This window comes from Hippocampus zosterae, chromosome 11 (genome assembly GCF_025434085.1).
Source record: "Hippocampus zosterae strain Florida chromosome 11, ASM2543408v3, whole genome shotgun sequence".
NCBI classification, from domain to species: domain Eukaryota; kingdom Metazoa; phylum Chordata; class Actinopteri; order Syngnathiformes; family Syngnathidae; genus Hippocampus; species Hippocampus zosterae.
Genome location: NC_067461.1, coordinates 9,376,529 through 9,508,391, shown reverse-complemented (window position 1 = coordinate 9,508,391; position 131,863 = coordinate 9,376,529). Strand labels below are relative to the sequence as shown.

General features: G+C 42.5%; 6 protein-coding genes and 1 long non-coding RNA gene across 9 annotated transcripts; 5 read left to right on the top strand and 2 right to left on the bottom strand.

Moving 5' to 3' along the window:
- The first annotated feature begins 10,644 nt into the window (after positions 1 to 10,644).
- Positions 10,645 to 14,627, top strand: nkx2.3 (NK2 homeobox 3). Its single transcript, XM_052079488.1, has 2 exons — positions 10,645 to 11,281; positions 13,075 to 14,627. The coding sequence occupies exons 1-2, from the start codon at positions 10,918 to 10,920 to the stop codon at positions 13,722 to 13,724; spliced, it is 1,014 nt and encodes a 337-aa protein (XP_051935448.1). The 5' UTR covers positions 10,645 to 10,917; the 3' UTR covers positions 13,725 to 14,627.
- A 5,107-nt stretch (positions 14,628 to 19,734) lies between these two features.
- slc25a28 (solute carrier family 25 member 28) lies at positions 19,735 to 25,952 on the bottom strand. The gene is made up of 4 exons (XM_052079402.1): positions 25,419 to 25,952; positions 22,460 to 22,688; positions 21,857 to 21,913; positions 19,735 to 21,217 (listed from the first exon to the last, which is right to left on the bottom strand). Exons 1-4 carry the CDS (start codon positions 25,758 to 25,760, stop codon positions 20,667 to 20,669), a joined length of 1,179 nt encoding a protein of 392 aa, XP_051935362.1. The 5' UTR covers positions 25,761 to 25,952; the 3' UTR covers positions 19,735 to 20,666.
- A 4,125-nt stretch (positions 25,953 to 30,077) lies between these two features.
- On the top strand, positions 30,078 to 34,749 carry pyroxd2 (pyridine nucleotide-disulphide oxidoreductase domain 2). The gene is made up of 16 exons (XM_052079466.1): positions 30,078 to 30,233; positions 30,551 to 30,570; positions 30,726 to 30,819; positions 30,931 to 31,004; positions 31,079 to 31,234; positions 31,323 to 31,476; positions 31,580 to 31,641; positions 31,723 to 31,820; positions 32,018 to 32,159; positions 32,248 to 32,382; positions 32,476 to 32,548; positions 32,816 to 32,969; positions 33,054 to 33,205; positions 33,597 to 33,703; positions 33,874 to 33,994; positions 34,066 to 34,749. The coding sequence occupies exons 1-16, from the start codon at positions 30,104 to 30,106 to the stop codon at positions 34,134 to 34,136; spliced, it is 1,743 nt and encodes a 580-aa protein (XP_051935426.1). The 5' UTR covers positions 30,078 to 30,103; the 3' UTR covers positions 34,137 to 34,749.
- A 939-nt stretch (positions 34,750 to 35,688) lies between these two features.
- zgc:123010 (uncharacterized protein LOC641500 homolog) lies at positions 35,689 to 45,998 on the top strand. Of its 3 annotated transcripts, none has more exons than XM_052079378.1 (16): positions 35,689 to 35,914; positions 39,106 to 39,182; positions 39,281 to 39,361; positions 39,681 to 39,737; positions 39,813 to 40,004; positions 40,154 to 40,267; positions 41,230 to 41,275; positions 41,381 to 41,471; positions 41,608 to 41,749; positions 41,840 to 41,944; positions 42,024 to 42,117; positions 42,200 to 42,233; positions 42,369 to 42,443; positions 42,844 to 42,946; positions 43,023 to 43,132; positions 43,890 to 45,998. In XM_052079378.1, exons 1-16 carry the CDS (start codon positions 35,857 to 35,859, stop codon positions 44,023 to 44,025), a joined length of 1,515 nt encoding a protein of 504 aa, XP_051935338.1. In that variant the 5' UTR covers positions 35,689 to 35,856; the 3' UTR covers positions 44,026 to 45,998. The 3 variants fall into 3 exon arrangements, with proteins under 3 accessions (XP_051935338.1, XP_051935341.1, XP_051935339.1); XM_052079379.1 differs by having other exon boundaries at positions 35,690 to 35,914; positions 41,381 to 41,468; positions 41,605 to 41,749; XM_052079381.1 differs by lacking the exon at positions 43,023 to 43,132 and having other exon boundaries at positions 41,381 to 41,468; positions 41,605 to 41,749.
- Positions 45,999 to 49,855: 3,857 nt separating this feature from the next.
- On the top strand, positions 49,856 to 79,112 carry loxl4 (lysyl oxidase-like 4). The gene is made up of 15 exons (XM_052079377.1): positions 49,856 to 50,549; positions 52,133 to 52,459; positions 54,356 to 54,660; positions 54,742 to 54,956; positions 62,764 to 62,802; positions 62,957 to 63,170; positions 63,248 to 63,425; positions 68,621 to 68,775; positions 68,855 to 69,022; positions 69,249 to 69,411; positions 70,361 to 70,604; positions 72,558 to 72,673; positions 72,968 to 73,104; positions 76,739 to 76,850; positions 76,944 to 79,112. The coding sequence occupies exons 2-15, from the start codon at positions 52,153 to 52,155 to the stop codon at positions 77,012 to 77,014; spliced, it is 2,424 nt and encodes an 807-aa protein (XP_051935337.1). The 5' UTR covers positions 49,856 to 50,549; positions 52,133 to 52,152; the 3' UTR covers positions 77,015 to 79,112.
- Positions 63,270 to 69,317, bottom strand: LOC127609845 (uncharacterized). Its single transcript, XR_007964694.1, has 3 exons — positions 69,199 to 69,317; positions 68,613 to 69,027; positions 63,270 to 63,411 (listed from the first exon to the last, which is right to left on the bottom strand). It is a non-coding gene; the product is annotated as an uncharacterized LOC127609845 (long non-coding RNA).
- Positions 79,113 to 95,730: 16,618 nt separating the features above from the next.
- Positions 95,731 to 125,177, top strand: crtac1b (cartilage acidic protein 1b). The gene is made up of 15 exons (XM_052079453.1): positions 95,731 to 96,248; positions 106,994 to 107,181; positions 108,351 to 108,547; positions 109,312 to 109,448; positions 113,589 to 113,745; positions 115,752 to 115,886; positions 116,602 to 116,744; positions 119,232 to 119,368; positions 120,943 to 121,025; positions 121,211 to 121,311; positions 122,061 to 122,229; positions 123,222 to 123,367; positions 123,477 to 123,519; positions 123,618 to 123,761; positions 124,397 to 125,177. The coding sequence occupies exons 2-15, from the start codon at positions 107,000 to 107,002 to the stop codon at positions 124,522 to 124,524; spliced, it is 1,902 nt and encodes a 633-aa protein (XP_051935413.1). The 5' UTR covers positions 95,731 to 96,248; positions 106,994 to 106,999; the 3' UTR covers positions 124,525 to 125,177.
- The last annotated feature ends 6,686 nt before the right edge of the window (positions 125,178 to 131,863 follow it).

The following is a 131,863-nucleotide window of genomic DNA, read 5'->3' as shown; positions in this document are numbered from 1 at the left end:
GATATCATTTCTGGGTACATTTATTTGTCCCGAGACCATTAACAACAACAAACTAAGAGACAAGGACACTTGAAAATAGTTTTTTAAATGCCAAATAAATCTGGAGTACAGCACCAAGATCCAAATTGAATCTGAAATAGAGCAGTTAAAATTACATTTAAATTTCTTTTTTGTTGTTTTGTTTCATTGCTATCTCTAGCAACTGTGGCAACATTTGTTTTAATATTTCAAATCAGAATTAATATTCATGGAACGTGTGTCCCAAAACATGCACGCAACCTTGTTACCAGAACCATTTTAGCATGGCAGAAGAAGAGGAAAGCAGTGAATCACACGACACGCTAGACATGACATCCAGGTATTCCAAAAGAATGTGTAAAGCTAAGCTATATCCTCTCTTCTGCTTTTCAGATGTTTAGAACATAGTTATCATTGACTGAATAGCTCCTACCTTATGCAAACCACTTGTACATTTGATCAGAATAAGTCAACTTCTGACTATTTTGTATATCTCTGTATTTACTTACAGAAGTAAATTTGCACTCTTGGTCAGTAGTAACAGCGAGCTAAACTGCTAGCTTCTACTCCCGAGAGAAAGCTAACATTCGTCCGGACTTGAAACTCTGTTACCTCCAATCCTGTTGATGTGATTAGAATTGCACGACATTATCTGGGTTGCGTCGAGTGATTTACTTAAGTCTAAAGAAACTATTATTTGCATTTTTTATTATTATTATTATTATTATTATTATTATTATTATTGATGAATATGTAGCAGAAAATCAGAACAGTGAAGGCTTATTTTTCAATAATTTTGAATCCCAAAGGACCTCCAATTTTGGAATTACCGCAGTACACTTAAATGCGTTCAACTTTATATTTCACTGCTGCGTTTACACAAATAAAATAAGAACACTAATTCTCTATTTCAACCTGATTTATTCTATTTATTCTGATATTACTTAGTTGATTTGTCTGTTCATTTATCCTGTCTTTATAATGTATTGGCATCTATTTATTTAACTTAACTAATCATTATTTCTTTGCCTCTGTAAAGCACCATGGGTTTACTTGTTTATAAATACACGTGCCTTGCTTTTATAATTTGTTTGATAAATTTGTGGGGGAGGGGGGAGACTCAAACCAAAGTTTCAAGGATCAATTCCACATGCGCTTTTGTTGTTGTGATGCTATCTCATAAGTGTGATGATAACTACAGAATCAGAAATCCGAATGACTATGACATAGAAATATCGAATACTGTACATCCCAATAATGCAAACCGCAAAGCTCGTGTCTTGCTGAGGCACTTGATGTCTTTGGAGAGACAATCAGAATTTGTTTCTTACAGAAAAATGACATTACTTGATATTATTGCTCTGAAATCATCTTTAATTAAATGGTTAGTAAATTGAAATTTGAAATTACAATCTGACTTGGGTGGTTTTATTGTAGTTTATTAACAATCGATGAAATGGAACAAAACAAATGTAACTATCATACAAAGGAGGCAAGCGGATGTTCCTATTTCCATGCAAATACTTTCTGAAAAACTATATTCAGTGACAATAATTACAGCTTGTATGAAAAAAAACATTCTCTTGTATAAGATCTCATGAGATTGAACAGGTGTCGTTTGAGTTAAGAGCATGTGGTAGTAGTGTAAATTAGACGGTGGATCCTCATCTGTTGTGTGCAGAGGATCCGCACTGAGCTGTGCTATAAACACGCTGGCTCCACTGTGCTGTCTGCGCCACTTGAAGTGGTTCATAAATAAAAGTTTGCTCACCCCAGCCAGCAGCTTGTTGGTAAGTGCTTCAGTCCTTCCACACGGGAGGCCAGACGCTCTGACGAGTGAAGATGATATCCCTGGATTGCCCACATTAATATCATGTTATCGTTTTGACAGCATTAACTATAATAAGAATGATATTGCAAAAAAAAATCACACATAATACGCATAATGTCTAGTCTGGGGTTGTTGTCCAGAAAATATTATTCAAAGTTACTGGTGCTCATCACTCTCAGTGCAAAGAAATAATGTGAGAAGAATGTCTGTCCTTCCCTCTAATATTGTAGATGCCATGCCCAAAATAGTCTGTGGGTGCATCATCCACTTAAGACAAATAAATGCCTCCCTCACACAGAGAGGCAAGATCAGTCCATAGACGTTATTGTTCTCACAGGGCAATTAAAAGTGTTAACTGCTGAGCCCATTTGAACTCAGTTGCTAACAAAAGCGGAAGCACCAGCCTGGACCAATTTATGTAGTCTTCTAAATGAGTTCTCTAGGAAGGATTAAAGATGAACCTGTGTTATGTCACAAATATCATCGTCTGTTCCACAATGGTGTGTGCGTACATATTTACGTTCAAGTGAGCTACGTGACTTATTATTTCAGCGCAGTCTGTCTCGACTGTAACATTCTGGTAACATAATTTAATAATGCTCCAAATATGTTTTCATTCAAAATAAGGCATCCTCCCAATATAGAGGTCTCCTCAAATCTGCAGTTGTATAATTAAACACCCCCGGCCACTAGTTATCCAATAAAAATACTTATTATTGTTTAAAAGTCCGGCTTTGTATTCAATAATTGAGTCACATACGACAATGTAGTACAGCATCTTTTTTATAGTGCTCTATGGAAGCATTTTTACTTTGTGGTCACTATTATCCATCCATCCATTTTCCGAACCGCTTGATCCTCACTAGGGTCGCGGGGGGTGCTGGAGCCTATCCCAGCCGTCTTCAGGCAGTAGGCGGGGGACACCCTGAATCAGTTGCCAGCCAATCGCAGGGCACACAGAGATGAACAACCATCCATGCCCACACTCACACCAAGGGACAATTTAGAGCGTTCAATCAGCCTGCAATGCATGTTTTTGAAAGTGGGAGGAAACCGGAACACCCGGAGAAAACCCACACAGGCCCGGGGAGAACATGCAAACTCCACACAGGGAGGCCGGAGCTGGAATCGAACCCGGTACCTCTGCACTGTGAAGCCGACGTGCTAACTACTGGACTACCGGGCCGTCCTGGTCACTTTTAGTAATGCGCAAAAATATATCTATTCTGCATTCATTATTCATTATGTTTGAAACACATTATCTTTCAACACTTGTTGATGCTATGTTGCAGCAATTCCATCCTCTGGTCTTTGTAAATATTATGCGACAAACTTGGCACACCTATCTTTGGGCACTTTGCCCATTCCTTGCCAGCTGCATTAGTTTGGACTTCTTTCATGTTGTCATTATAGGGAATTAAATTTAATTATTCCATTTGAGTGTGAGACTGTATAAAAAATAAAAAAGATGGGAAAAGCGTAGTGAATTATTTCCAGATGTTGTGCGGAAATACAATAGAACTATTCTTTCATTGTTTTTCTTAATTGATGCTCCAACAGAAGAAAGACTCATTTAAAAAAATCAAAATACCAATAAATTATTACTAATCCATTACTAAATCCATTACGGGGTATTCTTCATCTTCTTCCGAGATGTTGCACCCTTTCCTCAAATATCTCACCCTCCTCAATCATCTCCTCACTGCATTTTGACAGACTTGATGTTTTCATTCTTTCCGACCAGGTGAGGACGTCTGCGTAAGCTATCGCTGTCAGCCCTGCAATTATGGGATTTGCGCTTCTGGAACAAGGCTTGGGGGCCCAGAGCAAGCCAGGGTGTGTGATGTGAATGTACCGGCGAGGGGCCCCCGGGGGCCCAATGATGTGACGTGTGAGTCAGAACAGAAGCCGAAGACAGAAGAGGCCCCTGGCGAAACGATGCCCACAATTGGGAATGTCACATCCAGATCAATGCGTGAATCCCCCAAATATCGACAGAGAACTTCTCACCATTCCTATGACCTGACAATTGACATGGGCAATATTTATTTTGGAATTAGACACAGTGAAATAGAAAGCATGTTGAAAAAACAGGGCGTGGTGCCAAGTCCTTTATCTGTGTTTTGTTTGCATGCAGGTTATCCTTGCTGCTGTGCTACGCTGACACTCACAACACACAAAGGCACACATTGAGGCACAAGACAGACACATTCCAGCCGCCATATCAATGGAACACAAACAAGAGTGTGTGTGCGCGCGCATGCCTTCCGAGGGGGGCGCCGCAGCGCGGCTCACATGTTGCGATGGCCTCCGTGTGTCTTTCTGGGTCAAGGAGCTGTGGTGAGTGACCACCTTTTTAGCCACCCGCCTTGTTTGTTCTCTGAAGACAGCATCATCAATTCTCCAACAAGGAGCGAGACGCAGTCACAACACAGGGGACAGGGCCTCCCTATGACTGACTTTACGCCGCCTGACACGTGTGTTTTGGTGTGGGCCTCCGCAAGTATGTGCATGCACGCGTTTGTGGGCCCCATTTGATATTGCCACGTGCTTACAACAGAATTTAGCAGGAATTTGGACGGCAAGTGAAACATGCTACATTTAGAGTGGCTTTTTTCGCTGCAATTCCAGCAAATGCCATCATTTCATAGATGTAGTGTCGGCATTCGCCAGTCGTGTGGAACTGATTGTTGCAAAGGCAGATTTTTATTTGGGAACCAGGGACATTCACCATTTTCTGTTAACATTTGGTTAACAGCTTTTTTTTAGATGGGATAAAACTATCCCAATTGAGAGTTTATGGCTAACGGAACAGTGGTTTAAACTATGCAAAACATTAAAATCAGTATTTTATGGAGGGGGGGGAGCACATAAGTTTTTCAAGTGGCGTATATTAGTTGTAGTTTTTTTTTTTGTTGTTTTTCTTTGGATAATAAGTGTGTACCATCGAGTACATACTTTATTATTTTGTTGCTTTGTAACCCATAGAAATGATAAAATAAAAGATCAATCACACTTTTCCCCCTGATTTCCGATCACCTGATCACTATCGGGACATCACTACAAAATACCCTGCTGTGTGCCCAAACTTTTTGGATCGAAGATCTACTTTTCGATCAACTAACCTCCCAGGATCTACCCTTACCGGCACGCGCGCGCACGCCCACACACACACGCACGCATGCACGCCATGATGAGAAACAGCCTGAAACTGAGGCATGCGATGCACTTTTGCAGCCTGTTAACTATCGTAGCTCACACGTACAGTTTTAAAGTGCTTCTCTGGGCCCTCCTAGATTCCTATTCTTTGCCCGTGCCCTCGGTGAATTGTACATGAAGCAAACTCTGAATGAGAATCATGACGATAAAAGATACAGTGCAACAGCTCTGATCACAAGCTGCAATTGCAGACTGCCTAGCGCAAACAACTCCCGGTGATGTCATCACGCGCCACCGTAAATTCAAAATTTACCTGCTTTATTTTATTTTTTAATTTATTTATTTTTGTGAAAATGAGACTGATAGGATGATTAGGGTGCAGCGTACATTAACACAAAAAATATATATTACTAACATGTACAAAGACACACAAATGGTTGTTTTTTTTTTCTCCTCGACACTCCTCGGATCTACTTGGGACCTGTCTTAGATCTCCCGGTAGATCAGGATCTACCTAATGGGCACCCCTGCTTTACAGTATGTTTGACATTTATTGTGGTCTCTTCAATTGAGACAAATCTAAATAACATAAAACTAGATGTCCGCTCAAAACAAAACTTCCATGAAGTAGAAGGTTGTGTGGAGATGTTCACTCGCTCTGTGCCCAGCTCCAACTCACTCATCTAATCACAAATAGATCTGTGATTGACAGTCAACGGGAGAAGACAGATAAGATGGCGGCACAAGACTGCTTTGGTTCACGATAGTTTCGCCAAACTAGGACTAAGCACGACATCAAAAGGTATTGGAATTCAAAACAAGAGCTCAGCAGAAAATCGCTAAACCTGTCTACCAGCACCGGTTTGTGTTGTCATTGCGTAGATCCCGTGGCTTCAGGTCAGTAATTGTCAACACGGTCGCCATTGTAGCGCTAAGACAGATCTTAGCTGCAAAGCAGCAGTTCTCTATCAGCGCAGGCCAACCAAGGAACGTTGGCACCATTGATGGACGGGAACTCCTGCGCAATGCTGAGCGGTCAAATGTGCATCGTCGGCATTTGATGATGTGTACGTACAGTTCTGTTCATTGTGTACCTCCGTATTTAACACGAGATGACAAAGATGTTATCTTAAATTCAGTACTTTATCCATTTTCGTCTGAAGATAGTAAAAAAAAAAGTGTGTAATCGTAATCCTGGCAAATTGTATGTTATTTATTGGTGTCTAACAAACTCCTTCACGACGGGTGTGTCCTTTCGCCTGAAAGGAATTTTGAAATGGGAGGTACCTCAAAAACAAGGCCCAGAGAGCACGATTCAAAACGTACTGATGAATTGAGGAACAAAGACGGGAAGTGGAAGACATTAATTTTTAGCCTCCCAAAAAAATGTGATACTTTAACAACTATTTGAGAAGAATGACGTGACCGAACGTTATATTACTAAAAGTAATAAATGTTACTTATACAGCAAAACAAACATTCGTTTCGAGATGGCGAGCGCAGCATTTCCCACAAACGTGTTTACATGCTGCAGTCAAGATATTTTATAGCAACGTTGCCTTTTCCCCCCCTCGAGAGCCATTACCAAAATGATCACGATGAACTTCATTCAACCTTTTGATTTTGCCAATGTTATTTCAGCACTGTCCTAGTATGGTCATCGGTTAGGGAGAATAAAAAAAGATCTAAACATCCTCCGCCACGTCTTTATCTACTTGGCCCGTGTGGCAACCGGAGGATAAACATATTTAGGTTGCACGTTTCCTCCAAAACGACATTCCCAACACTGTAGATCCCACACAGGACAGCCCTTAAATCTCCCTGTTAGCACTCATATATACAAACACACACCTGCTAGGGCAAGGCCGTCTGGGAGAGAATTACAGCAAGCAAATTTATGGGACCCAAGGGAGGGCAAAGGCCAGGAGATCCAGACTGGTCACTTCCTCTTCTCGTAGTCTCCAAGTTTGGCATGAACCCTCCCTGGATCGCATGAACAGGGCACTGGCCGTCTGTCAGGAAAAGAACAACAAGAAGTGATCATTTGGGTGTCTCCCAAACCCAATAAACACAAGGAATCTCGAGGAGAAAAAAAAAGGTACGTGGGTTAAGGCGAGGGTCCCATGCTCAAGCTGTGGCCTCCCCATTTCCTCCAGAGAGAAGGCGCTGTCATCCGTCACTCGGCCCCAGGCAGCGGTACAATAGCGCAACCTCGCTCCTGGCTACTGACACCATCACATGCGCTGCTGATAAGACACGGCTTCCGGCACTGCGAACTCAACCATTAATGACAACACAACGGTTTGGTCCTTTGCCATTACAGTATTACAATATTAATAATGGGTCATGACATAAAAGAAGAGGAAAGTCAAATGAAGCCAAGGTCGTCCATTTTGTGAATACCCAAAAAATTGGGGGGACAACAATGCAAAATTTCAAGCCGTCGTGCATTTTCAACAATTCTCACAACTCTGATTAGTGGAAAAGAGGATTAATGCTTAAGGCATATTGCTTTTTTTGCAAGCCAAGAACTTGTTTTAGCACTTGTACTGACAGTGCCAAACTTATTTTCAACACATGTATGATTGTTCAGATGGTATCTCACTGAGTGGTGAATGCTTGCAAAAAAAATTGGGGGGTTTTCGTCAGGGTTTGTAAAAGGTTGCAAAGATGTTTACCCAGTTTCTGCTGTAAAGTTTAAAAAAAAGAAAGAAAAATAGCACAAAGTATTGCCAGTCAAATGTTCGGCCAGTATTTCATATTTTTATTGTTGTAAGCATTTAGCGACCCCCCCCAAATCCCCAAATAAAGTATTTAATTATATATAATATTTTTTTTTAATGAATCAGCAGATTAATCGATTATCTGTTTTATTCTGCCGAATATTGGTCTCGGCGTTGACCTAAAATAATTCATATCGGTAAGGCCCGAACAGTGGTCAAATTTGTTGTTCTACTTGTATGACAGACAAAAATAAATAAATTTAAAAATGAAAGTGTTACATGAGGCTTGCATCCAATCTACGCGATTTTCTTTTCAGGAAAGGTGTCAGAACAAAATTCTACTTTTGGTCCCCAGACAAAATAACCTGAAACCTCCCCAGGAAGTCACGCTTCAATCCAACTCTCACCAATGAATATAAATTAAATAAGTAAATAAATTATGCATGTTACACTTGTGTGCAACATCTACACAAAAAAGCCCCCAAACAAACAGTGGGAGGTGACAAATGCTTATGTTAGGCAGCTTTTACAAGTGTGGTAAAAGACGTTAAACACCTCTTGGCTTTACATTAGAAGACGCCACAGGCAAAAGTCAAGCAACTGTGTCGTCTGAGCCTTCAAACGTGCACAAATTGCTGAGTGGACAATCGGATTGTGATGAAATAGATTTCAGCAGAGTATTAGATTAGAGTACACCTGCCATTCTGCAAAGAGACTTCTGCTTCAACAGGTTTGTCAATCCAACACGTGGAGACAAAGCTGGAACTAGTCAAAACCTGTTCAGCAACGTCTGGCAAGCCACCAATTTTTAAAGTGCTCGAGCAGCAAGTGAATTAAGGGAATGATTGAAATTTGACTACTGAGTGGGTGTAAAGTGGCGATGCAAAATAGATGCGAGCTGCGTCTTATCTTGTTCATAAAACGGCAGCAGCGCGACGACCTCTGTGCGGGCCCGACCCGGGAGACTTATCTTGCCACGATTTGGCGATGAAGATGATCTATTGGCGGTGGGTATGGCAAGCAGCTCCTTGACACTCTGACGGGGAGTCTGGGTTTTGTTACAGGCAGGAAACAGACTCTTCCGCTACGTAAACAAGTTAGCTCCCCTGGTCTGCACTTGTGGGGGGGGGGGGGGGGGGGGGCAAGGTCAGTGTTGGCACGCGAGGACCACCTAAAGATGGCCACTTGGTCGCCTGATTGTAATTAATAGCCGCCATTTTAAATTGAAGATAAAACGCATCGTTAGCTTTGACCTAAGCATTCTTTTCATAATTTAAAATACAAATTCCCATAAGTATTCCAAGTGAAATCTAATTAGGTCGTGAATTTAATTGATTCTTAAGTGCCTTAAAATAATGGAGATTTCCCTCTTTATGTCAGTAATTTTTAAATGGAGCTGTAATGTCATATTTAACACAAGCTGTTAATTTGACAGCTGTTCACTTGTTGTTTTAACACTCAATAAACAGGATTAAATAAATATCTACGATACACTGGGATTGGTGTGGGCGTGTTTTGACAACCACATTCCACTGAAGTCAGAAGAAAATCATTGGTTCAAACGGTTCCAAAATGACACGAAAATCCTAATATTATATTGCCCTTTCCGGGTTAAAACTGATTAAAATCGCATTCTAGTCTGATTTGAAAACCACGTGTTTATATTCACATTTCAGACCATCATTCCTTTCTATGTTTTAATGGCCCGTTTAAGGGGTAAAAAGACACGTTTGTAAACCGCAGCCGGGCCTAATCTAAACAGCATCTCGTCGATGGCGAACGGATGAGATTAAGCCAGCATGCTTTCCTTTTCTTTCCACACGGTTTAGGACCAATGGGCTTTCGGAGCCTGGCGCCTGCACTTGGGCCACAGTCGACAGGTAAGAACAGAGGTGTCCCCTTTCAACAAACACGCGCCCCCCTTTTGACACGTCAATACAGTTCCGATGTTTATTTAAGTGCTTCGGATCGCAGTTAAATTAACTTTCAAATGGAGTCGACAAAACGCAATCGATAGACGTATTATTTGATTTTAGAATCTCTTTTTTTTAATGTTCGAAATGTACCGAATCTGAAGGAGAGCGTTTAATCCCCGCGCACTCAATAAAATCCTTAACACGTACTTTAACATTAAAAACAAATCCTCACATAATAATAATACTAATATTAATATATCACAATATGTAACATCATGTGCCAAATTGGACTAAAATGCTGATGAAAAAAAAGTTTCCCATTCATACTAAATCAGTTCAATTCAATATTGTTAATGTCTTCATCTTGAGGCAGAATAAATTTCAAGTTAATATTGATAAGTTGTAAATAGACGTTTTAAGTCTAAAATTTATTCTTGGACATCCTTTTCTGGAGTATTTCATATGCCGTCTACGAGTTGTTATCTTATCCATTACAGCCAAGACAGGAAACAAAGATATGCCTAATCTAAAGTGGTAATGGGACTATTTGGATGGAGGGGGTTGTCATTCAGCACATGATAAATACTTTTTCAACTTTTTTGATAAATAATTAACGAGGTGGGTGCGTTTTCTCAGTTCAGGTACACCCTGAACTGGTTGCCAGCCAATCGCGGGGCACACATTGACAAACATTTGCCCTTTAGGACAATTTACAGTGTTCCATTTGAACTCAATCACTATTGAAGTTCAGTTGGGGGTTTTCCCCCCTTTGTTCACGGTATTACAGGCCCTTACAATAATAGATATAGTTTTTAAGAAGTGAACGATCTGCTTTTTTCAACGCCAAGAGCAACTGTATTTAAAATGCTGATCGTGGTCGTGGCACATGGTGAGCAAATGTATTATTTCCGAATCCCTGTTTTATAGTATATCGCATCACTTTCAATCGGGAGGGTTTTTTTCTAATGGGGTTAGTGATCACAAAAGATCGCAAGAGAGAGAGAGAGGGGCTGGATCTCTATCAGTCCCTTCAAGCTGAGGACAGCATCTTGGCTCATCCAACTCTTTCTCTCTTATACGTTGAGCCAACCAAACGGGATCGACGCCCCCTCCACCTCTTTTCCCACCTCGCCCTGCAGTCATCGACGTGCAGCCGAAGGAGAGGGATGTCCCTACAGACCGTCTTGTTTTGAAACAAGACAAAAATACACCTTTACGCACGGAGCTTTCTATTTGGACGCATAAATATTTTTTTCTACCGGTGGACACCATGCTTCCCAGTCCGGTTATAACATCCTCCAGCACGCCTTTTTCAGTCAAGGACATCTTGAAGTTGGAGCTGCAACAACAATCGCAAGAATTTCAGTTCATCTCGTGCCTTTCGGGTCTGTCCGGCGCGCTCCCGCTGCAGACCGGGACTCTCCAAGCCCACTCGCCGCCCTCCTGCATGTTGGCCCGCAGGGACAGCCCGAGTCCAATCAGTTCGGAGAGCGACGAGAGAATGTCGTATCTCGGGGCGCTCGCCGGACCCGATCGGCTGCACGCGGAGTCCGGGTTGGAGATGTTCGGGAACCCGGCGCATATTCACACAGTGGACCTGGAACTGGAGACCGAGCAGGAAGACCGAGACGACAGTGAGTGCAACCATACAACTATTGAATCTATTCGTTAGTGAGCATTCGTGTCAACTTTTTTTTCATAACGGGCAAAGCACATTCTCGAATTCTGTTTCTCTGTGGTTAATCAAATATGATCCAAAGAGTGACACACCTAATACACATGTACGTGCTGTTCACAGATGGGGAAAAATAACGCGACCTTATTCTTGAATTGTGGTAAACGCACGAGAGCTCACACAAGAATTGGGTTTAAAAAAAAGTCACTTTTGACAGCTCGATTGATTGACACTTTCACAGAGGTATATTCAGGTAACCTGTTTTTCTCTCTTTTTTTGCATCTGCGCTGCATCATAATGACAGAAAATGTATCTAATATTTCGCCTTTGAAATCAATCAGACGGTGAACAATCGTGCACGTTTATTCGATCGTCGTGATCATATTTTCGGGGTTTATGAAAGGAACGTGAGAAGCACCTGCGCCCTGGCACCACTGCAAACCACAACCGCGATAGTGAAGATATATTTTACAGTAAACCCTCACAACTGGGCACCATCTTTTGTGTTATATCTCACCAAATGATTTAAGTATAATGAAGTGACCACGTGAGTAACATTTGTCAACTCAACACTTTAATATTTACACATAGATTTTGTTTTAAATTCATGGACATTGGAGTCAACTAGTACGAAACTTTCACCTGACAGCCAAGGAGAGAGCGATTTCATCATATATAAGTGCTGAATCTGAAGTTTTGTTTGACATAAGTATGCCTGACAAGAAACGACTTCATGTTGTGATAATTGTATAAATGAAAATGTATTTTCTTTTGACCCAAGTTTTATGTCAAATATAATATAATCACGTTTTAATATGATTTGAATTTGAAATATTTAATATTAAAAAGTCCGAATGTACGTCTCAAGGAAATGTACAATAAAAGCATCCCACGTAGAATAATGACATTTTAAATAACATTTCGAATTTCTAAAAATATAAGCTTACATTTGCATAATTTTGTATGAAATAAATACAATATACGCATCATGCGGCATAAAAATGACGTTTTCAATCAGATTTAGATTTTTACATCAATATTCTGAACCATTCCAGTCATGTAAGCGTCGTGATTATATTTAAATTTTTAATATTTGTTTTTTATCATTATTGGGAATAGGGTGGAGAGATGGTCGACTGGCTATCACGTCCGCCTCATAGTGCAGAGATGTAGGGTTCGATTCCGACCTGTATGGAGATTGCATGTTCTCCCCGGGCCTGTGTGGGTTTTCTCCGGGTACTCCGGTTTCCTCCCACACTCTAAAGTCTAAATTGTCCCGAGGTGCGTTCGTGAGCTCGAATGGATGTTCGTCTCTATATGCCCTGCCATTGGCTGGTAACCCGTGTATGCCCCCCCCACCCCCTCGCCAATTGCCTGAAGAGCTGGGACAGGCTCCAGCACGCCCGCGACCCGTGCGAGGATAAACGGATTAGAAAATGGCTGGATGATCGAAAAACATGTTCTTAGTTGTCATATTTTTTTTTCTACTGAATGTATCTCGCGAGAAATAATCTAATTTTATAGTTTTAAATTTATACTTAAATATTCTGTAAAAATAGAAAAATGTTGCAATTTTTTATGCTAAACATTTTAAGCACAGACAGACAGACAGATGGATAGATAGATAGGTCACATTTTTAATGTCAATGTTTTGCATTTAATTAATGCTCGGTGTGAAAATCGATGGAGTCATTTACTGCATATGAATGTCGCGGAAAATTGGATTTCAAATTTTCTTGTGTCGTCACGCAGAGGTCGGCGTTGCGTCGCGGGGCGAGGAGACCGACAAGCCGCCCGGCAAGCAGCAGCGGACCAGAAGGAAGCCCCGGGTGCTCTTCTCTCAGACTCAAGTGTTCGAGCTGGAGCGCCGCTTCAAGCGGCAGCGTTACCTGTCCGCCCCGGAGAGAGAGCACCTGGCCGGTTCGCTCAAGCTCACGCCCACGCAGGTGAAGATCTGGTTCCAGAACCGCAGGTACAAATGCAAGAGACAACGGCAGGATAAGACATTGGAGTTGGCCGGACATCACCACCACCATCACCATCATCACCCGCCGGGACCACCGCCTCCTCCGCCGCCGCCAAGGAGGGTGGCCGTGCCGGTGCTGGTACGGGACGGCAGGCCTTGTTTGACTGGATCGCCTACTTATAACACTTCCTACTCAGCGGTGGGAGCTCCGAGCGCGTACGGCTACAACGGCTACCCGGCCTACAGCTACAACAACTCGGTGTACACCAACACTTACTCTTGTAGTTTACCTGCTCTACCGGCCTCCAACAGCGCCGCAAACGCCTTCATGAACATGAATTTGGGACCTTTAGGCGCGCAGACGCAGACCCAGTCCGCGCAGGGGGCGGTGGTCCCTCCGTGCCAGGGAACTCTGCAGGGGATCAGGGCGTGGTAATGCACCTTTGGACGCACAGCTCGGATGTACAGTACCTTTTGGGAATGATGACTGTATTCTGAATGGAGTGCAACCGAAATGTAAAGGTTTGACTGAAATAAATGCAGTCGCCTTTTTATGCAGTGTGGACAAAACCTTTACTGAACGTTGTCTATGAAGTTGCTGTACAGCTAAAGTCCGAATTGAACGCTTTACGCAGTGAATTGCCACAAGAGAGGATGTTGATCTTGAGGCAGCATCTTTTGGATATTTTTATTTTTTATTGTGATATATAGGCTAAACATTGTTTATCCTTCACAACATGCACGTGACACATTTTTTTGTCGGTGAATTAACGGAGCAGTTGTATTTATGGCTGTTTACGCCCACATAGTTCAATAAACTGATAATGATATATATGAAATCATAAAATGAGGACAGTGGAATTCATTTCTGAATTTTGTTTTGAAGGTGTGTAAGTGTGTATTGGAAATGCTCAACACGCATTTTTTTATTTATTGCAGCAAACGTTTGCGAACAGATTTTCATTATTGATCAATCACAAATTTACCTTTAACGCAATGAAATATCAGCAAAAGAAACTTAGACTTTCTCCTACTCGTTTCTTTTCATTAAGAAAAAAATCATACAAATATTTTCTGAAGCTGGGCACTCACACACACTGGGAAATGCACATTCAAACCAGGCCTACACCTAAAACCTTTTGCTTAATTTTCATTTTGCATTGTATTTATAATGATCATTTAACCATCTAATACAAACGTGTTATTATTATATTTACTTATTCAAAACGTTTTATTTTTTCCTTACGTTCTTCACTTATTGGCTGCATGACTGGCTGCCTGATTGTAGGTGTCCGGATGATTTTGACGACATTTTTAGTGCAGGTGCTTGCAATAAAGTTCAGACGCAAAATCCTTGGGCCATCATTATTTGTGAATTTTCAGAAATGCTATATTGACCATCCCACAAACCCATTCAATTTCAATACGAGGAAAATTCAGCGGCAATACAAGTGTGACTTTTTTATTTAGCCATATTTCAATTATGTAGCATGGAGTAAAACCCATAACCCAATGTCAGTTAAATTAAGTTAACGAAAAAAACAATGTAAAAAAAATTGAAGCGAGATCTATGAAAACGGCAATTTTAGTGCCCGTGTTGTCCGAAGACTTTCGACAGTCACGTGTGTACTTAAAAAAAAGCCTTGAGCTATCTTTTTTTTTTTAAGTGACACTAACCTTTAAATAGTATTAGTGTCTTTCCTGTGAGAACGTTCCAAGGAGTATTTGCTGAGACGAGAACCAGAAACTTGGAGAATGTACTTCCGGTCAGGATTCACAGATGGACATTAACCAGACAACCTCACAAGATGCATTAAGAAAATCGAAATAAAATGATGGTTCAACATATGGTTCCGCGTATTAACCCACATACTCCTCCAATAGCTGATTGGGACGTCCACGCGCGTTGTGTTAATTAGAGTCCATTACGTGGATCTCCTCCTCCTTGCAAGCTGTCACTAATGGAGGCGAATGACAACATAAACAGAGCGTTTGTCTCCATGATGGACACTCACTTCCCCCTGGTCCCAGCGTTCGCCGTGCACAGCGGTGCTATAGTGTAAATAGAGCTGGCGACAGGACGGCGGTGCCTGAGGACGCAGGCCGGACGACGGTAGAGTGCAGCGATCGCTATCTGCATGCCTCCAAAGATAGCAGAGCTCATCGGAGTGAGGTGGCGTCCTCCGGACAAAAGGCTCCCATGGCAACCGCTCCAAATACTTAAAACACACACACACACAGGAGCACTTCATTAGGGCTGAGGGAGCTTTTACCTATCAGGGGTCATTTTATTAAGTCCTGAGATGGCCATTTAGTCAGTAGCTCTGTGCAAAATGTCACATCTTTTAACAAAAGAAAGAATGCCCCTTTTATCCCATACTGTATGTATTTGATACTATTACCCTTATTTATGTTAGTAAAACAGTTGCAGCATAACACACACACACACGCACAAACTCATATTTCAATATTACATGTAGCTACACTGTTAACCCGAATTAGTTAGCAGAACTAAAAAAAATGAGGTTTTGAGTTGGTGAACTCAAAAGTTCTAGTTCTCTGAACTTCAATGTTTCGATTAAGTCCAACTTGTATTTTTTGATATAGTTACTCAAAAGTTTTCAGTTAGAGCAACTCAATTTTTCTATGTTACTTATAAATGTTAGTTTTCAAAACTTAATTTATGAAGTTAGCAGAACAAGCTCTAAGTCTTAGAAATAAGTACACAAACACAATTTTAGGTTAAGAAAACCCAAATATTTATTTGTGTTGTAACTGTGTTGGTACACTATTACACAGTACATCCATATTATACTTCTAAAATTGCACTCAGTGTGTACATAAATTTATTAGCATATTTGTACGTGTAATCAAAAATGTTGTATATTTATCTGCCGGTCGGGTCAATATTTGAAACTATTTTATTATCTTTATTCTTCTTCAATGTGTATTATCACTATTATGCATACATGGTATGCAGATGTGTTACACACTGAACGTATGGATTGTACTTCATTATTGTATTGAAATATATCACCATCAATATTATACATCCCACTCTGCCCTCGTTGCACAGAAGTTACTGTGGCATAATTAGATTGTATGTATTACTTGTACCCACATGCAAAATTTTCTAACTTGAATTTGAACATTTTCTGTTCAATGGCTTCGACTTGGTCAGGTCACTGTGCTCTAAATATTTAAATAATTTTTTAAAATGCATTTATATGAAATGCCCGTGCTAATGTGGCTGCAACATTTAAAGAAGGTTTGTGTGAAACAAATACTTGATGTTTCCGACTGCAGATTGCAGGTGTTCCAATTGGTCCTCAGCAGATAGGAGGCGGGGCTCTGGATAAACAGAGGTTCGTGGTTGAATCCTGCTGGTTTGACTTAATCTCATGTGAATACAGTTTCACCCAGGAAAATCTTTAGGCTAGTTCCAGAAACATTTAGCAGATAACATCAGTACACTAGGGAATGTAAACATTTACAGTGAAACCTCAAGACCTCTACACTTAACTATATTACCGCCCCTATGGGGACGTCACATCCATCACAAGGCAAGCAAACCATCGCTGCGGCCTCTCCTATTTCTCCAACAGATGACTCCTTTCCACACAATTTGAAGCGATATAACCAAGACTCTTTCTTGTCTGTGCCATCAAGACAAATCACAATTGTATGAACAAACAGATGAATATCATGAAACAACCTTTCTGCATCTCCAGCTTTTGCTGTTCAACCGATTGAAAGAATTCAGAGTCACCAAGGCAGAACAAAAGTAAACACACGGATGTCTAGGTTGTGTTTGTCTGAGGGGTCAAATGGGACAACAAGTCTCCAAAAGCTCCAAAGTACTCTTCAAAGCAAGCAGAAATGACCAATCGAAATGTTTGAATGGGGATGAAACGTTCACCCGTTTGAAGGGACTGACTGATAAACTGGCAATTCAGACCCAATTTCCTGTCCTGTACTCCCACATTCTGTGCCTCAATTGAATTGACCTTTTAAAAAAATCTTTGAAAAGGTGTGACGGCATGACTAGCCACAAGCCACATTTTGCTCTAACAATGAAAAAAAAAGGTTTGGAAGGTTGCCTGGGACTCCTAGTTGTAAAAGGGACCCCATCAGGAAATGTGATTCTGCTAAAAATAAATGCAATAAATAAACCTAGACTTAATTTGATTTTAAGACCATTCATTAATCTGACCACTTTTGTTTTTTTAATGTATCAGGGCGTACCTACCAAGTTAGAGGGATCAGGCAGCACCCGTCAAACCACTTCAGACGTGAAAAAGTGTCCAAAATTGGACCCCTGGCAGCCTGTTGTGGATTTGTGAAAGACCTGAACCCACATGGAGCCAAATTTGACTTGAGGACAACAAATAGCAGAAGATGGATTCCAACATAAGTGGGATTTTAATACTTGGGTCCAACTTGGGGCGATGGTATTTGGAAATGTTTTAGCATTTTAAGTGGGAAAAGACCCCGTGACAGCAAAGACAGGCCACTCAAAACTTGCGAATGTATGTCATATTTGTGGTCTTTCGGGCCTTTGATTGATAGTTTTGTCCACTCTCCTGGCCCTCATGTCTACACTCTACACAGCGGTGCTTGAAAAATGGAGCCTGAGGATTTTTGTCATTTTTGGGCTCCGACCAGAGCTTCAGATGTGGGTTTAGCGGTTTTCCTAACTCTCTTTGCTGATTGAGTAGAACAGAATCACAACCACCCCGGAAGTTCGACATTGAAACGCAATTGTGCTGAATACCTGAAAAAAATGTCTCAATGTTTGAAGGAAGACTATGCCTGACAAAAAATGTCCCTAGCAAAGTTTTGTGTTACATGTATGAACTGCTTTTCTTTCTTTTTTTTTTTTTTTTTAATTTTCAGGGTATAGAGACAAAATGGGAGTCAATAAGGGTGCAAAGGTGTCATCAGAGCAGTTAGAAGTGACAAGAACTGGAAGGCACAGCAGCTCAGCTAATTTGACGGAGGACAGCTTCCTTTTCAAGATCAAGTTCTAAAGGGCACGGAGGTCTGTTTCCTCTTCAGTGTCCCTGACTGCACCTGTGTTGCACACACACGCACACACACTGCACTTGGCACACGAGCGTGGACGTACACAGGAGCTGCAAGCTGGATCTTAAATTCCAGTCTCGAAGTGTTCCAATGAAGATTTAATGACTTGGCGCACATTTTCAAAGAGAAAAGAAGCATGGGTGTGAGTGGGAGAGAAAGTGGTGGACACCTGCCTTCATCCAGAACATTGGTGCAATGTTACACATGCTCCCAAGGGTTCACACTCCTGGAGGCCAATATTACAGAAATGTGTGAAATGGGGGGGGGGGGATAATCTTTTGATGAAACTGGAGAACCCTTTGGTTATAACTTTTTTTTTTAAATAATATGGCACAGTATAGGTCAAGGAGGCCAGTCAAGGAAGAACCGAAACAGAGGAAGAGATTCATATTCTAAAATTGCCTTAGCGTGTGTGTGTGTGAGTGAAAATATGAACACATCCACAGGTGCTCGCTCTCAGGGATTTTGAGGGGAGGGTTGAATTTCCAAAACACAGGCTCGCAAGCGTCCACAAGGGAGTGTGTGTAAGTCCATCTGACAGCCCTTTGTCAACACTTGGGACTTTTTCAATGAAGATACAGTACATAAATGTGTGTGTATGTGTGTGTGTGTGTGTGCGTTTCGATGAAAAAAAAAAAAAGCATGGCTTTAGATTACATGAGACACCAGGCCGCATTGGAAATTTGACAAGGTATTTGTCAAAATCTTCTTAAATTGTGTATTGCACTGTAAATATAATTACATACCAGCTACACTGAGGACTTAAAAGCAGCCTTCAGCCTCAGGAAATATCGCTCTGGCTGAACAGCCTCAAAAGAGGCCTCGGCATTCATTTCTAACCAAGTCTGGTTGACGCTCTGGCATACAAAGGACAACTTGATCAATGACATGAGCTAGCACCATATTTTTACCCAGCGTGACAACACAGTAATTGGTATTTTCCTTAATACCTGACAATTTATATTCTATGATAATCTAAAATAATTGCCATGGCCAATTTGAGTCTGTCAGCCAGTCTGTCTTGTATGATTGCATAGTTCCCTTCATCCCTCGACATTTGTGTACTTGCTGAGTTTCGCTTCGTTTCTTTGTACTGAAGACATACTTCATCATGCACCATTTGTCAAATTCCACAGCTTTGTCTTGTTCATTGTTTTTTTTTCTTTATGCACGTGTAGTTTCAGTCTTTGGGTGAAAGTGCACCTGCACTAGGGAAGACTAAACAACTTTACCTGTCAAACTAAAATGAAACATCACTTTGATGTCCCACAGGAATCTTTCTATATCACACTTGTAAAGTTTCAATGCATCCTTGTTTGACCATAGAGCTAAAGCATTAAAAAAAAAAATAGCAACCAAAATGATTTGGGATGATTTATGAGCACTGTCCACAGCTCACAATTTATTATTTCATGATGAGTGCAATTCAGAATCAGTTAGAATGACAGCTTCCATTTACTCAACGTGGGTATGATAGCAACATTTTCCACCATTGCTTATTAAGCTGAAGCTTGGTTTTTGGGGCGCGGCCTATTCAATTCCGTGTAACCCGTACCTTCAAAGAAGAGGACTTTAACACGCACAGTAGTAGCAGTGACAGAAACCAAGATCAGTCTCAGAACAGCCGTCTACGAGACAAGGCAATAATGGTGAATAGCTGACAAATACGAGGGGGTGCCAATGGAAGCGCCACAAAGCAAATTGTGCCAATAGGCGATGGATCACATTTTTATGTGGGAGAAATTGAAAATAAATTAAATATAAGCTTGAGATTTATGCAAAGTCTTGCTATGGATTAAAAAAACAAACAAACAAAGGGCAGGCAAATAAAGGCGGGGGACACAAATCCATCTAATTTCCTCAAAAATATTTCAATGCAGATTTGGTTATAATCATTTAAATGACTGCTTGCAGGATTCCAGTTTCCCCCATAATTTTGAACTGTAAATTTGAAGAATCAATTACAGTACACATTCATGTGCCTGCAAATCCTCTGAACACCAAATTTGAAATATTGGATGTGTTTAAAAAAAAAAGAAGCTGATCCCATAACAAGGTTATTAAAATAACACTACTGCCCTCCTCTGGTGACAACTTGTGGCCTCTACTTGAACGATTCAAATACTGTGACATTTCTTTCACCAAGCAACATAAATCATAATGTGCGTAATCAGCAAACGGCATTTTAAAAGCTCTTTCCAGAAAGGCCTGTCTGGCCAATGGGACAGTGGAGATGGATCTTGGGGTGATTTCAGGTGCTGTGCGTTATAAGCTGGCTTTCACCTCGCGCCTTCTACAACTCCGCCTCCATCTGCTGCGCTCGCCTCTTGTCATGCTGGTGCTTGGTGAGTCCGTACTTGAAGAACTCGTACACAGACCAGCTGATGGCCGTGGAGGGCATCTGGTAGATGACTCTCGCCTGCACTCCCTTGAAGTAGCCCCGCAGGCCGCCCAGCCTGTAAACCGTCCGGAAGGCATGGGCCAGACCCGTGATCTGTCTGTGGGCTCCTTGGTTGGCCGAGAGGGAGCTGAGGGCGAGCGACTCTTGAGTGTTGAGGAGGGTCTTGCACACGTCCAGCGGTGTGGTGGCAGCGGCGGCCAGGGCCCCGGCCAGAGCCCCGGACAGCATGTGGGATGAGGGGTTGTATTGTCTGTGGGGGTTGAGCAGCTCCTGCAGGTATTCGTAAGTCATGAAGTGGAGCGCTTGGAAGGGGACGTTCATAGTCAGCTGCGTGGTGTAGCTGCGGTAGAATGCGCGGGGGCCTTCCTTCTGCCACACAGCACGTATACAGTCCAACGCGCCGCGGTATGGTGAGTTATACATCTGCATGCGCTGCTTCACAACTAGGGAGGACCACAAGGATGTCCGGGGGTGCAGAGGGTTGCGGGAGACGGTTGAAGACCGGGAGGGGGGCGGGGCAAAAAAAAAGAAGAGAGAAGTCAATAACCTCCAGAAAAGTCACTAGTTTCGGCATGTGATCTCAAGAATGTTTGTTTTTCTTCCACAAGCGCTTCTAATTCCCTCACTTCAAAAATTTTGGAGTATTGGAGCGCTCCCAAATTTTCCATGGCGAAAACTAATCGGCGCTAATGAAAATGTAAAACACTCTTTTATTCACAGTAGTCTCCACTACTTTCACATGTTGCAAACAGTGCAACGGATCTGTTAAAGAGTGAGGGAACACGCAATTTAACACACACTATTTGGGATCTTAATAGGGCTGAAGAATTTTGAAGAACAAATCAAATTGCAATTTAATATCTGATTATCCTTTCAAGGCCCTCTTTCGCTGATTACCGGTACATTTTTTTTAAAACAAACAAATCTTTATCAGCATTTTTAACAATTGATCCCACGCCAACAACTGTTCCTTTATGTGATAAATCATCAAATGATATCACAGAATTTTGAGGTTTTGCTCATAGAAGAATGACATGAAAGTTTAAAAAACAAAACACACCAAAAAAAAAATAGTCCTGTACCTTCTGATGGGTTCATGGCTGCATCGTGAAGCAGCGTGGCCACACATCCGGCTGCTCCTGCAATTAACACGACTCAGACATTAAAATGATCTCAACTAACTGGGGAGCATTCACAAGGCTGACTGGCTGCTGGAAGGAAATTCGAAAATATCAATCGGGAACCTTCGCTAATTAACAAACAGCATTGTTTTGCATGACTCAGCAAGTTGTCTGGTCATGAGTGACATCTAGTGGACAACAGTGTTCATTGATACATTCGAAGGAAAAAAATAGAAGTGAGGAGTTATTTGGAGGGGAGAAAGAGGACTTACCCAGCCTCCCAATACTCTGGAAAGAGGGGAGAGAGACAATAGGGAACACATAGAAAAAGTAACAATAGCATTCAGTATAAGGATCGCCACGCACGGGAATTGAGTCAAATCTAGCTGGAATTTAGCGACTGACAACTGTTGCAATGAAAATGTTTTGTCCAATCAGATGCTAGCGTGTTATTGCATGTACTATTGAGCCTAGATCGCAAAGGGACTTGGGTATAAAACATCAGTATAGTTATGTATCAGCATATAACACGGCCCATTTGTAAAATCGTTAAGTTTTTGGTACCATTAGCCAAATGGCTGTTAGCGCCGGGGTGGATCACATCACTCAGAGTCTTTTTGAGTTTCTCATAGCTGGCAAAGTACAGGGCATGGGCAGGCCCCGCCCCGATGGCGGTTACGTTCAGGCCTCTCATTGGCCGCCACGCTCCCTCCGTTGCCACGATACGGCGGAGGGCATCCATCACGTTCCGGTAACGGGCGGCCGGGTCAGGCTGGAGGCTCTGCATTCTTGTCTGGCGAGGAATCAAAATGGGGCAAAGTCAACAATTGCAAAGCAATGAAAGAGCCTCGTGAGCAAATAATGGTTGGAATAGGGCGTGTGGAGCGTGTCGGTATACATGCATTAGTGAATAGAAGGAAGCGCGAAGTTACAAGATCCGAGGTCACAAGGACACAGAGTATATCCTGCCTGTGTTCCCATTGACCCGAGATCGCAACTTTCTTTGTGTCCGCAAATGTAAACAGCGATAAATTAATCTACGACCGAGTCAATCATGCACTCCCGAGTATAAAATATAAAAGTTGCAAATGGGAAACGAGCAGTGACATAATCCCCCTAACGGCAGCGTTCCGGCTGAACGGACAATCTTCTAACTGACCTCTGGTCTGTGTACACATGCAGGGGGCTTGGGCAAAGAATAAACACGGCCTCGTGAGACCTTGTGTCATCAAGAATGCAGGGCTAACCGAGCTAGGCAACGCTGCACACATTGGCACAGTGAGTGAGACGTGTGGCGTGTTCTCGGTTTACAGTGGATCCCAAATGGCGAGCAATGAACTTGTTTGTTTAAGAATATCAGGGGTCAATGACCTTTTTAAAACTGAGAGCTACTTGGGCACTGATTAATGCAAAGGGATAACGCACTTCTAAACTCACAATTTTGCTCAATTTACCTTGAATCATCTTATTAATTATATTACTCCATGACAAGACACTAATCGTTTTCCCAATTTCTCACAATGATTTAACATGTTATAAAATATCAATAAGAAGCGGTTTAATTCTATCTCTACGCTCACTTCCTAGAAAATCACAATGTCCCATCTATTGTTGGGCCACCATTTGTACAACAGGCTCACAAGCTACTCATGTGGTCCATTAGGGGCTAACTGGCGCCCGTGGGCGCCATGCTGGTGATCCCTGTCATGTGTCATAGGAAGGCATGCTCGATTACCACCAGACTTCATGTTTAATTTGATTATTTTATATTTATGGCCTGGGTAATGTTTTCCATACAATTTTTCTCTGTAATTATCAGTTCACGGCTACTTTAGCGTATACCGACGGCAAAGCAGGATGACACTTTACAATGTAGATTAATGCTGAGTGTGACAATAACAAACGAGTTTTTAAAGGCAAGTTAATTAAATATTCAGGAATTGTCAAGGGAGGAGCCTGATTTCGAGCAATATATGGCGAGGTTCCAAAAAACACAAGGTGTTCACAAAATTTCAAAAAAGGTTCAACATTTACTGCAAGTACCTGGTTCCGTCTAAGTCAGGAATATGAATCAAATGAAAAATGATGAATGTGTTAACTGAATAAATGTGACACTGTATTGTGAGAGGGGTTGAGGAGAATCAAACTCCTCTTTTACCTTTCACTCATTATGACAAATACTGGTCATGTCTAAAAACGATATGACAGATACACAGACAAACAGACAGATAGATAGATGATCAATAGATCTATCTTTCTGTCGGAATCTAGCTAGGTAGCACCTCAAAAAGGACAACAATAAACATGAGCGCCGACTCAGTCTGCGCAGGCTGACTACAGAAGACTACAGGTGTTCAAGACGTGAATGAAGGGTGGGTGTGTGAGCTGCTTTTCAGTATGACACAGGCAGCTGGATGTCCAAAGCTTATTTTGTGTCATCTCTCCAATGCAATGATCAAGAGCAACTGACAGACCTTGAGGTCAAAAGGTCTGGACTCCCCCACCAATATAACAAACACTGCGATTGCAAAAGTGTCCTCAGTGTGCAAATGGGAATAAAAGACTGCCCTATAACCCTGCTGTGTTGGTTGACAGAGTTTAACACTCATTTATCTTGAGTGTGTGACGAGTACAAGTGAAATGTTACAGGCTGTTCTAAGAAATTTAATATTTGTGTTTTATCTACTGGATAAATGATCAAAATGTAATAATTCAGTACTTGCCAAACTGTTGCCACTTAATGTATAAGATGATAAATAACAATTATAACCACTGACCTCGTATTCAAGAGATGAACTTAGAATAGAATGTGTTTTTTTTCTCTTTCTCCTTTCTTCTTTCTACATACATTCCTGCTGCTGGAGGCTGTAAATTTCCCCAGTGTGGGACGAATAAAGGATATCTTATCTTATCTTATCTTATACCAATGAACCCGGAACCATTGTTAAAAAATATTTCACTCGCCTTGATGATACGTAACTTTTGAATGATATTGATAGTATCTAAATTTTTACTTATGCTTCTGTGTATCTACATGTTGATTTGTTTACATTGTCTATCCTATTCGTCTATTCCTTGGACGTAGTGTGCAAATAAAGCTGGTTGATTGATTGGTAGCTCTGTGGCTCAGGCATCGCTGGCAAACCAACTGTTGACTCGTGTTAAGCAACTTTTTCAAAATTCCGTTTCCCTCCAAATAAACGCCTAAACATTGGTTACGAAACAGGCTAATCGAGGTTTTTAAATTGAATTTCGAGCAAATGAGACGCCTAATGGGGGACTGTGTTCAAAAGCTGGCTAATATGAAAAGGTACCTAACGAGCTAACGTTGGGTAACTGGTTCAGATTAGCATGCGTTACCTAGGAGAAGCTAACCGCTGACCTTGTGCTCAGATCTGACGAGGGTTTGGGTTAGCATAGGAGGCTAACGAGCTATGCTAACGGCAACGGAATTCGATCAACATGCATTCCGCAGAAATAGATTACATTGTGTAACTGGTTATCTGCCACCGAGCTTGGCTACCTTGACACAATCGACGGGGAACATGAGGCAGTGCTCCATGATCCCGGCCACGGCTCCGGCCAACATGTGCGTGCTCGTTGAGGCTCCCTGTGGCAAGCCCTCGTAGTCTGGTTCAGTGTCATCTCTTTGATCCTGTGCATTGCGGGTGAAGTCAACAGTCTGTAGTTCCGTCTCGCCTCCAATCCTCGGCGACAGGCTACCCACGATACTTTCCGATACTCCCAAGAACCTGCCCCCCAGCCATCGAACTTCTGCCCCGGCTGATGCGCCAGCAACCCCGGGATCGTTGCCTGCAGACTCCGCTGTCATCCGACGCCTCCTTACAAATCCATCCGCTTCCATGAGAAACCGAGCGACTGGAGGAAGAGGGCTGTTCGGGTACGCACAAATGTCTTAAAATGTAGAACTCGGCTCCGAAGTTTTGCATTCCCTTAGGTGGGTTCAGCAGCTCCTTGCACCGCTACAGCATTCCCACCCGCGTCGTTGCTTCCCAGCCGCAGCCAAGCAAGGCCGCGGAAGGACGAAAGCACACGGAAACACGCCACAGCCCGAAGGTTGAGGATGATTGGCTTCGAGAGGCATGACCTCCGCGCGCTATTGGCTGAAAGACCCATCATTCAAAATGTTCACCGCAAGGCCCCCAGGTTAAGGAACGGTTTGTGAACGTCTGTTTTGACTTGTTTGTCATTGGTCTGTGCGTTTCTACCCATGCGTTTATCTACTTTACATGTCGTTTTGTTATATTGGTATGCTGAAAAAATGTTAAAAGGTAATGAACCATCATACAATGTTTTTTGCAGTCGATGTGACGTAATTGTCAGATCATCAGTTGGGAGCGTTTGTGTGCTTAAAAACAGTCAGTCTGGAAGACAGACCCTTAGAACATAGGTATCAAACTCAGGTCCTGGAGGGCCGCTGTCCTGCATGTTTTCCAAGTCTCTCTGTTGCAACACACCTGATTCAAATGATCAGATCATCAGCAAGCGCTGCCGAAGCCTGACATTGAACCTGTTCATTTGAATCAGGTGTGTTGCAACAGGGAGACTTGGAAAACATGCAGGACAGTGGCCCTCCAGGACCTGAGTTTGACACCTATGCCTTAGAAGTTCTTATTTAAATGTGAGCTCCACCAATGCAATTACATGAAGATACGATATTTATATGTATTTATGTCCTTTGTTAGTTTATAGTCACCCAGGCTGGTCTTTGTCAAGCTGTCAGCATAGACCATGTGATTCAAGTTCAGTGTTTATTTAGTTTGTTGCCCTTCCTTGTTTTCACTTCAGTATTCTGCTTGTTCAAAGTTTTGGCAGGATGCTTGTTTGTTCAACCTGCTTCCCATTATTTTGCTTCAGTCATTTACAGGGAAACGCAAGTCAAGTCAACAGTATTTATAGTGCACTTTCAAAGAGCCATCTCCGCATACAAAGTGCTGTACATGGAGCGATTTAACATGCACAATAAACAGTAAGACAAATCGGTAATAAAGGCGGTAGAAAGCACCAAACAGTAAAATCAAGAACAAATCTAAGTCATGCTGAGTCGAACGCCAAAGAATACAAGTGAGTTTTGAGGAGGGCTTTGAAGATGGACAAAATCACTGGTGGTAATTTAAATGTGACTTGAAATGGTGCGACATTTCTTATCATGAAGCAGTAGAATCCTTGGGCTAATCAGCGAAGAAAAGTGCTCTTCTTTTAAAATGATATATACATGGCAAGGGATTTGAATTCAGTTTCTGACTTTCCTGTGTGGAGTTTACATATGAATTTGGGTGAATTTGTTTGTGTCTAACAATGACTGTCTTAGGTCATTATTTTGAGAAAGTGATGATATAATGAAGTGTATTTCATTTATTTTTTTCTGTGAAATAAAGTGCTCTTTCATTATTAGAGTAGTCTGTTGCTGATTTGAATGATTACGGCTTCATATAACTCTATGATATAATTAAGAATACTTCAAGATGTCAGTCCATTGACTGCAGGCCATCTGTTTCTCAGCCTGGAGGGAAAGAAGTTCTTCTTCCTCCCCGGCAAGGAATGCTTTTGTGTTTTGTTGTGGTACTGTAATAATAACATAATTTAATTTTCTTTCTTAATGCCTTAGAGAGCCTGAGCAGCCTGGAGTGTTGAATTTCTGCCGACAAAGGGGAATGAAGTGTTAATTTCTGCTTACAAGAACAAAAACTCCCGCTTGTGATCTTATTACGGACGTCCGCAGACGTTCCTTAAAAGAAAACCAAAGCGTTCAACCTGTCAGGATAATTTCACTTGCCTGCCCTAATACGCCAAGGGAGAAGGGTGGTGGCTCGGGGGAGAAATCCTAGAACGCCCCCAAGACCTCATTTTACTCCCTCAGTCAACAGAATGCACCATCTAAGCAACCAAGAAGAATTATTTTACACTTATGTAAGCAAAATACAATCCAGAATTCCCCATTATGAGGAATAGATTACATGGTAATGTGCTGTTGTTAGGGTCTCAAGTAAAACTATTCCTTCCTCATACCCTTGTGATCTTCTCCCTGTGGACTGATGATAATGATGATGATGATCTATGGCTTTTCACCCAGGCCAATCTTCAGCAGGAGTAATGTCTAAAGAGCTCCTCTCATCACTCTCATGACAATTAACCAGGTCAAGTACAGCACAAGAGAAGTCCAAAATACAAACCTTCTCTTTCAGTACCATGAACAAGCGTCGTATATTCCAGCATTATGTACGCTGCTCTCAATAATCGCGCTGTTACCTCTGAATGTTTGTGGCAACGCATCTTCTGTCTATGCATTGATATGATTGTATCGTATTTATTGATGATCTGACTGCCGACAAAAGCAGTGGGAGGAGTTCTGAATTGTTTTAGGCAAAAATCTGCTCATAATCAGCAGAATGTTTCAGAATTCATGGGAAGGCGCTTCATATTACATATGGACAATGATCCATATCCGACTGCGAAAACATCCAATGTTTTGTTTTAAGCCGAGAAGTGCAAATCTATGCAATGGCCAAGTCAATCTTCTGCCCTGAATCCGAATGAGCTTGCTTTTCACTTAATGAAGACAAAACTCAAGGGAAAATGCCCCAAAGTTATCTGTATTATTGAGCCTCATATAACTGAGAATCATACGGTAATGTGCTCATATCATTATGATATTTTGCCAGTGTTCATGATAGTAAAGCTGATTGTAGGATAACCAATATAGAAAAATCTTCAATCCACCACATCTATTTGAATATTATAAATGAAGAAGGGAACGCATGTTGAAACAGACTTTTGAGCCAAATGCTAAAATCACTACACAATAAAACATATTTTTATGTGCTGCATTGACCGTACATGGATGAGAATGCTGACATTGAGACAGCGACATTATCAACATTTGATGTGGGTGTATTGATGCCATATGGTATGAGATACATTTGTATCAATATTTAATCTCGCCTATATGTATAATAAGCAAGAGAAAGCTGTCAAGTTCACAAGGTACGACATTTCCTCCAAACAATGTCTATCCCTTTAAAATAAAAACACAGTCACCCAATAAATCACTAGATCGCTAAGCCATTTGAACCAGAAGTACACAGTGGCACTAAAACACTTACACTGTCACTCAGATGAATTTGAATGTTGCAAATATGTTCCCTGCAGTATTCAATACTTCAGTACTTGGTGACAGTTTGTTTAATCCATTGTCCCACAATGCGGTGCACGTCTATGTCCTGCTCTCTGCCCTTCCTCATGAAAGTAATTTACTATAATTACATGGCAAATTGCATCAATTTTTGCAGTGGTGTATATTTACAGGCGGCCCGGTAGTCAAGTGGTTAGCGCGTGGACCTCACAGTGCAGAGGTACTGGGTTCAATTCCAGCTCCGGCCTTCCTGTGTGTAATTTGCATGTTCTCCCTGAGCCTGCATGGGTTTTCTCCGGGTACTCCGGTTTCCTCCCACATTCCAAAAACACGCATGGCAGGCTGATTGAACAGTCCAAATTGTCCCGAGGTACGAGTTTGAGCGCGAATGGTTGTTCGTTTCTGTGTGCCCTGCTATTGGCTGGCAACCAGTTCAGGGTGTGTCCCGAGGTACGAGTTTGAGCGCGAATGGTTGTTCGTTTCTGTGTGCCCTGCTATTGGCTGGCAACCAGTTCAGCGTGTCCCCTGGCTACTGCCCGAAGATAGCTGCGATAGGCTCCAGCCCCCCCCCGCGACCCTAGTGAGGACAATACGGTTCGGAAATGAATGAATGAATGAATGAATGAATGAATGTATATCTACAGTCTATAGAGGGTGTCATATTTTCCCACAATCCCTGGTCAAGCATATTTCAGCAACGGTTTCAATTCAACTTTGGTGATGTTTTGACTCCCTGCATGGAACAACTGCGTCCTCAAGTGGTCAAAGTGGACAACAACAAGCAACGCACGCGACACGCGCGTGCGCGCACACGCACACACACACGCGCACAGTCGCACACACTAAACTTTGTTTTGATTATTAATATTCTAACACAATATTCAGCATTGATTTCTACATGGTGGTTTAGTCTAGGGATAAAAATAAACTTAATGATGTGTCACTTGATAACGAGTAGAATGGGGAATTTTTGAACCGTGTCCAATGTGGCTCGTTTTGTGTACAGTACGTACTCTTTTTTTAGTGGGCGGGACTTGGGATTCTCGACCCTCGCAATGGCTGCTACCTCAACGTGGGCTCGTCGTGGACGGAGATTCGCAACCGTGGTGGGCTCTGTGGTGAAATGCAAAGCCTACACACATACCGGATTCAAATCACACTATGATGCCCTGGTCATTGGTGGAGGTGAGGTCTGAGGAATTTTGGTTTTGTTGGGCTTTGCAACATTTAATGCAACGTTTTTATACAAATCTACAGCAAATGCAATGCACGATTAGTCATTTCTTTTTCAACCTTGTCTTGTGGAAAACAAGCTCTTTGTTTAATGTATGAATGTGTGAACGCTGTGCAAAGTTAAGCTCCAACTTCACTAGTGTGGGCCACTTTAATTTTGGGCTGAATTGAAATGGATTGGAAAACAACTCGTGGAGCTTAATTTTATACACTCGCGATGGTATATGCTAACTTAATTCTGTTCTTCCTTTTTTTTCTTTATGTCACAGGACACAATGGACTGGTGTCAGTGAGTTCACATTTTCCCCATAACACTGTTGTGGCCCTTGTGATTCAGGGTCAAAGGTACTACAGTATTTGTGTGCATGTGTGTGTTCATGTGCGTGCGTGCGTGTGTGTGTGTGTGTGTGTGTGTGTGTGTGTGTGTGTGTCTCTACACGTAAGGCTGCCTACCTTCAAAAGGGAGGTTTACAGACAGCAGTGCTGGAGCGCAGACACGTGCTGGGAGGTGCAGCAGTGACAGAAGAGATCTTTCCCGGTAAGACGCCTCCGTCATCTGTACAGAGGATCCTCGGCTGCATTCTGGATTGTGTAGTGTCCAGTAAGCATACGTTTGGGCTGCGTGAAATACCACTTTTGTGCATTGCAGGTTTCCACTTCTCCAGGTGCTCCTATCTGCTGAGTTTATTACGGCCGCACATTTATGCAGACTTGGAGCTGAAGGTAAACAACGCGGCCTTAAGAAATCGAGCGATACTGTATTTTATTGAACGACCCGGTGTGTCTTGGATTCTCAGAAACATGGGCTGAAAGTGTATATGAGAGATCCAAATGCTTTCACCCCCATGTTGGAGGAAGGGTTAAGAGGTGGCCCACCAAGATCACTTACACTGGGCTCGGATCTTGCTGAGAACCAGAAGGAGATTGGCAAATTTTCCCAGAAAGATGCAAAGGTGATTCAAGCATTATGACGAATGCATGCTTTGTTTTATTTCCATGCCCTACTGCATATGAATCAGCTTGAAACTTCTTTGCAACCAGGCTTTTTCAGACTTTGTTTTGCACCTTGAGAAGCTAGCAGGCGCTATCCACCCACTTCTGGATGCCCCTCCTGTTGACATTCCGGGTGTCACAACTGGCTCATTGAAGAGGAGACTCGCTGCTGCTAAAACACTGAAGCCTGTTGTCAAATGTGGTGTGTGGCATCCCTTGGAAATCCTTTTAAACATAGATGTCACAAAAATGAGTCACCGTTTTGTGTGTGTTTGTGTGCGTGTGTGTGTTTTAAACTATTCTAGGGTTGAAATTAGGTCGAAACATTCCAGAGTTCTACGAAATCATAACAGCGCCAATCAGTAAGGTTTGTCATGATTTATTGATCTGAGTATTTACTGCTGCCTGTAGGTGGCGTCATAACGCAGCTCATGTTTTCTCGTGGTAGATCCTTAATCGATGGTTTGAGTCGGAGCCCCTGAAAGCTACTCTGGCTACGGATGGTGTGATTGGAGCCATGACCAGTCCCAGCAATCCTGGCAGTGGGTGAGACAACATACTGTATTAACGAAATGGACACGCCCCAAAAGTTGGAGAGTTTGGAGATGAGGACAAGTGTGGTCGATTAAGGAATGGCAAGAGGGTCCTATTTTACTTGTTTGGGTTTCCTTTGGCTCTTCTTATAAACAGTGTATGATCCAATCGAGCCACTCTGAAAGGAATTTTACACGTACATGTTGTAGGTATGTGCTCTTACATCACGTGATGGGAGAGTTGGAGAAGGCGAAAGGTGCCTGGGGTTACGTTGAAGGCGGCATGGGAGGCGTGTCTAAGGCTTTAGCCAACGCCGCCCGATCTTATGGCGCAGACATATTCACCCAAAAGGTAACCTTTAATGACACAAAGGCATTCGCCACTCAGGCCAATGTGTCACGACTGCATAATTATCTCCAACTGTGATCTTTTCTTGCAGGATGTAGAACATGTTCTTGTTGACTCGGATGGTGCTGCGAGGGGAGTTGTGCTGAAGGATGGCACAGAGATTCACAGTAGAATTGTACTTTCAAATGCGACCCCTTATGTCACGTTCAAGAACCTCATGCCACAGGTTGAAAAAAAAAATATTAAAAATTAGCAATAATAATGTCTGCACAAGATGGGTTTTTTTTCAATTTCCTGTTTTTTTTAAACATTTTTATAGGGTGCCCTCTCTGCAGAGTTCTTGAAAGCTGTCGATCAGATCGATTATACCTCACCTGTCACCAAGATCAATGGTAAATAATATTTGCGTCTTTTAAAATGCAACTGTCAAATCGACTGTAAATTAAAATAACATTTTAATAATGTATCGCTCTTGTCCAAATATTGAGTTTTCAATTATTGAAACAGACAAATGAAGGCAATGTCACATTGCTTGCTAATTCAACAGAGGCTTCATTCCATGCCATGTCAGCCCTTGCTGGCTCCACACGGTTTTAAGAGTGACTTTTCCCTTTTCTTTTTTTCACCCCCACAACCCTCTTCTACCTTTTTATTAATAGTGGCAGTGGACAAGCTGCCAAATTTTCTGGCAGCTCCCACACCAGACAATAAACCAGGACCTCACCATCAGTGCTCCATTCACATCAACTGTGAGAGTGTCGACATACTGGAGGCGGCTTATACGGAAGCCATGAATGGACGTCCCTCAACAAGGCAACCTGTCTCATTATTTCACCAATACCCTGAAATGACACATGCCAAGCAGTCAAATCAGTTTTTCTTGTGTTTTGTCCTTAGGCCTATGATCGAGATGACCATCCCGTCTGTATTGGACCCCACATTGGCGCCCCCTGGCAGTCATGTGGTGTCAATGTTCACACAGTTCACCCCCTTCCACATCGAGGACAGAGAGTGGACTGAAAAGGACAGAGAGGCCTTTGCAGATAATGGTTCGAAGTACTGGCAAAAAATTCACCACACAAATCAAAGTAGTGTCTGTCATATACAGTATATATGTCACTCAATTTCCTCAAATTGTCCTCACTTAACTGCCTAGGTTTGATGAAATTATTCAAATCAGTCATTAGTTTGAGGTTTATTTTGGAAAAAGGGAGTAAAATGAATTTGTTTGTTATATGTATGAAGTTTGTGAGTGACAGATTAATTAGAGGGTTGGCTCCATTAGTTGTAATTCAGTCTGCCACTGTAACCACTGTCATTTTCGAATGCGCCCTACAGAGGTATTCTTCCTGTCACTCATAGTAATATTATTTGAACTGGAACCTGTTTTAGTCTAATCTTATTAAGTTATTAAAATGCATCTATGTTTGTTTCATTCAGTATTTGACTGGGTGGAGAAATACGCCCCTGGATTTAAACAGTCTGTGGTGGGCAGGGACATCCTAACCCCGCCTGACCTGGAGCGTATTTTTGGGCTCACCGGAGGGGTAAACACTTGTGATTTGTTTGACACGGGCAACTGTTCAAACACGCCAATGTAGTTAAATGTCATTCGACTCTGCATCGAGTCAGCATATTTGCTCCTTTACTGTACTCACAAAGTGGATACTGTTGATTTTATGCCAAAAGCACAGAAAATCTCATCTCTGCTTGACAGAATATCTTTCATGGATCAATGTCACTAGACCAGCTGTACCTAGCACGACCATTGCCCTCTCTCTCAGACTACCGTACACCAATTAAAGGCCTGTATCTTTGTGGCAGTGGCAGTCATCCAGGTTTGCTTAGAACACTCAAGTGACTGCTGTCAGATTCCCAAAATATTCACGCAACATAATTTTTTTTTTAGGTGGAGGTGTGATGGGGTCTCCTGGCTGGAATGCTGCACTGACTGCCATGGCTGACCTGAAACACCACTGACAAACTATTACAATGTGCAGTAAAAACACTCCAGGCACTCCTATCTGATTAGGTGCTATGCCATGCACACTTTTTCATACAAAGCTAAATCATTAACACATAGTTCGCACGACTGACAAGACGCCTCGCTAATCTTGAAAATCCATGTATGATTGACGGACATTATAATTGCATCCAACTACATTGCATTTTTTTAACACCAAAACTTCTTAACATCAGCTGGTATATACTGCCAATGTGTTTATCATTAAAATTTAGATTTGCCCCACCCTCCCTCAAAAAAAAAACAAAAAAAACTGTGAATAGGTGAATCTGTGTATGCCAAACTGAGTATCCCGGGGTCCATTGTAATTTTAATTGTGTATTAATGCTACTGGACACTAGTGGGGAAAAAAGTGAAATCATTTCATGTGGGATAGTGTAATATTGCCACACACAAATAAATATGTTTTTAAAATGTCATATGGATGTACCGGTACTCTATATATATAATGCATGCTCAATACTATAAAATGAAAACTAGTACCAACATCATTTCTCATCATTGCCAAAACATGTGCGTCTGTTGCGTTTTTAATGTGAAATCAAGTAAATAAAGCTGAATTGAATTTTACTAGCACTTGTCCTTATTACATGTAAAACATGGAGGCAGCAAATATTCAGGTTGGTTACATGCCAGGCTGATTTTCTTTCTGAGTGGTTCAGCTTGCCTGACCACTTGTTGCCAGACAGATTTAATAGTGCTCAATCTTTTTTTTACCAGGAGGTCATTTCTCCCAGTTAAAAGTAACTGGACAAACTATGACACACACTTTGCAATAGAAAAGAGAGGCTGTTCCAGGGTCTTCAAGTAGAATAATTCAAGGTTCCACTGAGAGTTGATCTCAGATCACTGGATCCAAAGCCCAGAGTGCTGCCCATCACACCATGGAAACCATGAGGTTTGTCCTGTGTGTCCACTTGTGCCCTCTTCCTGAAAGAAACACGAAAGCTGGATGAACTAAAATTCAGTTTGAAAGGTAAAAGCACCCCTGCGAATCTTGTGAGGATAAAGCGGATCAGAAAATGGATGGATGGATGGATGGAGGTAAAAGCACACCACCATAATATACTGGTTATAATTCACATTTCCATTTGAAATGTTTGCTGTGTGGATGTAGACTGTATTTGATTATGGACTATACTTGACGTTTGAACTCACGCTAGAGTTCTAACCATGACACCATGGAACCATAACCAATGACCGATTTTGACAACGATATGCCCGATTCAGCCCATCAGGTCTGCCAAGTCTAATAAAGAGCAATGTGTAGTAGTATTGATTAATAGACACAACCGCATCACGAGGATGTATTCACTTGGAAAGAAAGAAGAAAGGGCAGTATCTGCAGGATCTGGTGAGAATTATTATTATTTTGGCAACGTGTATTCCAAAATGTGATCTTATCAAAATGGAATGTTGCTATTATCAGTGCATTGGAATGAGAACTATGTGAGACCGGGTTGGGGGGGCGGGGGAGACAAGGTGTTACTGCGCCTTTAAGACGCCGCTCGAGCTCGTCAGGAAGCGGCTGGAGACTCAATCGCCTCCGGCAAGGATACACTCCCACTCCGAGACGCCGCCAATCCCGACGCCACGGTTGTCCGGTGTCCACGCCGTCCCTAGTCCGTCTTCAAACTGATTCTTCGGTGGGGCAACTTCGGGGCACGAGAATGCTGGATGGTTGCGCTCATGAAAATCACCCGAGACATATGTCGCCTGTTGGGGCTCGCCAGCGGTAAGACACAGTTTACCTCAAACTTTTTTGAAAGTCGACCAAAAGTGAGCAAACACTCCTTTCGAAGCCTTCGGCGAACAAGAGCCACTAGACGGACTCCTAACTCGTCGTTTTATGTTTGGAACGTGGAGATAAAAATGTGTTTTAAGATGAGTTCGCGGGTGGGACAATGCCAGTTACACCCTTTTCCTCGAACCACCTTTATCAGTGCATGCCATAAAAATGAGCTAATGCACTTCTATAGATGGGCCGAATGAGATAGGCCGAATGTAGGGTAATGAAATATTCAAGTAGATAAATATGTAGATTCATACTCAAACAAGAAGGATGAAGGGAGTGAGGGGAGAGGAGAGGAGAGGCACCACGTTGGAATGATAACAATGCCTCAAATCGTTGTCTGAGGCCTGCAGGCAAGTACAAAAAAAGTAAGGACGTTGGCTGTAATGCAGTCATAGAATGCTGTCATCGGGTGATGAACGAAAGACACTACAAAAAATTGAATAATTGATGTTATTATCGTTTTAGAGGTGCAATGATTAATTGACGACATCGATTCTGAAAATGATCTCTGATGAACGATGAATCCTTTCAGTCTCTCAACAGCCAATAATCTCAGATTTATGTAGTCCTCCATGAAAGCAGACTACTGTAATTCTCTTTGTGTTGAGTCAAAATAAAATATCTGCAATAATCATAATTTTTGGCCATTTTGATTTCGTAGCTGCAGTTACATGAACGTTTAGTCATTTTTCATACTACAGTATTGTAGTGTAGTGTGTGTATGTAAAGTCACACTTGTCACACAAAAACTCAGGAACTAATTCTACCATGAGCCACATGTGTCATCCAGCGTGGTCGTGTCCGAAGCTCAAACCGACGTTACCAATGTGACTCGAGTTGAGAGTTGAGTTGGCATTCTTTTCACACACTAGGTTTCGTGAACTCGGCCTGTGCAGTGCAATGCTGTCCAAGATGGTAACGCATCAACAGTTGCCTCTATAGCACACACCCCAGGAATTCATTCCAAGAGAAGAGTCTATGAATACGAATGAGAAGAACAAAAACGCTTGTCACAGCCGACTCTCACACTCATCTAACACTAATCTAACGCTATCATCATGCCTGTGCCTCACTCTCCAGGCATAACCACTCTACCCATGTTTGATCCAACTATGAGACAAGCATAAAACTGGATTGACCTGAAATCGATTCAAAAAGACACACGAGTGAGATGCGGGGATGATGTGCTCAAGAGTTATCTGTTACTCTTTTGCTAGTCACTTGTAAAACGAGTTCAATAAACAATCTGTGGAGTGTGCATACGCTCCAAGAGTATGCTGTTGTGTTTTTGCGTGACTAGAGTGACTGGACGTATTAACATTGTATGAATCAATGAATGATTCTTTGGAAACAGGTTGCAGGATGAGATATTCTCGATTAGAATTTTTCCCCTGGATGTTTTTGTTTCATTGCATTTTTTTTTTGTCTTTTAACGGTTTAATCATAATTTTTTTTCAGTAACACAAAAATGTGGAGAAAAGATCAGACATTTTTCAAAACCCATTTAACATTCCAAATCATCAAATATACAACACTTGTTGATGCTGTGAAAGGCTTTACATTTCTGATGTCTTCTCACAAACACCTGTGGTAGGTTTTTACAAAATACTTGCTGTAGCTGTAAAACATTTTTTCCCCCTTTCAATAAAAACGAAAACATAACGCACAAAGTTTCTGTTGTACAAATCACACCAAATTAGGAGTTTAAAGGACCTCAAAGTTCTTGTCGCAGACTTTTTGAATTGTGCATTCTTTTAGGAACGAGCCTTTCTTTCAGCCAAATACTCTCAGACCAGGAGAGACAGAGGTGCTTTTGTTGCTGCTTGAAAGCGTGCTACAAGAACCTTCCGCTAAAATAATACAAAAACGAAACCGAAAGTATCCGAGTCGATCGCCAGACATGGAATGCTGGCATTCTCTTAATGCTAAGGTTTTCCGATTAAAGACAATTCAAATGGGCAACATTGATCAGTCCACCCAATCATACAAACGAAACAATTTACATCGAGATGCGGGACTGCTGCAGAAAGCCTGACATTGTCTCAAGGGTCACGTTTTCATCTAGTACTATTTCACCCCACTTGAACAAAAGGAAACCTGACATTACACCCATTCTCACGTCTCGGTGTGTTTTGACGTCCTTTTAGTGCCTCGCTGTCATCTGCGGGACTTTCACAGTGGTGTCTCTGAGAGGAAAGTTTTCAATGTCAAACACTGCTGCGGCTTGGCGCTGACCAAGTGTTCTAGTTCAGTTTCCTGTGAATATGTCAGCCTTCCTGGGTATTTGGATAGAAAACTATGACCTCATCTCTGATATCTCCCAAGATGCGTCATCAGAGGTCATTGAACTTGAATACAACAAGGAAGTCCCATGTTTATCTGGCATCAAGGTGTCCAGGTAATCTTGCTATCTGAGCCAATCAATCTGGAATTTACAAAATGTAGTTTTCCACCACGCAATATGTACATTTCAGTTAAGTCTTCATCACAGCTTGCATTGGTATGAGTTATACTTTTTCGACTGCAGCATAACCTGCCGAGAAATTTTATAAAGATGACTGGAACAAAGTTCCGTTTCCAGGCCTGCAGTGTACTCCTTTTAGATATCATAACACTAGTTAGTCTTTCTTACGCTCACTCATGCATCCTGTATTTATTTACAAAACTGAAAAAGACACTTTTGCATTGCGTGAATCGGCTTTTTTTTCCTCCCCTGGCCTCATCCGACTCGATTGTGATGCTGTCATGATGACAAATCTGTTCACAGACAGACTGACAGAACCAGACAAAGTTGCGAAAGGCACAAGTGTGCAAATTACTAGTTTGGTAGGCGTGTCTCACACACTCGGGCAGATGTACACTGAGTGCCGGCACTTTTCCATTAATTGGTGAAAACAAGAGCAAAATAATCGAACGTAACCCAAATTCCATATGCCATACTGCGTTTTAGGTTACCAAATAGAATTTTAGAAACAAAACTTTAAAATATAATTACCGACTTCAGTGCCTTCGCTTATTTGGAAAGTGTTTCAAGTGTGTTTTCATGTGGACAGAGCGTTAAAATACTGTACTGAAATAAGCAGTTTGTTGTAGCATACAGCACGGACATAATGATCCTTTCTACCCTACAGGTCCGCCTCCACAGCAGCAGGAACAATCGCTGGACTGTGGTGCCGCATCCCCTGATGATGCTGGCGCTTTGTCGCAGGTAAAGAAACGGTGTCAGTGCTGGCAGGGTGCTGTCAGCACTACATAGTGAAAAGCTTCATAGTGCCACTCTGACCGTCCGTGTGTGCCTGCGTTCAGGATGCATTAAATGGCGACGAGGATCTGAGTGAGGAAGAGAAGGTCAGACGCAGAGCAGAGCGACGCAGGGCCAAGAGAAAGGTTAGTGCACACATTTTGCTCCTTTTGAACATTGCTGTGGTAAGCATTGCACGATATCTTCCTCCAGTGTGAAATGTTGCCAAACTTTGGGCATTCTTTGTCTTTTGCGCACTTTCTCCTGGCTCACTGGCATCACGCCGATTTGTTTCTACACGCACTGGTGCGTGTGACTGCAGTGCCATTAGTCCGTGTGGAAAAATCATCCCTGCAAATATTTTGCTTCACTATTCTTTTTGTGTGTGTTTCAATTCCCGGTATCGATTTTACATTTATTTATTTATTGTTTTACTGCCACTTCAACTTTCAAATGTCTTTCCAGCGCCGTCGAAAACGTAAGAAGCCAGAACAGGTGAAACAAAGCGACAAAGACGAAGAGGTAATCGTGTTTTTTTTTTTACATCTGATTTTGCTGTACCACATTGATTAATAATAACTTGGTCCTCCTCGCTAGGCTGAAGACGGCGCAGCCGGCGACTCGGCATTGGATGACAGCGATTCGGAAGTGGAAGCTCACGTAGGGGGGCAAACACATCTGCAAAAGGCCGACAAAAAGCATGCAAAACCAGCTGCCTCACACAAGCTCACTACCTCCAAGGCCACAGCTCCCTCCAGAGAGCGTCAGAAGGCCACATCACCTGAAGAGGTGTGGGCATGTTCACCTATTATGACAGTCCTTAAACCAGAGTCCCCCCCACTACCCCCCCCACCCCCAATTTCCCAGCCCTCTCCTTCCCTGCCCAATATGACTTACTCAGTCACTAAGTCTTTATACAATCTCGCTGTGGCGCACAGGAGCAAGAGTGGGACGTGAGCAGCGCCTTCTTTGCCAACGCTGCCAGCCACATCAAGCCTAAAGGAACATGCCGCAAGTCCAAAGAGAACAAAGAGAACGAGGCCAGAAAGGAGGTACTTGACTTGTCATCTCACGTGATGAGGCGTGTGTGTCTCAATGTTTGTGTGGCACTGATGTGTTTGTTCCTCTGGGTGGTGCAAAGTCTGATGTCTAAAAAAATAGTAAAATAAAAACAATAAAACAAGACTTTACACCACCTTTAAATGTTGCAGCTGGAGGGTGTGTACGCGTTTTTGGGATGGGCATTCGACTACATTTCCATGACAGGCTATGGGACAAAGTCATGATGAATAGATTTTTTTTTTCCGGGAGTCCTTTCTCTAAATGATATGACTTATGTTGCATGAAAGCGGAAACATGTTTCACAAAGGAGGAGCTGCGTCATAGCATGAGTACAGCTCAACGTGCCACAGTCTATTTTGGCAGCAAACCAGTTAAGACTGAGTCACCAGGATGTCTAAACATGTGCTTTAAGACACGATTACTCGATAACCAATTCCACACAATTCTTAATGAGCCATCGTGCCTATCCGTAGCATAGACTTTAATATTGTTGTCAATTATTTCGGCAAGTGAAGTTGTGGTGGAGTCGTTAGCACGTCCGACTTACACTTCTGAGGTTTAAATCAGGGCTTCCGCCTTCCTGTGGATGTGCTGAGGTTGCATGTTCTCTGGTCGTGCAGCTCCCTAAAGGAACTAGCCCCAAAAGATACCAGAATCTAAATTTAATCATGAATCATTTTGGAGACGACGTTTGATTTAAAATATCATCCTTCATTTGTTTGTGTATTTTCGGCATGGTGATGCGCAAGTTAAATAAATGTCGATCAAAACTATGCGTCGTCAAGAGTGAATTATTTTTTGCGTTTGGAGATCTGCCATAGGCCGTTCACCAATACGCTCCTTTTGGCAGCGACTGCAGTGCATATCATTATTCTTTATGCTGTACGCTATCTGCCTATCTGGATGTATGCATTTTCAGCAGTGAATTGAAATGATGTCGATGCCTTTGCAGACAAAGGTAACTGACATCACGACGAAGAAAAGCACATCACTTGCTGGTAAATAATGACTGAAAATACGAGTAACATTCAAGCCCGTTCAGTTTTCAGATTGGGATTGTGCAGTTGCATAGTCACTGACAAGCACTTTTTTTTTTAATGCAGAAAAAGGAATCAAGCTCGTGCAAGAGGGGCAGTACTCGCAAGCAGCTCGCATGTTTACAGAAGCCATCAAATGTGATCCAAATGATTATCGGTGCGTCCCCTCATCCGTACTTGTATTTATTCCTTTCTTTCTTGAGTATCTACTTTTAAACATTTATTTGTCAATGACAAAGAAATGGCGTGCTTGCTGGAAATGTATGTTGTGCTTCAAAATGATGTTGCTGCAGGTTCTTTGGGAATCGGTCTTACTGCTATTACTGCTTGGAGCAGTACTCTGAGGGCTTGGCAGACGCCGAGCACTCCATCCAGCTAGCTCCGGAATGGCCCAAAGGACACTTCCGCAAGGGCAGTTCTCTCATGGGCATGCAGGTGGACTCTCGCGCCACACTCGCGCGACGTGACTTCGAGGTTTTTCGTGAAAGAATAATCGGTTGACGACAGTACGTGAATGTGTCTTAGCGCTATAGTGAGGCGGAGAAGGCCATGGAGCAGGTGCTCAAACTGGACAAAGACTGTGAAGAGGCAGTGAATGAACTCTACAACTGCAAAGTGCTGCAATTGATGGTGGATACCCATGAAAGTTATTGCCTTTTTTTAAAAATGATGAAATTGTCGGAAAACATGCTACTTGATTGTGCTTCAGGAGTTTGGATTTGAAGAAGTGCAGTGTGCGTCGCTTTTGGAGAAATTCTCAACGGTGCAAGCTGTTTTGTCATCTTATTTCGATGCTGCTGGAGGTTAGTTCACGCTCATGTCACATAGCAAAGAATAATTTTGGACGTCATCGATATATCATGCTTTTGTTTCTTTACTTTGCAGCTACAAGCCAAGATCAGTCACTTGTACAACAAGGGTAACGTGATATTAAAACTTGACATTGGTTGACACAGTTGATGACATCTGACAATCAGTAGACATGCATGAGACAAATTGTATTATATTTGGGGCAGGTGGGAATCATTTTATATTCCCTCTGTTTTTCCACCAGCCCTTGCCCATCTCTATGGGTGGGAAATGTGACGACGGAGTTGACCGAAAAAGACCTAAGGGATCTTTTTAAAATGTACGGTAAAAGTTATCGTTTCTATTTTATGGCAACCCTATGTAATCATATGACCTTCATCATTTGGATAATACACTGCCTTGTACATTAAGAGAGGAGATTTGCCTTGCTGTCATTAACACCTCAATCTGTACCCTCTGCCATAGAGGTTAACATGCTAACTGTCCTGTTTATAGTTGCATGCAACGCTTGTGCAAAAAAAAATAAAATGTATGTATAGGTCACATTGATGATGAAAGAAGTTTTTAAATGATTTGTGTTGGTCTCCTTTTTTACATCCCGGTCTCTAAAACATGGCGATTGAACAAGGGTGTGGAGACGTTTCATAGTCACTTTAAATACAAAATGTTGTTTTCTAAATCTAGTATTTGACCAACTGCTGGTGTTCTTTACATGGCAGGTATGGCGAGATTGAGAGCATCCGTGTGCTGTACGAGAGGTTTTGCGCCTTTGTTAATTTCAGGAATGCCAGCGACGCCGCCCGCGCCATGGACAGACTCAACGTGAGTGCTATGCGATTTACGCTCTCTTTTCAACGCGGTCACATAATAAAGGCCATTTACATTTACCCTCACTCAGGGCTATTTTATTGAGAATACACGGTTAGTGGTGCGCTATCCGGACCGTCGCCCTCACAGAGTCCTTCCTACTCCACTCAGTGTCACGCAGCAGGTGGCCGCTGCTGCTGGGTAAGAAGCACGCCATTGTACAGTGGAGCCTTGACTTTTGAGATGAATTCATTCTCGCTAGTAACGCGAAGTCACTCAATCATCTTCTTGTTGAAATGAATGGAAATGTCATTAATCCATTCCAGCCCCACCCAAAAAACACCCAACTTTTTGTAATGTGTAAACAAAGAAACTAGCACTCTACAGTATTGTGTGTTGTAAGAACATAAATAAGAAATGGTTACATAGAATACTAAATTACTTAAATTACTAGAATACAAAATTAAACAGTTTATCAACCAAAGGCCAATAGAATACATACATAGATTTAATTATTAAACAGAAGAGGTCTTTTGCAATCAAGCTGCAGTAATTATTATTATTATTTTTTTTGCTGAGCATCATAATGTTAGTTTTGTTAGCCTTGTAATAACATTTATTTTATGTGTTAACATGAAGCTAGTGTGCTAATGTTTTATGGTCAATACACAATGGGGAGTGGCAGCCAACAGCTTGAAACAAACATTTGGCTTCTTTTGCTCTCCAGAATTGCTCACGATCTCTTGCTTGTTGTGAAGTTTGTTAATATTGTATAACTCAAAAATTTCCCTGCAACTCCAAACAAAAAATTGCCAGTGTCTTGGCTTCTTTCTGGAAAAAAAAACAACTCACAAGTCAGGTCATTCATATGTCAAGGTACACCTGTTTTTTTTCTTTTCTTCCCTTTAACTTGTATACTTAAGAATTATTGACCTGTGTTCCCCTCCTCTGTTCTCAGTCCACGGCGGCGAGGCCCCGTGAACGGAGACGAGTGTTACTTCTGGAGAACCACAGGCTGCCATTTCGGAGACAAGTGTCGCTACAAACACATTCCCGATCAAAAAGGAAATGACAGGAAGCCGTGGCTGCCTTAAACACGAGCTTCTTAGTAGTTTACAGAAATCCAGGGCACACCGTCGAAACAACTGGACTGTACGGTACAAAGCGGAGCAGCGTCTTTCGGCTAGTATGTAACATACCCTGGTAAAAATGGAGCACTAAAGTCAAGGTCAGTACCAGCACTCAGGTTCAAAAGCATGAGAAGTCAAGCATGTGCCACAATGCCCTGGTAATGGGACGACTTGGAGCACAAAACAAGGGAGTAACAACATTGCCTCATGCTCACATGATTGCACGGGCCCTGTGCCTTAAGAGGTCCAAGCAAACCTTGCCGACACACGGTCCCGTGTTTTCTATTTAGTTTTCTTTTGTCTAAAGTTGATACACGACAACCGTCGCGCATCTTGTATCTTGTAAGGCCACCCTTAAAAGAAAGACATGGAAAAATTACAAGTCAAGTCAAGTTACAGGACTAAAATTTGGAACATTACGAGGGCGGGATTAAAATTTGAAAAGAAAAAATGTTTTTTTCTTGACTCGCGTCCAAACATTGTCATCATTGCCATGTTTATTTTTTTCTCATAATATCCAGATTTTGGTCTCATAAAATGAAAGCCTTTTGTGATATTATGACGATATTCTTGGAAAATTTACTTTTTTCTCGTAATATAACAACCATTTATTTTGTCAAATAAGTGGCTATTTTGAGAAACAGCCACGTTTGGAATTACTATTTTCCGTATAACTATTACTTTATTCTCATAAAACACATTTTTTCTCTCATGACAATTGATTTGCTCTTGAAGTGCCTTTAGATTCTCAGTTCAGATGTGAAATGACTTTATTCTTGAACTATAACAGATGTTTTTTTCTCATGTAATGTTTCCATTTTACTCTTGTAATTCCTTGACTTGACCCCATTCTTGATTTTGTTTTCAATATGGCCCTAATACAGTGTGGAAAAAGCAGGATCAAACTTTAAGACTTTTAGTTCTCATCATCAGCCTCTCCTTAAAATTGGACTCAACTTTTTGTGGTCATCTCCCAATCCAACATCATCATTTTTTGTCAGAACTCCAAATAAGGAAACAAATTAAAACAAAAACTACAGGGACCCGATACTGATCCTTGTATCTTCGCCTTCTTTTTAATTATTATTTTTTTATAAAATGCAGTGTCAACACATCACTGCCGAATCTATGCAAAAGAAAAATGTAGACTTTTTTACTGGACAAAAGCATGCTCACACACAAACACACACACACACACTCTGTCTGGCCACGACACTGTAGATCCGCCCTGTTACTGTGTCGCGTAAAGTCGGTAGGGACGATACGTTTGTTTTAGACGATGCAGTTAATGCAAAGCAATGTTTGTGATCGGTTAGTATTTTGTTGAACCAAAGAATCCAGTGTGTCTAAGTGAAACAAAAAAGCCTTTGCGTCAACACTAGTGCGTTAAAATTGGTATCATCCAACAGCAGCCTAACTGCCATTTCCAGTTTAAATCCACACTACATTCAGAAGTAAAAGTGACAGTATTTATTTCATATTTATAAATGTTCTTGTTTTTTTTATGAGAGTCCTGTCACATGATATAGATTAATTTGAACAAATGTGTTTAGTACAAATTGTTTTGATGTTAGATGAGCATTCTTACTAAGCACACTTTAATGCTAACACTGTTTGTGAGATTTCTGCTCCTCTTTAGTTATTTTCTGAAAAATCAATTAATTTGATACCAGACATGATCAACTGTCACATTTGTTTAATATACGTATTACATGCTTCAATGTTATCTGCACATGTTTTAAGTTCTACGTTTCTTGGCTTCATTGTCTCACCCATTTTCCAAGAGTTGTTTCAGGAAAAGGCATTTTACATTTCAATGCACACATTCTGTCTCCTAGGCACTGCGTTGTTGTTGTTAATCTGTTGAATATTTCGTATTTTCGTCACTGCACTGCAATTAAGAGTGTTTTGTATTTAATAAACGGTTTTCAACTCCTAATGTTCGCTGTCAGGAATTTCCTTGTGATGTTTCTCGTTTCCGCTGGGTGGCAGTGTTTCACATGCTAAATTTCCACGTGTTCCTCATCTCATTCGGTTAAAAGAATGCCCCCACGCCCAACCGGAATGCAACATTCCTATGCATTCAGTTCATTCTTAACACCAAAACCACAGCATAACAGAACACTGTTTTAGTGATACCCATGGATTTTTTTGCGATATGTGGGAAAAGCACAAAGGGAGGGAAAAGCAACTCGGGAGAAATGAAAGGAAGAAAGGTGTTTGTTTTGCCACAAATGCCACTTAATGCTGTGTTATTACTCCTGTGACTTTTATGTGCACATCTGAGTCTGAAAAGCAATAAATAAACCGGTTACTCCTGTTACTGTACAATATACTCCTGCTAAAAGGTTTGGACTGGGAGGAAAAGGCACACTAATTAATAACTAGTAGTTGCACATGACCATTTTTTTATATAGGCTACAATCCAAAACTGATGATGTTGAAAACTCATGATTGATATATTCTTACCTTAACATCTATGAGGCACATTTGCAAGATCGAACAGACATCGATGTTGCACAAGAAGGCCTGACTCTGGTCACTGCTCCAATTCATCCCAAAGGTGATATATTTGGTTGAGGTCAGGACTCTGGAGGCCGGTCAAGTTCCATGACTTTATGGACCTTGAACTGTTTTGCACGCATTTTGCTTTTTAACATTCCAAAGACGAAATGCTACCTTGAAAACGAAATAAACCACTGGATGTTAAAATGGCATGATGGACGGGCACCGTTTAAATGGAAAAAGAGGCTTGTTGAAGGCAGGTGACTTACAGAGGCGTGTAAGTGTAAAAAGAAGTTAAACACCATTGAAAAGGTTGGGACAAGGTGACTTAATCCGTCACGTTTACATAATGCAATTGTCATAAATTTTTACGGACATGGAAAAAAGAATAGTTTCCCAACTACTGTGACTTCGTAAACCTCTGTAGATGAAATATATACCTCTATTGTGTTATTGTCTATTTACGTGTCGCTGTTGCTCCACCATACGTGTTCAAATATCAGTTGTATAAAGGTTTCAACAGTGTGACTGTCAATGCCAAGTGTTATACCGTCAATGGCATTTTCCATTAGGTGTTAGCTTTAAGTTTATGTGGGCATTGAAAAAAAAATACACGTGGCATTCTTTTATTTTAATGTTTAGTTTTACAGTAACCTTGGGTGGCACTAAACAGCTTCATGTCTCTTCTTTTTGTTTGTTTGTTTGTTTGTTGAAAAATGCCAAACTGCTGCTTATTGAGAAGTGAGTTGAGTTCACTGCCTCATACAGTACTGATTTATTTGAAATGTTTTCGCTCGCAAGTTGAAGCAAAAAAATTGTCTGTGTCCCTCACAATGCACAGCTGTACCATGTGTATGACTTTAGAGGCATGTTTTTGTTAGAAATGCTCATCCAATTCCAGGAGTATGTTGACCTTTGAGGCTCCACTGTACACAATCTTGCACAAGTGCATTCCCCCCCCCTCTTTGCTCTTTGATTTTAATGTAAAGTCCAACAAACCAACTTTTCAGAGGGCGGTGGACTGCGGTCATGTGGAAAGGCGGCTTGTTTATTGTTGGAGAGCATGTCTGCATTTGATGCCCCCACAGATTGCGGCAAGGGCACAGCAAGTTTGGTTGTTATAATTAGAGAGGTCAAAAAAGAGAACGACAGCACCGTGTAAAGTGGTTTGCATGTGCGCCTCACAGTCTCAAGTTCAGAGACCGGCCTTGCGTGGAGAGTGCATGTTCTCCCTCGTGTGTGTGTGTGTGTCAGTGTGTGTTGAGATGCAGCATCCATACAACATGCACAGCACTGCCATTTTTAGCCCAACACTTCCTTTTTCGTTTTATTTCCATACCTCACTCACTCCTTTCCGCTCTCTGATTTGGTCTCGCTAATAGGGGGGTCTGCTTTTCCTATATGGCTTTACCAGTCAGGGCGGGACCATCGGCTTGCCACCCATTTCCCACCATCACGTGCACTCACGCACACAAGCATCCCAATTACAGCCTTTTTACACATGTAAAAAAAAAAAAGTCACACGTGCAACACAGTAACGTAGAAACTCTTCATGGACGTGCAGTGCATCTAAGAATAAACCAGACCTCCTGAAAAAGGATGCCGCTGAGGTTTACTTAAAACCTGAAATAGTTCATCAACACAACGCTCCATGTCTTAACTTGACCATGTAGCTAATTTGGTCGCAGATGACTCCCCACCCCAAAATAAACAGATTTAAAGATGTGTGATGAGTCCCGAGTTGCGCAAGAGTGACCCCCCCTGGCGGGCAAAACCAGAGCAACATTACATTTTGACGTCTCCAGTGATGAGCTTCCTGTCGCATGATGATACGTTTGACAATAGTAACATATTCTTGGCTTGAAGTGGTATGTCGTTTTCTCATCAGTCACGTTCACCATGGGTACATTTGAGGCCGCGGCTATTTTGAATGTCGGTGGTTTGTGGCGCTTTCGACAAGGAAAGTATCTACGCTGCGGTACGGGGTAGCTTCTTTAAGACACTTGCAACTCTGGATGTTTGAATCTATTCCTGAAGCGAGACCTTCCTGTCGGTCACACGCATGTTCACTCTCCCTTGCACTTGTGTAACACGCTTTTGCGTTAGCTTGTGTAAGTGTGTAAGCAGCCAATCAGAGAGAGAGGTGTAAGAGGTCCAGTCGGAAAATTGCATAATCTTGTTGAAAATGCAAATTCCCTCTGAAATTGTGGGGGATTGCAGAGCAATAATGCAAAGTCGAAGAGAAGTTTCAAAATCGATTTGAGTTGTTGAGTATGAAACAAATGTTCCCGTTGGAAAGAAGGCCAGTAGACGACAACCATCAACAATGTAATCCATTACCTTTCATACGCGTCAAAACAATAACTTAAGTTATTCAAGTGCAAAAAGAAGTAAACCACAGTTAACACTGAATTGTTATAATGTAACAAAGTTAATGTTTCATAACACAAAGGATATTTGTGTTGGAAATATGTTTCTCTTTAACAAGCTCAATTTACATTCACCACTTTTATTAGTTAAAACATTTAGAATGAAAAAGTAATGACAACAGCTCAAAGCTATTTTATAACAATTGTATATGTATATGTACTGTATATATATATATATATATATACTGTATATATATGCACACGTATATATATATATATATATATATATATATAATAAAATCACAAAGTATTGAATCTACAAGTTATTCCAAAAGCATATTCCATTTTACTTTTTAAGTCACGAGGCTAAACTTTTGTAACTTTGTACAAGTGTAAAAATCTATATATATATTGCGCGTCGTCCCGCACGCGGTCTGTCCTTCCGTCTGTCCCTTTTCAAAACGTACCAACTTCACCGCGCCGCTGCGCGCCGCCACTGCGCCGCTCAGGCAGTGGCTCAATACGAACGCGCGGGCATCTTAGCGAAAAAATGTTGTCTGTTATTTAGTAGAGCTAAACATCTCTTTATTTTCGCGATAAGCAATGAAGATGAACAAAACCAACCAAGCAACAACACTTTTGTGGGCCGAAGGCCCACCTTACCAGCCTTCCGCAGGAACTAGCTGATGAGCCGCCCGGAGGGCGGCGAACCACCACCTTACCAGCCTTCCGCAGGAACTAGCTGATGAGCTGCCCGGAGGGCGGCGAAGCAGCTAGTAAGTTATAAATGTTAACATTAAAAAAAACATTTTTTTTCAACCTGTTTTTAAACGACTCGAGTATAAATATAGGGTACAGCAATATTAAGCCAAAGCCCTCTATGTACGTGCCCAGCACAAGTATTGTCTTTTCATTTTTTTTAAAATTTTAAATTATACAAGATTTTCCGTAATTAGAATCGGGTGCAACGGGGCATTTTCGCCGTTGAGGGATGGAACGTAGCCGACTCCCGACCAAACGTAGCGGCATCCCTACTTTGCATTAAAATCAGAGCGGTCAAACCGCACACAAGGCTTGACCCTTGTTGAAGCAGAAATCATTTTCTTTTGTCTCAAAAATATCTGCCATTTGACTTTTTATATCCACAGACGCCCCCTAGTGGCTGAACCTTGAAGTGATGCCTCCCTATTGTGACATTATCGCTTTTCCCGCTCGTGTTTAGGATGGACAGAAGTCATTGTGCTGCTGTAAAAACAATTGGCAAAAATGTTGTTCTTTTGTGAATGGAAAGAATTGTTCCCTTTCACTTCACTCCGCACTACAATTCCACTCGTGCGCAAAAATAACCAAACCCACCTCAGCGGCTGTGTTCTTCATTGCAAGCAGACGGTGTCGGGCTTCTTATCTCATCAATAAAGGCACAATCTGAAGCTTTATGTTCTTTGCACGAGAGTGATGTGAAAGGGTAAGGAGGGAGGGAGAGAGGGAATCAGGGAGGAGATATATGGAGAAGGAGGGAATGAAGTGAGAGGAGATTTTCTTTTTTTTTCTCAGACACACTCCTTCACTCAAGACGTCCGCGACTGCCCACACACACAATTTGCTGCTTGTCAGGTCAGTGAACTTTCACTTTGCTTTCTCCATGATACTTTAAGAGTTTGCATTTTTTTCCATTTGGTCTCATTGTATTGATTGATGTGTCATATCAGGTGTTTTTGTTTTTGTTGTTCTTTTTCCACACTGCAGAGTCAGTGCTCCGATTTTACTTTTGGAGTCCAGGACCACATTGTGAGTCGCGGTACTTGTTAACCTCCAATTAAAACCTTTCCCATGGGTTTCATGAGTTTTCATGCAGCGTGCAGTGAATTTAACTCCAATGAGTGACTGGCATGAAATGAATCGATTTGAACAAAAATTACATTTCCCATATACAGTTTTCATAAGCATAATTGGTGCTATCACTTTGTAATCGAGCAGGCACCTGGCTTGATTGTCCAGAAGATGTCATTGTTGCTCTTTTAAAAATTAGGCCTCTTCTCATCTCTGATAATTCAGCATTCTCCGGTTATATTCATAAGAATTCACCCAACTCAGAATTGAAATCACTGATCTTCAATGATTTTTTTATTGTTAAAAAATAAGAATAATCAAAGCTCTGTAGTGCATTGGAAAGTAGACAGTGAGGATTCGAGAAGATGAGTCGACTATGTGTCACGCTTTGTAATATCTTTAGCTGTCATGCAAAGGTAAAAAGAAGTCAACCGCTGCCTAATTATATGCAATGATATTTGGCGGAGGGCAGCATGGTGGATGAGTGGTTGGTACATCTGACTCAGAGCTCTCAGGTTTGGGGTTCGACTCTCAGCTGTGGTGTTCCCGTGTGGGGTTTGCATGCTCTCCCCGTATTTTTGGCTTTTCTACGGATACGCTAGCCAACGTGCATCTTGGGTACATTGAAGACTAAATTGTTTAAATGTGAAAAATCATCTTTCTGCACTGTTTAAAAAACACTTCACAGGTCAAAAGGGGGCCTACCTTTGCTTGGGTAAATTTGGCCCTTTTTTCTGTTTTGTTTTGTACAAAAACTAATTCATAAATTTATTATGTTGATTATTCATTTAGCTCCAACTTTTTAGGTTATTAATTAAAGGGGTCCAATATTAGGTTATTTTTTTGAACCAGCTGTTTTTAGTCAAACCCTCGAACGAGATCTGCCACTTCTAATCAAGCTGTAAGAAACTTCGCACTGAGTCCATAAACTCTTTAAGGCAGTAATTTGACCTTAAAATAACAGGCATAACATTTTCATTATAGCTGTGGTTCCTAAAATTAGCGGCGTTACCCACCAATACATCTGGCTGCCACAAATGGTCTCGGATTATTGAATTGACTTCTACTTCAGGACAAAAAACTGTCCAAAAATGGTGACCAGCTTCAGCTCAAACCCAGGCTTCAATCCAGTCTTCTGTGTCAAAAATAATTAATCCAACCTTAAATAAAAGTCACCAAATCTGGTCAAAATCGACAGCTACCTCGCGAATGGGTCAGGAAAACACCTCAGCAGATTTAGCATGTTTTTTTTCTACACTATTTTCTACAAATAACATCAAACCGAGCCTCCATCAGATTAAGGATGATTTGGATAACTTTTAATTGCCCAAAGTGACCAATTGGTGTTTTACCTTCTTCCTCCTCAGACCTTTCCTCCCCCATCACAATGTCCCACGCCATCTGCTCCAGCTGCCTCCTATTCCTTTTCCTTCTGTCGCTCTGCGCTGCTGAGCCACGGCGCACCGTTTCCGGTCCGTCCAGGGTGGCGCGCGCACCTGCCGCCAAGGTGCGTCTGGCGGGAAACTCGCCACGAGAGCCTCACGAGGGACGCGTGGAAGTGCTGCATAACAACACGTGGGGCACCGTGTGCGACGACGAGGTGGACATCAACCTGGCCAATGTGGTCTGTCGAGAGCTGGGCTTCCAGGGGGGCGTCACATGGGCACACAGCGCCAAGTATGGGGAAGGACAGGGTAAGACACTTTTAAGTCTCGTAAACACAAGGATCCTGTTAAAACGGGGCTGTCACTTTTTGGCGCGGGACACATTTTAGTTACTGTTTGACTTTGAGGGCTGTTATGACTGAAATATCAAGAAGTCAAGAATAACTGTTGATACAAGTTTTGTTTAAGTTACTACCTTGAGGGGTTTGGTAACAAGAAAATACTTAGAATATACCTGTATCTCTTGTTTATTACATGTGTGAATTAAACATTTTGGTAGACATTTTAGAAAGGATCATGGAAGTTGACATGTTTGAGCTGCTTTCGTGGGCCACATAAAATGATGTGGTGGGCCAGATTTGGCCCACGGGCCTTGAGTTTGACACCAGTGTGTTAAAATGACACTGCTAGAGAAGATCTTGCAACTTAGTTTTGTCTTATACTCGGAATGGAGCTACGATAAGCGGGATATTCCCAGAATGCGAACAAGGCAGCTTTGAGAGGTCACTGTACAAAAATCACCCAGTGAAAATCAATGGCACCAAACGCATTGATACGGAAAGGGGGTCTGAAGTCACCCGGTCGAAATTCTGCATTCTGAGGGAAGTATGAGAGCCATGACAGAAGCAGGACCGCACCTGTCTGAAAGGGATTTTCCAACAAATCAAGACACTAATGCTAAAAACAACACTGGCGATAAAACAATAAATGCCCTTCCCTTAACAAGGATCAGAGATGAAACTGCTTCAAATGTGTGAGATCGCTGACTGTGTTTTTGGGAGGCATCAGACTCCCAGAATTGGGCTTAAATCACGCTCAATATGCACAGTGTATGCATAACTTCCTAAATTGTTGATAGATTAACTCATTCACTCCCAAAGACGTTTTGAAACGTTTTTTTTTTACTTGCTCTAGAATTGGCTGGTACTGAATGAGTAAAATCCTCGATTCACAATGCAGTACAATTTGGTTTTGTTTGCAAATGAAAAACCATTATGAAAACTGTTGGTCTACAAATAACTGGTTTGTGCGCTACGATTTTTGGGCAACTTTTTGGGCTACCTACCATTGGGCTACCGACTGAAGCTTTGGCACAGAGCTTCTAGTGGCTGACTTTCCTGGGATCACTTTCCCATTGTCCTACGATAGCAAACATTACTTTGACCCAACAAAGCTTGTCATCAGTTACATCACGCGCAAAAAAACACCAAAATGTTGGACGCCATCCGTCATTGTCCTGACTGTCATGTTTCTTTTCACTGCTGACTTTGACGAGGTTTTGCACAGCATGACGTCCCGCCAGTCGCGATCACCCCTGCTGGAAAAGCAAACCAGACTCGGCTGACAGGCTGCACTGCCTGGTGAAAATGTGGTCCTGGCCGTCATTGATTTGTCTTACAGCACTTGACGTGCCGTGACCAAAGTCGCTCATCATCATTGTTTTATGTCGGTCCAAAAGCCGGCCAATTATATTGTACTCAACCTTAAATACTTTAAAACATGCCACATGGCTTACCAGTAATTAAGACGCCCGAAATAACTGACATCATAGAGGCACAAAGATGACATCTCGTTAGGGTCACCCGGCAGGCTGGAGGAGCTCATGCATGAGAAAAAAAATAGTGGGGGCATTTGTTTTGGAGTAATGACAGCATTCAGTTGACCACAATTTTGCAACACTTGCTGCGCTTTATGGACATTCTTTAGCGCTGCTTTTAAATCCAAATTAAAGACAACGTTGAATGAATTTGAGAGGCGCAGTCGTAAAACACTCAACTTTTGAACATGCCGCAAAGGTGCAACCCCTAATCAAGCTACCGGTTTAAGTCATATACGAGGCTCGCTTTTCAGAGCTTGTGTGGTCTGTTTCCAGATTAAGGTTGACTGGACAGCATGCTTAATAACAGCTTACTATCCTCTGCCAAGGTCCCATATGGATGGACAATGTTCGATGCAACGGTTCCGAGAAATCCTTGAAGGACTGCAAGCACAACGGCTGGGGGGTGAACGACTGCAAGCACTCTGAGGACATGGGGGTGGTGTGCGCCACGGAGCGGAGGCGGGAGCAGACGACCGGCGCTGGAGACCACAGCAACGCCATCAGCTCCAATGGCAATCCCTCGCCCCAGTGGCAAGGCCCGGTGGCTAGACGCAGGTACTCCGGATACGGCTATCACGGGAACGGACATCCATACGAGGTCCCCAGGATCCAGAGGCAGCAACTTTACCAGGTATGGCCTCATGCCACGCATGAACGCGTCACAGCTGTTGATGTTTTCTCTCACTACCGACGGTTGGCTTCCTTCCATCAGGGTCACAGTAAGGTCCGAATCGAGGAGGTGCGCCTGAGGCCTATGCTCATGTCGACCAAGAAGAAGACGTTGGTGACCGAAGGCGTGGTGGAAGTGAAGCACGCGGGGAGATGGAGGCAGGTGTGCGACATGGGCTGGAGTCTGAACAGCAGCAGAGTGGTGTGCGGGATGCTCGGCTTTCCCGACGCCGCTCAGCCCAACCTCAAGATGTACAAGTGAGTAAAGCGTCTTTTTCTCCAGCTGTCAACAGTCAGTGCTGGGTAAGTTGGATGATTATGTACAATAGCCTGCGGTCTCTGAATTGTTTATGCTGTATGTTTAGCTACTTCTGAGATATCTTTTGTGAAAACAACTTAAGTAACCCAAGTTCTTAAGCCAATGTTTATATGATCCATACGTTTTTGTCAGCTATGGGAGTTTATTAATCTCATCACTAACACAAAAAAAAATGTTGCTCAGACTATGACTTTGTGTTTCATGAGGAATCATCAAATTTCACTTGTGAAGAACTCCAAAGTGGTCCTAAAATGGACTCCAAACCACAATGGCGCACTTCCTGTGTCTTTTCTGTTACGTGTTCTCGCTTGAGACTTTTTTGTGGGTTTACTCATGCTAGACATGCTAGCCAAATTTCAGTTTACCCAGTTAAACGTGATTAAAAAAATGGATTGGTTTCTATGAAGTCTTTTATTCAGGGTGGGCATCAAGCTTATAGGTGGAAATTTTCAACACACCTAATAATTTGGTGTGTTTTTGACAATGGAAAAAAATTTGGGCGGGAAACAACAGTAAGAACAACAAATACACAAAGATGTTTTAGGAGGACATAATACCACCCCCTAAAGATAACCAAATAAATCACCTTCGCAAGAATCAGACACACTAACTAACAAAACAACCCATCAGTGTTAAATGATGGAAAACGTCAGCAAAGAATAAAAAGCAAAGAGCAGCCGAGTCCACTTAAGAAGCAGAAGAAGTAAAAGCCTTCTGTCACGCTTATCTTCGCCCCCCCTCAGCCACATCACCACGAGAGGTCCCTTTCTCTCCTCAGCCTCGGGATAATGATAAGGGGCATTTTGGTTCCTAGCGAAAAGATTTTCTTCACACCACTTTCCAGGCAAATCACCCACCCGCGCACCTCATTGCCTCTGCAGCTCTCTGATGCTATCTCCGCTCCCAAGACAAACGGCAATAGTTTTCATTTTGGATTCCTGTCCCTAGGTGTAATATCAGCTCCTGATTGTGCTTTAACTGTTCAGTCGATGCGCTGGTGTGAGGCCAGATGAACCTTTTTGTGTGTGTGTGTGTGTGTGTGTGTGTGTGTGTGTGTGTGTGAAATAACTTGTTTTACTGGCGGTAGAGAAACGGCAGGATTGAGTCAGCTCTGCTGCGCCTCTTCTGCCAGTGGTTGCCATTAAGGCAGTGGCAGGTCTCAGAATTTTTTTTTGCTTTTCATTGTATGCATCTGCACAGACTAATGCAGAGATTCCGAAGCTTTATACATGGGGAATGCGCTATAAAATGCTGCGCAAATCCCATTTTACCTTAGCAAAATACAAATACCGTATTTTCCGCACTATAAGGCGCTTCGGAGTATAAGGCGCACCTTCAATGAATGACCTATTTTAAAACTGTTTTTATATATAGGGCACATCGCATGATAAGGCGCACAGAATAGAAGCTACCATAGTGGCCGTGGTTACGTTATGCATCCACGATATGGAGCTGCGCTAAAGGGAATACAATACAATACAATACAACACAGCTTTATTTTTATAGGGCTTTCACAATCGGTGCAGCTGTAGCAAAGCGAAGAGATCAGAACATTTATCCATATATGAGGCACATCGGATTATAAGGCGCACTGCGCTGTCGGCTTTTGAGAAAATCGAATGCTTCTGGGTGCGCCTTATAGTGCGGAAAATACAGTAAGTCGAGTCCCCTTGAAATTTGAAGCAAGTAGGTTCAACTCATTACGTACTTGGGTTACAAGTCAAGTCATACTCTGCACAGTCACAACAGACAGAATATTAGCACTTAAGCCACTTTGCACTCAGTAGCTGAACCTTTACTAACACATGTTCATGTTTTTTAATGACCTAAAGCCATTCTTTATATTTTCAATTTCTCTTATTTTCTACTGTTATATATCTTCTCAATTTAAACTAACAACTGACACCAGATTGGTTAACGTTGACCAGTTACCGGTTAGCTAAAAGCTAATGTGGCTTACTGTGTTTGGGGGTTTTACAATTCGATGGAGATGGATGTCATACTTGTCACATCCCTTTGAGATGCAAATCTTGCATGTTGCTGTTTTTTTAAAAATTGATATTGTCTCAAGCATAATACCTATACTTGAATCCAATAATAATCTTCTGAGTTGTGAACATAGAGTAAACCTATAGTCGGCCTAGCAACTTAGTAACTGGTGAGTCAAGTCATGTGACTTGCGTCTCCCAACTCTGGGTTGTGTGGCTGGAAGAGGTTGCGAAATCAAATCGAACCGTATCAGTCAAATTGTGCTTTTATTGTCGCCTTTAAATAGGGTGTCCGAAGGTGTTCCAAAATGCATTGCAATTTGATGTCATAATAGCCTTCTAAACCATAATGATGTGTCTAAAAGTGCCCTTTTTCCTTTCTGTTTCCACAAACAATTGGACTGTTTGCTTTTTCACAAACTATATTTTCCTCCAGCCTGCATTGGCATTAAAAATGCTTACCATCTACTTTAGGTATTGGCCACCCGTTGGTTTCCATTATGCTATCGTGGCAGTGCTTAACCACTGCCAACAAAATGTCCTTGATTCTTTAAGGCGAGTTACCTTTTTGTTTAGAGCACAGAAAAATACCCTAAAGATGGTTTCTATGTGTTCTCCAGAGTGTACCCCGCTTCTCGCCCAAAGTCAGCTGGGATAGGCTCCAACTCACTCGCGAACCTAATGAGGAGCAGTTTGGTAGAAAATTGTTGGATGGCATATTTCTATACGTTTACATGGTGGACATCTGCTCATAGTCAATCATTTTCATGCTTTATGTGTTCGCTCCACCCTGAACTGATTGCCAGTTAATCATGGGGCACATAAAGAGATTAACAACAATTCGTACTCAGAGTCAAATACAGTAGTCACTGATTGAGAAATGAACTCATGATGCCTCCAACAAAGTCCGTTGAGTTAACCGCTACATCAATAGTGACTTCAGTCAGTCTAATATCCGCATAATAGCCTCTGTGCTAACTTGGCTAGCCTGGGTAAAGGGTGTACGCTTGGAAGCGGCTCGCCGCATGTTGTACGTGTCATATTCTACAGTCGAGTTGCGGCATTGTCCGGTTAGGTCTGCGTGTATGTAGACTTTATTTGTTCTTCTTTAGTCCATTGACTAGTCGAGACTTGGAGAACAGCTCCGCTACTGGTTAAGTAGTGCGCTCCAGAAACATGCGTATTAGATCTAGATAAAATTGTATGGAAGTGCAGTCAGTCCCATTGTGGATGTTCCAGCCACCTGCATGAATTACTTCAAGCCGATGCTCCCGAAACACACCGGTTCTTCGTTTGTTGGTACAGGTTTGTTGATCTGCAAAAGCATGCTAACCGCGCGCTTTCCATGCATGTTTTGTTTTGCTCATTGTAAAGCACAAACTGAAATAGATACTGCAATTACTCCACGTGAGCAACCAAAACAATGACTTTTCAGACAATATGACGTTGACATTTTTTGTAACATCTGCACCCGAGATTGGAAGCCAAGAAACTCTTACGAGATCACATTGGACATTTTTGACCATCGGAGACACTCCCCCATGTTCTTCCACCTTGCTGGAAAGCCTTTCTTAGCAGTCAGTCGTCTCTGGGGCCGCCTGTGTGTCTTGGATGCGATTCTTAAGATGCTGTAATTGCAGGTTGGTCAGGAGCGAGGCTCGCTGGGGTTTGTGCTGCCAGAGAAAAAAACCACCCTCCATTATAGCTGCGTGTGAGAGAGGAAGGCTGCCTTGCCAAAAAAAGGGGGGGGCGGGGGAGAGAAAAGCCGCACCAGTCCAATCTAATTTTCACTTTCACTGTGAAATATCTTTAATTATGGCTGCCGTACGAGCTGTTCAATCAGCAGATGACTGTTTTTTTGGTCTGGCTTTTGATGTAGGGACGTTAACCATCATAAGGCAATTTAATTCTCTAGATTTTGTTATGTTTTACTTTCGAGTTGTGTGGGATGTGTTGAATGAATACTTTTCCAGAGGATATTCACTTTAGAATGGTCATTTATGATCCTTTGATTAGAATAAAATGGGAATGCTACACAGAAACAGACACGTATTTTCCTATTGATAAAAAATGTCCTTCTTACTAAATCCCATTTTCATCCCAACAAACTTAAAGTTGAAATTTAAATTTGGTCAATTGTAGGGTTTGAGTCACAGCACTGAAAAATTTGCCTAACACCACACTTGATCGTAACATCTTTTGTCATACCCCATGAACAAGGCTGCTGGCTTAAAAAAAACTAAAACAGATGGAGAGACTTTTTATCTCTACTTGTCAGTAATGTAATAATGACATATGCAACAATTATATCTATCATGCATTCTCACTTGTTTTTTCCCCCTGTGTTTTTATTGTGAAGTTTTAAAGGCTTGTAAAATAACGGTACTGCTTGAGTACAACTATTCGGCAGGCTTCCCTGGGAATTTCACACACATTTCTTATCAAATGATCGATTAATCTAAACATTTATTTATACAACGTTTTTAGTTGGATGGAGGAATGTCTGAGAAAGATCTTTATTTCTATTTCCATGCGAGTGCCATATCGAGCAAAATAAAGGTGCCCAGGAGTAGAGGTTTTCGCTGTCCACCGATGTCAGAATATTGTTGCCCTTCTTTGCACGGGAAAACTAGTCGCCACAGTTAAGAATCAGCAGCGTCTTTGCTGCAAGTAGCCCACAGAATTCCTAATAAACAATTAAAAACTTATTATGGTCTATAGGACTATAGGACCAATGAAGAAAGAAAAAAATAAGGTTGGCAAGATTCTCACTTTAATCTCAGAATTCTGACTTTAAAGCCTAATCCTCTTCCGTACATCTCAAATACATTTTGATGTCTTTTTTTTTTCCAGTCAAAGAAATGCAAGGTGTAACGAAGTGCGATGAACCTTGCACAATAACGTAATTATACTCTCGACTAACAAGCAGATGAGACTCCCCATCGTTATCTTCATTGGCATCATTAGTGTCAAAGCCCAACAAATACCGAAGTAACGCTCTTGCCAAAAGTCCTTTTGATGGATGCTATGGTGAAAACTCATAACGCAGGTGTCTGGAGTCCACTCGTGGTGGATCAATACACACACAATATTTACATAAGAAGATTTCCAACGGAAAAAGCAATGGGTTTTTAATCTGAATGTCTTTTGTCGGACTGAAGTTAGCTTAGACAGCGTGTGGCGAGGTCTCACAATTGTGGGTTTGTGTGGGCTGCCGGCCTGCGGAGCCACATAATAGCTGCATTTAACACATTTTACAAGGGGGGTTGAGGACATGCTCTGTGAAATAACAGGTCACTGGCCGCTTTTGTGCCACTTATGGAATTATGCGATACGAATAGCATCGCTTCACTTGCGTGTTGGGGCATGACGTCAGCTGTTTATTTGTTTTTGGGCGTCCGGCATCACATCATGTACCTCGGCGAGTACACTCGTTTGCGTTGTGTTTTTATTTAGAAGCAGCGATTTGCAAAACACCTCTCGCTGCAAACTAATTGGAAATGATGAATGTAAATGCGTATTTTCTCGCCCCCAAACAAGCTTTTATTCTTGAAAAACATATTTGTGCTAAGGTCTTGCTTATGTACGGCGTGACGAGTGATTGAGGAAAGTGGAGTGTCAGCTGCCAGCGACGCTCACGTCACTGCTGGAGCAAAGCCTCCCTTGATTTTAGATTTTTAGCCCACTGACTTCATTAAGTAAGGAGGCTTGCATTCTCACCAAAACGTCCAATATATAAATTATTCATGCATGATTTCTACTCCAGGACCAGGTTTGATTTTGGAAATAAGAATAAGAACACCTTTATTCTTCTCACAATGGAGAAATTCTCAATTTACAGCAGAAAAGTTATGAAAGGAAGAAAGTAGAATAAAAAGTACTGTATAGGAGCTGCCGTAAAGGTAGCCACTCTCGCAGCGCCATCTTGAAGTAATATTAACATCATAACAAAATAATACGACACAACACATAAGACACAGACAGTCATTCAATCTTAACCACTTTTCTGCATACTCTTGGTTGTTTGAAGCAGTTATAGATGAAAGAGGAAGGGCCGCGTTGTTCATCCATGAGGTTGAAAAAAGAAGCTTATTGTCACTGGCTGGTGGAAACCTATATATGTTAAAATTCAGTCAATTTAACATTTCACATTTTCCCCCACAGATAAATACTGTTGTTTATAAAATGGTTCTTAAGATGCAAAGATTTCATCCAATGGCAGTGTCAATCAAAACTGAAATGCATTAAAATGATTTAATTTTTATAAATAAAAGTCACCATTGTTAATTGTTCTATTTCACCAATATTGAGCAAGCTAAAATAATTAATAAAACTTTAATATGAATAAATATTTATAAAATAAATTAAAAAAAAGAAAAAAAATGCATTTTTAATTGATCACATTTTGGGAGAAAAAAAAAGACAACATGAATGCGTCATACGGCCCATCCTATTCAATTTTGTGGTTGTACTGTACCGATTGTTGTCCTCAGTTAATAAAAAAGGTCTTAAGAATACGAAAAGGAGCTACATGGTAGACATAACTCCTACAATGGGAGTTTTAAAGCACATCAGGCAGTAGCACACTTAGCATGTTCGCTACAGAGGATAATCCATGTGAACATCTGTAATGGTGTTTGCACAGTGCAAGGTTTGGAAGCCATCCCGGCACACTCTGTGTTTGTGGCAAATGTTGGCCAACCCGTCCAGTGAGCGGAAGGCTTCCTTCAGCTCTTGCCCTGCGCTGTGCATAATTGGCAGCAAGCGGCTTCTTTTTTTTTTCCACCGAAATGCTGGTGTTGAACAATTTTTGGCATTATTTACATGGAGGCTTTCCTGGCTAAAAGAGTGAAAAACACAGCGGAACTTGGAAAGATGAACGCAATCCTTTGTTGTGTTTTTGACAAAGGGCACTAAATCGTCGTGTTTTATAAACATTCTTATTTGTGGAAAAAAAGTATAAAAGGAAGCTAACCACCGTTACTTCAAAACAATCCAATTTAGTTTTAATCACAAGACATCTTGATTTACAGTTTTATGTTTTTCTCATAACACACCCACACGCTGGTCCGTTTTTGGGATGAACAGTGCCAGCCATTCTAGGACCATTCTTTACCCTTGCACATAGAAAACAAAAACATAAAGACGTACTTAGGATTAAATGCCTGGATTCTTAAAAACCCATAAAAAAAGAGTTAACAAGAAAAAGAGGCCTTAGAAAAAGCAATACTTTGGGCGCTATTTCATGCTGTTACTTGACACCTAATTTGGTGCTACTTCTCTCTCTCTCTCGTTGGTTAAATATAAAAAAACAACAGTCAGCTCACATTGCGAAAGGGACTAAATCAATGCAGAAAAAGATAGCTGAAAGAACTGTGAATTTATCCCAGCCGCACCATTTGTATCCCTAACCCTGCTCGAAAACCATTGTTTTATATACAATAGTTATGTTTGGAGCAATTGCAAGTCATTACGAGAGTGGTGAATATTTTTGGTCAGGCAAAAACATAGACGATGCGTGTGTGCGTGTGTGTGTGTGCGTGTGTGTGCGTGTGTGTGTGTATGCATGCGTGTACCGCACAGTTGATGTTCTCATGTGTGGCCAGGTTACATCGAAAACAAACAACAGAAACCAGAGTCATTATTACGGCAAACCAACATGGGGTCACGGAGGTCACCTCACAGGGTGAAGTGTGTGCGTGACCACAGTCGATACGCACTCCTCATAGGACCATTTCCTCTCTTTGTTTCTTTACAGGAAAATATGGGACACCAAGGTGGCAGATCCTTCAACAAGGTAAATCATACCGTGGCATACTTTGGCTACTTCACATAAGAGCCGTCCCAGCTCTGTTACGCCTCACAAAATAGCAGTGAAATTTTGTGGGTCAACATGGAATCCCAACAAGCTGTGTGGAATTTCATTTTGAACTTCATCTCCTCCCTTTTAGGCTGAGCCTCATGTCCAAGAAGAAAGGATTTTGGATAGAGAAGGTCCACTGTCTGGGAAGTGAGAACACCTTGTCGGAGTGCCACGGTCAGCTGTCAATCCCCCGTAGCCCCGCCCCCTGTAAGAACGGACGGCACGCTGTGGTCAAATGTGTTCCGGGTCCTCAGTTTTCTCGGATTTCCTCGGGAAGACCTCAAGCCCCGTACCCCGTTGTGGTAAGAAGACGTGATTATTTGTAAAGTGAATTCACGTGATGTCGACTTTAACTTTTGATCCTGTTCTCTCGGCATAGCCGGTGCGTCTGAAGGCCGGGCCCAGGCTTGGCGAGGGTCGTGTGGAGGTCCTCCGAGATGGAAAGTGGGGGACGATCGTGGACCACATGTGGGAGCGGACGGCGGCCACCGTGGTGTGCAGAGAGCTGGGCTTCGGTACCGCCAAGGATGCACTGCAAGGCGCCTATATGGGTCAAGGTGAGAAGGAACAATGATCTTGATTTGACTGGGCGGTTTTTTAAAGTGTTTATCAAGCGTGATGGAATGCCAGATGAGATACGGCAACCTTTGTGTTCCAGTTGTGTTTTATCTCACTTCAGCAGAAATCAGATGAGATCACGTCTGTCTTATGATTCACTGCTCCACCTGTGTGTCCTGAGCCGTCCGGGACGGTCAGGTGCACACACACATCCACAAAACTTTCACATGACGCCTAATATGAAAAGCTGCCCTGGTTTGTTTAGGCTTTGAGGGCTCAAATAGCAAAAAGTACCCTGCATTTGCCCACCAAAGGCTCTGACTCACAGACAGTGGAACGTCTCAGTTTGACCACAATCTGTGTCAGGATATTGGACCGGCTGAGGATATTGGACCGGCTGAGATTTGCTCAGATTTAATTTTTTTTAACAAATAAGAATAATAATAGTGATAATCTCTCAGTGGGGGAAACTGTTGCCATCATAAAAAAAAAAATCTTTTTTTTTTTTTGTCACACTCCTCACCCGCATGTAAGTATACAAGTGTGAAAGTCTAAACTTGAAGGAATTTTGTGAATGTGATACCGATGCAGATGTTCCTCATTTTCCAACATAAAGTTAAATAAAATGATAGGTGTAAAAACAAGCAGACCACAGGAATACAAACTGTACAGGCCAAATTCTGAGTTCCACTGAACGGGTGTCTTCTCAAATTGAATGTACTCATTTTAAAGTTTGCATTTGGTATATTTATGAATAATTATCGTCGTTGAACATTTTGCGACAAAAAAGCGACATTAAAAAAAACAAATCTCACCCTTTTGTGTTAACTCCATAATATTTCCGTACATATAAAACCTGTGGTGAAAAAGCAAAGTGTGGTGAGTCTCTGTCACCCAAATGCGTGCGTCGGTCAATGGGGTGATCATTGCCAACGAAACATCTAAATATTATCCGTCTCTCCTTCTATTCTTTGCCGTGACCAGCTTCTTCCTTTATTTTTTTTCTGGCCCAATACAAAAAATAATAAAACCACAGGACAGCACAAAGTATGTGAAGTCCTAAAACACTCTACTGTATAAGGTCACATTTTTTTCTGTTTGGTAGAAGAATGGTGTTTCATGCCTTGGTCTAGGGTGAAGCGATTAATTTTTAACTTATTAAACCATGCCTGATTAACTACTAACCTTAGTTAGGAATAAAAACAAAATACGACCTTAAAGTAATGATATGGACTTTCTCAGTATGCTTACTTCACGTTCCTTCCTGTATCCGCTGCTTTTTTTCTCTGAGAGGTTCCACAGTGTTCTACCTACTCAGCTGTGTGTACTTGGCGTCCCCGCCCTAAGAAGATGCAGGAATGAACGGCCACCCAAAAGTCTGAAAGCCAGGGTGTGCTCTCCCCCCTCATGCTGATGAAGGGGAAACGCGGCATGACAGTTTGCTTGTGTGGCTTAAACGAAGCGCATGACATCAGTTTCCCTTTTACCTTTTTACCTCTGCTGGCGATGATGTCATCTTGAATACCTGCTTACAGTTGGCACATTCATTCGCTTTCTATGCACGCATGCGCGCGCACACACACGCGCTCTCCCTCTCATGTCTCAGTGCCTCAGTACCGTATAACTTTTGATTCAGGTCGATGGCATTTCAAAGGGAGCAGCACAGGTCCCTCCTCTATAATGCTCACGATATGACGTTTGGCTGTAAGCTGTAATTTCACATGTGCCATGAAGGCCACATAACCATAGGCCTTTGCGTTGCTTCAACACGCCTAATTTAGACTCTTTACAGAGAACAAACTCCCACTATGTACAGAAAGCGGGATTTTCTGGAAAAGTTATATAAAGACTTAATGAGTAGATGTTTAATTTCGGTGTGAAATAATACAGTCTTGACGTCTGCGACGCGCTACAATGTGAGATTTAATACACCTCTTGAGTACTCCACACACGGTTTCTGTGGTAAAAAGGAGACATATGATGATAACCCTAGAACTGGAAATGTCATATTTAGATGACTGTCCGGGCAAAAAAAAAAAAAAAAAGAAAAGTGAAAAATGCTTGAAAATTTTGACAAAAATATTAAATGACATCTCATGAGTCCGAATATCGTGTGAAGACTTCACTTCAGCATGTTTTGCTTTTTTTTCCATACAGAGGTCCTGGATGCTAAAAATGAGTCAGGAAAAATACAGTACACTTCAGTGTATATCTTTTTTTTCTTTTTCTATTCTAATTGTAATTTTTTTTTAAAGACAAAGTGCCTGCGCCATTTCCACGCAAACTTTCAGTCAAGAGTCTCACAACCACAAGACCCCCGGGGCTGACTTATTTATGATGAGCAAGTGTGATTATGTGATAAAGCATAAAGATTGTTCCGCACACCGCTTGATTGCTCACAGATTGTAGCATGTCCAGCATGTCTCATTCTGAAAATGCCTGTGTGTGGTGCACACACACACACACACACACACACACACACACACACACACACACACACACACACACACACACACACACACACACACACACACACACACACACACACACACACACACACACGCACGCACGGTAGTGTATACAGTGGCGCATGGCTTCAAACTTCTAAATCATGTTTGGAATCCTGCTGGTAGCGCAACATAATTCTGGCTTGTTTCATGGGCTCTAACCAGCCGCAGACAGCACAGATTACTAGCCAACTAACACAATCTTGGTTAAGAAAAACTGACTTGGACATGTTTCATGGAAAGGGTGGGGGGGGGAGGAGAGGGGTGAAGGACAGCACATTAATTTCAGTGCCTGAAATGGAGTGTAATTTCAGTGTGGGAAAGATCGGGGTTTTCCTTGAAAGCACAACCAACCATTTGTGCTTCCTGGACAAGAATGAGGACAAAGTCATCCAATTTCCAAACATTAAAGACATCTTTCTAATGAAATAAAACCTATGACGGCATCTGCCACTTCTCGCACTTAACGTGTGTGTGTATAATGTTCTTTTTCTGCTCCCCTTAAAAAAAAAAAAAATCCAAGAACTCTGGCTTCTTCCTACATCACAAACAAGAATCAATGTTCATCGGAGACTCCAAATTGTTGTTTGTCTACATGTGCCCTGTGATTGAATGGCGACCAGACAAGGGTGCAGTGCGCCTCTTGCCCAAAGTCAGCTGGGGTACGTTCCAGCTCACCCGCAACCCTGATGATGAAAAGCCATAAAGAAAACAGACATATGCTGCTTACCATAAATTAACTGACACTGGATTGGTTTTGGCGCATTAAAAAAAAATGCATTTAGTCATGAGCACAGTACTGTATTCAACTTCCACTATTTTAATTGTGTTTAACTGTGCGAGTTATGTTCATATCTAAATTGTGTCATATTCTTCTTGTGGGTTTTAACGACATTCGCGAGTTTCAGGAAAACTTGACGCATCATGAACCAGGAAGTGGCACCTTTGAAGCTTTGCCAGCATGTTTGCCAGAAAAATAGTGTCTGTGCTCACATTGTTTTTCAAAACTCCGTGTTTTCTGCGGTGATTGTCGAATTTTTGCGGAATTTAATTTTCTTCATGCTACGTTAATGTCATATGTTCATTTTCTATCGTGCTTGTCCTCACTGGGGTCATGGGAGACTCTGGGAGAGAGGCGGGGTACTCACTGGACTTGTCAGCCAATCACAGATCTATGCCGTAAACCATGATGTGGAAATTTATGTTTTGATCCAACCTAGCTCAAGATTATAGAGCTAAATTACAACTATAGGATATTTCTATTTCTCGACCTCCAGTTTTATTTTATAGTATTTATTTAACAATCCCGAGCGTGTGTGTTTGCATTGAGTTTTACTTCACACACGCAAGGGAGCAAAACACCATAAATGTTCATCAGAAGTGTGCTGCGACTCTTGGGAGAATTTATTTCAGGGATTTCACATATTTTCCAACAGAAGTTTTAAATACAGCCTATGATTGCTCTGCTTTTAAATTTTTTTTGGTTTCCCTCATGAGGGCCGTTCCACACCCTTGTCGCGATAAATTCAGCTTATGGGAGTCACCATTGCGATAGCGGCGGAAGTTGGGCAGATATGTGTTTTTTTTTTCTAGCCACATGTGTGACCAACTTGGAAGCAAGGCTGCAATCTTACAGTGACAGTGACAGAGCCAGCCAGCCAGCCTGCGTTCTCAGTCCCCGTCGCCTCCGACATTTTTTCATTTCCGATGTCTATCTGGCTTTTTCTCTCCTTCCCTTGGTTTTTGTGGATACGCTGGTGCTTGCTAAAATGCCCGTTCAGTTCCAAGATGATAGTTTATGTCTTAACGCATGAAGAAAACACTAACGCCATATCTGGGCGAGCGGTTTCGTCAAACAGCCGTCTCAATGGAACCTCTTTGCATTCATAAAATGTTGATTTATGTTGTTTTGGAGGGTCTGGTTTTCATTAAATACCGTTTGAAGAAAGTACAAGGCTTGACACTGACACACATTTGCCCTTGTTTGATAGATTCAGCATATGCTTTGTGGTTGTTTTGCCGAAAGCAACAGAGGGTTGGCAATGAGGTGTTGTCCGATCGCCAAAGTCGATGCTGCACGTTCTGCTGCTTGCCTTGCGATAGCACTTTACGGAGATGTAGCTTTCATTGTTTCTGAAGTGGAAAATGCACGCTGAACGACAAAGGAAAAAAAAATTCAGTTGATAAGCGTTCAGGCTTCGCACGACGCAAATTTATGCGGACTCTGGGTGGCCCGGAATGAATGAATGACACGTGAAATCTCAGTTTAAGAATGCTTTGATTCGTTTTCATTTCACTCTGTATTTGTCTGCTCCTTGATACCATACAGAGAGCTAGTTAACGCTTTCATGCCCAAAAATGATAACCTGTAACCTGATAATGTGATAAACCGCCCACTGTAGTACCCGTTGCCTTTGAAAGAGTTAATGAATAAAATTACCAGTACTGAGTTGTTCCTCAGTTTTTTTTTCGTACTTCCTGAAGTATAATAATTTATGCTTCTAGTGATTTGCGAGTGTACTGTAGCAAGGTTCAGGTTGTCCAAATACTAATTCAGCGAATCAACCGACACCAATTTATGTCCCATGCTGTGTTAAGTAGCGCAATTTCACTCTTGAGAGTGATCATGTGGTTGTTTGGCCCACACGAAGCAAACTGTGGAAAAACAAAATTTCTGACCTGTGCAGGGAGTGGACCCATCCACATGAACAGTGTGCAGTGCACGGGGACAGAACGATCCATCCTCGACTGCTTCTTCCAGGAGGTTCAACCGTGGATGTTCAAACATAGCCAGGATGCTTCCGTGCGCTGTAACGTTCCTAAAACTGGCACAGAGTACACGGTATGAACAATACTGTAATACCGCCGTAACACATGTGCTTCGGCATTCAAAGGTGAATAATGGTAAGCCTTGTTTCCAGGTGCGTCTGGCTGGCGGCAGGGTGCCGTCAGAGGGTCGAGTGGAGGTGCTGATGGAGGTGGGCGGCCGCAAGCGTTGGGGTTCGGTCTGCAGTGAGAACTGGGGCATCAATGAAGCCATGGTGGTGTGCAGACAGCTGGGTCTGGGATTTGCTGCGAGTGCACATCAGGTATCCTGAAAGTGACATCACATCAGTTCATTGTTGTGTCCCCCACCCACTCAAATGAAACGGCAAACCTTCATGACTTGGATGTGTCGTACAAGAAGCTCTAAATGAGCAGTTCTATCTCGTTGATGAATGGTAGCCCTCAGGGGTGTTCATGAAAGACAAATTCCAGTTCCAACCTTTTAATTCACTCTGATGAATCGCGAGCTTCCCTCTTTGCCTCCGACAGGACACCTGGTACTGGTCCAGCGACCCAAATGCCGCCGAGCTGATCCTCAGCGGAACTCACTGCGTTGGCACCGAGTTCTCCGTTCAGCAGTGCCGCCGTAACGACCATATGCACTGTCCACGAGGCGGTGGACCGAAGGCGGCTGGCGTCACCTGCTCGGAGAGTAAGACAAACTTTTAGCTCTCTCTCTTCTGGCCTAAAGTTTCTACTGTAAATTGGTTCACAGATCGGCTCTAGCTGAGCAAATATGCTGTAAATCTCTCTCTCTCTCTCTCTCTCTCTCTCTCTCTCTCTCTCTCTCTCTCTCTCTCTCTCTCTCTCTCTCTCTCTCTCTCTCTCTCTCTCTCTCTCACTCTCACTCTGTAAAAGGGGAAAACTCTAAGATTGAACCACATCCATTTAAGGACAATGGATGATGTCCAATATTTTTTAGATGATTAAAAATGTGTTTTCGCATAGGATATTGTCATGTGGAGTGGTGATATGATGCAAGAGGAAGCCGCTCTAGGGTGGAAATAAGCACTTATGACGTAATGGGTACACCATGGCTAATGGAGTAATGAAAGGTATAAAGTTAAAGATTTGGCAACATACAATAGAAGGTTTCGGGTCCTGGGTCATAAAATTAAAATGTACTTTTACAATGTACAATGTCGAAAATTGAAATGGAGCATTTTTACATTCTTGATCAGTCTACAAGTGTAAATGCAAATGAACCTCAGTTAGTAGTGCAATATTTAAAAAGAAATTAATAATAATAATAATTCACATCTCTTAATTTATGGACTGCACTTTTGTAAATATTGAAAAAAAAGCAAATAAAAAACACATGGAGTAAAGACCTAAAATGTGGTCTTGCATGACATCAGGCTTGAAAAAAAGGTAAAGTTTTTTTTTTTGCACAATAATCAGGAGTAATAAAGTACATTTTTCAAGAAATAAAGTGCCCTAATAAAAAAACATTTAAATGACATTGAAAAAAATACAATTAAAATAATCTCAAATAAAATTCATAACCCCAACATACAATCGGAATATTTCATGTTTATATTAAAATGACAAAAATCAAATATTAACAATTCCAATATGATCTCTTGTCTCTGCTGCATCAGCGGCTCCCGACCTCGTTCTGGATGCCCAGCTGGTCCAGGAGACGGCCTACCTGGAAGACCGACCGCTGCACCTGCTGAGCTGCGCCAACGAGGAGAACTGTCTGTCCTCCTCCGCCGCCCGCATGAACTGGCCCTACGGCCACAGACGGCTACTGCGCTTCTCTTCGCGCATCATGAACCTGGGACGCTCCGATTTCCGACCCAAAGCGACGAGAGAGAGCTGGACGTGGCACCAGTGTCACAGGTACCACATCCCAGCACGGGGTCATTCAAATGCGTTTGCTGAGCTTTATTGCCGTGGAAAGAATGTTTGACTATAAGGGGGGAAGTTGTGGTTAACCATGTGGTCATTTATTTTAGAGGCTCCTGGACACGGTTGAGTTGCCGTTTTGGGGAAAACACGCATTAATGGCCTCTGTGTGGAGTCATTTGCTGTTCTATTTAATGTAATCACCAGCCCGGAAAGAAAACAAGCAGATTATGACTAGGAATCAGCTGCTAGCATGCAAGACCACCAGTTTAACACAAGAATCTTTGTCAGCTTATTTCAGCGGCTTTTGGTGGACGTCATTCCACTCGACCACTCGGTTCCGTTGCACACCGAAAGGCCCGGCACGTTTGGTTTAAAAGACAATAACGTCACATGAATCAAAGCAAAGCAAAAAGTACATTTATTTTAGACTTGACTCATTGACTTACATAGCCGTCAGTGGCAGTGAATGAGTGAACTTATTGGTGCCCAGTTTCTTTCTTGTTTTTCTAACGAATGGTTGCAACATTCATTATTAAATATCTTAAAAATATGATATTTCAAATTTGAGAACCCAATGCCAATTCATTCAAGTTTTGTATAAAAAGTCAATGACAGAAATCGACAGCCCCTCATCTCGCTCCGCCTGTATGTTGGACCCGTAACAGCATTCTCAAAAAAATGTCGAAAAATGCCTGACTACGACCTTTGACAATGAGTACAAACCCAAAGAGCGGCCATATCTGAAACTTCATGCACCCGGTCGCGTTCACGGACGTGTGAAGCAAACCATAGAGAAGTCGCGAGGGGGTACAAAGGACAGCAAAGGGTGCCGCAGGTTGTTTCAACAACACATTAGCGCTACGGACGCATCGTTCAAAGAGCTCCTTTCAGCAAGGGCGGTGTAAACAGGCTACGCGATGCTGGCGCTAAAACAAGCTTCTGTGAGGGGTGTTCGGGTAACACCCACGCTTGTGTTTCACACAGTGAGGTCATGAGGCTACATGCCATAGGGGAGCAGTGTTCATTCACTGTGAAACGCCGCAAACAGAAATGCATGCTCAGTGGTCTACATACTTGGTTAATGTACTTACTGTAAGTAGATTTTTCAGGTTTCTGCACCTGACTATTTTTCAGTTTTGATTTGAAAACGCTTTAGCATGCCATAGATTAACCCTTCCACGGACAGCGGGACCTTTGCAGATGAATTGAGACCAGTGGTTCTTAACCTGGGTTCGATCAAACCCTAGGGGTTCGGTGAGTCGGTCTCAGGGGTTCGATGGAGCCTCTGCCATGGAGGTTAAGACACACTTGACTCAACATGTCAATTAGTTATGACACACCCGCTTGGCCGTCACTGGCTACAGATGATCACATGACATTGCTTGTCCAATCAGTGCTGTGGGAAATTTATTTCGCTTAGTTGTCAACGTGTGACTGTCGTGATAGTACGTCGTACAATTAAAAACAAACAAACTTTTCTCTTGAAATTGTATTTCCTTTTTTCTGTTTTTAATAAATGCGTTTATTTTTTTATATCTTGAATTTGTAAAAGATATATATATATTTATTTTTCACTCATGAAGAGTTTGGTGAATATGCATATTAACTGGTTGGGTTAAGTACTCTAAAAAAGTTAAGAACCACTGATTTAGACCGTTTGGAGTTGTTGGCTTGGAATTTACTGAACAGAGCCTTCGAGTCCGGTAGACTTTTGTAAATTGGCCGATTGCCAGACCAGAAAAAAGAAGGGACGACTTCAAACGTTGAACCAGTGACGTAAAAGTCGACTCGTTGACTAATCAATTCAAACTATAATATATACCAATACGTTAAAAAAAAATCCAGTTGTTGTCATAACTAATTTAGCATTTTTAAAGTTAGCGAACAACATTGCACAACATGTCAGAAACATTGTTCATGGTCTCTGTCTCTCTCTCGTCTCAGGCATTACCACAGCATCGAGGTTTTCACACATTATGACCTGCTGACTCTCAACGGCACCAGGGTCGCAGAAGGACATAAGGCCAGTTTTTGTCTGGAGGACACGTTTTGCCCTGACGGTAATATTCACCACCGTTCCCGTTCACTTTCCTATTAGTGGCAGGAAATTAATTTCAATATTTTAGCTGCAGCACAGTGGAGGTTTACTCTGTGGTTAATGTATTAGATCGCCGCGGTGCTTGTTTGTTCACTCTCCATTTGCTTGTTATATCATGGATGAAATAGCTTGGGTGAAAAAGTAGCGTTCATAACAAAATGGTCTTCGCAAAATGGCAGGCAAGCATTACGCTAACTTTGATGACGATGAAGGGAAGTCAGCTGTTTTTTTTTTTTTGTTTTGTGCTATGTTTTAGGTGCCCAAAAGCGCTTTTCCTGTTACAACCTGGGCGACCAGGGTATCTCTGTGGGCTGCTGGGATACCTACCGCCACGATATCGATTGTCAGTGGGTTGACGTGACGGACGTGCGGCCTGGAGATTACATTTTTCAGGTCAGTACTTCTCCGACCCTGAACATGGTGAAAGTTTGGTATTTGCAATGATTTTAAAAAGCGAGTTCAGCCCCTCTGAATTTAATACTACGGTCGGGAAAACTAAGGAGTCTGAAATTCGGGACCGCCGACGAGGAAATCCTCCAAGCAAACTTGGGACACACAACAAAGTCAGAGAACAATGTCGGTGCTCACAGATGCAGTGAAACAAAATGTATTTACGTGAAATCTCTTAGCTACATCGCTAGCATATAGCCACGCTACATGAATTATTCACTCAACTTTTTAACCCTTTCTCATTTCTCAAAAATGACAAAGGGTATTTCTGATTTCCTGGCAACTACCGAAACCATTTAAGAGCTCAGAAAGTTCGATGTTACAAAATAAATTCTGGCTGACTTCCTGGAGCTGACGATGACTTCTTCTTCTACTCTATCCTGCATTCTACTTATTACTATTTGGCAGCCGAACACAACTGATGTATTAGCCTCATCACAATAGAACACAAACACGGTGGTCATGGCTGCTACTCAAATCGTTGTACATTTGAAGAACTCCGAAATGTCATTTGTCTCGTTTCTATATGAGGTCTGTGACTGACTGTGAAAGTTGTGTAGTAACTGAATCGTACAAACATGAGCACCGGGTCGAATGTAATTGGCCTCACTTCACCCTTTCATGCACAAATAACGATAACCTGAAAGCCGATAAGCTGTCCACTGCAGTAACCGCTGTCCCCGAAAGGGTTAAATAGCATACCAAATGGCTTTTCAGATTATCAAGTGACATTTTACGCCCAATGCTTCTCATAGGCTCGCGGCATTCTCTTGCTGGTTATATACCGTACGTCATCAGGTCCGCGGTCACTAGAATAAAAACACATCAAGGACTGCAGCTCGTCATTATCCTCCGTCTCACCCTCGCAGGCTTGTCCCATCCCCTGCACATTTCACGCAAGCCGTCTGCAGTTCGTCAATGGCCTCGCAACGTGTGGGGACTCTCGGCTGATAATTACCGATGCTTGTCCGAGTCGCTCGCTCGTCTTAATTACACTTGTCGGTTGGAGCAGCATTGACTTTATTTACGTTGAATCCACACATTACGCATGTTTATGAGCGCTGGATGAGTGTCTCTGGAGCACGCCGGCTACAATTATAGAGTGCTGTATGTGGAGGATAGAAATTAAAGTAAGAAATAATTCAGTCCTAAGGAGGATTGATGAAATGACTCAGCAAATGAGGCTGAATTACCGAAACCGTTTCCATTTAACGTTGCCAAGTTGACATTTCTGACTTTTGAGTCGGATTCGGCGGTGACTCCCTCTGAGACAACCTGTGCTAATGAAACACGCCAATTAGCCGAGTTAACGATGACCTCACTCGTCGCGAGGCTCCCCCTGTGCCTCCCCTCCCATTAGACAAGGCTAATTTGCCACCAAGGAATTCCTCCTGCTTTTTATAGCCACTTCCGAACCAAGCACCGCACTCTTTTCAGTGAATCAACACAACATGCACGCTAAAGCCTCTCACGCAAAGCTTGCAGCACAAATTTACGAGCAAAATTACGATGGGAGTTGTTGAGTTAGGAGCCCCTTTTCAAATGTGTCTTAGTGGCGCGCTACACACTAAAACAGTGTCCAGATGACTAGTCTTGTCATTACTTTTGGAGCTGTCTCCGTCTCATTATATTGGATTTGTCTGTGACTCAGACACATTTGTGCTCTAGACCACTCAAGACCAAGACTGCACGGGACAGCAGAGATTGAGCTTAACTCATCATTTGCCATCATTCTTTTCAAAAGGTTCAAGCGTTGGATGTCTTACATGATTTTACGCATGCATGTTCATAAGAACACGGCCTGGTGATCCAGTGGTTAGTGCGTCGATCTCAGAGTGCAGAGGTACCGGGTTCAATTCCAGTTCTGGCCTTCCTGTGTGGAGCTTGCATGTTCTCCTCGGGCCTGCGTGGGTTTTCCCCGGGTACTCCGGTTTCCTCCCACATTCCATAAACATGCATGGCAGGCTGATTGAACACTCCAAATTGTCCCAAGGTGTGAGTGTGAGCGCGGATGGTCATTCATCTCTATGTGCCCTGCGATTGGCTGGCAACCGGTTCAGGGTGTCCCCCGCCTACTGCCCGAAGACAGCTGGGATAGGCTCCAGCACCGCCCACGACCCTTGTGAGGATGAAGCGGACTGGAAATGAATGATTGTTTATAAAACCTTACAGTCCAAACAAAAATGGCAAAACACACGAGTGTTTGAAACGTTCTTTCACTGAAGTCACTTTACATCCAACCGAGGCACATTCCTGACGTACTGTATGCGTTTCTTTGCAAAACTAATTGCTCGGCATACACATGACAGGAATTTTGAGAGACCGAGTGACCTGGGATAATTTTGGCAACCCTTTCAACTGTACAGGAAATATAAAACCAAAATGAAATTCAGTTTAGTTTTATAAGATATCCTTTATTTGTCCCACACTGGGGAAATTTATGACACCGGCGGTGGCTTCCGTTATTTTCTCTGTAGTTTACCGCCTTAGTGCCTCTAACTGTGTGTACCCGGTGTTTAAAAAAGGCGGGGCATTTTTACAGAACGGCTATTACAGCAAATTACTTGTTGCTTTTATCATTTAAGAGAAAGGTCATAGTAGCAGTTTACAGAGTTGTGCTGGCAAATAACAAGGAATACTCGCGTGTGCCGTGCAGTAAGACGAGCTGTAACTTCAATCCGTGTTTTTGACTGCCATCTAAATTAGGTTTTCATAGAGCAAACGTATCATCGCAATCAAAAATATTTTGGAATAATTTGTTCCTGAGTACATCAGGAAAAGTTAATTAACTGTGCTGGCAACGTTTTAAAAAAAGGTTTTACCATTTTTAATTGTCATTCAAGTATAAGCATAGGTAAAATGTTCTAAAATTACGTTAAAAAACACAACAAACATTTCTTAAGCTAATGACAAATGATAATGGTTTACAAAACGTTGCGCATCGTGGAACTCATGTTTTTTTACAAAAGTAAAATGTGAAATCAACTTCAAAGCGTAAGACAAAAAATGGTCTCCCTTGGCTCAAAAGTGACAAATAGCAAATTTCCAGTTGATGTTTAGCAATACCGCTGGTGGCCGCCAGACGGCGGTGTAGTAGGCAAAAGGCCGTTGGGGGTAACAGGGGTGCGGCTGGAGGTACCAGGGGCCAAGCCCGAGCCGGCTCGGCGGCCGAGTGTGGCCGGGAAGAGGCCTCTTGGCCGGATTGAGAAATTAAAAAAAAAAACAAAAAACATTTATATTATAATAATAATAATCCCAATCCCCCATTCATATGATAGAAAAGGTGTCTGTTCTGCTAGCGTCATGAAATTAGTGTAGCAACAAAGCTCATCGAATTCGCCACACATACGCAGCAACAATATAAATGTCAAAAAAATTATATCGTACGGTGTACGGTTTTTATATTGCACTACGAAATACAGCTTTTCATTTCAAGTGTCATGGCATGAAAACATACACTGGGAAAAAAACACCACCGTCTTATTTCATGGCTGTCCCATCAGTAACTTTCCAAATTCAAACTGTACATCAGAGAAATAACCAATCTCGACTGATGACGATTGCGTTTATCTGACAGGTGGAAGTCAACCCCTCAATGGACATGGCCGAGTCGGACTTCATGAACAATGTCATGCGCTGTCGCTGCAAGTACGATGGCCACAGAGCTTTCATGTACGGATGTCACGCGGGTACGCAACAAAGTTTGTCCATTTTTTTTCCCCGCTCGCCCCTTCACGGCCACGCCGCTTTGTCACTTCTGACCGTCTTTTCCTCCCTTCAAGGCGACGCTTACAGCGCAGAGATCGAAGACCTTTTCGAGCACCAGAGGCAAATCACCAACAACTTTGTGTAGAGACACAAAAACCTTGCGGACGCTGCTCAAGGTGGGCTGAGGGCGATGCCTCCAAGGCCCCTTGGGAAGCTGACGGGAGCACCCGCAAGAGCAAAGAAAATGGAAAAAGCTGCCTGGCTTGACAGCAGATCAAACGTCACATCGATGAGACTCAAGTAGACAGACCGACCACAAGAACGGCTCATGCAGCTTTTTGGCTGTTCATGACTGTAGTTAGGTATGTTAATATATTGATTTAAAAAAAAAAGTGAACGTGGACTACTTTGATTTTTCAAAACGTACACAACTGAATTACTATTGAATCGGTCAACAAGACAACGGCGGAGTACTTGGGAAAGCTTGTACCCAATATAAGATATATCGATCGAATATTGTTCTTTCTGTTGCAAATCGATCTGCGGGGCGTTTTAGAAACACTTATTGGATCATTTATGGATATGAAAAGGTGCTTTGGAATTTTACATCGGTATATCAGACAATGTGGGACAGTTATTTTTTTTCATAAGAGTGATATTAAATCAGTCATTTATTCCTTGACTGTAACAATTATCATCCAACAAGTTTTTAGTACTAATTTTATGTAACAAAGCACTTTATCTTTTTTTTTGCATCAATATTCTTGTATTCGTCTTTTCAATCAGCGACCAATACCGATCAATCCGAAACTTATCGTTTTTCTGAATACAGTGAATTATAAAGTTAGTGTTTTCATATGCACATGTAGTATTTATACTGATATTTAATTTATTCAGAGGGCTCACGCAACATATTCAGCAAGAGGTTTGCTAGCTAGAATTTTTTTCCCTTTCCATCATCCGTAGCTGTGGGACATTTATAAGACTCAGAGGAATGATTCTATTTTAAATGTGGTTATTAAAACGCAATCTATCTATAAAGGCCTTTTAATTATGTCTGTTTGGTTTAGTTTTAAGGTTACGACGATAGCGTGTGCTTTGATGTACACTGTGGAACAGCTGCCTGCCTATAGAATTATGGAGAAAAAAAAGAGGCTGACATCATTTAAGAGGAAGAAAAAGATGATTCAATTTTTAGAAAAATCCGTTCAATTTTATATAAGTAAAGTCGAAATAAGAGAAACGCATCTGGAAAAAAAATGCTTTTTATTTTTCAAGAAAAAGACAAGATAACTAAGATACATCTATGAAAATAAAATGGCAAATACTAACCAACGACTCTTCTCTCCAAAATGTACAACTTCTTTCTCGTGATCATACTCTTACTTTCAAACTTGACAGTCATTCAACTGCATTTTGCAAAATACGAATCATTTGCTGAGTTTATCTTGTTGTAAAACAACCGCGGAACATCCTAACAACCATTTACAAGAAAATTGTGTAAAATTCAAATCAATAAATAAAATGATAAAAAGCACATTTTTCAATCTGTTTATGAAAAAAGGCAAAAGCGAGTTTCTACTCATAGGGCTCATCCTTCCCTTCGGTTAGCGCACAAAATTAGCCTTTCATTTGCTTCCAATTCAAAGTCAACACAACATTACGCCAAACAGAAACACAGGCAGACTTAAAAAGGACCGTTTGCTCTTGCTTTGTGCTTCTGTACGATTGCTGTTTATTGTCTGTTCTGTGTGTTATTTAAAATTATATGGGTCGATCATGGGGTTCAATGCTCATCATATGACTGGATGTAAACCCCCCGCTGTAAGTGTAGCCACCCGATGGCCAGCGAAGAGTGTGAGCCAAATGGTGCTTCTTGAAAATCTCCCCCCTTCGTAAAAAGCTGAGCCTCAGTGACTTGGACCTCATTGAATATGTCTCCATGTGATTGGTTGCGTTTTGCTGTGAAGCGCACTGCGCACACACACGATGCTCACCGTCTGTACCCCAGTTTTTCGTTATCTTGTGCAAATGTATAAAGGTGATCATTGTATTTGTGCTCAAAGAAACACGGGATGATGAGTGTGGATAAACACTGGCTGAGTCACTTCAAATCACCCATCCATACATTCACCATGACTGTGAATTAATAAAACTTCATTGTCATACACAAAGTTGTCGCCTGCTTCGTGTCTCCTTGCTGTTGATTTCTGCCAAAGGTTTTGTTCATTCGTGAGGACTTGCCACGATGAGGATAAAAACATTATCGCTTATCAGGTTCCTGATATTAGCCTGAACTCAACCTCAATTAAGACATCTTTCATGAGCCATATTTGACCCACATTAAAAAAAAAAAGTTTCAAAAACGACTGTTATAAAAATATGTTTATTGTCATAATTTGTGAACCTCACATATAACTCCACATACACTGAAAAAATGCACTTTTTATTTAACAGTGAACACAAAGTCCAAATTGGGATGCAGCTTACTCTTGAACGGTATTTTTCTGTGCATCAAATAGTTGTGCTCTCCATGTCCTCTTGTCTTCTCATGCTCTCCTTCCTGTCACCATCACATCTTTGAAGTGATCGATGAGCCGTTTTTAGCGGGAAAAAAATGACCATGATTAGTAAGGCGTTTTTAGCCGAAAACCCCCCCAATCGTGTATAGTAAGGTATTTTTAGCCCAAAAATCGACCATGTATATTAAGGCAATTTTGGACGAAAAAAAACAACCATGGCGTTTTTAGATGGTCGTTTTTTTCGGGTGGTTAAAGAGTAGACATTGTTGCAATAACCAGGGATCTAACACTCAACCTCTGGTGTGGCACTCCATCACTATACCACTGAGCCAAAGTACCACATAGAGCAGTAGAGTTGTGTTTTTTTATTAATCATGGTCGTCTCTTTCGGCCAAAAATGTCTTACTATACATGGTCGTTTTTTTTTCGGCTAAAAATTTCATCCAAAAATGCCTTCCTATACTTGGTCATTTTTTTTTTCGGCTAAATAAGGCTTAAGACACATCTTTCTTAAGCTCTTTTTTTGGGGCTAAAAATACTGTACTATACATAGTCGTTTTTTGGGGGGGCTAAAAACGCCTTACTATTCATGGTTGGGTTTTTTTCGGCTAAAAATGCCTTACTATATTATACATGGCCGGGTTTTTTTTCCGGCTAAAAACGCCTTACTATACATAATCTTTTTTTCAGCTAAAAACGCCTTACTATACATAATCCTTTTTTTCGGCTAAAAACGCCTTACTATATACATAATCTTTTTTTTCGGCTAAAAACTCCTTACTATACATGGTCGTTTTTTTGGGCCAAAAACGCCGTGCTATACATGGTCGTTTTTTTCGGCTAAATACGCCTTACTATACATGGTCGTTTTTTTTCGGCTAAAAATGCCTGACTATACATGGTCGTTTTTTTGGGCCAAAAACGCCGTGCTATACATGGTCGTTTTTTTCGGCTAAAAACGCCTTACTATACATGGTTGTTTTTTTTCGGCTAAAAACGCCTTACTATACATAATCTTTTTTTTCGGATAAAAAACTCCTTACTATACATGGTCGTTTTTTTTCAGCTAAAAACGCCTTACTATACATGGTCGTTTTTTTTCGGCTAAAAACGCCTTACTATACATGGTCGTTTTTTTTGGTGAAAAACGCCGTGCTATACATGGTCGTTTTTTTGGGGCTAAATACGCCTTACTATACATGGTCGTTTTTTTTCGGCTAAAAACGCCTTACTATACATGGTTGTTTTTTTTGGCGAAAAACGCCATGCTATACATGGTCGTTTTTTTTTGGGCTAAATACGCCTTACTATACATGGTCGTTTTTTTTCGGCTAAAAATGCCCGACTATACATGGTCGTATTTTTTCCGGTTAAAAGCGCCTTACTATACATGGTCGTTTTTTTTCGGCTAAAAATGCCTTACTGTACATAATCTTTTTTTCGGCTAAAAACGCCTTACTATACATGGTCGTTTTTTTCCCGGCTAAACTCGCCTTACTATACATGGTCGTTTTTTTTCGGCTAAAAATTGCGCATCGGTGTGCTCCAAACCCCAATCGCACTAATGCCCAAAACCCAAACCAACAAGTGTACATTCTAATCAGAAATTTCAATTTAGCTCAAAATTACTTCGTTGTGGTGAAATAACATTTTTCTTTTGATTGGGGTTTGGGCGTTTGGGGTTTGTACGAATGCAGGGTTCCCACTCTTGCACTTGGTTTTTACTTATGGAACTTTTAAGGACTTTTGAGGGCTAATTTTGCCATTTTTAAGGACCTTTTCTCCTTTTTGCAGGGGATTCACGGTGGATATAAAGAACAAATTGGCCCAAAGTGATCACGTAATCATCATCAGAACTGATCATAGCAGAAAAGCAGAGCGGGAACCAGGAAGGCACGTCGCCCGACAGCGGGGTTTGAAGGGGAGGACGGCAGGCGAATTTTCTGACAAAACAATTAATTGGAAGGGTGGGGAAAATGACATTCGCAAATGAAATGAACACCACAGGTTCATTTTAAATGCTTTTTTTAATTGATTTTAGAAGCTTTCCCTGAAAATTAAGGGCAAATAAGAACATAATTGTACAATTGTACAATTTCTTTTTTATGGATTTTATGGATTTTTATGAACTTTAAGTACACGTGGGAAGCCTGGCAGGGTTCGATTCCGGCTCCTGCCTGTTCTCTTCGTGTTTGTGTGGGTTTTCCTCGGGTATGCCGTTTTCTTCCCATATTCCAAAAACATGCATGGCAGGTTAATAGAGCACTCGAAATTGTCCTTGGTGCAAGTGTGACCGCTTATGGGTGTTTGTCTATGTGTATCCGGTGATTGACTGGCAACTAGTTCAGGGTGTACACCCGCCTACCGCCTGAAGACAGCTGGGATAGGCTCCTGCGGATCAGAAAACGAATGCATGGATGGAACAGTGTTTGTGTTTTTGCTTGTCACCAGGAAATTTTGACCATATTTAAGATTCCCTCATGACAAGAAAAGTAGAGGCCAACAAATGTGCTGTTTTGGGCCCACAGCAAGCTGACTGGAAGCAAGTTGCAAGCGTGTAGCCAAAAAAAGCCAAACCCTTTCAAGATGTTCACCTTCATCCTTTGCAAACAACACCTTCTCTTTCCCGTCCGAGACAAACCGACAGCTCGCCAAACTATTTGAGTAACACAAACACACAGAGTGTCCTGGAAGTGATGCCCAAACTGCAGCATATCAAACCAGGTAGAAAGGTGTGCGTTTGGGAAGGAAATGTCATCACCAAATGTTTGACTTGCTCTTAGTTGACAAGTCCACCCAAAAATAAAACAGAGCGTCTGTGAAGTGGTCTCTCGCCGACCGGGATGAAACAGCTGTTTGGTAAACAGGATGAAAGCGGAGCACCTGGGTCGCTCCATTTGCCCACCTCGGAACGAGCTAAACTTATCTCCAAACTGTCTGGAACATAGCAATAAAGTTGTGGACATACAAATGAGTCACATCCAGAGTTAAAAACCAGCCAACCAAGGCATTATTTACACTATTGGACCAAATGCCCAAAAGTGTTGATTGGCGACCAGGCGTACACCAACTGGCACCAAAAGTCAACTGAATAAGACAAGCACTGTGGGAAATTGATGGATATTAACCATCATGGCAGATTGTTGTGCTCGTGTGTTGCAAGTCTGCCCACTCATTTGAACGGTCCTGGGTTTGATTTTTGACTCAGGCCCTCCTGCATGAAATTTGCATGTTCTCCCTGCGATTGGATGGGTTCCTCGAGCATCTTTCACATTCCAAAACACACATTTTCGGTAAATAAAAGCTTCAAAATTGTCCATAGGATGTGAATGTGAGTGTGAATAGTTGTTGATATATGTGGCTTGTATTTCGGCAGTCAAAGGTATACCCTGTCTCTTCCCCAAAGACAGCTGGGATAGACAAGCCTAATCAAAGACGTATGAAGACAAAAAAGCCGTAATTAACTGACCACTGCTCAAAAAGGAGCTTGTCAACGCATGAGGCTCATTGAAGTAGAATCAGCTAGCATATTAATATTAGTAGCTGCATCGGAAGAGAAGCAGAAACAGACTGTACATTACTACCCCTTTTGAATGTCAACGAGGACTGACAACAAAACAGCACCCCTGAAACATGGACGAAAAAGCGATGAACAGAAACTAACAACATCAAGATTCCACAAGATGGCGCCAAAGTAATATTTTTATTGCTGCGCCCTGAGCACAAAACAGCAAATATAGTGTTTTCAGAAAATAACCGAGGATTCCTAGCCAGTTAGGTTAACCAGTAAAAAAAACTGATGGGTCGATGTCGCTTTGTGGAGAAACGAAAACTGCTATGCCATCAGCATAAAAGTCAGCCATGGTGGAACAGTGTCGGCACATTCCACCATTTTATATCGCATTCATTGCCTGCCACACTAGTCTAGACCAGAATCGCAACCCTCCCTATACAGTCCAGATCAGGGTTTACTGATCTAAAACTGTACCACTTGATGAAACGTGACCCAAGACAACGGAATAATGAGCAACCGTCACACATAAACACTCAGCTTCGACGAAGCCCTTTCCTATTTGCAACTAATGTTTTTATTCAGGAGCCAACCCCACCCCGACCTGCGCGTTGGGGACCACAGTCAGCTCCACAATGGCGGGACTGTATGCAGGCTGTGAATGACAGACCTGTCCTTACAAGCTCCAAGGAACCTCCACCCTCATACAAACAACTGGGGTGCGCGGCACGTTTTCCCCATCATCTCTTTCGGAGGCAGTGTTCCATGCTTAGCATGCCACACAGGCATTTTGGGGTAGTGGCGTTCAGGGAGTGGATGGGGGGGGGGGCAGAGTTTGTGATTAGAGAGATTGCTGCCTTGGCTTGAAAGTAAACTGGCAACTTCCGCCATTTCAGACGCTCGCGTTCACTTCAGTCCCGTTCGGGCTGATGAAGCGCTGATGGGAATGCGCGGTCGTTCGCCTGTATTGCTTGTTTTCCATTTGCACGCTACGTGGGCCTGCTTCGCGGAGCTGAAGCCGTCTGGCTGACGACAAATCAGGTTCAATCCACTGCAACAGTATGTAGTGACTCGCGTATTTGCATGAAATGTCAAAAACCCATTAGGAAGCACATTTAGTCTGCAAGTCATGTAACCAATATACAGGGTTGTTAATTTGTACTAAGGTAGGCATGTCCAAAGTCCGGCCCGGGGGCCAAATCCGGCCCGCGGTCGAATTTCATCCGGCCCTCGGCCCCTGTCATAAAATCAATGCCGTCTGGCCCGCAGGTTGGGCGCAATGGAACACGTGTTGCATAGACTGAGGTCTCGTAGACTGGTGAGTGATGTTTCATAGAGTACTGCTTCCCTCTAGTGGCTAAATGAGTAATAGCATTCACTAAATGAGTAATAGCATTTAGACACTAGAGGGCATCACTCACGAGTTAACAAGACATCACTCCGTGTTTATATTGACTGATATGTCATATTTCAAATGATCCTTGCAGTTGTGGATATGTGTATTGCTTGTTCATTTCCCTGTTGTTCGAGTCAAAGGTTTTGTGACTATTGAAAAGTCAAGGTGATACATTTTATGTTTCAAATCAATCAATTTGCACTCAGGAGACTTCTGTTTAAGAAAAAGTAAAGTGAATAAGCAGTTGCATGTGATATACCTGTTTCAAATGAACCAAAAGAAATTCTTAAGATTGTTGAAATTAAAATGAAAATGGAAATGTGAAACAGACTGGCTTACTAAAATTTGTTGAACAATATTGTTGTTCAATGTAAATAATGTCAGCCAAGGTCGGCCCCCCGACATTTTACCACATAAAATCTGGCCCCCTTGGCAAAAAGTTTGGACACCCCTGTACTAAGGCTTATATCATGGATGCCCAAACTATGGACGAAGTGTCACTTATAGCATGTTGAAACAATAATGATTTTTACAAATAAATTCAAATTTTAGTTGCAGCAGAAAATAATGTGAATCATGATTTCTGTATGTCTGTAGGTTTTGGACACTCCTGCCTTAAATGAGTACACATGGGATTGGTAAACTGCGGGTCCTTTTCCAGCATTGTTTGCATCGAAGACAAAATACCTTTTTTGTCAGTCTGCCTGCGATACCCCGGCCAACTACGAACCCCATCAACAAGGTTCGCGACAAACATTCTTGTGAGAGTGTACACACGCGCTGCCCAGTCCCCTTACTACACCCTGACAATTACTGCTATATATATACAGTATATACCAGGCCAAATGGGAGCCACGAACCGGCGTGATTACAGGGTGGAGCAGCAGCAAAGTGGTGGAGAAAGAGGGGACACACAAAAAAAAAGTGAGCAAAGGGTGAAATGGAGCAGAGAAGAAGATGAACAGTAAGAAGGGATGCATAAAGAGGATGCAGTCAATGATGTTATGTCATAAATCACAGTGTGATTTATATGAGCTCAAATAGTTTCTTTTTAGAAAAAGTGAAGAGGGGCATGATTTAATTAGAGGGCTGAGCGCATGCATGGGTGACTCTTTTTGAAAAAGTCCCCATGATAATGACCTGTCTGTTTTGTTCTGTTTGTTTTTTCTCTCCAAGAAATCTGACAGTAGAGTTTCAGAAGACTGAAGAGAGTTTGGTTGGGTTGCATTAAGATGTGCTGCCCTCTTCTGGCAAAGAGGAGGACTAGCTCAATGGAGTGGCGTTTACCAGCATGTGGACATGCTCTCCGGGTAGAACTGGATGAAAGTGGTCAGGGGGTTCCTTTAAAACTGGGATAAATGAATGCCTTGTCTTTAATATTTGCCTGCACGTTATTAGCATTTGCTGCAACTGAGTCAAGTTCATGTATACTTCGGGTTTAATTTTTTTCCTCTTTCACCTCAATCTTGACACTTCCCTTTGCCGCCTGTCCTCCCCGAGTGCTCATCTCCCCGAGAAGAGACAGCATGCTCCCATGGAAGGATTTATAACACAGGAAGTCATGTCACAGCCGAATTCCCCTTATGTGATGTATTGAGGTGCCGGCTTCAATCGGCGCCAGAACTCAGTCCCCAGTGATGAGCCTTGTACTGAATTGATCTGTCACGACACTGTGGGAAAAGTGGGAAGTCCGCTCTGGATCTATCGACCATTCCTGCCCAGGGGGGTATTAAAAAAAATCACATTAACCAATAGAGCACTTTCTATTGTATGGGGGGGGGGGGGGGGGGGAGCGCGCTCCACCTCACTTCAGCGGCTCGCATAATTGGAAGCATCTTGGCAAGAAGATAGCATATCAATGGGCTTGCATTCCAAGGACATAGAGATAAGAAGAGACTGCGTGGCTCAACATGTCCACGACAGGGTCACTCGCTTTCCGTAACGACACAGCAGAATGGCTGTTGATGCACATACAACCCCTCCACTCCCCCAAAAGCAATTAATGTTGATGACTTACTGTATGTGAGGGGCCTCAGAGAATGCTTCACTCGTTATCGGTCAACATGCTTTTTGAGAATCCTTTACTCCTACTTGAATGAAAAGAAGGCAAAAAGCTCTCCAGGAGGCGACCGTTTTATCATGAAGATATATACGAATACATTATTCGGTAAACATGCACATACTAATTATATCCATTACAAGAAGAGGATTTTAAATGTCACTTTTTATTTTTTTAAAAGAGCACTTGCCCTCATTTGGATATCGCGGGTGACCTGAAGAGTGGGATACAAGCTTGACTGATGAGTTGGCTGATATATATTTCTTTATTGTAGCTCATTATGAAAAGATGGGGAGTGAAGATTTGACATTTCTAATTTTGGCCATTTGGATTCTCAACAATGGTTCATAACTCTGAAATAATTCATGAAAAGAAAAAAAACCACGACCCTTTAAAGATGAACCAAAACAGAAACAACAGAAACGTCATCATCCTCTACAACCCCCCCCCCCCCCACTATTTAATTATTTCATATTTTATTTATAGTTTGAATTCTTACATGTTCTCAAACAGGTTGTGATGTTTAAATATTAATTTTCCTGTGCGTCACCATGGAGAACGTTTTTATTGTACATGTACAAGCAGGAACTATCAACACACACACACACACTCCAAACAGGCTCCCGTGCTTTACACCCGAGTGCACTTCCCTTATTATTTAACACGCAGCAAGCAAAAACAAACAAAAACAAACAAACAAAAAAAAGGTCACATGTTGCACTGCACTTTGTCATATCTCCTTTGAACCGAGATTCCAGTTCTTCTCTTAGCGTTGTTGAAGCACAGACCTCGAGATGAAACAAAGCATGCACTAATGTTTGGCCCACACGGTACACAGTATCTAAATCTTAAAAGGGTGCCGTCATGCTTACGAAAGAGAAATTCTGGAGATGTCCGTGAGTCTTCCTAAAATCAAACAGTTGCATGTCTGCGAAGCACACTGTACTTTTATTGAGATGGGCATTCTAACATAGTGCAGATATTGACCTCTGCATTTAATCCATAACAGTAAGCATACACCTTTAGTGAGACACAGGGGCACGGCGGGATAGACGGGCGGACGATCGGGGGGTCGATCGCCCACTTCACAGCGGCCAATTTTACATCTACCGCAAATGGAGATCTTGCAGTTCCTTGTACATGTACTTTGCAAGTATTGACCTCCATTGCGCAAGTAAGTTTATCCTTCCACCATGGAGATTGCGCGTCTCCCCCGCGCTGAATTTAAAAGGAACGAGAGGAGCCGCTTCCATTGGTCGGGAATCAAGTCGGCTGTCTTCACGCCCACATTGGCGCACACGCCCGTTTCAAACTGCGGGCTTCTATGAAAATACCATTCAAAGAAAAATTAAAGCACTACTCTTGTGCTGGGCATGAAAATAGGACCCCAAAGTCTTATATTGTATTGTATGTGATTCATTTATATGTCGCTAAGTGTTGTTGACATAAGATGTTCTAACTGTTCAGATTCTAAAATATTTGCTGACACTTGTTTTTCATTATTCATCCGCTGTTGCCGTAAATTTATCAGCTTTACAGTATTTTTACAGGCAAAAGTTCAGATTGAAACAGTGACCCCTCTACGGCATGGGTGTCAAAGTCAAGGCCCGGGGGGCCAGCCATAACGACAATGTGGCCCGTGACAAAAAGCAATTTGACACCCCTGCCCTATGGGCTCTATACTTTGCTCCACTCCACTAATCATCCAAATTAAATATATACAATAGGCTGGGTAATTAGTGTGGAGGCAACGCCTTTGTCTTTAATGGATGCTTAAACAGATTTCAGATAAGTTTGAGAAGAAAAATAATGAATGGCCTCTGAGGGGAGGGGTTGGGATTAATTAATATTGAGTGCAGTCTAGCTCCTCCTAACTCTTCTTACCCCTCCTTTTTTGCCCCTTTTTATTTTTATTATTCTTACATCCTTTGACATTATTTATACGCACTGTCACAGCAATGTTGTGATTATGGATGGCATGCGCCCGTACAGCGCTCCTCGATCAATGGGCCTGAAATTAAAGCAAAAAATGAATTTCCGCGGCGTCTGCCACATTCGCGCCTGAGCAGGGGGAACGGCTGATTACCTGAGGAGAGAACAGCAGGAATGCGACGACGAAGGATGGAAGTTGCGGTACTTAAGGGTTGACGGCTGTGATATGACATTTTAAACAAGTGGCTGTGCACTTTTCGCTCGACAAAATGCCCTCTGAAGTTAACGGAGAAGATTTGGATCTATTAGCTAACATATTGCAACGTCACGGTTATTAGTGCCCGTGTAATGTAACACCCAATGACTCGGACCGGTTTAGCAGATGTCGTAACCTGAGCTCAATACGAGGGGCTGATTCTATGAAATGTGGTCATTATTCCCGTCAACAGCACGTTGACATGAAGATGAGGTGATGCTTATTGGAAGACTTAATAGCATTCAGCAACTACAGAAAGGTTTAGTGGCTATCGAACGTGATTGCAAGTGAGCTAGAGCCATTCTCACTCTGGACTGGGTGCTAGCTAATTGCAGAGTACATTGGGACAAACAGCCATCGCCATTCACACCTGTGGATGCTGAACCACATTGCGCCGTGAATTTAACAACACTGAAGGAACTCTCACGTCAGGTAAATAAAATAACTAGGGATCCATATGTGATTAAAATTTGAAGCACAAAAGACCTGAATTGCATCATAATAATATGCTAATAGATTAGCTGCTATTAGCTAATTATCTATTATTTTATTATTTAGCTCAATTGATTGCGCAGCTGTGCCGAATGAAATGTCCAGTGAGTAAGCTATGAACAAAACAAAAATAAAGTGGAGTGATGTCAAATGTTTTTCAAACAAGTTTGCCCTTTCGGTATCCTTTCACCGGAGATGGACACTTTATTCCCTCGGTTGTTTCCCCTCGTCCCTCATTTTTGAATCGATTTTGCTATTAGAGGTGGAGAATCAGAGGGGGAGGGTGACGGGCCTGAGGTGGCTTGACAGGCTTCTTCATCTCCCAAAAGCACAAGTTTGCTTTACATCAGCCAGGAGGCGGCGACTGTCATTAAAGAGACCCGAGTCCTAATGCATTGGATTAATACCCCACTCTCCTCCTCAAAGAGAGGATTCACAAAACAAAACAAAAACACAGTGACCTGATATGAAGTCCTTACAGCAAGTTCAGATAAACAATCAAGAAACACTTTTTTCTGTATGAAATAAGAGAAATACGAAGAAACACGCAAACTCCACACAGGAGCTCAGATTTGATTATTTTAATTGCTGATTTATTGATGGGATCGCCATATTGGAGCAGCAAGGACCGAAGTGAGAACGAGTTCTCTTTAATGTTCTTTCTCATCACATTTTTTTTCGTTTTCTTGATTTGGCAACGCAAAAAACACAAGGAAAAAGGAAACCACTTCCTTAGCAAGCTGAAGTTTCAAGAGATGCACTTCCAATTTGAAGAACTTCTATTTTTCCTCGAAAATTTACCTTCAATTGTACCTAAGAGGCGTTCGATCCGGAGGTCCCACTGGATTCGTTTGACTGCAAAGCATTTCACCAAGAAGTACTTTCTTTCCCCCCCTAACCTGACACATTTCATCCATCCATCCGTTCTCCAAAGGTCAACTTTTCAAATCCATTGAACAAAATCCTCGGCGAATCATCCGAATAGTCTGAAAGCAAATGAAGGCCCGTCACTCAGCATTAGCTGACAACATGTGGACGTGCACTTGTACTTGTGGCAAGTTGTCAATCGAGGTTAACGTGGAGCACACGACAGTGATACCTGGAGGCAGCTTGGACTTTACTTGTGATGCCAGAGCCAGTGATGCAAACATAATGTGACACCGCGTCCTGATTCCACCGTCAAATCTGCAAATATGAAAGGGAATTGATTCTCGTGATGTATTGCCTTCCTCCATCAATCAAACGCATTTCTGTATTTCCTGCCCCCCCCCCCACTCCCCAGCATTTTTTTCCTACTGTCATCTCCCCTTCACGGTATCACAACAACCGCACTCGTTCGCAGCTATTTATTTGCTTTATTTCCTTAGATCAGCTATAAAGAACAAACACCATTAAGCCAGCCAATCAATAAGGAAACATCAGCGCTTCGAGCTCGCCTCTCCACGCAAAATAGATTTACAATGTCGGCACGGGTGAGATAAATCACATATTCATACATTAAATTAAAAAAAAACTTGATTGATCGTAATGTGGGGAGTGTGTTATATTTGTCAGGGACTGCGAAAACAATGTTTTATTGGTGCGATCCTTCAAAGTCGGCTGAAGACGCCCGACTCCGGCGGATGAGTTGTTGCATTGGGATGAAGAAAATTGTTACTCTAGCAACGGTACGATGCAAATAATGATGTTTTCCAACAGACTACAAGGCTAACAATTGGATGTGTTCATCGTACTTGAAGCCTCTGCAAAGCCATTCCGAGTAGAGTGTGCAGGAGTGGGCTCTTTGGCTAAGTGACACCTTATGGGATATACGGAGATTGTGTCATGCATTACAGGGCACGGCTGTGATGGGAGCCTTCTTGATGAAAAATATTGCGGCATCGCGTGGGGCAGAGTGGAAAAGGTGTGCGGGAATGGGGGTGGGGAAGGGGCGCTGCCAAGGACATTTAAGAGAACTGTCAGGGGAAGTCTGATCTATTGAGGACCCTGTTGGCTGAATCTATATTTAAGCATGTGTGTGTGTGTGTGTAAAGTGCAGCAGTCACACAAACGCAAGCTGCAACACATGCGCTCGCACCCCTGGAGGCCCAAGTAGAGGCGGCCCTCGCTGCACAGGTTCAAAGATGCGAACTGGAGCTCATCCACTCGGAAAATCAAATGTTCTGTTTTTTTCTATGTACATACAGAGCACGAGATACAACTGAGAATTAAGAAGAAAAAAAAAACAAGTGCTCATCTGCATTAGATTGCGTAACATGCACGGAAATTGTTCAGATCTTATATTTGGAGACACTCAAGTGGAGATGGTAAATAACACGGGAGGCGTCTTACATCACTTGAGGCGTTTTAGAAGAAGAAGAAGAAGAAAAACCTTTATTAGTCTCACAATGGAGAAATTCCCAATTCACAGCAGCAAAGTTATGAAAGTAAGAAGTAGAACAACAAAATATAGGAGCTGCTGAAAAGGCAGCCACTCTCGCGGCGCCATTTTGAAGTCAAAATAACAAAAATAACACAAATTCAGCATTTAAATTGGAGTCAACTGATACGTCCAGCACGCATTAGAATGTCAGGGGATCCAAGTGACAACTGCCATCGGTACTTTGCTACATATTCAGGGAAGCCCGTTCACCAAAGCAGGAAAGGAAATGATCAGAATTTGCTATCGTCGATCACTAATGCGATATTAGTAATCATTACCTTGATCCTGATTGGCAAACATTTGATATCTGGCCACAATGTTTAGCGAATACCATCCATAATCCCAACAAGTGACTTTATTTCACCCTGGGGGAGGGTCTTGGGTAGCACTTTCAACCCCACCTATGTATCGGTCTAATATAGCGGCTGGTATAATGTATGTATTGCAGAACGCAGTCCCTGCTGCCGAGAAGGAATCTCCCGCTCTGGGTAGCAGTCGCCTCCTCTAACAAGGAGGTAGAGCTACCGCTGTAGGAACGTCACGGTCGATCTGCACTGAGGCGAACCAGCATGCCTGTTAGTCAGGAGAGTGAACGCCAAGCAACCCTGCCAGGGGAACGTGTGGCGTGGGGACCATTACTGAAGCCGAACGATAAAAGGAGAGCCACCCCCCCCATCCCTCCCGTGCGCAGCGGAGGGTATTCATCAAGCTGCTACACATTTTCAAGGAGGAGAGCGGTACAGGAGGCCAACCCCTCCCCATTTACCTCGCTTCCGTTGACCCTTATTCATCCCTCATCTTCAGTCCAAGAAGCTCTACTTCAGGATCAGAGAGTGGGCCACAACCGACTGGGAGGTGGCGGCAGAAAGTGAATAAGTCAGACGGTCACAAAGCGCAACATCCTGTCTTGTCTCAGCATCCCTCCCTCCAGGGAAGCAATACAAGCTACTCCGTGCCTGATAGTCACACTTAGTGCTGTCACTGGCTTGTGTCCAGTGCTGAGGGATGCCCATTATATAGTCCAATAAAGAGACGAAAGAACCATCCATCCGTTTTTTTAGCGCTCATCCTGTTCCAGGGTCACAGCAAAACTGCCTGCAGTCTATCGCAGCTGACTGAAAGGCGTACAATAACCTGGATTAGTCGCCAGTACGTTGCAGGGCAGACCTGATCAACATAATATATAAGATATTGTTGTTAATGTTTTATCTGCATTAAAAAGTTGAAATATAGATATAGAAACGGACAGCAGCTCAATTAGATATTAAAAGTCACTAAAAGAGATCCCAGGGTGGTTGCCCAAACATCAGCCATGTGTAGCATCACATTATCAGTCACCTCGGCATACTTCAGAGATTCTCTTTTTCTTGGGATTTTTTTGGGAGACACGATACCACAAAAAGGGCCAGTCCCAACGAGGCATGTTAAAAGGACTCTGATCCAAAGCAGTAAGAGCCAATAAGCACAAGTCTTTTGTTGTTTTGATGGTTTACAATAATGCCTTTATGGCAGTCCTTAGAGGGACTTGCACATTTGACCTGGGGAACATGTTTTTTTTGTTTTATTTGGGCCATATAAAAATAAAGTGGAATTACACATTCACAACAGTAGGTGGCAGTGGCTCTTTCATATAAGTTGACATAGTGTTACCTTTACTTACGAAATTAAAACACTTCTTAACTAGTTAAATTTATTAACTAGAAAACTTTGCAAGTAGTGTTTTCAATGTAAATGCCCTAATCTGTTCCAAGCAGCCCAAAATTCAGACAAAAATATTTCATAAAGCATAAAAATCCATCAAAATATGTAACAACTACATGTTACAATTAGATTATTGCACAATAAACGAGATTGTGCATCCTGTAAAAACCAAAAAAATAGAATAAAGAATAAAAATGATGGCCATTGACTTTTAACTGCGTCCTTTTTTTGTTGCCCTCATTGGTTCATGTTCTCTCTCAAAAGTGGTTTTTGCCTGCCGTTGATCCAAGGACATTTGCTTTCATTGGCTTTTAACAATCCTTTGAAAATATTATGAAGACGTCTATAACAATTTCATAGGCAAATTACATGATTCATAGTCGTGGTGGAGATTTAAGGACTCTTTTTCCTCTGAGGTGTGGAATGGAAAATAATTAAGAAGCGCTGCCTTAGGGTCATGGGTGAATGTAGCCTACCTCAGCGGACTTTTGGTGAGAGGCGGGGAACATCATGGGGTGTTCGCCAGTCACATGGACAGTACTTAAACTTTTACACTTACATTTACAGTGACGGTCAAATTAGTCTTCGATTAACCTGACTGGTATGCTTTTGGAATGTGGGAGGAAACCGGAGAAACACAGTTGAGGGAGCTTTCCGATGGGCAAAATTCAAATAAATCGACCAACACCTTTGGCGGTTCTCGTATAACTGATGGTATCATGTGCGGCATTGTGTGGGAGAGTCTTAATGTTCTTTCGAAACCTTTCATGTAATGCACGACCTGACACCTACAAATACTGAGGGTAAAAAAGACAAGTACAAGCTCTGTTGACTTTGGGTGTTTAACGCCATTTTACAGCTTGCTCCAATCGCAGCATGGTGACATCAAACTGACATTTTGATGTTTATATTGTATGAATCACAACCACCTGCCGCTGGATTTAGACCGATAGATTCTCACACAATAACAGTGGAGACAAGAGCAGCGCTGCTTTATGACCTCAGCACTTTCAGTTTGAAGCCTTCCAGCTCCGGCCACTTTTAAATTATGGTGGGAAACGTCCTTGGGATGTGAACATCTCATTTCCAGGGTGCTCGGCGTGACACACGCACACGCACACATACACACACACACACACATACACACACACACACTGCAGGTTGTACTCGGTGGAGCGCGACATCAGAGTAAGGCGACTGGAAATTGTAAACCTGGAAGTGCTCTCAGCATAGAATCTCTCCTTTTTGATCAATGCCACATTTGATTCAAATCGCTGATTCACACCAAACGACACTGAGTAATTCATCACTCTCTTAAGGCACAGTCCTCACACAGGACACTTTATTAGGTACACTTTCACCATTTCATAAGAGCTGACCCACCAATATGCTTTTAAAATGACAATGACACTCAACATTCATTTAAGAACGTGTGGACGACAGAGGTTGTACTCTGTGTAGTGATTCGAAACTGATCGATGGAAACCCAAAAGTTCATCAACAGCTAATATAAAGATTCTGTAGTCCGGGGTTTACAGCGGCATCAACATACAAAGTTTCGAGGTTACAAATGGCACGCAGTGACTTCGTTTGACCGGTGGGGCAAGAATACATGGCAAAGCATGTGACACATTCAGCTAGCGCCGTCCTTACTTTTTCATTGGGTTATTTTATACCGTATTCAGGAATTTTTCCATACAAATATTGAATGTAATTATGATCTATTTACGGAAACTCTGGCTATGTCACAACCTGAGGACCCCTGTCCAGTGAAATATTTAAATGGCATGTCAAGATGAACTTGCCTTTTATTTGGGAAATAACTATTTTGACAGGTATGCTTGAGGAACGTTGAATGAAGAAATCAGAAAAAAGGTTTCAGTGAAATTCTGTGGCTGCATTTTGTGCAATTTTGATGTTCAGTAAATTCGTTGTACACTCAATTCCTCCTCAGTCCCTTAAGAAGGTGCTCTGAAAGGCACATAGAACATGTAAGCATGTGAAGGATTTTCATATATAACATTCAGTGGATGCCCGCTATTCACGAGGAGTAGGAACCAGGCTGTCCAATGGATAGCAAAAATCTGGGTATAATTGACGGCCATTGAAATGCAATGGATTTTCTGTTTTAACACATGAAACCCCAAAAAGAATGAACCCCGCCCAGGTGAATCCGCTGGTGCTGAATTGAGAGTATCAAGGTCCCACTGTGGAAACAGTATTTAATCACTACAAAAGATATTTTTTAACAATGCATTTTTTTGGTCGTTCTTTTGCAAAAGTGCGCTGCAACTTGGCAACAATTGTAAAACACCGCTCCCAGGGTGAAATATTTTGTGAACTACTGTTTCTTACAAATTTCCCTCACTTATTACATAATAAGGTTTAAAAATAAATCAGAAACCCATCCCTTTTTGTTCCCAGTGGAGCTCTTTGAAATTGCAAAAAAGCCAAAACAAAAACAACAACAAACATATGCTTACATTTTTATCTTTCAAAACAGAATTGGCTATGGAAAGGGTACAGAACCTGTGTGTTCCTAATTTTTGGGACCCATCCATGAAGACAGTTGCTCACGATTCTCTAAATTGACAAGAGTTTAATATGCATCTCTAATAACTAACCACAAACAAAAATAAAAAGAGCTACAGCCTAAAAAGAATTGTGTGTGATTGAACAGCTTAGGGTACATTATTAGTTAGGCTGTAAAACACGTCAAGTGTGACGTTGTATCCTCACGTGAGTGATATGTTTACTCTCTACGACGAACGTAAAGCACGAATTCAAGTGTAAGTGTAAATCGCAGTCAACACCTGAGGGCACGCCCATTGTATCATCTCCGCCTCTTCATTGGCTGCCTACTTAAATATTCACCGTGCTGTGCGCTGATTGGCTCCGACCGCCGCTCGAGACATTTCATAAAGCAAAACCATCAGAAGTTGAGTAAAAGGGACTGAAAAAGGTGGCGATAGAAAAAAAAAAGACTCGCGTGTGACAACAGCGGAATCTAAAGGAGAATAAACCGAGGACAGCGACTCTTGCTGAAGGCTTTTTATCGGAGTTCCCCCCACCCTCCTTTCCTTCCTCCGTGAGTATCTCATTCACTTGCCGCTCGCCTTTTACTGAATGCAGGATGCGTGGCCGAAATATGCAAAGTTGAACTTGGTGCAACAAGTCTACGTATTTAAATGCGGGTGCATCACTTTAAGAATTTGCCATCCTTTGATTATCCATTTTTGGATGGCTTCACTAAAGCAATGTTTAAAAAAAATGTATGTACAGTATATATATTTTATTTCAGAAATACAGTCTAAAACATGCACGCAAAATCGAAGGAAAGGCGTTCGGCAATTATCGCTATAGATTATTCACTTTCAATATCGGTATATATACACATATATAGTTTATATATAGTTGAACCTTTTTAAATAAAAAATTAAATAAACAAATAAAACGTAGCTTGAACGTTGATTTTATACTTAATTATTATATTTTCATTATTTTAGAAAGGCATGCAGGGTGGATGTCAAAAGCTTACTTATACAAGTGGTGTGAGTATGAACACATTCAAACAAAAATGATTTTGGTCGTAGTTCACTATCTAGTCCGTTTTTACCGAAAAAGTACACTTTTTTGTCTGTACATTTTCACATACTGTAGACAATAAGGTAATAATATTAAAAACACATGAATTCCCAAAAAGTCAAACTGATTTAAATTGTAACTTCTTCCAAAAATCCTACAACTTCCCAAAAATAAATTGTCTTAATCATAAACATTATGATTAAGACATAGGTTTTGCCCATCAATATTTGTGACAAAAGAAGAAAGTGCAGTCAATATAGTGTCACTGCTGGTTTGAAATTGCTGGAGGGCCACTGTGGTTCTTGATGGATAAATAACAGCTTAACTTTAATGGTGACTGTTGATTACTGTGAATGAAAGTTAAGTGTAATGCGCTAGGATTAGTCCAACCTTGTGTGTGTGTGTGTGTGTGTGTGTGTGTGTGTGTGTATGTGTGTGTGTGCGCGCTCTGCAGGGGGGGGGGGTGTCCTTCACAGCGACGAGATTCCTGTGAGCGTGTTTTGAAAGTGAACATCTTCACTGGCTCTTTGTCGCAGTGTTATCAGGATGAGAGCTGAGCATGAACGCTCCACGAGGCACATGCTGATGCTGCACGCCGCCGTAATGGCCTCTTAATGCCAGTATAAATAACCCAAAGTGAAAACATTTCTCGGGCCTGAGACGACACATTTCCCCCCCTAGGCTATTTCATGCTATTTGACCGTTTTACAAAAAAAAAAAATGTTTTCACACAATGGGAGGAAGATAACAGTTAAGTACGCATTAGATCCTGAAAAACAAATGAGCGCACATAACTGTCCAGGACTTTTTGCACCAAGTAAAAAGTCTCGCTGTAACTTTACTTTAAAAATTGAGATTTCATGTTGTGAATGCAGGCTGGGTGTCCTTGACCGGAAAAGGCATCACCCTACCATTTTATCAATGCAGTTCCCTGTGGTTTCACACTCTCATATGTCTTTGGATTTACTTTCCCTTGTTTGGGACATTGACTAAATTATGGGGCGGGTCACTTTTTAAGGATGCACTTACTGAGAAATACAACCTCTGTCGAACTTTAAAATGAAAGCCCAAAACTTTTCATCCATCTACAGCAGGGGTCTCCAATGTGGTGCCCGCGAGCACCAGGTAGCCCGTGAGGACCACACCAGTAGCCCGCCAGTGCTAGGATTGTGATTTGCTCGTAGAAATTATGATTTAAAAATGCAAACATGGGCCGTATTATAGATTCTATAGCTACCTATTTAGCTATCTAACTAGCTAGCTACAGTATATATCTAGCTAGCTAATGTTCTAATATTATTAAATGTAATTTGTACAAATGTTATTTCTGTCACGTCGCGTGTCCGCCAGCAGGTGGCGGGTTTTCTCCCCCGCCATCCGCGCACCTGTCCGTAATTTCGGGCTGATTACCCTCTTTTATTAAGAGACTCCGACAGTCATCTCGCTGCCGGAGAATTCCTCACCGTGCCATTGATCTCTCGTGCTAATTCCTCTATTTGTAGATTACTCGTTGCCTTCTTGCCTTGCGGCCTTTACTCTTGCCATTAGCGTTAGTCACTAAATTGAATACGTCGATATTGCCTAATCAGTAGTTCCTCGCACTTTGTTTTTCAGCGAGCGTTTTCAGTTGTTTCCTTATTTCTTCCCTGGTCCTTATTTGACCAGCGTTTTGTGTTTCCGTTTTTTCCCTGTCGGGCTCTTTCTGTTTTTGTCATTAAAGACACTCTTTGCTTTGAGAAAATCCTTTCGTTGTCTGTTTTCCGGGGATCCAATTCTTTATTTTCCTCGTTCTGCACGGAGCGATCATTATCGCTTCGGGCAGATCGTGACAGAATTCTCCGGCCACCATGGATCCCGCAGACATCGAAAGAATTTTGTCCGCTCTTTCCCGACAAGAGCAACAGATGAGTCAGCAGGGCCAAGCCATTAGGGAACTCCGTGGCGCGGTCTCCATGCTGGCTCATCGGTCCGATGATTTAGAACCTCGGTTGGTCCGGGTGGAAGAGCGGAGACCATCTCCCCCCGGGGTTCGTTCTATCATTCCCGAAGCGCCCCCCTCATATCCCATTATGACGAGGGAGCCATCGCTTCCACACCCCCCTCGCTACGGGGGCGAGCATGGGCAGTGTGGACACTTCCTCCACCAGTGCTCTCTCATTTTTGATCAACAGCCGTCTGCCTATGCTAATGACGCCGCCAAGGTGGCTTATGTCATGAGTCTGTTAACAGGTCCGGCAGCATCGTGGGCGATTGCGACAAGTGACGCCAAGCCGAATCTCCGTACTTCGTTCCCCGACTTCGTGGCTGCGTTCCGTCGGGTGTTCCATCATCCCGTGCGGGGCAGAGAGGCAGAGGGCCGGTTACTCGCCATCCACCAGGGAGAGCGATCGGTAGCGGACTACTCCATCGAGTTCCGGATCCTGGCCGCCCAGAGTGGATACGATGATCGGGCGCTGTGTGGTCTATTTCGCCGTGGACTAAACCCTCAACTCTAGGACGAGCTGGCGACCCGCGACCACAGCACCAACCTGGAGGAATTAATCGACCTCTCCCTCCTCATGGACAATCGCCTGAGGGAGCGAAGCCGGGAGCGTGGAGGTGATCGGTCCCAGTTCCGACGAACACCCACGGAGGAACAGGTGCAGCTGGGAGGCAGGGACGCTGGTGCGGAGGAAAGAAAGCGTCGTTTCAGCGACCGAGCGACGACTGACGGCGTTCCACCATCTCCTCACGCCGCAACCAGCCATCCGGGGTCGTCACCCCCTGCCCACCAGGAGTACTGTGAGTCACGACCGCGCGCGCCCCCCTTCGAGTCTAGGCGAGTCGACTCGCGGCCTGGACACCCCAACAGACTCGAACTCGAGGGGGAGATATTAACGGGGTCCCGGTCGTGGCGGGTTCGGGCTCTGGTTGACTCGGGGGCTGATGACTGTATAATGGACACCGATCTCGCTTCCGAGCTGGGTTGTTCCGTGGAGAAGCTGATAGATAGGAAGCGGGTTTGTGATCTTGATGGGCGTCTCCTGGCGGTAGTTACGCATAGGACGGAACCGTTGAAACTTCTACTGTCCGGCAACCATGTCGAACATCGTCGTTTTTACTTAATGCGGTCTCGCAACGCCCCGATCGTTCTCGGGTTACCCTGGCTCAAGACACACAATCCCGTGATTTCCTGGGCGCGCCCAGCGATAGACAGCTGGAGCCAGTACTGTTACCAGCACTGTCTGCAATCGGCCGTCGGGAGGCATGAACGTGTCACACCCCCCGAGGAGATCTGCCTTGACGGAGTGCCGGATTGCTATCGGGATCTAAAGGAGGTGTTCAGCGAGGATCGTGCCCACTCTTTGCCTCCACACCGCCCCTACGATTGTGCAATAGACCTGCAGGCGGGCGCTCCGTTGCCGACCTCGCGGCTGTATCAGGTGTCCCAACCCGAGCGCGAGGCATTGACGGAGTACATCAACAGCTCGCTCGCCGCAGGTCTTATTAGACCATCGCGTTCACCGTTAGGGGCGGGTTTTTTCTTCGTAGGGAAGAAAGACAAGACCCTGCGACCCTGCGTAGACTATCGGGGATTAAACGAGATAACAATTAAGAATAGATACCCGCTACCCTTGCTGGACTCCGCCTTCGCCCCATTACAGTCAGCCACCATTTTCTCCAAATTAGACTTGCGCAGCGCTTACCACTTGGTTCGCATCCGGGAGGGTGACGAGTGGAAGACGGCTTTTAAGACCCCTCTGGGTCATTTTGAATACTTGGTTATGCCTTTTGGGCTCACCAACGCCCCTGCCGTTTTCCAAAACCTAATCAATGATGTGCTAAGGGACATGATTAACATCTTTTGTTTCGTTTACCTTGACGATATTTTAATTTTTTCCCGGTCATTACACGAGCACCAGCAACACGTTAGGCTGGTGCTACAACGTCTACTGGAGAACCGGCTCTTCGTCAAGGCAGAAAAGTGTGAATTCCATGTCCCCGTCATCTCCTTCCTAGGGTTCATTATTGAACAGGGCAGGTTAAGGGCGGACCCCATTAAGACGCGTGCCGTCACTAACTGGCCGGTTCCAACCAATCGCAAGGAACTGCAGCGCTTTCTGGGGTTCGCCAACTTCTACCGACGCTTCATCCGCGGTTATAGTCAGAAGGCGCTCCCCTTAACCCGCCTTACGTCCATTAAAACCCCATTTAAGTGGGATCCGACCGCGGATGCGGCGTTCGCAAACCTGAAGGCGGCGTTCACCAGTCCCCCCGTACTACAGCACCCTGATCCTGATCTCCCCTTTATCGTGGAGGTGGACGCCTCGGATTCGGGGGTGGGGGCTGTGCTGTCCCAGCGCTCTCCGGTCGACCAGAAGTTGCACCCCTGCGCCTTCTTCTCCCGTCGACTCAGTGCCGCCGAGTCCAATTACGACGTGGGCAACCGTGAACTGTTGGCAGTTGTGACCGCCTTGCAGGAGTGGCGGCACTGGCTCGAGGGGGCAAAGGAACCCTTCACGGTCTACACAGATCATAAGAACCTCGCCTACCTTCGCTCCGCCAAAAGACTGAACGCCCGTCAGGCCCGGTGGGCCCTCTTCCTCACCAGGTTTGACTTCATCCTCACCTACTCTCCCGGGTCTAAGAACACCAAGCCCGACGCCCTCTCCCGTCTCCACGAGCCTGCGGGGAGGGATCGATCCCCGGAGACCATCCTCCCGACCCGGTGCGTCGTGGGGGCCGTCCAGTGGGAGGTTGAGCAGCGGATCCAGGCAGCCCTGGAGGGGGTTCAGGTGCCGACGGAGTGCCCAGCAGGGAGGCTATTCGTACCTCCCTCCTTACGATCTGAAGTTCTGCAGTGGGGACATGGGTCCAAGGTGGCGTGTCATCCCGGGGTGAACCGGACTGTGCAACTCGTCGCCCAGCGTTTCTGGTGGCCGGAGCTCCGCAACGACGTGACGGAGTTCATCAAGGCCTGCACCTCCTGCGCCTGCGGCAAGTCGTCCCATCAGCCGCCGGCGGGACTGCTCCAGCCGTTGCCCATTCCTCCTCGCCCATGGTCCCACATCGCCCTGGACTTCGTCACGGGTCTCCCGCCTTCCCGGGGTCGAACTGTCGTACTCACGATCGTGGACCGCTTCTCCAAGGCGGCTCATTTTGTTCCTTTGTCCAGGTTGCCGTCGGCGCTGGAGACCGCCGACCTCCTTGTCGAACACGTCTTCCGTCTCCACGGCATTCCACTGGACATTGTCTCGGACCGGGGGCCCCAGTTCGTATCCCGCGTCTGGAAGCAGTTCTGCCGGTCCCTCGGGGCCACTGCCAGTCTGACCTCGGGGTACCACCCCCAGTCCAATGGACAAGCCGAGCGTGCCAACCAGGATCTGGGGGCGGCCCTCCGCTGTGTGTGCCTTCACCGTCCCTCGTCCTGGGTCGACCACTTACCCTGGGTGGAGTACGCGCACAACACCCTCGTCTCTTCTGCCACCGGTAGGTCCCCCTTCATGGCCGCCTACGGGTACCAGCCGCCGCTGTTCCCGTCCCAGGAGGGGCAGGTGGAGGTCCCCTCTGTGCAGCACCACCTCAAGCGGGCCCATCGCGTGTGGAAGGAGGCCCGGGCTGCGTTGTCCCGCACGGCGGCCAGGAACCAGCGGATCGCGGATCGTCGCCGGCGCCCGGCTCCTTCATACGTGGTAGGACAGAAGGTGTGGTTGGCGACGAGGGATCTTCGGCTGGCCGGCACGTCTGCGAAACTGGGACCCCGATTTACTGGACCGTTCGAGGTCGAGGCCGTCATCAGTCCAGCTGCAGTCAGGCTCCGGCTACCGCCCACCATGAAGGTTCACCCCGTCTTCCACGTCTCCCTTCTCAAACCCGTGTCTCCCAGTGACTTGGCTCCTCCTCCCACGCCGCCGCCACCTCCGCGGGTCGTCGACGGTGACCCGGTGTACACGGTTCGTGCCATCCTGGACTCTCGGCGCAGGGGAAAGGGGTTCCAGTATCTGGTCGACTGGGAGGGCTACGGGCCTGAGGAGCGGCAGTGGGTGCCTCGCTCCTGGATCCTTGATCCGTCCCTTTTGCGCGACTTCCACGCTGCACATCCATCCAAGCCGGGTAGTCCGCCGGGAGGCGTCCATTGAGGGGGGGGTACTGTCACGTCGCGTGTCCGCCAGCAGGTGGCGGGTTTTCTCCCCCGCCATCCGCGCACCTGTCCGTAATTTCGGGCTGATTACCCTCTTTTATTAAGAGACTCCGACAGTCATCTCGCTGCCGGAGAATTCCTCACCGTGCCATTGATCTCTCGTGCTAATTCCTCTATTTGTAGATTACTCGTTGCCTTCTTGCCTTGCGGCCTTTACTCTTGCCATTAGCGTTAGTCACTAAATTGAATACGTCGATATTGCCTAATCAGTAGTTCCTCGCACTTTGTTTTTCAGCGAGCGTTTTCAGTTGTTTCCTTATTTCTTCCCTGGTCCTTATTTGACCAGCGTTTTGTGTTTCCGTTTTTTCCCTGTCGGGCTCTTTCTGTTTTTGTCATTAAAGACACTCTTTGCTTTGAGAAAATCCTTTCGTTGTCTGTTTTCCGGGGATCCAATTCTTTATTTTCCTCGTTCTGCACGGAGCGATCATTATCGCTTCGGGCAGATCGTGACAATTTCAGACGCGTATCAATTTGGTAGCCCTTCACACAATCAGGACACATGAAGTAGCTCTCACTCTCAAAAAGTTTGGTGACCCCTGATCTACAGTAATGTGCAGGAATGTGAAATTGTAGTACGCTTGCAGAAAGTGAAAAGGTAAAAAGAGTTGGACAAATGCAAAGAAAGAAATTGATCAAAAATGTCCATTTTCCACTTTCCGCGTATCTCTTTGCAACTGATAAGCTTCCATCTTAGAAATAGTGCTTGATAACAACATAGTACTTTGAACCTTGTTAGCTAGGCTTCAAAGCATGCCCAGCTCACTACAACATTGAGGTGTCAAACCCTTGCGGCCCACTCACCACTTGAGGACTTGTGGCAAGAAATCACCATTTCAAACAGACATGCTAACATTAGCTTTCGCTGTTGTTCCACAATCTTCACTTTGCTGCTGCGATCCGTTCTCCTCTCGCTCCCCTGAGTCTCCTCTTGGGTAAAATGTGACACCTTCTTTGTTATGCCCAAGAAAATACACAGAGTCCATCATTGTCCTCCATTATTGTTGTTTGTTAGCGGCGTTCATTCTGACTGACGTATTCAATGTGAGTGGTTTACAGTTTTCTGCAGTACTATTTTAAACAGGAGAACCATGGCAAGTACAACTGAGCTGGGCCGAGCACAGCTGTAACTTTGAGGTGGACTCTCAATATGTCGAGCAGAAATTTAGTCCAAATGGGACAGTGCATAAGCTTGTTTATAGATGTTTTCCAATGCTTTATTAATTCACACCTTCGCTTGATAGCTTGATGGATAAATATCCCTTCATAGTTCAAACTGACCCCCTCATTTGTCATCACATTTTGGTCTCATGGAGAGAAACTTGCCTTGTCTGCAACCTCCATTGTTGTGAAGTAACTTGCTAACAGCTGCTAGGCTACGCAGCCACGAGCGAAGGATAACAGTTTCGGCCCCTGCGATATTTCTGCGGTTGTCAAGCGGCAGTGCTTCCTCTCACGGCCGATGGGCTTTTGAGAGTATTACTCAAAGCTCAATGTGTTTTTTTTTAAATCTTAAATTGAATTGTTGAGCGAGATATTAAAGAGGTATCAATCACGCGGCGGCTGCACGCTAGCAACGAGGGAGGAAGCTGCAGCAGTAAAGCAGCCGTAGAGCGATGACTAAGGTTGCCTGCATAAATCTGCTGGCTTGGCAAATCAACTGTCAGCTTATAAATGCCACTTAGTGTGTGTGTGTGTGTGTATGTGTTTTGCAGCACTGTTGATATATGTTTTAGTTCAACTTTAAAGGTGACCTTCTGCTTACTAGTCTTCTACTCAGGGATGTTTGTCTACTCGTCTTTATTTTTTTTAATTTTTCTTTTAACCTGCCTGAATTTTACAAGCCAATTGGATCAATTGCTCTTTGCTCCCCTTTTATGTGGTGACCACGAATAGGACTCTTGAACCTCCCTGAGTGTTATTATGCAATGACGACTTCCCAATTTAGAGTTGGCCAGCATCCCATGGGAAGCAACACCTTAGATCTGTTGTGTCGGGTCACATCAGTTTCCCCTGTGTTCTCATCGGCCTTGGGCTGAGACGCTGTTCCCCGAATGGATTTTCTGTCCTGTAATTCCTTAGCCTGTCTTCACGTGATGGGTTGTTCACTTTCTAAGTCTGCAGAACGCAGCTGAGTGCAGTGCTATATCTTCATCTTTATGTCTGAGCGCAGCAAAAAGCTCGGCCAAAAATGTGCCGCCGCTCAACTCCCGATAATAGATTTGGAGAATTAGCAATACGAGCCGCATGTTGTCATTTGCAAACACACGATTTACTGTTATTGTGCGATTCTCATTTGCTCGAACCGCTTGGAGAAATATGTTGTCGTTCATAATGAGCACATAGAGATAGTATTGGCATAAGTCATTCGAGAGGGGGGGAAACTTTGTAGCTCCAATACAAGTTGACGTAAATGAGCACAGAGTGGGCGAAATGACCATTAGAGCTCAATGGTGGTGAGAGGTGGCAGACAACACTGACATAAACAGTTAGCAAATTGGCATCGAGTCATGAGTGTGCCTGCCAGTCTGTTTTTTTTATTGTCACATTCAGCACAGCTCTGTGCAAAAGTCTCAGGCTTCCATTAGACTTGATGTTGTCTCAATGCTCCAACTACAATGTCAGTCAATAGTGCTGATACCTCACACAAAAGCGAAAATTATTGTAGTTGTGTTGGTTAGCATGCTAACTGGCAGCGCCAGTAGGACTGTGTCACGAGTCATCGGACTAAGACTACACCAGCAACACCTTCAGCGCCACCTCAGAAAGTAGAGTCAAAGAGTGTTCAAATGGACACTCCAACCTCGCCTGAAGGAGATTTCTTTGTGATGTTCCATAATCCCAAACCTTCTCCTTTTGTCATGATGCTTGTTGTCTTATTCAGGATGAACATTTGACATTTCCATGATCAATCTACAATTTACATACCCATATTTACCAAGTACAATTTTTTTTTGTGGAAACAGTCGTACAGTGAAACTCTACAACGAAACCTACATGGGCGAAAATACCCCCTAGTTTGAAAAAATGTTCATGCATGAAAGCCATTCCCACTTTTCTGCTACCCCTACAACGAAAAGTCCCCCTGTTCCGTAATACGAAATATTTTTCTCTGCTCTTGCCTCGCAACGAGATTCACTCCAGTGAAAACAAGCCTTCTGCAAAAGTCTAATCCAACCTCAGCATGCCACAGCGACCTCGACTGCTTCATTCGGAAACGGTAACAGCAACCACAACACTGGTTGACACATGCGCAGTAGTACAGGAAGTACTGTATTTGTTTCAGACGCAGCATGAAGGTGGCAGTGCTAAAATGGCAACAAAACGGACCTTTTCCTACCGAGGAGTTAAGAAAAGTAAAGCTTTAACGCTTGAAGACAGGATAAAGGTAATAAAAATGAACGTTGGAGCAAGCAAAATAAAAAAAAACACAAGAAATTAATTTAAGCGAAAGTAAATGCAGATCATACATTTCGCAATTTCCCTTTTTTTCTTTCTACACTGCCTACATGAAGCGTCAAATAAGTGTATGCTCATACTTATGCACTATAGGAATAGAAATAAAAAGCACACATATATTTTTTCTTGTGTGTGTTTACTTCCAAGATAACATTTTCTACAGTGAAAAATCCCCTGTTGTGAAAAATCTCTTGCTGCAAACATGATTTCATTATAGAGGAGTTTCACTGTAATCGTACGAACTTCTGTTTTGATGCCAGCGTTCTATAGATCAGAATAATGGCACCGGGAGAAATTTTGCCACAGAGTGACTTGAACTTAATTTGCTCCAGATGACGTAATAATGGCCTGCTTTAGACACCAAACTAGTTGAGACTGAATCGACAGCACCTCTGCTGATTGCAGCCAAGCACTGGCACTCCGATTTGCCCCAATTGACACTCATGCAACTCCACACAAATGGACTCATTCTCAATGATCAACGGATCAATCAATGGATTAATACGAGCATCCCTCGTGGCTATATAACAATTTCTAGTTGTATTTGTCTGTTGCGAAATGTCATGAAAACAATTACATTATTCTGAACCAAAGTCTGTTCCTCTCTTCAGGTCACAATGTTGTGGTTCGTTCTATTGCTACCTGCACTTTGCTCCACGCAGCGTTCGGAGCCAATGTTCTCAGCCATAACTAAGACCGTGCTTCCTCCCGACTACGACAACAACCCCACCCAACTCAACTACGGCGTGGCCGTCACCGATGTGGATGGGGACGGAGACCTGGAGGTGTTTGTTGCAGGGTAAGTGAATCGGCAAAAATTTGTGGAGTACTTTGTGAAACGATTCCAGCCTGAATGCTTCTCACAGTGGCGCCAACATTGTTTAATTTCGCCCATTACACAAATTTGAACAGATGATTGAACTTATGAGTGATAGCTATCGGAGTGTGGATTGGAGGTGCACTTCATTTTCTGAGCTAAAGGTTGAAGACAAAGGCAAAAGACTTAAAAAGACTTAGAGCTCACTCATGTGATGATAATGGATGAGATTGGACAGAGCGCCACTGATGGAGATGCTTTGGCAAGCTTGCTTCTAACCAATGAAGCGGCGATGAATCCCTCACAGGCTGCAGAGAGATGGATGCAAATGGCCGCGCCTCATAAATGTCTTTTCTGCAAAGACATCCCATTCAGCAGCGCTTCTGATAGAGAGCGAGAGGGCATCACATTAGAAGAACATCATCCCAAACTTCATTTATATGACACGATTGACGTAATGACCTTCAGAGGCAAAGTTGAGAGTTCCACTCAAATTTCGTTACTTCACGCTTTCATAGTCTTTATAAAAGGCAAAGATGCATGTTGATTCATTTCAAAAACTTTGCTCAACTCTTCAAAATGTGATCACAAAAAATACTTTTTTTTGTTTATTTTATCATTTAAAATAGTTCCCAATGTGTCTTAATAACTTCGACTTGCAAGAGTGGAACCCAGACCGTGGGTATAATAATTAACAGTCTGTAAAAACATATAAAACATTTTCACCCCTGGAGGCAGCACTTCATATTGTCTCACTAATAACACTTTACTAACTCGTCTTTTTTTGTGTGTGTGTTGCTCTGTCCATGTGGTGCATGCAGCACACATAGTGTTACATTGGCTTTATGATTCGACAAAATTCAGAACGGCTCACTTACAGGCACATTTTCTAAACTAGGCAGATAATATATGTATATACTTGTTTGAATTCACATTTGTTAGGTGGGCAAGCATTTGGTGGGCCCAACTCCATGCACTTGCTCTTCAATTTGATCCTTTATCCTTCCACAACGTGTCCCTTGAACTAAATCAGTTCCAATTCCTAGCGATGTGTTTCGAGGCCCCATAAAATTAACACCCTAATTGTAAGAATCAAAACAAAACTTATGTATGATGTAACATACAGAATTTCACTGCGTCCATGTTGGCAGTTACAACGGACCCAACCTGGTTCTGAAGTTCGACAAGCTGAGAAGGAGACTCGTCAACATTGCCGTGGACAATCGCAGTTCCCCGTTCTATGCTCTGAGAGACCGCCAAGGCAACGCTATCGGCGTAACAGCGTGTGACATTGACGGAGATGGCCGGGAGGAGATTTACGTACTCAACACCAATAACGCCTTTTCTGGTAAAAGTACTTTTCAACACCCAAATGAGAAAAATCACGTGGCAGAAAAGTTTGGCTGCTGTGAGTGTTTGTCAATTGAAGACCTACATTGAAGTTTAAAAAAAAATCTACATTGGAAAACAAATTGCAAAAAGTCAATACTTCTTCTGAACTTCTGCAGTTTACTCAGGCATACCAGTTACAGTGCGAAAGGTCATTTTAAGCACTCACTGCAACAACTTTCGGACAAGATTGAGATGTGAATAGACGTAGTGGTGAGCAAGACTAACCCACAGTTTTGAGGTTCAGAGTTCAAATCAATCTGGTATCAGACAGCCACGGTCTATTGAAATTGGAATCATCCAGTTGAGTCAAAGCTAAAATCAAGCCCTAAAATTTTAAATGGCATTGAATTCATAAGAGCATCTCGGTGGCAACTGGTTAGCATCTATGGCTTCAGGATTTGAATCGCGGCTCTTGTCTTCCTCTGTGGCGTTTGCATGTTCTCTGAGTGATTGTGTGTTTTTTACGGTACTTCAGCTCCATACACAATGCCAACTGCTGTACAATGGAACCGATGTCAGCTTTTCTGTTTAAAAATAAAAACTAGTTTGACTATACAGGACAACAATTACATTGAATGTGATTTTTTTCCCCCCTGATTTTGTGTCGTGGCCCACTAGACATTTGTCTACATCGCACGATGGTCAAGGAGGACAAGCTGTATAGAAAATGATCGATGGATTCCTACTTTCCATGTTGACGATCTTTGCATTTGCATTAAGGACGTGCGACATACACCGACAAACTGTTCAAGTTCCGAAACGGACGATTTGAGGATCTGCTGAATGATGACATCAACGAACACAGGGACGTGGCTAATCGTATGGCTGGACGCTCAGTGGCCTGTGTGGACAGAAAGGTAAACACGCACACAAGAAATTACATTCACGTGTCGTCTGCGGACATGCGTGGTGGCCGCTGTTTGTTTACCAGTGATAATTCATGCCCTGCCTGCGCCGCCCTCCTCAGCTTGTGCTCTGACACTTCATTTGGGGACAATGTTGGGCCATTTTCTTCCCTCTGTCCATCGCCACGCAGTGTAATTACAGAGGCCGGGGCTCGTTTATTTTATAGAACATCGTACGAGAGGATGAGTGATGAATGCTCTTTGCCCAGTATCATTTTCTCTATTTTTCCATTTCGACCCTTTTTCATTTCTTTTCCGCCTCTTTTACTTTCCCTGACGGACTCCTTCTTTGTCTCTTATCACACGCTGACTTCCAATCTAAGAATAAAGAAGCTAATAGTCAGGAGAGGACAGCTGGGTTCGCAATAGTTATTTTTTTTTTTTCTTCCAACCCGCAGTCCCATCTCGCTGAGCACTGATGGGTTGTGCGTCTGCCACAGCGATTGGAGAGATATCTACGTATAATGGCATAATACTTTAAGAGCCAGCCAAAAGACGCCGTGTGTGTTCTTCCGTGGCGGTTTCAGGAGGCTGATGGGCAACATGCATTCATTAAATTATATTCAAACAGATAACAAAAGACGCGGAAATGTTGAGTAATGGGTGACTGATGCATGCATGCTGTCTTGTTTGCACCTAAAGAAATGATTAGGTACCGTTTTACATTCAAGGATGTATGAACTGTTTAGACGTTAGTTATCAGTTATCACTTTGCAAATTTGTCATCCCACATATTAATCTGCCTTATCCCTTTTTGTACTCATGTTGCTGTCATGCAATATGTCAGAAGATGCCAAGCTTTAGCATATTAGCATTTTACTGTTATCTATTCTTACCACAAATGGTACCTGCACACAGCATGAGCATTTTATCGAGTTGGAATAGCCTTTTGACGTAGTAGCAGACTTCAAAGTGTGCTCCTTACTCATCTGTCGCACGTGCAGATTGTTTGATTGTGTTGTATGCTGGCATTTGACGTACCTCAGTAAGCTTAAGCACTTGGCTCAATGTTGAGGCACAAGATGTTCCCATGGATGCATCCGCCCAGGGTCCTAGCATGCCATTTCTTAGCATTGTTAGGATTTCCATTTTTTTTTAATTGGGCCAATGTCACGTTACCATATTTTTGGGACCTTAAGTCACAATTAAAATTATTGAATGTAAAATTAACATAGCATTTTGCAGTCAAATTAAATGACAACCACCGGTAATCAGATTGACCTGCGTTCAAACATTTTTTTTTTCGTCTGTCGTCTCCTATTCTCTTCCCGAAGTACTGCGAACAAAAGCAAGCGCGGCATGTCACACTATTTGATTTCGTGTCCGGTCTTAACCTAGCACAATAGCGCTAAATCTTATCAACTGAATATAAGGTACAATTAAAACGAACTATTTCACAAACAATGCTTCACAAAGACAACGTGCCTTATAACCTGGTGCACCTTATGTAGGAAAATGTAATAAAATAGACCCGTTCATTGATATTGTGGCTAATAATACAGCACATCTAATGATCGGATAAATATCGTGTAGGTTGGCAACAAGTAGCAGACCCAGTTACAACATCTAGCTCCTTATCAGAGATATTTCATCAAACTTAATAGATATTCAATAAACGTTTGCTAGTTATGATTTATAAAGTGGACCATATATTAAACTTGCCAAATAGTCAAGCAATATGTAATTTACAAATTTGTCAACAAAGATTTTATGTCAAACTAATTAAACTGCTACGCCGAAACATACTAAGAATATACTAACTGCATCTATTTATAAAGGTATAAAGTAGCACCCTCTCATATGTAAAACAATATGTAAAACAAAGATAGACAGATTACACAATTAAAAACAGATGAAGTCAATATGGGGCGTTATCACCTATTAAGTCTTTTCAAGGGAGCCTGATATAGGAGGCATGCAGACATATAAGGCAGCACCCGACATGCACTTTGCAAAGCGGCACGTCACACTCATCACGCTGGCAATCGCACTGACAGAAATTAGCCTTGCGCAAAGACTTATTGAAAAATCATTGACTTTTAGGTTTGTTAAGTAACTGCCAGAGGCCTTCAGGTCTTTCATTGCGGTTTGGTCTCATTTTTCACGCTGTAAATGCATGTGTGTGTGTGTGTGGGGGGGGGGGGGGGGTGTGCTTGTGTGCATGAGTGCGGCTGATGCCTCCCCCCTCAGCGGGCTGCAATGTGACACTTGATGACATAAAATAAATAAATAACTAAAATCGCTACATCAAGCAGAGTCATTTGCCGTTCGTGTCCTGCACAAATACCATTTAGGTTCGACACAAATGGTAAAACAGTGAGTGTGTTTTCTCATATGCATGCCTTCTCGTTGACTGAAATATGATTCGGCCTGGTGGGAAAACTCATTGGAATCAAGTGTGTGGTCTATTAGTGTGGTTCCGTTTGTGTCTGCAGGGGCTCTGACTGATAATGGAGTGTGAAATTAATCTCGAAAGGGAGGCGGGGGAAAGGGGTAAAGCAAAGAAACTGGTAAAAGGGGTTTGATTAATTCTTTTTTTTTTTTTTTTTTTAATTCTGGTTTATGGTTAGAGAAGGAATCAAAAGTTTTAAGATGGCTGGTCTCCTCACATATTCTAACACATCCAAATAAAAAATTGCAATGGTAGTTTTCGGGTGCAACAGTTACACAGGTTAAAACTGGAAGCTGATTGGTTGAGCGAACACTGCAGGGCAGGCTTAAGAGATAAAACTTGCTGCAGGTGAAAGTAATGGACAAGACACGAGATTTGTTTGAACTGAACAGTAACATTTGTTCGGTTCAATATGCATGAGCATGTTGGTCACTGGAAATGAAAAATCAGCTTTTTTGGGGGGGACAGTTTCAGTCATTTTGTGTGAGACCCATTTTCAAATGTTTGGGTTTGCTGTTTCAGCATATCTGTGGATGTCAAAAGTCTTTTTTGTGACATTTTGTAACGACACATTGATCAGGGACAACAAGGAACACATTAGAAATAGCGAGCCAAGCCCATAACGATTATATCTGATGCTAGTGTATTGTGGTAAGCGCATTTGTACCGCTCGGTGTAAGCGTGACTATGGCAACAACGGAAACAAGGTCAAATATTAAAAGTTTGACTGGGGAGCATTGAGAGTCCGTTTCGGCAAACAAAAGAGGTGGAATTTTTCACTCTGTTTCATTGCGCATTGAAGAACCTTGATTTGCTCTTTCAAATGGACTTTGGTGACATTGGATTTTCAAGGTTTTATTGAAGCTTCCACTCTCGTATGCAGAATAGATACTACAGGGTCAAAAGTTGCACACATACCCCTTTCAGTGAACTTTTTGTTTGGACCGTTTCCTTGAAGAAAACGAATGAAAATTGTTAAGCTTGAGCACGAAGAGGAAATTGCTTTTGCTCGGAGATGTTAAAAAAAATGGACGTTTTTCAGCACGATACCACATCACAAAATTGCTTTGTCACTGGTAGTGGGGTGGCAAGTAACATCTACAGACAGACAATACATCCTCGAGAGCAACCCTTCCTAGACATATGGTCTGGATCCAAAAATGGGTCCGAGGTCATTTTTTTTATTGGTTTGTTGATTGTCCTAGTAAAATGCTATTCACAATTATATTAATCATCAAGCAGGCTGCACACAGAACTCTTAACTCAAACACAGATGATAATCCATTCATTCATTCATCTTCCGAGCCGCTTGATCCTCACTAGGGTCGCGGGGGTGCTGGAGCCTATCCCAGCTGTCTCCGGGCAGTAGGCGGGGGACACCCTGAATCGGTTGCCAGCCAATCACAGGGCACACAGAGATGAACAACCATCCACGCTCACACTCACACCTAGGGACAATTTAGAGCATTCAATCAGCCTGCCACACATGTTTTTTGGAATGTGGGAGGAAACCGGAGCACCCGGAGAAAACCCACGCAGGCCCGGGGAGAACATGCAAACTCCACACAGGGAGGCCGGAGCTGGAATCGAATCCGGTACCTCTAGATGATAATCCAACATACTCATTTCTGGTATCATTGGTTGACATGTCAGTAATTGGAGCAATTTTACCAAATGTAAACTTTTTTTTTTCTCCGCAGGGCACGGGTCGCTATGCCATCTACATAGCCAATTATGCCAGTGGCACCGTGGGCCCACATGCGCTTATAGAAATGGACGAGGCGGCGAGTGACCTTTCGCAAGGCGTCATCGCCCTCTCGAATGTGGCCGAGCAGGCGGGAGTCAACAAGTTCACTGGTAGGTGAATGCATGAAAGTGTGTGTGTGTGTGCGTGTGTAATAAAGGATCGTCCAGCACCATCGCAGCTGTAGTGTGATTTACACAGACGTGTGCAGAGGAGCATGTGCTTGTTGTACCCACAGAGTCTAAAATTATTGGAGCAAGAAAGGATGAGAGATTTGAAGAAGTGCCATGTGGGAAGATCCCCCCCAAAAATATATATATGTTGTTGTGATTAATTGTAGTGGAGAAGGGAGAGGAGGAGAATGTCAGTCGGCTCTTTGTCAGCTCTTTACTCCAAAGTCACGAGAGGCAAAGGGGAAGGGCGACACGTACGAGCTGAGACGGCATCTATCACTATAGCTGACATCTTAGCAGTTCACTCTACTGTGTATTTTATGTCTGATTCCTTTAGTCGGTATAATTACAAACAGTCAGTCATGTAAAACATGTCAGATGGGACAATAGGAAGTATAATACATATCCAGCAAAAGATGGTTCTTTTGAATGCTCAAGTGCAGATGAGATGCCTATAGCAGGAGGCCTTTATTTGTACTCCAAATGCATTTTTTTGAGTATTATGTGTTGTGTTGTATTATTTTGTTATTATGACTTCAAGTTGGCGCCGCGAGAGTGGCTGCCTTTACAGCAGCTCCTATACTTTTGTTCTTTGACTTTCCTTCCTAACTTTGCTGCTGTAAATTGGGAATGTCTACATTGTGGACCAACATATTTTTTATCTTATCTTATATTATAGAATGTTTCCAGAATATTAAGATACATGTGAAACTCTAATTAGTACTAGTAATTAAAAAAAGTAAAGTGAAAGTGATCAAGTGAAGAAGATAAAAATAATGAAGATTGCACAGCGATTGTATGTCTTCTAGAACGCAAATTCGTTACTAAAGATCTCCAAAAAATTTGAGCTCAAATGTAATACTGGCAGGCAACTCGACATGCAGTAAGAAACTTTTTATGTGCATTGGTTGGTTCAGCTGTAATTGTTAGCAACGGAGTGGAAGGTTTCACACCGTCAGCCTGTTTCATGTCTGTCTGTGCTCAACAGTGGCTAGTAATTGATGTATATTATTAAGGTTGCTGTTTTGTGAGGAGCTCATGTTAATTAATGTCTATTCCTTCACAACTATATTAAAAAAATAATTCTGGTAAGACAGTTTTTGTTTCTATTTGAGTGTAGTCGTAATAATAGTCATAAAAAAAACGTTTTTTTGGGGAGTGGGGGTTGCTAACAAAACAAAACATGCACGCGTGCCTATATAATAGTAATAATAATACATCACATTTGTAAGCGCCTTTCACAACACCCAAGGACACTGTACAGCCAAGACCAATAGTATATTTATATACTATATACATATATATATATATATAATAGTATATGTGCCTTTTAGAGAGTAGCGCATACCCTTGAAACAATTTCTTTATATCACAACCTCTAACTGACTTCCCTCTCACTTGAACAAACAATTCACATCTGCCAGGGCAAGAAAAAAAACAAAACGTGCGATGGATACTTGCTTTCTTGTAAAGACAGCACAATAAATGACAATGTGGACCATTTTGCCCGTGATTTCTGCCTTTGATAAGCGAGTTAAACTGCGCACTGTTGTGGACCGTCATTGAAAAGTCCTTAAAATTCATCGGAGTTACGTTTTCGGCGATGGTGTGTTGACAAGTCAATCTTCATCACATTCGTGTTTTTTTTTTTTTTTTTACAAGCAAGATGTCATCAAAAGCGGGCTGCGGGAGCTGTGCCAAAACAGTTGTGAATGATATACAGCACACGAGGTGGCTTTTTCATCACACTGTTTTCAGGAGGGGCCAGTCAGGGAAGTTGTGTATCAAAATGGCAGGGCAGTCACCTCACTAATGTCACTGGGAAATACTGCTCCGTTCTTGAATACATCTCAAAGCGACAAACGACAGTCAGCACGTTTGGACTCATCAGCGTTTCCGAGCTATTGTTTATTTCGTATTCATCTCTGCTAATTATCACCGCGCAGGAGGCCGAGGTGTGGTCGTGGGGCCAATCGTGAGCCAGAGCTACTCTGATGTGTTTTGCGACAACGAGTACGGACCCAACTTCCTGTTCCGAAACAACGGAGATGGAACTTTTACTGATGTGGCGCAGCAGGCTGGTAAGAAGAAAGTAACGGTTTAAAGATTCTGACAGACTTGGAATAATAACTTGTCTGTTGAGACCCGCCCCCCACACCCTACCACCACCAAATAAATTAATTAAGGTGTCAAAATCCCTCCTCCATCTCTTTCTTTGGAAAATCTCAAATGTTATTAATATGCAAATAATGTTAAGTGAACTGATGGCTGGAAGATGTTGCCTCTAACATAGAAAAGTAATATTTTTGTGCGCCGTTGGCTTCAGCTTTGAGACACTTGTGTGAGTTGTTCTTGTTGCTCTAGTTATACATTTCCCCACAAAAACATGTCGTGACTCGAATGACCTCGCTTCAGAGGCGTCATTCAATTAACCGCTGAGCAAAATTGAACACTGTTGCTAACCAGAATGGCAGCTCCCGCCGAGGTAAGTGAACAGTCTCTCAGATTAATTGAATGAGTGGAATTTTACCGCATGCTGCACAGTATAAAAGATGACCTTATGTTTTGTAGCAACGGCATCTTAAAGACGGTATGGGTGTTTCAGTATGCTTAGCAAGATCATTCCGCAATGTTGTGATCATGCGGGTGGAACAAATATGTTCTTCAAAAGATATATGAATGAACATATTTGTATTTGTGCCTCAGTGCCAGTCTGAATCAGTTCTTGGAATTGCTATACTGCTTTAAGACACAGTAGTTGCTCACTACTGTGTCAACGTGTACATGTCTTGTTAGGGGTGGAGGACCCCATGCAGCACGGCAGAGGCGTAGCCCTCGCAGACTTCAACCGTGACGGAAAGACGGACATCGTTTACGGCAACTGGAATGGTCCTCATCGTCTTTACATGCAACTTAACAACCGTAAGCAGAGGTTCAAGGTGAGACCATACTTTCTACGTAAGAGTCTGTATTACATGTAGGCAGGGGCCGATTCTCAGTTACACGGTTTACTGTGGTTTTAAGAAGTCAAAAGTCACTGGCTGTCATCAATAATGAGATCTTTTGTTTTTTTTTAGGGGAAATCCAAGCAGGGCACAATATGGGTAGAGAGGGGGCACAATATGGGTAGAGAGGGGAGTGGTGAGCAGTTACACACGGAAGAAAGAAACACGGCAAACGCAGATGCCTTTTTGCTGAAATTTAGAATAATAAATGGCGGCAGCGGGTACTCGTTAGCCCCAAGAACAACATGAGCAGGCCACAGGTCTGTTCTAAAAATAGCTCAGGAGTAATGGGATACTCCGACTTAAGAAGACATACTAAAAGTGAAGAAAAAAAATTGAACATTGATTTAAACTTAACACGTTTCTTCTGGACCAAATATTCTATCGTTCAAAAATAAAATAGATTGTGTTCAATGGGATAAAATGATGGGGTTTTTTGTACGCAAATATTTCAAAATAAGTTAATTAAGAGCTGAAATACTGTGACACTGCAACATTTTTGAAATGTAAAATACCATGATCAAAATACAAAGAATTAGGTAATGACATGTCATAAAAAAACAAACCGAAACAATTCAAAAATTACTGAAGTTGAATTTTAAGAGCATGTTGATGACTTAATTTACTATTTAATTACTTACATAAGAATCCTGAGTAATTGTTTTGGCGTGATCGTCGTAGCAAATAATCGATGGACGGTGCGCTGACGTGAGCTTTTGTTCTGCCAAAATCAATGTGAAGTCAATGCACCTTTACTACGATGCAGACAAAGGGTGGGAATAGACGAATAGTTTCACAAAGTATTGACAGCTGTTCAACGAGATGATCAGCTGTGTGTGCGTATGCAATGCACCAGGTGGCGCTGGCTGCGATGAGCTTCGCTGTGTTTAAATTGGCGGAACCCGACATCCTTTATGGAGGAGATAAATGGCAGTGGAGACATCTTTATGGGGGTCAAAGAAGGGGTTAATGTGTGACCCATAGCCTGAAGATAGTTCCATCAACATGCTGTCATAAACAGACACGCGTGCACACACACACAGACAAGACAAATTGGATAAACCAGCCAATCTTTTCTTTTTGTTAAATCAGGAGCCCACAACAAATTTAAGATCGCTTGTTCCCACCCGGGTTGACATTCCCGCATGCTGTGCTGACCTTTGGCTTGCATAATGAAGCTGTTGTATCACTCCACTAAACCGCTAATTAAATTGGGCTGAAACAGCAGCTTGCCACTGCAGCGGAAAGTGCAGATTAGGCCTGTTTGGGCTTTAATTAAAATCTATTACTGCGCTTTTCTTTGCAATAGTTTGAACACACACACACACACACACACACGCAGACATGTATCCACACGCTTGTAGTGTAGTTTCCCCTCATTAATGTTTAAGATCATCAAACACATGCAACTATCAGACAAGGATGGACACAATAAATAAAATCTAGATTTTAAATGGTGACTTTTTATCTACTAAAGGGGGAAAAATTTGAAGATACAGGTATCTTTTTCTTGTGTGTCCGTAAGAGTACAGTTTCATGACGACTGAATGATTTAATACGGACCTCAAAGGCACTTTATAGTGATACTCAGTTCACACTTACTGCATATTACTGTCAATGGGAATTTAAGCAAATTACAAAAACAACAGCAACCATTTTTCTTTGTGTTTCCAGTAAGAAAGAACCAAGTTCAAATTCATACACTCCTTGACCATATCATACACATGGCTTCCCTGCAAATCTTTTCTTGTGTGCATTTGAGTGGGTCTTTGTCATCCATCCTTCATCTACCTGAACGCCCGAGACCCCCCCCCCCCCCACCCACGACTTCATGGCCTCCGTCGGCCATTGCCTCTCCTTCACCTTAAAAAGCAAGAAGGTCAACCCCCCCGGCAGCTTTATGAGCCTTATAATTAAAACACGGTGTAAATACTGAAGCTAGTGAAGGGTTGTTCAATAATTCTTTCCCGACTTATCACTGCATCAGTGAAGCAGGAAGACATCTGTTACTTTCACGTCCAAAAACACTGATGAGCTTTTTTTGTTGTTGTTGTGGTGGTTTATTTATTTATTTTGGAAAGACACCGTTTACTTCTCTGAGTACCTGCCCATCTTAAAATAATCTTTACAGTGAGGGGCTGATCATTTGACAGATTAGTTTTGGAGTCAAGGCCTACACGGAGTTTATTAATGTTGTCTGCTGAGCAACATAACCTTCGCGTACTCAAGGTTATGGAATAAGATGAGTGCACACTTCCATTTCAAATGATTGTCATTGTAGGATCAAAGCCATAAAGCTGATATCGTAAACAAATGATTTAAAAGCTACAAATTTGCCGTCAAGGAAAAAAGAAAACAGTTGACTGGAAAGACTGTTCTTTCAATTTCCTGTCCTGTTGTATTGGTATCCTTTCTTCCCAGGACATAGCCTCACAGAAGTTTTCGATGCCATCCCCAGTCCGCACCGTTATTGCTGCCGACTTTGACAACGACAATGAGCTGGAGGTGTTCTTCAACAACATTGCTTACAGGGGGCCATCAGCTAACAGACTGTTTAGGTAAACGCTTCACAATCGGTTGAGCTAGCTAGCGTTGGCTCCATTTTTATGCTAGCAAAACATGTTTGCAAAACTTTGCTCACACCGTGAACTAAAAATCGAAATCAGTTCATGATAGCAACTAAAATAATTGACCTTATTTGTACTGTACGTGTTGACCAAACACTCCTCCCCACCACTGATTTATTGCGGTTGTTTGCCGTGGTGTCCGCTGCATCACAACTGAGAAGTATTTCTTATATTTAGCTAAATGTGGACTCAAAAATCACCTCAAGGAACTCAAAACCGAGTCTTTGTCATTTCAGTGACATAGCTTGCAAGAGAAAAATATCACAGCTTCGTGAACAATGAATACAGATTAATTTGTTATGTTGTTCGCTGCAATGTCAGTCAAAACAATTTTTTTATTGTTGCCGTTTCCGAAGCTATACCTAATTTTGTGGCCATTGACTATGTTTAAAATGTTCAATTTGAGACGGGTAAGAATTCGCAGCCAAGGATCCTTATCTGCCATCCTAGCTTCTGCACACTTGGGCGACTCTTTCATTAAAGACAGTTTTAGGTTGGGCTTCCTTGCTTGATAATATTAATGAACTCAGCCCTCTCAACACAATCTTAAGATGCATATCAAGTTGTTCAAAGCTTACTTTCCAGGATAAGCCCAAGCAGCTTGAATGAAACATCTGATGAATGTTGCCATTAGCGGATGAATCCAAACATGCGGAATATCAATAATCAGTTTAAGCCCCAACGGTTTTCTGGATCAAAACACGCCTGCTTGCCAGGTCACCGAAGGAGAATTTGTCTTTTTGGACGCAATGATGGTCGGACGGGGGTCACCGCTCCAGAGCACTTGGCTCCGTCGTCGTTTGTTATGAAGATGAAGCAACTCATTTAACTCTGCTCTCAGGCCATGAAAAAAAACAAGCTCACTATTATGCCCCGGCTAATTAATTTAGGATCGGGCCATCAATATTTGGCTCACACTTGTAGCATATTAAATTATACTTCTATGCATTCCATATGGAAATGCTGTGTGGTGCAAAGAGGAAAGGTCAGTGCTTTTTTAAAAGTCATAAGCTATAACAAAATGCAAGTATGTTTTTTTTTATTTTTTTATTGGAAGTCAAATAAGGCGACCGCTAAATATGCTCTGCGGAAAATGGATGAGGATTTCCGCTCCGGCAAGCGCAATTTACTCTCTGTGCTCCTTTTACATTGAGGCCCAAGTGTTCAATTGTAACGCATATCTGAAATACCTTGTGTGGCAGGCTGAGTTGCAATTTTCTTACAACACCATGACATTTGAGTGAAACTTATGCCATGTTCAAGAAATGTTTGCGTTTCACATTTCATTCAAATAAAACACATTCTCATCGTAATTGCTTCGCATCTTTCCTCGTGTTACTTATCAGAGGAGACTCAAATGAAAGTATTCAATCTGAAAAATGTGATATCGGTATATCCCTGACTGCAAACCCATGAAGTGTCCCTCATGTTGTCGTTGGTGGGTCAGTGACAGCACTGTGACACAGTGATATCATTAACAACGTGCTCATTTATCTCACTGGCAGGGTGAGCAGGAGAGAAAATGCAGACCCCCAACTAGAGGAGCTGAATGTGGGCGAAGCTTCCGAACCAGAGGGACGAGGAACTGGTGAGTGGATGATAATTTGAGTCTTGCAACACGAGAGAGAACAGACAGTTCGAAAATGCAGCAACATGTGGTTGTTCTTCTATCTGCCACTAGATGTCACTAACCCCCCCACTAAGAATGTCCTCTTAGTATGGAGTCTGTGTATTGTCCATTTACGTACTGCCGTTATGCTGTTGATTCTCCAGGAGCTGTCGCCACAGACTTTGATGGAGACGGTCGTCTAGAGCTGCTGGTGTCTCATGGTGAAAGTGCAGCGCAACCGCTTTCTATTTACAAAGTCAACCTTGTGAGTGTTAACCCTTCACAACTATTGTCAAATCAATAATGTCAAACTACATCATCCAGGAATATATACTGTCTGGACATATTGTATTGTATCATGTACACGTACGTGTAAGCACGCACACACACGGTTAAGTGAAAATCTGTATACACGTAAAATATACCGGATTGTTTCCCTAACCTACTCAATAGGTAGCTTTGGACTTTGGCCAGACTGAGTTACTTTTACCCAAGGTTGGGTTTATTCTTTTGACCAAACAGACAGAGTTGAAGACCTGATTTGTGCGGGCTGAAGCTGACATCGTCACTTTGGACAGTATTAGTTTTAACCGCAGCTATACTGATAACAGATTTTTTGGTAGCTTTCACTCATCAGTGTGCTTGAAGTCTTGACTCAACGTACTGGGTCAAATCCTCAATGCAATGCGCTAGGTATTCATTACCCAACATTGTCTCAGTCCATTTTGGACCTATCGCTGGGTGAGATATTTCACTAAATTTGGGTTAAAACCCAGTAGTTATAAGAGTATATGCATCTGAAGGATACATATACACATTTCGAATTGAAATTCAATGCAACAATCTCAAATGACACTTCAATATGAGTTGAGAAAAGTTGTCATTTGGACATTTTCTGTTGGTAGGTTTATGGATATCTTATGCCATTTAGGTAAGCGTATGAAATGGGAATGACAATAGTTAAACACATTTTAAAAGAATATCCTCCATAAAATTCAGTGTATTTTCCTACAGGGAACCACAAACTCATGGCTGCGTGTGATTCCCCGGACCAAGTTTGGTGCTTTTGCCAGAGGAGCTAAAGTGGTGGTGTACACCAAGAGGAGTGGACCGCATACGCGTATTATCGATGGAGGGTCGGGGTACCTCTGTGAAATGGAACCGGTCGCACACTTCGGCCTCGGTAAGAAAGAAGAAAGATCAAGATCTTCTTGCAGGTGGTGATGAGGCTATAAAATATTTATCAAGGCATGCTCGGATGAGTTCGGTGTCACTCAAAAGATCTTTGGGGGCCGGCCCAAGCGCAGTCACCTTACAAAAGTTTGGATGAATGATTGGACAGAAGCTGAAGACGTCACCGTATCGGTGTAATTACCATGCGTCCAACTACTTTTGGCCATGTGCTTTTTTTCTGCTCTTGCTGCAACTGAGAATAATTAATTGGATCACTACAAAGCTCACCACTGACTGATGAACAGTGAAGTGAAACGTAAACATGGATTTTTACAGGAAAAGGTTGATTATGAAAACGGATGACATCGCGACTGATGACATTCAGATGGCGAGAAATTGAATAAGCAGAGTCGGAAAGTACAAATAGTCATGAGTAACGCATCGGGCTGTTACCTTTGGCGTGATTGGACACCCGAGGGAGAGTGAGGTATCTTTGCGAGGGATTGTTGGGGGGGGGGGGCAGACAGGTGCTGGCGCTGGAAACTAGCCTGCTTGGTGACAAACTGGCTTCCGGTTCGGCCCACCCAAGACCAGATCATCTCTCCAAGGCCTCTCCTGTAAGGCCGAAAATACATACAAGCAAACTTTTGGCACCATGCTGACCTCACAATAGAGCTGCACACTTGCTCAAGGCATCAGTCACTCACCACCTCTCAACCACAGAGTGACATATGGGAGCAAGTAAAGCTGAAATATTTCAAGGCACTCCTGCTGGCTACATCGCCGCCTGACAAAATAACCTGTGTTTACATGACAAATGACACTTGAATTAAGGTTCTTGGTAAAGCGGAATAACCCTCCGATAAAAATCTGGCTTTACATGGACACACAATACAGGACTATGCAAAAATCTGCCATTTTGATGTCAAACCTTTACTATAGAAAAGATGTGTGGCTATCAACAGCAATAGAGGGTTAACATATGGTCTGTGCTTGCCCAAGGTAAGGATGTGGCCACAAATGTGGAAGTGTACTGGCCTGATGGAGTCTCAGTTGCTCGACCCTTGGAACTGTCGGAGATCAATTCTGTGCTGGAGATCCACTATCCGAAAGATGACGATGAGGTCACCCCCACTGTGGAAATAGAGGTACAGTGGTCCCGCGTGGTCACATCAACCCTGACATCATTGGAGCATAAAAACACATTCCGGTGTTGTTTCTTTGTACACTCTGGGGTAAACTGAGTTTCTCTTGCAGTGCGGTCCTGGCTTTGCTCTGAATGAAAATGGACGCTGCATTGGTAAGTTCAAAAGCTTTAGATGGTTGTGGCGTCTCTGTGTCTGAATCATCATTCGGGGTGTTTCCCTCCTTCTTTGTCACCTCCTCCTGGTTCTTCAGATAAAGATGAATGTACCCAGTTCCCCTCTGTGTGCCCCTCCGACCGCCCCGTTTGCACAAACATCTACGGCAGCTTTAAATGCCGCGCCAAGAGAAGATGCACTCAAGGCTTTGAGCCCAACAATGATGGGTCGGCATGTGTGGGTGAGTGACCAAGGTGCAGTTGACTTAGGTCAAGTTTCCGAGTAGCTGGCTTTGTTGCGCTTTGAGATTTGAATCACACGTTAATGGCCGTCAAACTATGCGGGTGGAACGTAAAATCAAAAATATTTGAGATTGTGCAATAGAGTCGCGTTTGGCCGCGTCAGTGTGCAATGGACCTAAATCCACCATGGTGGTCTCGGCAGTATGATGATCCAGTTTTAGGGAAACAGTGCTTTGAATTCTGTCTCTGGGAATCCACCGTATATTTTGTAGTACAATTTTAGTTTTCATCTAATTGCATTTAATTGTGAACAATTATAAATAAGGTAACAATGCCTTTTTTGGGTCTTCTTTAATATCATGCGTTCAGGTCTTTAACACTTGTTTGATTATGACTTGATAAAGCTGCGATGTGAGTAACAAATCCAAGGCCAGCCCGAGTCCTGGAATGAATTGTGTTCAAGCTGAGGTTCCACAAAATTAGCTTGCCGTCAAATCTTTCACGGTGCTAACATTTCTGACCTGATCTGATCCCTGCACGCTTGCTGCCTTGCATCCCTAATCCTCCTTTCCCATGTGATTCGACTGGTAGCCATTAAGGCGCACATGTTGGCCAATTTCTTCTCTTTTTGCAGCCCAGGTGGCTTACTTTGGGAAGACGCGATCCTCTGCGGAACGCACATGGTCGGGCATTTCTTTCTGGCTGTCACCCTTCGGCTTGCTTCCTCTCATCTCGCACCATCTCCAGAGTGGACTACTGTAGGAACCTCCTTTTTTCACAGAAACTCTTGAAGAAAACATTCTTTCCTCCTCCTTCTCCTCCTCTTCATCCTAAAACAAGCTCAATGGAGCTGTGATATCGGTCGCGTTTTCCCACCATGCATCACTTTTGGGGCTCGACAGGAACTTGCAGGGAGCATGCTAGAATTAACCGCGTTAGAGCCGCGCAGCCCTTTTGTCGTCGCCTGGCATTTATCTCAGTGGGATTTGAGCTGAGTCCAATTCAATAAGCGGTGGCTGCAGAGAGTAAAAACAACTGCAACGTAGCCTCTGGCTCCACCGGCCACAATCATTAGGGACACTTTGTGGCAGCCGTCTGTAAGTGCACAATGCCGCTCTCATTCTCCGTTAGGGCTTACCGGGAGGCTGAGGAACACCAGGTCTCCAAGCTACAGGTTGTGAGCGTGTGTATGTGTGTTGTGTGTGCGCAAGGGAACATATGCCAGACCATCTGTCAGCGGTGGTGGGTTACATTTCGTTAACTATTAATAATTCGACAGCCTGGCAAAGATGAACACTTTCTTTTTGTGTAATGGCATGAGGTTTAATTTTATTTATGGGAATCCACATGACCTCACTAAAAACAACTAATCACGAAATTATATTTGATCCCATTCACATGAGCCTCACCGTGTTTGTGGGTGCTCCCTGCATGTGCCCCGAATAAATGTAAAATCAAATTAAACATGGCAGACATGCAATTACAGAGTCAAAACATTATTTTCAACATTACATATTATAATATTGTTTCGTTACAATTTGACAGTGGTTAGCATTTGAAAGTTAGTTTCTTTCATTACAATAATTTGCAGAAACCCAACAATGAGTATGTTGAGCATTCTCGTACAACAGAGTACAAACAACAGCACATTTGGCTTTGTTTAGCAGTCTAACAATCATCATAAATGATTTGCTTTGAAGAATAATTATGACTGTCTTTTAAATTAAGTTTACCGAGTTCACCACGTCAATTTTAAAGACATTAAGTTCAAGGAGAAAATCTTTTTTTTTTTAAATTGAGCAGCATGATATTCCCGAAATAAAGTCTCCTTGGAAATCAAATCAAACGAAAGTGACCATTTCACGTTGCCTGGGGGATTTTCCTGCCCATTTCACAAAGGTCATGACGACAGCATAAAAGACAGCAGTGAAATACTTTTAAAACTAGTTCAAGCCCTTCCACTTTCTACAGTTGTTCAGAATGCTCGTCAGTCATTTAACACATCGACAAGTATTTATTGCATGCTATGAAACAAAGCAGATTGCTCATACACTTTTGCAGCTACAACCAAAATAAAAAAAAACACACACACATGAGCCAATGTCTCTGCTATAAAAGTACCCAAGATCTTAATAAAATTAAGAGTGGCATAAAATTATGTAATGAGTGACAATTTTGAAAATATTCACCCTCAATTATTTAAATCATCGGTGAATTATCTTTATGTGCATCATTGTCGGCGTTACAGTACAGAATGAACATCATTTCAAAATATGAACGTTGGCACAATCTTGTTTGAGCTCAGCTGGCGAAGAAAGGGTAAATACGTCTCTCAAACGTGTACGACCGTGCACCTGGTTCAGCAGCTAGTTCAATAAAAAGTCGTTGAACGACACAAAGAATCACCATTAAACTTATCGCATTCATGGGACAAAGCTGAAAACATTAGATTTAAGTACTTTATCATTTATATTTTTACATTAAAAACAGTAAAAGGTTTATTTTTCATAAAATTACTGTTAAATTAATTTTATTTTACATAGTTTAGATACACATTTTAACTATTTAGATATACTTTTAGAAAAGTTGGCCTACCGCTGTTCATAACGGTGCAATTGTAGAATTCATCACAAGGATTTGAACTATGCTTCACAGCCGCATGATTCTTATAACAGTTTCGAGAACTATTTTGGCTCGAATGATGACCAAAAGCATGAAGCGGCTGACAGAGTGTTCTCTTAACCTTCCAAATGATTCTCCTGGGATAAATTCTCCTTGGAATACTCACAATTCTCAACTGCACTCTCATCCACTTTTGACTGCCTTTACCATCATCACAGAGCTTCATCATGTCTTTTTGGCTGAGGATCCACTACAGTCCTCCAGGCTAGTGTGTGAGATTGTGTGATTCATGGCCGTCTTAAAAATGTTTGTGCGCTTTGGTCGAAAGTGTCACACATTTCATCTGAGCTCACAACGCTGGTCATGACAATAATCCGTTTATCTGTTAACAAGCTGGATCCAGACCACAGATTACACCTGTAAATAAAAGTATAAAAAGAGAGCTTTCAGATGTTTTTAATGACAACTAAATAGCATTGAAACAATTAAAGTCTCATACAGAGGATGTTAGATGGAGCTGCAATTGAGTCATGCTGTCTCTGCAAGCCAAGGAACTGCTGCAGAGAGCTTTAGCAGCTGGGCCCTGCAAATTACATTCAATCAATTCCAGTATTTTATTTTAGGTATCTTTTCCTCATTTACAACAAAGAGCGTTCATCAAATTGATTTTGTTTCATTTGCCATTTGTGTTCAGTGTTTCTTGCCTGTACAATAAAGATCAATTTTTAACAAGGAAATATTAATGCTTTCCAATAGATTGACTGGTGTATAAATTAATTATTACTAATTTGATCATGTTAGCACACCGGTCATTCAGGCCTGATGATCAGATGTTTCTGAAAGTTTTTAGTTCTGAGCGATTGTGCTGTGGTTTAGATCAGGGGTCCCCAACCTTTTTTGCCCCACGGACCGGTTTATGTCAGACAATATTTTCAGGTACCGGCATTTAAGATGTGGCGGATTAATACAACAAAAGTATATGGTATGAGCTGCATGAAAACGGTGGTGTTTTCGAAATATAATAATAAACACAAGGAGCGTCTAATCTGGCCGCACCACTGATCGCTATGGTAAAGTTTAATGCCTTCAAAATTCACGCAACACACGCAAACACGCAAATTCAAAGTGCATGAAAATGACGACTCACCACAGCCCCGAGCTTGATGTTCTGCAATTAGACGGTCCCATCTCGGGGTAATAGGAGACAATGACACCTCAAGTCTGTGGTTTATGTCCAGTCTACTTCGTAATTTTGTTTTAGTCGCCGTTGCTGCAGAAACCCCCCACCTCACACAGGTAAGATGTCAGAAATAGCAACAGTGCTATTGCGGCGATCTCAGAGTATTCAGCCATAACTTTAATCCAGTTGTGTCGAACGTACTTTTAAGGCCACCGTCATGTGCGATCTTAAACTCATTTTGCGACCTCCAACGTTTTGTTTTTAGCGTAATCGGTCACGTGACGGAGAAGCGTGGTTTGACGTGAGTCAAGCGTGACACAGACGGATGTAATGGAGAATCCGGTATTGTTTTCAAACTAAAACATCTTTCATATCCCGAAATAAATGAAACGGAATTAAGGCAAGTTCTTTCTGTGCGGCCCGGTACCGGTTCGCGGACCGGCCGTTGGGGACCCCTGGTTTAGATTGCCTCCTGTAGGTTACTCTAGGTACTACGGCAGACAACGGGTTCAGGGAGGCGAGGCACGATTGTAGGTGGGTTCGTAAGAATAGGCGCAGATTTTGTCGTTATTTGTGGGGTGTCTTTTTTTTTAAAATACGGTTTGTGTGTCCCGCAATGGTTTTTATTTCCCTATACATATGCCAAACTGGGCAGTCATTTTTTTTGGTCAAGTTTGTGGATAGGATAAGGATAACAAGAAAAAAAAAATAGTTGTTTAACTGAATGCAGGAACATCAAATGGCACATTTGTCCTCTGGAAACAACTATCCCAGTGGGAAACATGGCAAAGGGCGCTAACTGAAAAGCCATCAGAGGATTGTTCAAAGTATGAGCTAATCCTCAAGAAAATAAAAAGGGAAAAAATGACAGTGACGCACATCTCTGCTCGACCACTTCAGACTTATCTGGAAGAAGGATTACATCGTTTTTGGGAAGAGTGGAAGTGCCCGCGATGACAGAAAGACATCAGTGAATGCAATAACGGAATGCTGTGATGTTTTTTGGCTTGAGAGGAAACTCGACCTTTTAAAATGGTGTTATTGAATGATGTCCAATAGATCCTTTTCCGTGAGAAGGGGATGCTAAGTGTATGTGTGTGCATCTTTCATATGTGCCCCAATGATGCAATATTTGTGCAAACTGAAGCAACACAATGCGCACACGTGTCCGAAACAACCTGCATGCGTTTAATCACAACTCATACAATTCCTACAAGCACACAATGTCCGCATTCAACTTCAGCGCTGAAGTAAAAATCACAAGAGAGAGCAGCTATGCAGGTGGAGACACAGTACAGTATGTTGAATATTTTTCCTGAAAGGAAATGAGCACAAGTGGATTTGTTGAAGAATAAATGACAAAATAAACCGAACTTTTTGGATGTTTACATTTCATTTGTAGTTGCAGACACAGAGTTTATGTGATGTGAACAAGAGTTTAGGTTTAAGTGTTATAAACTGTTTAGTTCTCTGTACTGGAAGGAGAGTCCAGTGATTCAATTTCAACTCATTTAAGTTTTTATTTCTGCATGGGTTTATTTGTTTGTGTATTTTGCTATCAGCAATGTTACATTTTAAATTTGTATGTGTTTTCTCGCATTTTTCTGTGTTTTGTGCATTATGCCATCGGCCATATTTCATAAGAGAGCAGCGATATTTAAATAAATCCTCTATAATATGAAACATATAACATTTAATTGCATTTCATGATTCTCTTTTCAACTTCCTGTTTACAATATTTCACATATTATTTCCCATTACTTTTTTGGTGCAAAATAAACAAAATCATCAACTAAAATTTGCAGAAATAAAAACAATTTATCAGAAACACGCACATGTTCTTCTTTATTTCACATATTGTTGTTTGACAAATTCATTGTGCATTTCAAATTTTTAAGCCGTTTTTAGTCATGCAGCAAAGAGTTCAGGTCTGTTTTGAACAACAATTTTGAAATCTCTCTTTACACATGTAGACGGCTCCAAAATATGATCAAATGATCATAAAAATCAAAGATCAAAGAGTCCAACTTGTCCATCGGTGTAAATGTGCCTTAAATGGTCTCCTGCCTTCATGTGTCAGTTGTGTGATTCAGGTTTCCGTCCGAATAGGACCCTGATGAAAAGCAAAAATAAAATAGATTGCTGGATAATCATAATGGCATCGGCTCATGTCATGTGATTTGATTACATTTGACTCTGGCTGATCTAATGAGCACGATTAAAGCAATTCAGATCAGTGATGAAGCAGCAGTAGAATTGTGACCGACTGCAGAGTTAACAGCTGTAATTACAGACCATTTTCGTCATGTTAGGACAGCATTCGTAATAAAACAAGCTAATGTGCAATATTCGCCAAATGAGAGGCGTCATTTATGTTTCCCGGCTCTAAACACAAAAACGTTTATGTCACTTGGAAGCGAGCTGATTGGTGGCGTCGCATTAAAACTGCTTTTTATTTTGCCCCTAAAACTTAAAAGGAGGTCAACACAAGGGCTGTCAATCAGGCTGTGGTTAAATAAAATCAGAGGGTTTTTTTTATGCCAACGTTAACAGGCAGGGCTCAGAAGAATCTGCCAAAATTCAAACGAAGTACAATAAATAAAAGTGGCCGGACTGAAGCTGTGGGTTTCACTGGGGTCTGGTTTTAAAGGTGGAATTTATAAATAATGTTGAATACATGCATTCAAAAGTTGCTGTTCAACAAGAAATCACTTTGCATTCTTGTAATCACTGACCTGCAGTGAGAAGAACAATCCATGCATTTTGTGCTGAAAAGACTTATTCACTATTTCAGACCTCAATATTTTGTGACCAAAATGACAAAATATTATGAAGAATGGCGGCCCGGTAGTCCAGTGGTTAGCACGTCGGCTTCACAGTGCAGAGGTACCGGGTTCGATTCCAGCTCCGGCCTGCCTGTGTGGAGTTTGCATGTTCTCCCCGGGCCTGCGTGGGTTTTCTCCGGGTGCTCCGGTTTCCTCCCACATTCCAAAAACATGCATGGCAGGCTTATTGGACGCTCCAAATTGTCCCTAGGTGTAATTGTGAGCTTGGATGGTTGTTCGTCTCTGAGTGCCCTGCGATTGGCTGGCAACTGATCCAGGGTGTCCCCAGCCTACTGCCCGAAGACGGCTGGGATAGGCTCCAGCACCCCCCGCGACCCTAGTGAGGATTACGCGGTTCAGAAAATGGATGGATGGATGGATTATGAAGAATGACAATGAACGGAAATAATTTCACTGAGACTAAAAGGCGCAAAGACACCAATGCCATGATTAATCAATTCCAGGACCCTAAGAGGGCAGTATAATACATACATACATACATACTACTGTATGTGCAGATTTGATGATGAAACACTGGACTGTCAACTATGTTTTTTTTTTCACGGAGGATAAAAAATACAAGCCTATGAGTATTGTATTAGTGCTAGAGCCCATCCCAGCCGTCTTTGGGCAGTTGGCAGGGGACACCCTGAACCAGTTGCCAGCCAAACGCACGGCACACATAGACAAACAACCATTCACGCTCCCACTCACACCGAGGGACAATTTAGAGTGTTCCAATAACCTGCCCTGCATGTTTATAAAATGTGGGAAGAATCCAGGGTACCCGGAGAAAACCTACGCATGCACGGGAAGAACATGCAAACTCCACACACGGATGCGGTAGCTGGAATTGAACCCTGCACCTCTGCACTGTGAAGTCGACGTGCTAACCACTGGCCCACCCGGCCGTCACTTCTGCTTGTGTTCACATACATGTTGTTAAAAAGTTAATAATTGAACCAATGGCAGTTTCCTTAGTCGATGAAATTTTGCAATGTATGCTAGCGTTAAGCTAACGTACTTTAGTAAGACAAAGGTGATGTGTTTTGGTTCAACATTGCGCGGTCGTGCCTTTCATCCAGAACGTCAAGATGGCTTACAGGCAGCATGGCAAGAGGCAAACATGCGTCACCTTTATTCCGTGTCACACAGAACAGCAACATGAAAAAACCAGCTTTGAGAGAAAACCCCGATCTAGAATTTGAACGTCGATAAAGTAGTTAACTATGCTCAGCCAAACGTTAAATTCTAACCAAGGATTGCCAGATTTACATGTCTCGGATTGAATTCAAGATGTTTGCAGAGGTTACTTACAGTATGGGCGGTGGTAGTGAATTAATGTTTATTCAAATGGGATTCCGGATACAGAAGAATTTGGAAAGTGCAGTTCTGGCTTTTGTCCGATGCCAGGCGCGGGCTGTGTCGGGACTTTGCATTCAAAGCAAGCGCACAATGGGGCACTTCATTATAA

What these genes read in the sequence shown, in the direction of transcription:
- loxl4 (XM_052079377.1), top strand. Translation starts at nt 52,153, where the DNA reads ATGTCCCACGCCATCTGCTCCAGCTGCCTCCTATTCCTTTTCCTTCTG. An exon ending in GTGGCAGATCCTTCAACAAG is followed by an intron (nt 62,803 to 62,956) that starts GTAAATCATACC and finishes CCTCCCTTTTAG; the next exon opens with GCTGAGCCTCATGTCCAAGA. An exon ending in TGGCGTCACCTGCTCGGAGA is followed by an intron (nt 69,412 to 70,360) that starts GTAAGACAAACT and finishes CTGCTGCATCAG; the next exon opens with CGGCTCCCGACCTCGTTCTG.
- nkx2.3 (XM_052079488.1), top strand. Translation starts at nt 10,918, where the DNA reads ATGCTTCCCAGTCCGGTTATAACATCCTCCAGCACGCCTTTTTCAGTC. An exon ending in GCAGGAAGACCGAGACGACA is followed by an intron (nt 11,282 to 13,074) that starts GTGAGTGCAACC and finishes GTCGTCACGCAG; the next exon opens with AGGTCGGCGTTGCGTCGCGG.
- slc25a28 (XM_052079402.1), bottom strand. Translation starts at nt 25,760, where the DNA reads ATGGAAGCGGATGGATTTGTAAGGAGGCGTCGGATGACAGCGGAGTCT. An exon ending in TCCCCGTCGATTGTGTCAAG is followed by an intron (nt 22,689 to 25,418) that starts GTAGCCAAGCTC and finishes ATTCCTCGCCAG; the next exon opens with ACAAGAATGCAGAGCCTCCA. An exon ending in TAACAGCCATTTGGCTAATG is followed by an intron (nt 21,914 to 22,459) that starts GTACCAAAAACT and finishes TGTTAATTGCAG; the next exon opens with GAGCAGCCGGATGTGTGGCC.
- crtac1b (XM_052079453.1), top strand. Translation starts at nt 107,000, where the DNA reads ATGTTGTGGTTCGTTCTATTGCTACCTGCACTTTGCTCCACGCAGCGT. An exon ending in CACCAATAACGCCTTTTCTG is followed by an intron (nt 108,548 to 109,311) that starts GTAAAAGTACTT and finishes ATTTGCATTAAG; the next exon opens with GACGTGCGACATACACCGAC. An exon ending in GGGAGTCAACAAGTTCACTG is followed by an intron (nt 113,746 to 115,751) that starts GTAGGTGAATGC and finishes ATCACCGCGCAG; the next exon opens with GAGGCCGAGGTGTGGTCGTG.
- pyroxd2 (XM_052079466.1), top strand. Translation starts at nt 30,104, where the DNA reads ATGGCTGCTACCTCAACGTGGGCTCGTCGTGGACGGAGATTCGCAACC. An exon ending in TTTCCCAGAAAGATGCAAAG is followed by an intron (nt 31,235 to 31,322) that starts GTGATTCAAGCA and finishes CTTTGCAACCAG; the next exon opens with GCTTTTTCAGACTTTGTTTT. An exon ending in TTTTTGGGCTCACCGGAGGG is followed by an intron (nt 33,704 to 33,873) that starts GTAAACACTTGT and finishes TCTGCTTGACAG; the next exon opens with AATATCTTTCATGGATCAAT.
- zgc:123010 (XM_052079378.1), top strand. Translation starts at nt 35,857, where the DNA reads ATGGTTGCGCTCATGAAAATCACCCGAGACATATGTCGCCTGTTGGGG. An exon ending in CCTGTTGGGGCTCGCCAGCG is followed by an intron (nt 35,915 to 39,105) that starts GTAAGACACAGT and finishes TCTACCCTACAG; the next exon opens with GTCCGCCTCCACAGCAGCAG. An exon ending in CTAAGGGATCTTTTTAAAAT is followed by an intron (nt 42,444 to 42,843) that starts GTACGGTAAAAG and finishes TTTACATGGCAG; the next exon opens with GTATGGCGAGATTGAGAGCA.